General features: G+C 44.7%; 3 protein-coding genes across 9 annotated transcripts; 1 reads left to right on the top strand and 2 right to left on the bottom strand.

The window, feature by feature from the left end:
* Positions 1-5,861: 5,861 nt before the first annotated feature.
* Positions 5,862-78,668, bottom strand: TPST2 (tyrosylprotein sulfotransferase 2). Of its 6 annotated transcripts, XM_036741588.1 has the most exons (9): positions 78,465-78,602; positions 55,290-55,401; positions 31,124-31,215; positions 29,185-29,260; positions 18,061-18,986; positions 10,847-11,045; positions 9,156-9,206; positions 7,443-7,490; positions 5,862-6,387 (listed from the first exon to the last, which is right to left on the bottom strand). In XM_036741588.1, the coding sequence occupies exons 5-8, from the start codon at positions 18,897-18,899 to the stop codon at positions 7,449-7,451; spliced, it is 1,131 nt and encodes a 376-aa protein (XP_036597483.1). In that variant the 5' UTR covers positions 18,900-18,986; positions 29,185-29,260; positions 31,124-31,215; positions 55,290-55,401; positions 78,465-78,602; the 3' UTR covers positions 5,862-6,387; positions 7,443-7,448. The 6 variants fall into 6 exon arrangements, 5 of the variants coding, with proteins under 5 accessions (XP_036597483.1, XP_036597484.1, XP_036597485.1 ...); XM_036741589.1 differs by lacking the exon at positions 31,124-31,215; XM_036741590.1 differs by lacking the exon at positions 55,290-55,401.
* Positions 78,669-82,438: 3,770 nt separating this feature from the next.
* Positions 82,439-92,969, bottom strand: CRYBB1 (crystallin beta B1). Its single transcript, XM_036741793.1, has 5 exons — positions 92,790-92,969; positions 89,796-89,914; positions 85,689-85,821; positions 83,393-83,535; positions 82,439-82,619 (listed from the first exon to the last, which is right to left on the bottom strand). The coding sequence occupies exons 1-5, from the start codon at positions 92,967-92,969 to the stop codon at positions 82,439-82,441; spliced, it is 756 nt and encodes a 251-aa protein (XP_036597688.1).
* Positions 92,970-100,616: 7,647 nt separating this feature from the next.
* CRYBA4 (crystallin beta A4) lies at positions 100,617-106,923 on the top strand. Of its 2 annotated transcripts, none has more exons than XM_036742031.1 (5): positions 100,617-100,655; positions 102,939-103,057; positions 103,971-104,112; positions 106,004-106,146; positions 106,776-106,923. In XM_036742031.1, exons 1-5 carry the CDS (start codon positions 100,617-100,619, stop codon positions 106,921-106,923), a joined length of 591 nt encoding a protein of 196 aa, XP_036597926.1. The 2 variants fall into 2 exon arrangements, with proteins under 2 accessions (XP_036597926.1, XP_036597927.1); XM_036742032.1 differs by having other exon boundaries at positions 100,617-100,659; positions 102,943-103,057.
* Positions 106,924-121,579: the final 14,656 nt, after the last annotated feature.

The following is a 121,579-nucleotide window of genomic DNA, read 5'->3' as shown; positions in this document are numbered from 1 at the left end:
ACAAATGAACTAGCCGGGAAACAAATCTGAAAGCCAATTTCTCAGGGCCACCGGGTAAAAAGTAGAAAGGAGGAACGTAACCCCTCTTCCCACCTAGTCAGTACATGGATGTCATGATGTGGGTGAACAGGACCTTTACCCCTTTCTGTATTCACATGAAAGACAGACTTCCCAGTATTAAAAGACACAGTCTGTTCTGGCTATACAATCCATCTATCCATGTGGTAGGGGAATCACAGAATGTCTTCTCCCAGAAGCTGGTCCTTGGCCTCTGTCACAAGGGAGCCTCTGGCATTAGAAAAGACTGGTTACCAAGGACAGTCAAAACCAGTCCCTGCCCTCAAGCTCACATTCTAATGGCGTACACAACATGCAAGCAACTGTGTGTCAAAAAGATATAGACAGGAAAAACCGGAAATAACAAATAGAGAGAAGGCAACAGCATTAAGTAAAACTAATCCAAACTGTGGCCACATCCCCAAAATATGTTTCTTTCTGCACCTTGTGAATATCACCGCATTGACTTTCTTCAAGATTCAGCTAAAAGCCAGTCTTCTGCAAGAATCCTTTCCCAGTCCTCCTTGATCTTAGCTCTCTCCCTCTGAGGAACTCAAAATGAACACTTGCCAAAAAGACCATTTTGTGGAGAACTCACTCAAGGCAAGCATTCACATGGTGGTCAGAAGAAGCGATACAAGGACACTCTCAAGGTCTCTCTCAAGAACTTTGGAATTGATTGTGTGACATGGGAGACATTGGCACAGCATGGCGTCCCCACATCAGAAAAGGTTCTGTGCTCATGGGAGCAAAGCACAATTGAAACAGGAAGGAAACGCAGGATGCACAAATTTAGAGAATCCACCCTAATGTTCACATGGACTATTTGTGCTCGACCTGTGGTAGACCATTCTGAGCTCATATTGGTCTGATCAGCCACAGTTGGACACACTGAAACTTGACTCTAGCATAGTGATGTTATTTTGGTCCTTTTGGAGAACAAAGGACAACAACCATCTCCAACTTATCCTATCTATATCTTGTCTGGACATAATTAATTACTTGTTGTTCCTCCATTAGATCGTGAACTCCTTCAGAGTAAGGGCTATTTTTGCCTTTCTTTGTATCCCTATGTATTAGGAAGGCAGAATTTATGATTTCAAAGAGAATCATATACATGTCTGAACGGTTCAGAACCGCAAGCTATAAGTGTGTGGAACGAGTGAAGACCTCTCATAAAAGGGGACAAATTAAATAAATAGAAATAAGTAGGATAGTGAGTCCCATTTCTCTAGTTAAATGTTTTCCCCTCCATAAGCCAAGCTAGTGATGGTAAGGCCCCCGAGGTTAAGAATAGGACACAGGATGCTCACCTCCTGTGCCTTGACCCCAGGATAAGGGACCCTCAGCTTGGGAGAAGAATGGATGAAAAGCCGGAAAGCCAGGTGGAATGTAGACGTGCAAGACCAGTTAGGTATATGAATGATGGGAGACAAAGTGTAAGGGTGCTGGAGATATCCATCACAGATGTATGGGTGATGGGAAAGGCTAGTTTGCCACAGATGTGAAGATGAAATAACCAACAACTGACTTCTGCCTGTCACAGACAACCAAACCATTTGTTCATTGTCATTGTCATTAAGATAGATTTATCACTTGAGATTGATTGGAGAATGGGATAAGAATGGTGGGAAGGTTATGTCCGTCACCTGCTTGTCAAAAATAACCATACTATTTGTTCCTTGCCATTGTCCCTGGGATAGATTTATCGCGTCCAGATTGTACCCTCAAAGCTTACATCTGCAAGCTGAGAGGAATGAGGTTGGGAGGGGGAATTGCAGTTAGGGACCTATATAGACACCCCAATTCTCTGTGTCCGGCGCACTCTGACACTGAGAGAACCCCTGGTCCTTTTGGTTCCTGGAGTTGCCCTTTCCCATGGGATAATAATAAATTTTCCTTTCTACTTTCATCTTGAGATGCCTCTGTTTTTAATTCTTGGATTCATAAATCCATACCACACATAAGGAATTCCCTAAGTAGAAGGCAGAAGAATCAAAGCATTTATTCAAGCTCCAAAGTAGCAGACCCATGAATCAGCGTCCCCATTTTGATATCTTGGTCAAGAGCTTCCAGGCCCAATAAGTCCGCCTTACAAGAGTAGCCAGGAGGCCACAGAAAAACATGATGGCATTAAACCAAATCATATCCACGCTTCCCCTCTCCAGTGAGAAGATTACCCACTGGCCTCAGGTCCTTGCTCAGCACTCCTCGGTCCACAGGCGGGGCGGGGCGGCTCTGCTACCGGCAGCTCCTGCTTCCGACTTTATCTTCAGCTTCGGCTGTAGCTGTTTCTGGCTCCAACAAAAAACCAATCTTCAAGCTGTCTTCTCTCCTCTTATAGAGTTTTGGATGTGTGTCTGCATAACCAGAGCTTAGGCTCTGGTGATTGGTTCTTGAGTTGGCCCCTCCCCTTAGAACCCTGGGAGGTTCACATCCACATAGATTAGGTTAACACCTAATAGCAAGGCATGGCTCTGGAGTTAGCACCTCCCCTTAGCCAGCCCCACCTTGGGCCCCACCCCAGTCACTAATCCATACCCACATAGGTTCCACACCTAATGGGGGTTTGGGCCTGGGGCTTAGCACCTAGTAAGGATTACTCAAAGAAAACAAAGGCCATTTTGCTTACCAATACACCCTAGTAATTGGCATAGTGTCTGGCACATAGTAGGTGCTTAATAAGTGCTAGTAGACCAACTGGCAGTGGGGAACATGCTTTACCACAGGTCCTCTGTAGACATGGTTGGCCATTGCATTGATCAGAGTTGATAAGCATTCAGTTATTTTCTTAATAATATTCTTGTCCTTGTGTAAAGTACTCTCTTGGTTTTGCTCATTTCATTCTGTATCAGTTCATACCATCCAGGATTCTCTAAAGAGTTTCTTTCATAATTTCTGACAGTGCAATAATATTCCATTCCAGTCATATGTCCCACTTTGTTCAGTCATTTCCTAATTGGCTGAAAGGCAATCTAAGACATTCCTTCAGATTCTAGGTCTTTGGTTTTTGTTTTTTTTTTTTTTTCCGTCACTCCCCTTTTATCCTTCTTTTGAGTGTATGGGGCGTTGAGGGAGGATTAGCACCTCTAGTTAGTTGGCTAAGCCCTTTTCAGGGCTGCTCATCCACATTTGGTGTCTACCAATCACCCAAGAAGCTGTGGCATGTGCAGTGGCCACATCCTGTTAGACAAGGGCAGACAAGTAACTGACCTCAAACCCTTCAGTGAAATAGGGATGTGTCTACTGCACACATGTGAAAACTTCCCCCAGTGGAATGGGTGGATGAGAACAATTTGTTCCAACAGCCACAAAGGCAGGCACTGTGGAGCTCTTAGAGCTTGGTCAGGCATCGAAGATGCCAAGGCCATCCACTGTATCCCAGGCCATTGCCAGTTTTCTTAACTTTTATGTTGCCACTGTACTTCGATGTCTCTGGGAGAGTGAGGCTGATGACTTTGTGTAATCCTGCTTCACTTAAATCCATCTCACTCAAATTTGGAATTTGGAAGGCATCCATTAAGGATTTCAAGAAGTGGAGTAGAGGAGGGGAGAGCACTCCAGATGTGAGAGACCAGGGAGTGCAGACCCACAAAAATGGGACAGGGAGGGTCACGTGTAAAGAATAGGCTAATGTCTTCCACAGAGCATGTAGAATGGAAAGTGAAGGTAGGAACGGACCAGGCTGTGAAGAGCCTTCAGGGCCAAAGACAGCTTATTTTTGATTCTAGAACTAAGAGGGAATGCTATAGTTTACTGATAGGGTGGTGTGTGACACAGTGAGATCTACTTCACAAAATCAGTTTGGCAGCTGAGTGGGACATAGATCAGAATGGGGGAAGACAAGGCATGGAGACCAACTAGAAGGTGATTGCAGCAATCGGGTGAGAGGGAATGAGGATCTATGTGCATGGAGGAAAGAGGATGTATATGAGATGTGAAGATGGGAACATTTGGCAAGGAACTAGATATGGGGGTAAATGAAAGTAAGAAACCGGGGATGACGCCTAGGTTATGATCCTGGTTGACTGGGAAGTTAATGCCTTCTCTAGTAACAGGAAAGCTCAGAAGAGGGAAGGGTTTGGTGGAAAGGCCATTTCTATTGGCCCATTCTTGCCTTTCTAGTCTTCTTACACCTTAAACCGTCCCCTCCCCTACTCACACATCCCTTTGATCCAGTGACACTGGACTCCTCCATTAAGAACTTCCATCCAATAAAGCCTTTTTCAAATAAAACACTCCATCTCCAGACCCTAGGTGTTTTTACTGGATGCTCCCCATGTCTAGAATGCCTTCCCTCCTCATCATCCCCACCTCCTGGCTCACCTAACTTCCTTTATGTATCAGCTAAAGTTCAAGTTTCTATTTGTTGACTGCTTCAATGCGGAAGCCAATAACACTCCTGGTACAATGGTCCAATTAGTTTCAATTAGCACAATTAGCCTAAAGGTCAAAGCATATTGACAATGCACATTCTATGCCACAATGAGGACCAACTGGTCCTCCTTGATTCTCCAAGAAACCCTCATTTACTTTTGGGGTCTTCCATCCACAGATGTTTTATAGGTGAGGTAAGAGGCAGGACATGATGGCTTCGGAGGTCTCCTCCAGCTCTAGACTTGTGATCAAGAACAGACATTGGTTCTGTTCAATGCTACGGATTAAAAGCATTCTTAACAGTCATGGTGGAGTCATAGATTTAAGATGTTAGAGAACTCAGGGAAGCTAGGGGGCGCCATAGCGCACAGAGCGCTGGGCCTGGAGTCAGGGAGACTCATCTTCATGAGTTCAAATCCAGCCTCAGACACTTCCTAGCTGTGTGACCCTGGGCAAGTCACTTCACCCTGTTGGCCTCAGTTTCCTCATCTGTAAAATGAGCTGGAGAAGGAAACGGCAAACCACTCCCGTATCTCTGCCAAGAAAACCGTAAATGGGGTCACGAAGAGGAGAACACAAGCAAATAACAAAAGATAACTTAAATAATAACCAGAATTTATGAAGTGCTTTAAGGGCTGCAAAGGACTTTACAAATATCACCTCATTTGATCCTCACAATAATGGGAGGGAGGGGCTATTATCCCCATTTTTCAGATGAGGAAATTGAGGCAGACAGAGCTGAAGTGACTTACCCAAGGTCACATAGCTAGTATCAAAAGGAGGATTTGAACTCAGATATTCCTGATTCTAATTGCTTCCTCAGAATTAAGTTTATAGTTTGGACATTCTGAGCACAGAAAGGCAGAGCTGGGAGGGGCCTGAGAACAGGGGATGTCAGGGCTGGGAGGGGCCTGAGAACAGGGGATGTCAGGGCTGGGAAGGGCCTCAGAACAGGGGATGTCAGGGCTGGGAGGGGACTTAGAATAGGGAAGATCAGAGCTGGGAAACACTGGTAGAATACTGTCTAGTATAATTTGAACTCAAGTCCTTCTAACTCCCAAGTCTGGTGGTCTTTGCAGTCTTCCATGTAGCTGTCTCATATACATCATTTAGTGCAATGGTCTTATGTTGCATTTTATGATGGAGGAAACCAAGGGCCAGAGTAGCCCCCAGTCAGTGGGCAGCAGCAGAAGCTGTTTCCAAAGCACCACTCTGGCTTCTTAAATACTTCTGCTGCTTTACCTTTGGAATGTAAGCTCATTGTGAATAGAGATTATTTCACTCTTCATACATTCTTTGTATCCCCAAGACCCTATCACAATACCTGGCACATAATAGGTGCTTCTATATTGATTACCTTCCGATAAACCAGTTGAGAAGATATAATATAGAAAAATATAGAGCTATGTTTCAAAAGCCACTCCCACTCTTGGTATTAAAACAATATTTTATTTATGGGAAGTAAAATGATCCAAAGTGTATCCAAACTGCCCCATATATTAAATTCTTAAATAAGGTTCTGTAATTTCTCAGCCAGGGAACGATGGTGGTGGCCCATGCTGCAGGGCCTCTTCTGATGACTGAGGCCTCCAAACCAGCCCCTTTGAGTTTTGAATCTGAGGAGAACATAGAGACCATTCTGGATACAATTAAAAAAAATTCCCAAATTGACGAAATGAATAGAAAAGGTCTACGTTGAGAAACCTGAGTTTTACCCCCAGGTTCTCTCCTCTACAGAGTCTCCCAGTGAGGGAAAGGGTTGAGTTAGTTTGTGTTTTTAGTTTTCCCCAGGAAGTTTCAAAGATCGGAGGATTTTGCAAAGAAATGCAAAGACGTTCCCCGTAGAGTGGTCCTGAATTGGTGAGAATAGCAAGCAATATGCTTGGAGATCCGATTCCCAGTCAGCTGCAGACTTCTTCTCTCATCCGTAAATAAAAAGCCATTTGCAGAGCCCTGGAAGGAGAGGGAAGCCTGTGAGCTACACCAAATAAACACTCCCCAGGTCAGAGGGGATGGATGGACCACTGACAGAATCAGGGATGTCAGAGTTGGGAGGGGCCTTAGAACAGGGGATGTCAGATATCAATCAGTGTTGATATAATTTCAATGGAGTGAAGCAATTCCCCCTCTCCAGACAGGTTACCAGCTCTTCTACAAATCAAACTCAGAGGGGCTGCTAGGTGGTGCAGTGAGAAGAGTACCGGCCCCAGAGTCAGGAGGACATGAGTTCAAATCCGGCCTCAGACACTTGACACACTAGCTGTGTGACCCTAGGCAAGTCACTTAACCCCAATTGCCCTGCCTTCTCGCCTCCAAAAAAACCAAAGCAGATTCAGAGAATTAGAACTAGCGATTAAGGGCCTGGCCCAGGGGTAAGGGCCAGCGCAGAATGGCTGAGGTGGGACTCGGACCAGGTGTGTATGTGTGTAATTTTGTGTGTATATACATATATGCACACGTAAGCACACAGACATACACACATATCTCTGTATATACACATCTGGAGTAGATAATAAAAAGCTACCATTAACGCAGCGCTTAGATCTGCAAAGCGCTTTACAAATACTATCTCATCTGATCCTCCCAACAATCCTGGGAGCTAGGGTGCAATTACTATCCCCATTTTACAGGTGAGGAAAAGGGGCTCAAGTGCAAACCAATGAATTCCTGCACCGGAGAAACAGACCCTGCAAGCAAGCCTGGGAGAAGTGGCTTCTTGGGGTTTCTCAGCTATGGAAACCAGAGATGCCAAAGGACCAGGAATTCAATCTGGTGGGATCCTCCCCAGCACAAGGGTTTGATTCATAGGGACCTCGAGGAGGACCACTGAAAAAATGACAGTAATGAAGAGCCTGCTTGCCCAGAAGTGACTGGGAAAGCCTAAGGAACACTGGCGGTCAGGGGAGGCCCAGGTGGTGCAATGTTTCAGGGATACCTATTCCCCCTTCCTTTTAGGCCCAGCGGATGAGCCTTGTAGGGCCCCAACAAGAGTCACACCTGTCCCATACCTGGAATCATTCGCTTCGTGAGTGAGAAGAGGTGGTGTTTGGATTCACCTGCAGGTAGAAGGAACAGGCAAAGAGAAAAGTCACTTAGGCTGTGGTGTGGACCAGAGGCATTGAATTCAGCCAGCTACAACAAAACTCCCAAGTGTGGTCCCTAAACAGATTAAAATGGAATTGGAAAATATATAACAAAATAAATAAAATATAACACAACAGAGACAAGGATAATTTAAGGTTTTCTAAGTCAATGTGCAGCTGGCAGGAATTAGTTTCCATCTAAGTTTGACACGAGTGGTGTAGACTGCCTACCTCTCTTGCCTGAAATGTTTCCCATCAGTACAGAATGTGTTGATGGGTGGATAGATAGATATAGATACACGTGTACATATATACTATGCATATATAAAAATATAACATAAGTGTATATACAATTACACACATATGTAGGTTTGTATATACATATGAATGTACATGTGTGCACACTTACATGCATTTGGATTATATGTATGCCTCTATATGTATATGATTATATGCATATCCCCACATATATGCACACATGTTATCTCCCCTTATAAAATATAAACTTCTTGAGGGCAGAGGCCATTCCATTTTCCTGTCTTAGTATCCTTAACTCCTGTCTCATTTCCTGGCACATAGTAGGTCTAAAACAAGCACTGCTTGTTTATTGAGTGAATGATTCACTGATTTGTATCCATGATGCTTGGCACAGTGCCTGAACATTTCATAAATTTTTGATAACTGAATGCCTGGTGCACAGTAAGTGCTTAATAAATGTTTGCACATTTTCTAGCTCTTTAAGATTTGCAAGGCACTAAGGAGATCTCTACCTGGGCTGGTCTTTAGTTGCCTGTGGATGATAAGAGGCGGTCCATGGATCTTCCACTCTACGATAATGTCCTGTGGACACCCTCCCAACCTTGAGACCTACCACTATAAATAAACCTAGATAAGGACTGTGAGTAAATGATAAGGTAAAGGGTGAGGAAATAGGGAAGAGGAAGACCTACTTTTCAATGGCTTCCACAGAGAACTAGGAGATTGAGAAATGACAGAAAAGGGAGGTCTGGCTAAAAAAGGGTAATAGTAGACTCACAGAAGTATTAGAAATGGAAATGACATAGAACACAAAGTGTAAGAGTCATGAAAAGCCTCAGAACAGGGAATGTCAGAGCTGGAAGAGGCCTGAGAACAGGGGATGTCAGACCTGGGAGGGGCCTTAGAACAGGGGATGTCAGGGCTGGGAGGGGCCTCAGAACAGGGGATGTCAGGGCTGGGAGAGGCCTCAGAACAGGGGATGTCAGATCTGGGAGGGGCCTCAGAACAGGAAATGTCAGAGCTGGGAGAGGCTTGAGAACAGGGGATGTCAGACCTGGGAGGGGCCTCAGAACAGGGGATGTCAGACCTGGGAGGGGCCTTAGAACTGGGGCTGTCAGGGCTGGGAGGGGCCTCAGAACAGGGGATGTCAGGGCTGGGAGGGGCCTCAGAACAGGGGATGTCAGGGCTGGGAGGGATTAGAGAGATCATCTTCAATCCTCTTATTTTAAAGATGAAACTGAAGACCAGAATAGTTAGGTAACTCACCCAAAGCCCACAGTAAAATACTGGCAGAAGCGACCTTTGAACGCTAGCCTACATCTCCCAGTATAAGGTAGTTTCCTTTACACAAATAGCAAGTTAATTTATTTGACCTCTAACCTGTAGATGGCCTTTCAAATTTGCTGGTGTTTTAAAATCTCCTTTCATGACCTAGAAAAGAAAAAAATCAAACAACAGTGACCCAACTTTGAATAAGACATGTACCCGGGATCTGACCCTTTGGCCGTCTTCCGGACAATCCGTTACCAAGGTCACAGAAAATAAAAACCATAATAATAACACACAATATTAACCGCTGACAGGTCTATAGTATGTTAAACACATTATCTCATTTGGTCCCTCTGAAGGTGTTGTACTCATAGTACAGACGAGGAAACTGAGGCTCAGCGAAGTGACATAGTCTAGGGTTTCACAGATGGTAAGAGGTAGAGCAGAGACTCAGGACTAATTTTTACTTCCAGTCTTTCCCACATACTAGAACTTCTTTCTTGGGAGTTACCTATATGAGGACAGTGTGGGCATGATGCGCAACAAATACAAACTGAAATCCAGAGGTAAAATGACTTGCCCTAGGTCACAAGGTATGCCAGGGCCAAGATTCAAAGTTAAATCCTTTCACTCTAAATCCAATGGTTTATTACTATTATTAGTAGAAGTGGTGGTGGTGGTGGTAATGTCACTGTCATCAAGTCATTATAGTTATCGTTGACTCACATTGGAATAGCACGTTAACATTTTCAAATCTTTAGAACATGGAGTGTCAGCATGGGAAAGGGGACTTGGGTCATGGAATGTCAGTGGGGGGAAGGGCCATAGAACATGGGATGTCAGTGGGGGGAGGGGCCGTAGAACACGGAATGTCAGTGTGGGAAGGGGCCTCAGAATAGGACAGAAAGAGTGGAAGGAGTACCAGATGTGGATTCAGAGGACCTGGGCAGGAATTCCTCCTCTATCACTTCATGGCTATGTGACCTGGAGCAAATAACTACCTCTATCTGGGCCTCAGTTATCTCATCTGTAAAATGAGGCAGTAGTGAGATGAGCTGGATCTCCGTCCACAGCCCTTTATGGTTTGCAAAGAGACTCACACACATTATATCTCACTTGAGGCTCACCTCAGCCTTCTCAGGGGTAGGTCCTATACTATGACTAGGCCCATTAAAGGAGAGGAAAATGGCGCAAGGAGATTCACCCGAGGTCACACAGCCAGGAAGTGAAGGAGCCAAGACTTGAACCCGGGTCTTCTGACTCCAAATCCAGGACTCATGTCACTATACCTCAGTTGCTTTGTAAGGACTGAAAGGTAGGTCCAACTCATAGCATCCAGGCAAGATGCTACTACTCCACTTGCCTTCCCTATATACCTGCAAAGGCAGCTAGGTGGTGCCACAGTGCACAGGGCACCTGACCTAGAGTCAGGAAGGCTCATTCCTGAGATCAAATCTGGCCTCAGACATTTACTAGCTGTGTTACCCTGGGCAAGTCATTGAACCCTGTTTTCCTCAGGTTCCTTATCTGTAAAACGAGCTGGAGAAGAAAATGGCAAATCACTCCAGTATTTCTGGCAAGAAAACCCCAAATAGCATCATGAGGAGTCAGATACAACTGAATGACAACAATAACATACCCTCAGATTCTTGGATAGATACCAATGGGCTTCCAAAAATGCCTTGGAGTTGCATTTTCTAAGTCCCAAGGCAACTATGAAGTTTTTCTATCTGTTGATAGCCTAGGACCGGACCTGTGATTTCTTTCCCTAAGCCCCCAAATGGAATGCACCACCTGCTTACCCGATTTGTGTTATTGATGACAAGGGGGTCAGGACTGCCATAATTCGGTGGGTTTGCATAGGGATCATAGCCGAGCCTGGCCAACATCGGGGCAATCCGGGCCATGTCCTTCAGTACATCTCCTGGAATGTGCCCGGTCCATTTGGACAGAGCTTCCAGGTTCACAGGCTTGATGACTTGGTCAGTGGACCTCTCTATCCTGGGGAGAGACAATTGAAAGTCACAGGGTCATAAAGCTGAAATGGAACATTTAGCATGAATCCAAGTCAACAACATCTGAGAGGAAGCACCCTGTAGCATAAGATAGTCATTTCCGGCCCTGAAATACTCTAAGGTTTGGATGATTCTTACTTGGGGAGACAGCCTGGCATGGTGGGTCAAGGGCTGGACCTGGAGATCAGAAGGCCCAAGTTCGAGACCTGCCTCCCACACTTATTGTGTGACCTTGAGCAAGTCATTCATCTGTACTCAGTCACCCATCAAAGTCTCAGGCAACTCTCCATAAGATATAGAGAAGGCACTGATCTAGACTGGGAGCGAGGTCTCTACATGGACAAAAATTACAGATCTGGACATTTTCCCCCCAAAAAAAATCAAACATACATCTATTAAGTGCCTACTATGTGCCAAGTTTTCTGGGGTGAAAAGTGACATGGTTTCTTCTTTCAACAAACTTATAATCACAGAATCTCAGAATTGGAAGAAAACTCAGAGACTGTTTAGTCCAATCTATACTGGAACAAGAATCCTCTCCATTATTCAGTAGGTAGTCATCCAGTCCTTGCTTAGACTTCTGGTGAGGGGGAGCTCACTTCCTTTCCCCAGCAGCCCACTGCCCTTTGGGTCAGTACTAACTGGTAAGGAGTTACTGCTTACACCAAGCTGAAATTTGGCTCTCTGTGATATCCACTCATTGGTGGCTCCCAGTTCTATCCTGTAGGGCCACAGAAAATAAGTCTGGTCCCTGCTCTATGTGACAGCCCTTCAAATACCTCAAGGCAGCTCTGATGCCCTGTAATATCAATTAAGTTGGGACTTTCTTACTGCTTTAAAATGATTAAGTGTCTTTAATTGAGTCTTACCAGGTGCTAAGCCCCAGGCCCAAACCCCTATTAGGTGCTAAACCTATGTGGGTGTGAATTGGTAACTAAGGTGGGGCCACAGGTGGGGCTAACTAAGGGAGGCCTGATTAGATCTTTGCTCCTAAGTTTGCCCCAAACCCCTAATTACTAGGTGCTAAGCCTATGTGGGTGTGAAGCTCCCAGGGTCCTAAGGGGAGGTGCTAACTCCAGAGCCAATCACAGGAGCCTAAGTTCTGGTTGCTCAGATAACGTTTGATGATGTCTGAAACTGTATTAAAAAGGGAAGACAGAGCCATTTGCTTAGGGCTCTCACTCTTGGCAGTGTGCTGATGTGGAGACTCCAGGCAGCGCAGCTAACAGCCCTCCAGCTCGTAACCCAGATGTTGAGACTTTGTTAAACTCTGGTAACTATGTATTGAGATTTGAATCAGACAAGGTCTGTCTGTCGATGTTTGTAATTTGTATTTGCTCTGAAGTTCAGGGTGCTGGCTTTTTCCCCTGAACTAAGTGAATGATATTTATATGCTGGATTAAAGTAAGATTGTTATCCCTTTATCACGGCTTTCCTTAGTAAAGCAGATGAAAAGGACCTGGGCTTGCCGTGTTCTGTGAGCTGGTTGTTGTTGGTTTTACACCCCTAGCAGCTGCTAGCTGGATTGTTGAAACATGCCCATCCCCAAGATCCCTAGTCCCTTCACCCTCTGAGCCTCACATGGCATGAGCTCAAGGTCTTTCATCATCTTACTAGATTTGGTCCAATTTCTAGCCTACCATTACCATTACCCAGTCCAACTTGGGCAAGACACCCAATATTCCTGGGTCTCAGTTTTCTTATCAGTAAAATGGTGGGAGAAAGGCAGCCATAGTGGAAAGACAACTAACCACTGAGTTAGGAAGATGTGAGTTGTCCAACACAGACTTGTTGCATGGCCTTTGGATGGGTCACGGAACTTTTCAATGCCCCAGGCATTCTCTAAGACCATAAGCTGGTAGAGGGAATTTCCTCACTGGGAGATATTTATGCCAATAAAATCACAAAACTGGTTCAAAAAAATAACAAAAAAAAATAAGGCTTCTGGGGTCCTCTAAATATTTGATCTTGCCTCCATAGTATCTCTGCCTGGTCCACACTACTCCTAATGGGGCTCAGTGATGTGTAGCACTGAGGCAGCTGGGCTGCTCAGTGGACAGAGTGATAGGCTTGAACTCAGGCAGTCATGAGTTCAAATCCTAATTCAGATCAAATTACTAGCTATGTGACCCTGGGCAAGTCACTTAACTGTTTCCCTTAGTCCACTGAAGACAGAAATTGGCAAACCACTCAAGTATCTTTGCCAAGAAAACCCCATGGACACTATTGGCATGTTAGGGCCTCAAGGGTCACGAAGAGTCAGACACAATTAAACAACAATGTGTAGCATTATCCCACAAGATTCCCACCTGTACTGGTGCACAGGTCACCTAAGGAGTTGTTAATGTTGCCATCTTTTACCCCAGAAAAATCCCCTCCTGCCGCCATCTTGGTATTTCCACCCAGTTCCTGGGCCTGGCTCGTGAGGGATCTTTGCAGTAACATCTCAGGATCTTTAAAGGGCTGAGGGACTAGAGTTATGGAATCCCAGGACAGGAAGCTACCACCAAGTCCAACCTATCCTCAGCCAACAGTCATCCTGAGCAGAAAACTCAGAGTAAAAGAGTTTGTCTTGGGTCCATGCTTTCACTGGAGACCTACCTGCCTGTCTTTCTTTGGATATGGAGGAAGACCTGAATTCAAATCCTACTACTGACACTTACTAGCTGGGGGACTTTGGGCAAACCACTTTACATTCCTCATTGATAGGATAGGGAAAATGACAGCACTCCCAGGGTGGTTGTGAGGAGTAAGATAACATAAGTGAAATGCTTTGCATACATTAAAGTGCTATGCAAACGTCAGTTTTTTGCAGCAGCAGCAGCAGCAGCATCATCATCTCTGTCCTCGCGGGTCTCCAAAAGCATGGTTTACAAAGAGGCAGTACCGTACAACGGACAGACTCCTGTGGCTTAGAGTCAGAAGAGTCTGGGTTAACGTGCTGCCTTGGAGATACTTGGTGGATGAAATTGGGCAAAGTCACTTAATCTCTATGTGCCTCAAACAACCCCTCAGGACTTCTCCACTAGTCATTAGGCCAAGAAGCACTTATTAATCACTTACTATATGACAAGTATTGTGTTAAACTACAAAGAAAGGCAAAGTTACATCTACAACATCACAGAGGGGCGGCAATCTGTGTCAGCGAAGAGAATTCCCAACCAGGAATTCCTGAGACTGACAAAATCACAGATGCTACAGGTTTTTCTAATTACAAAGTGACACACCTTAGGTTGTCAATCCATGCTTGCTACAGAGAAAGAGAATCTTTGGATGTCTGGTAGAAAAGAACTTCCAGGTCATTGGAATCTATTTGTACAGATGAGGAAACCAAACGGCGGACTGGAAGGCTGGAGTGGGGCCTAGGATCCTGCTACCCTGCTTCCCAGAGAGACACCAACCATTAGCCTGTGGCTGTAACTTGGGTGGTCTCCAAGGTCTCCATGATGCCCTGATTCCTTCTGAAACCTGGCCAGAACAGGTTGGAGAACTGGGATGGCTGAGAAGAAATGGAGACCAGGTATAATCTAAATTGACATTCCCAATGTCCCACCCACTAACCAACCTCCCTAACTTTGGGGAGGAAGGAAGGAGGAGCTACTCAAACCATTGGAGGTCAAAGTGTGGGAGAGCTCAGAGGCCCAGAAGCCTTTGGAGGAAGAAGCATAAGGGCTTCATCCTTGAAAGGGTCTCTTCTTCCTCTCAGAGCTGCCCAATATCTGATCACACGAGAGTCTATCAACTAAAACTCAGGGAGGGGAAGTGGACCACCCAAAGTCACACAGCTAAGAAGTGGCAGAAATGAAAAGTGGATTCTGGTCCCCGACTCCCAATGCACGGCTCTCTTTTCTGTATCTCTGATGAATAGAACTTTCCTCTGGACAGTGGGTAAAGCAGCCAATGAAACCCCGACACAAAAGCTCAGAGAACTGAGATGGTGTAGAGGGGAAGAATGCTGGCACTGGAGTCCAGCAGGAAGGAGATGTGGCCTGTTACTGGCTTGGTCACCACCTCAAGCTGGCAGGAGGGTGGCTCTGTCTCTCTCAACCTCAGGCTCCCCATATGTAAAAATGGAGAGAAGAGACTTGGCTCTATCTGCCACTGAGGGTTGGGTGAAGATGGGGCTTTTGTAAATCTGTAAGCCTGATGAAAGAAGAGGGGTTATTTTGGCCATCAGTGCCTGGATGGGGACAGGAGGCAAAGATCTCAAAGCCCAACATGCACTGGTCCATTTAGCTTCTTATTGGAGGTTGGGAAGGATGTCTTAGGATGACTCTATCCTGGGATGGCAGCATCCACATGTTTGATGGACACTAATTATATAGTGAAGCCTCAGGATAAATCGGTGCCCCATACCGCAGGCTGGGCTATCCAGTCCAGCTCCTGCCTCCAATAATTTATACACACACATACACATATACACACATATATACACACATGTGTGTATGTAGATATGTATGTACAGATGTATATACATGTACACATATATACGTATATCCCTTCTCTCTTTAGAGCCTAGGTGTCAGCCTTGTCTATAGGAAACCAACATTAAATAAGATTTCTATGGTAATTTCTCTTTAGAAACATGGAATTTCAGACCTGGAATGAATCCTTAGAGACTGCAAATAAACAAGAGAATGTATCTTGTTAGACCTCAAAGGGTTATTGAATATAGGATGTCAAAGCTGGGAGGGGCCTGAGAACAGGGAATGTCAAAGATGGAAGGGGTCTTGGAACAGGGGAAGGCAGAGCTGGGAGGAGCTCAGAGATTGACTCATACACTTATTTATTTTCCAGAGCTCCAGGCTCCAGGAGTGGGCAGTCCCTTCCCAGAGGTCCCAGAGAGAGGCAGTAACAAAGCTGGATTTGGACGCCGGCTCTTGACCCCCAGGCCAGTGCCTTTTCCCTCCATCTGGCTGCCTTGCTCCTCACCTCAGATCTCCAGGTCTAACCGAACCTCTCACTTGCTCTAAAAGCCTCCGTGGCTCCCTACTGCCTCTAAGAAAACATGCAACTGGCCCTTAAAGTCTCTCCAACCCCTTCTCTGGCCCCGTCTCTCTCCACACTGCCCAGGTCACTCTATGCTGCCACCAAACCGTTGTACTAAACAGCACCACACACTGTCTACTACTGCCAAGCCTTTGTGTGAGCTATGCCCCAGGCTTAACAAGCTCTCCCCATTCCCCTCCATCTCCTTCCAAATCTCAGCTCAGCTGTCACTCATCACATGTGAAGGTCCTGTGTCTTCATATTCTGCATTTTCTTATCTGTGTTCATGGCACCTTCCTCCCCAGACACCTCAACCACCGCAGGCAGAATGCAAGCCCCCTAAGGGGAGGGATTATTTTCATATGTCTGTGTTCCCAGCATAAGGCCTAGCATATTGTAGGTGCCTAATAAGTGTTCATTGAATTGGTCTGCCCCCTTCTCAGAAGATACCAGGAGATTACATTTTCCCAAGATACCACGAGAGGGGAAATTCCACGGCTCCATTGGCCAGCTCTTTTGAAATGGCCCACTGAGTCCCAGGGCTCCTGAGAAATCCTACTTGTCTCAATCAGTCAGGAAGCATTTATTAAGCACCTTTCATGTTCTAGGCACTATGCTACATGCTGGGGATACTGAGACAAAGGTAAAGCAGACTGTCCCCTTGAGGAGCATACATTCTACTGGGGGAAAATAGTAAGTCAATGTAAAATATATGCCATGCTAATGAAAAATATTTGGGGAAGCACTAGCCTTTGGAGGAGACCTATGTAAGGATGTAGGAGGTGGCACTTCAGTGGAGCTGTATGGAGAGCTAGGGTGTGCCCATAAGGAAGAGGGAAGGCATTCTAGGCATGAGGCACAACCTGAGCAAAGCCACGGAGACAGGAAATGGAATGTTGTGTGTAAGGAATAGCAAATAAGCCAGTCTGGCTGGAATGCATTAAGGGAATTGATGTGAATAATAATTAATAGAGGCAGTAATGCTAGCTAACATTTGTATAGTGCTTCCTATGTGCCAGGCGCTGTGCCAATGCTAAGTGCTTTCCAAATACCTCCTTTGGTCTTCACAAGAACCCTGGGAGGTCGGTGCTCCTGTCATTCCCATTTTACAAAAGAGGACACTGAGAAAAACAGATTAGGTGACTTGCCCAGGGTCACACAACCAGTAGGTGTCTGAGGCAAGATTTGAATTCAGGTCTTCCTGACTCTATCTACTGCACCACCCACAGGCCAATAATAGCAAGAGCAGTGGTAATAAGAACTGCCTCTAATGCTAACAGCTGGTATTTACAGATCACTTTAAGACGTGCAAAGCGATTTACACAGATTAACTCATTTGACCCTCACAACAACCCTGTGAGGTGGGTGCTATCATCATATCCCAATTTCAAAGATGAGAAAATGAAGGAAACAGAAATTAAGCGTCTTGCCCAGGGTCACAGGGTATCTGGAGCAGAATCTGAACTCAGGTCTTCCTGACTCCAATGAATGTAACAAGCTGGAAAGGACCTCAGAGGTCATCAAGCATAATCCCTTCATTTTATAGAGGAAGAAACTGACATCCAGAAACCTTAAGTGATTTAAGGTCATGCCGCTAAGAAGCACGAGAGTCAGGATTCGCACACTGGTCTGCCCGATTCCAAGGTCACCATGTACCTGGAGCAAGAAGGAATCCTAGCATCATAGCTCTAACCTGGGGAACCCTAATGCTGGTAGCCCCACATGCTGATTTTACAGACAAGAAAACAGGCCCAGAGAGGTCAAGTGATTTAAGGTCACACACTAACTGGCAGAACTAAGTTCTGAATCCGGGTCCTGAGCAATATTGTGAAAGGCATTAAATGCCAAACAGAAGAGTCTGCATTTTATCCTGGAGGCAACAGGGAGCCTCTGAAGTTTCTTGAGGTAGGGAGTGACCTGGTCAGGCCTATGCTTGGATAGCTCTATGTAGAGCTTGAAAGATTCCAGCCCTGGTCCCCGGCACCCGCTAGCCAAGTCTCCTTCCTACTCACTTGGACAGAGAGACCCCCCCTGGCTTGCCGATGAGGTCCTCGTGGTGAAGGACGGCCTCGCTCCAGTCGATCCCTAGGAAATTCATGATGGTCTGCATGGAGCGCCGGGGGTGCAACACCAGCTGTTCATAGTAGACGGGCAAGCACTTGGCCCGGCCCACCTCCATGCACTGGGAGTACATGACCTCGATCGCTTTGTTCCACTTGGTGAGGCAGTCACGGTAGCTATTGAGGTCAAAGCCGGCGATGGTCACCTTGCGGGTGATCATGGAGTGCACGGACGCCCGCCCGTCCCGCACCATGAGCAGAAACTTGGAGTTAGGGAAGAGGCGGGAGAGATAGACAGAAGATTTGAGGGTGAAAGGGTCCTTGTTGCAGAGGACACGGGCTGGCTCGCCATGCTTGGCAATGACCTCCAGGATGAAGGCCTGCATGGCCGCGTCCAGTACTTCGTCCGTGACCCCAGCCTCATCCAAGCGCAGCTTCTCCCGTCCGGAGCGTGACCAGGCCTGGCGCATGGCCAGCACTCGGGGGATGATACGTGTCTCCTCGCCACAGCGCACCTCTGGGTGGGCGTCCAGCATGGCCCGCATCAGGGTGGTCCCGCTGCGTGGCACCCCCCCCACAAAGATCAGCGGCATCTCCTTACTGTAACGGTACTCCACCTGGTCGGCACCCACCATCACCAGCTCCTCCTGCTCGGGCCGCATCACGCCATGGTTGCGACCTGAGGACAGCAGCTGTTGGCACGCCAGCATCTGCTGCCCTAGGTGGGTGGCCAGGGCGAAGGCCAGCATGAGGCCGGCCGCCAGAAGCAGCCGCCGAGCGCTCAGTCGCATGCTGCGCCCAGGACAGGGGGTGGGATGGGGCACGGCCGAGGTGCCCTCTTCAGCTCTCTGTCAACAGGCTGCCCACCTGGCACGTACCTGTGGAGAGAGTGGCACATGTCAGGGAGGCATCCTTAGCAAGTCCAGGCCTCTCTGTCTCTGGCTAATAACTGGCTTACGTGTTTTTGAAGGTCACTTTAAAGTGTGGAGAGCATTTGACAGCAGGTAGTGAGCTCCCTGCCATCAGAGGATCTCAGCTGCCATGTAGTCCTACCCTCTCACTTTACAGAGGTCTGGAGAGGTAAAGGGACCTGGGATCTTAGATTAGAAGTAGAAGGGGCTGCAGAGGGGGCAATAAACATTGATTAAGTGACTGCTATGTGCTAGGTACTGCCCTGAGCACTTTTAAAAATATTGTCCTGTTTGATCCTCACAACAGCCCTATGAGGTGGATGCTATAATTAATCCCCATTTCACAGCTGGGAAACTGAGGCAGACGTAGATTAAATGACTTGCCTGGGGTAGTATAACTAGCAAGTATCTGAGGCCAAATTTGAACTCAGGTCTTCCTGCCTCCAGGTCTAGCGCTCTATCCACTGCACCACCTGGCTGCCTCAGCTAGCCCCACTCCCTCATTTTACAAGGGAAGAAACTGAGGCCCAGAGAAGATGTGACTTGTCCAAAGTGAGCCAAGCATTTAACTGGTATTCAAGCTCAAGTCTTTGACTTCCAATCTAGAGCCCTGACTACAGGACCACACTGCCTCAACCTCACTGATCTAACGTTCTCTCACTACTCCCACTCAGGAAGTTGTCTCCTACGACTCTTTCCTACCAGGCTTTCTTCTCTCTGACCTTCACAGAACAGTACCTGGTACACAGTAAGCCCTTAAGAAAGTCTTGTTGACTGACAGGATGAGATACCTTGTTACTTAGAATCGTAAGTTCCTAAATTTAGACCTGGCAGAGACCTCCGAGGCCACTAAGTCCAAACCCCTCCTTTTACAGATGAGGAAACAGGCTCAGTGATGTTAAGTGATTTGTCGAATAACAATAATAATAATGATAATTAACGTTTATATAGCACTGACTGTGTTAAGTGCTTAACAATTATCTCACTTGGTCTTCACAACAACCCCGAGAGGCACACAACAGGTAAGTGACTTGCTCAAGGTCATACAACTGGTAAGTCCAAAATCATACAGAGGCAGGATTTGAGCCCAGGTCTTCTGCCTTCTAAGCCAGCGCTTTCCACCACACCGTACTACCTTCCTGTTTCTCGTCATACATGATACAGCCTGTATCCTCTCTCCCTATTAGGATCATCATTTTGATGATACCAAGTCTCGTACCTCAGCCAGCAGCCTCACAGGGCCCTCATGGTGTCATCAGTGATGACTAAACAGTCACTGAAACTTCTCCCTCTTCTTTGCAGAGGTAGGGCCCTAGGGGTGGTTACTTTAGGTTTTTGGTTTTTCCCTCTTCATTTTTTTCATTTATTTGTTCTAAGGGATGGAGTGACAGTGTGGTGCAGTAGGTGGTGAGTTGGACTCAAGGTCCACACAGTATCTCCACGACATACTGGCTGTGTGACCCCTTCAGTGCCGGGGGCAACTCTCTAACACTACATTGCAGAGAAGGTGCCAACCTTCCTTGGTAGAGGGACTTCCCTCCTCTGGGAGTTTCTTGTACCAATGACATCACACATTCATTCCCTAGCTTTAAAAAAGACAGCTCACTGGGTTAATAATAACAGTTGAAATGTATATTGTGCCTTAAGGTTTACAAAGTGCTTCACAAATATTCTCTTATTCGAACCTTACGACAACTCTGGGAGGTGAGTGCTATAATTATCCCCATTTTACAGATGAGGAGGCTAAGGCAGACAGAGGCTGAGTGCCTTGCTCAGCAGCATGCAGCTAGTACATATCTGAGGCTGGATCTGAACCTGGGATCTTCCTAATTCCAGGCCCAGTGCTCTATCCACTGTACCACGTAGGGGCCTGTGTAAAGGGAGGTGAAGAGATATACTCAGAAAGGAAAGTAACAAAAAAATAAGACTTAAGAAAAACCCAATTAAAGAAGTAAAAAACAGTGGGCCAAGAACCTCTGAGGCATTACTGCAAGGCATCTTTCTCATTCAACGACTTGATGTAATTAACAACTCAGTCAATCTAGGCATGTGTGTGAAATGCCCATCATACACCTGGGCACACAAAGACAAAAAACCAGCTGGCCATTTCCCATAAGGAAGTCACATGGACATATAAGTAAATACTGATTAGAAACAAGATAGGTACAAAATAAGTTGGAAGGGGTGTATCTCACTAGCACGTAGGGGATATGTTAATACTGGCTCACATTTCTAGAGGGCTTTAAAGTTCACAAAGTGAGTTAGAGACATTTATTTTGATCCCCACAAATCCTAAGAGATAGGAACAATGATCCTCATTTCACAGATGAGGAAACTGAGGCAGAGAGAAGTTAAGTGACTTACCCAGGGTCACACAGCTAGTAAGTGTTTCAGGCAGGATTTGAACTGAGGTCTTCCTGATTCCAGGTTCAGTGCTCCAACCACTGAGCCACCTAGCTGCCTGTGTGAGAGGCAGTAATTGAGTTCAGCCCAGAAGGCAGAGAGGGATTCTTAAAAAAAATGACATATTTCCTACGGTCTGAATAAAATGGATCAGAGGATCATCAATTCAATGCCATCTAATGCGTCTTGGAGGGATACATGCTACTGTAATCTAAATGTATGTGGAGGATGTTGTGATGAATAAAATGTAAATTAATTAAAAGCATTCCTTCATGGCATTTGGTATTTTCCCATTCAGTAGATATTAACAACTATTCTTGTATGGAATAGGGAAAGGTCTGGAAAAAATTGTGATGTTAAAACAGGGTCCAAAAGCAGGGGAGGGAGGCATGTGTTGGGGACCCTGATTAAGAGGCCCCAGTACAATTGAAAGATCACTGGATTTGGAAGCAAAGGACCTTGACTTTTCTTCCTTACTATTTCTGATCTCGGATAACTCCCTTCCATGATACAGTCCTTGGCTGCCTCATCTGTAATGATAATAATTAGCATTTATAGTGAGCTTTAAGATTTACAAAGCATTTTATAAGAGTCTCATCCTAACCTCACAACAACCTTGGAATGTGGATGCTATTACCATCTCCATTTTATAGATAAGGAAACTGAGGCAGAAGGTGGTTAAGTGATATATAGGGTCACACAGCAAGCAAGTATCTAAGGCTGGATTTGAACTCAAGTCTTGCTGACTCCAGGCCAACTTACCTATAAAAAGAAGGGTCTGATGAGGCAGCCAGGGAATAGGGAACAGAGTGCTAGACTTAGGAGACAGGAATGCCTGGATTCCAATCCTGCCCCGATACCTAGTAGCTATGTGACCAGAGGCAAGCTCTTCAACCTCTCTGAGACTCACTTTTGTTCACGGGTTAAATGAGGTGGTGGATAACTACGGTCTCTTCTAGTTCCTATGACTCGGTAACTAGAAGACATCTTTGTTTTACAGATGAGGAGACCGAGGCCTAGAAAGGGAAATGGACTCATCTAAGGTCTCTCTGGCAGAAAGTAGCCAGGTTCCTTCCAGCTCTATCCCCCCATTCAGAGCACCCCCAAAACAAAGGCCCAAACAGACATCACAATGTTTGTGAACCAAGCCTCATGCTCTTTGTACATAAGATAATGCCGCCAGAACTGATTTACTCTTACTTTACACAAACTTCCTACAAACCGAGACATGTCACTTCCTGGGCCACAACAAATTAGAAACAGAAAATGAGAAGCAAGTCTGGGAGAGAAGCAAGAAGTGATAGCAAATGCCTAACAGCCAGAGATGTGATGGGAAAACTGCAAAGAACAGACGTGAGACCCGTGCCTCTGACAACTAGGCTCCTCAGAACTCAATAATCCCTAAAAGCATTTGTTGTTTGGCCATTTTCAGTCACGTCTGACTCTCCATGACCCCATTTGGGGTTTTCTTGGTAGAGATACTGGACTGCTTTGCCATTTCCTTCCCCAGCTCATTTTACGGATAAGGAGACTGAGGCAAACAAGGTTAAGTGACTTGCCCAGGGTCATACTGAATTGACAAGAGCACATCTTAGGATACAGCCTCATGAAGACCCTAAGCCATTAGGAAAATGGCCAGTGTTGTCATGTCCTCTGCTCAAGAAGGCAAGAAAGGGTGCAATTCATTTGAAGGAGGTTTCTACTGGAAAATCCACTTCCCAAAGCAGCCTGCTCCCTGGTGGGCCATCTCAAGCCCTGCTGATGTGTCCAGGCTAAATGGGCCCCATCACAGCTGCCCTCGCCTGTTTCCTTATACTAAAACAATGGAGAGAGGGGAGAGTAGAAACCAGATCTTGACTGATTCCTAATCCCATAACCTTCCCACCAGACTCTCCTGTCCCTGGGTTGGGAAGACGCAATAGTAGAGTGTGGGAGCTGTCCAACAACAGAATGCTCTCCCTCTCTACTCATCCGTACCTCACAGTATCTTCAGCCTCCTTCAAGGCACACTTCAGGTGTGGCCTCCTATAGCAGATCTTTGCCATTTTCCCAGTTCTGACAGCTCTCCTCAACTACTGAAACTTGTAGTTACTATGTATGTATGTATGTGTTACTATATATGTATGTGTTACTATGTATGTATTACTATGTATCTATGTGTGTTACTATGTATGTATACGTGTGTACACATTATTTCTCTCCAATGGAATGTATCTTCCTTAATAAAAGGGACCATTTTAGTCAATGCACCCCCAGGATTTGGTATAGTCCTTGGCACAAATAGAAGGAACCCAATAAATGCATATTAAATTGTATCAAAGGGATTGTCTTATGAAACTCAGTGAGCCCATCATCACCAGAAGGGCTGAGGTAGCGGCTTGACTGGCACCTATTAGTCAGGTCATAGATGGGATTCCTTGTAGCACCTTGACAGTGAGTAAGGTGACTTCTAAGTCCCCTTCCACTTCTGGGATCTCAGAATTCCCCAAGGTGGTTCTGGGCTAATTCATCAGCCTCTATTGTTCTTGGGAAGGGCACAGTAATTCATTGCCCTGTGGATGAAATCATCGTTCCTAGGACTCCCCAAACATTCCATTCTCTGTATATGTCGCCTCCTTCCCAGCAGGAATTGTCTCACTTCTAAATTTATCTGCCCAGAGTTAACAGAGTGTCTGGCACCTAGTACATACATGGGCTAGCCACTTGTTCATTCAGCCCAATCTCAGGCTAAGGATTAATCCCAAAGAGGCCAGCAGAGGGCAGAGCATGGCACAGCGATGTTCCCAACACAATCAAGCGTTACCTAGTCATTTTTGTAATATCCAAGGCATTCCTGAGGCTAGCTGATGACACCTTACAACCAAAAACAAACAGAAACTCTGTTTTTCTTGAGACAGCTCTGATAGCTGCTGCAGAGAGATGCATCCAGGGTTCTTCCTGGCTCTCTCTCCCCCAGCTGGCCTGACCACAAACTTCCCATCAAGGTTCCAGCATCCTGGCTGCCTGTGAGGGCTAAAGATTTCCTCTGCTTACACGGGGTGGGGAACCTGCGGCCTCGCGCTACATGTGACCCTCTATGTCCTCAAGTGCGGCCCTTTGGATTCAGTCAAAGGGCCTCACTTGAGGCCCGAGAGGGCCATGTGGCCTTGAGGCCACAGGTTCCCCACCCATGGTTAGGGACTTTCCAGGAGCCTGAGTTTCCCTTCCAATTCCTGCAGATTTCAGTAACACCAAGGTACCTGACCACAGGGCCTCCAGGGGCTGCCCCTTCCTTGTTCCTGATGCCTTTGGGAAGGCTGGCTGCCAAGCCCATGGGAAAATGCTTCTCCTGATGTTTTCCATTCAGAAAAAAGCTGTTGCTTGGAGAGCTGAGATTATTTCCAAGGATCAAAGTGGTTAGAGCCAGAAGTGGCCGTCATTTTCCAGGCTCACAGAGGCTCAGTGACCTGTCTGAGGTTACAGAGGTGGCAGTAAGAAGCACCTACTATATCTTTCTCTTTTGATAAAAGGGGAATTTGAAACTCAGTGAGAGTTAAGTGACTCGTCCAAAGACAAACAGAGTGAGCCATAGGATTCCACAGTAGAATTCAGGTCTCCAGACTTCCCTGGCCACCTCCCTGTGTAATACACTAGGCTCAAGGATCAGGGTACACGGACTTTACCACCACCTTGTGCCTTTTCCCATCAGCCCATTAGAATGTAAACTCTTTGGGTAGCACCGTGGATAGGGTGGACCTTAAGTGAGGAAGACCGCAGTTCAAATCCCACCTCAGCCACTTATTAGCTGTACAACTCTGACCAAGTCAGTCTTTATATGCCTCGGTTTCAAACTTTGTAAAGTGGGGATAATGACTCTACTGGAGATAACTTTGGAATTTAGGGAAGAAGGGGCAGACCGTTAATCTGGGGGAAATGAGAGATCAAATAATCAGTCAACAAGCATTAAGTGCCTGCTGTATACTAGGCACTGTGATGGTCAGTGGGGATATGAGGGCAAAGAGAGAAACACTAACTGTAAGAATTAGGGATAGTTTCATTCTTTGCCCTCATATCCCCACTGACCATCACAGTGCCTAGTATACAGCAGGCACTTAATGCTTGTTGACTGATTATTTGATCTCTCATTTCCCCCAGATTAACGGTCTGCCCCTTCTTCCCTAAATTCCAAAGTTATCTCCAATAGAGTAACTGGCACCAATGATTCTAGGCCTGGCCTAGACCTACCAGGGAGAAAAGGTAGTGAAGGCACTTGAATGCAGACTCAGTTTCCTTTTCTGTAAAATGAAAGCATTGGTCTAGATGGTCTCTAGGGTCCCTTCCAGCTTGAAATCTTGTGGTCCTATGAAGTCCATAGGGAAGCAACAAAAAAGCTCAAAACAGCCATCACTTACCAAAGATCACGTACTTTGCTCAGAAGACTATGTGATGAGAGGTCTGTACTTTTATTTTATGGATATATCGAATGAGCTTAGCCATGTTATTTCCTGGCCTGTGGCAGACTGGAAGGGAAGTGGAGTGATAAAGCTGATAGACACCTTTTATTGTGGTGGTCATGAGGTCTGATTGGCTTTTTCAAAAAATAAACTAAAATGGTTTGTCATTTTGTTCATCATGAGGCGGAGCCTCCTGGGAAGGCTGCACCTGGTTCTTGGGCCAAGTGGCACGCAAGATGGGACCTTCCCACAGGCTTGCTTCTGGGCCTTATCAGTGGGAGGCAGAGATAGGATCTGCCCTTTCCCAGCAGCAGCTGTTTGGCGAGGCCAGGGTTCAGCGTGAAAGAGGCCAAAGTCATGGACCCCTGGCCAGCTCTTTACAAAGTGCAGGCCTGGGCTCCCATGGGTAAGCAAGTCAGGGACAGGGGCTGGCCCATCTAGGAGGAAAAAAAAGGTCCTCCAACAGCCACCCTGCAAATGGTGGCCACTCAGGAGAGTGAGCAAACCCTGCAGGAGGAAGAGAGCACAGGAAGGCAGCAGAGAGCTTCGAAATCCAAGAGAGAAGTGATGAGGCCAAAACAAACAAAGTAGGAAGGGGGCGAAGCAGAGGCAGACATTCTGCAGGTCTACCTGGAGCCATGACTGAACACTAGATGGAGGTGGTCAGCCATAGGCGAGGGCCTCTTGAGGCTGAAAAGAGCAGGGAAGGGTCAGTGCCCTGGCCCAGGCCCTGGCTAGAGGCTATTCATTCTAAATTCTCTTCCCTACCCTGTCATCTCCAGCAGCTGTGTCCTAAGTATCTGACTACATGACATAGGGAGGAAGCCCCGGATACACTGGAAAGAACAGTGGCTCTTACGGAAGAAGGTATGGGTTCACATCCCTCCTAGTAGCTGTGTCCTAAGTAACTGAATGTATGACATGGGGAAGAAGCAAGATACATTGGAAAGAACTGTGGCTCTTAGGGAAGAAGATGTGGGTTCAAATCCCACTTCAGCTACTTATTACTTATATGACCTTGACATAAGTCACTTAATGTCTCTAGGCCCATCTCCTCATCTGTAAAATGGTGGAGTACATGGTGAAATAGCTTTCTACCTCTTGAGAGAGAACTAATGAGCTCTGAGTGTAGACTGAATTCATTTCTCATTGCAACATGGCTAATATGGAAATATGTTTTGCGTGACTTCATATGTATAATTGATATCATATGGCTTGCTTTCTTAATGAGTAAGGGAGGGGCTGGAGTGAGGGAATGAATTTGGAACTCAAAATTACAAAAATTAAATGTTAAAAAATATAATGATTTTTAAAACTGGGCAAGTTAGATGATTTCTAGAGTTTTAGCTCTAAGTTCCCATGATGTCTGAGCCTCAATCTCCACCTCTCTAAAATGGGAACAGAATATTTGCACTAGGCACCTTTATAGGAATGCATTGGGGAAAGCACTTTGGAAGTCTTAAATTATGACAAGGACATGAGTAGTTATCATTACAGCCCCATCACCCACAGACCAGAAGGGAATAATTCGCAGACTTGTTCTGCCTGGCCTCACAGGGTGCAATCAGAAGCAATGGATAGTCGCCAATCCCAGGAACCATGGCTACATCTAGTCCCCTAATTCCAAGAATACTTTGGTCATCAAGGGTAGCAACTCGTCCCTCAATAGTGACAAGTTTTGGGTATATCAATATTCCTTCTAAAAGAATGCCTTTGTGGCCAGTAAGCCTCCAACCTGGTGTAGGCCTTCATCATTGTAACAGCCTGCTGGTGGGTCTCCTTTCCTTAAGTCTCTCCCCACTCCAGTCCATCCTCCACTCAGCTGCCAAAGTAATTTTCCTAAAGTGCAGGTCTGGCCATGTCACACCCCACTACTCAATAAACTTCAGTGACTCCCCATTACACTCCAGGATCAAATAAAGGCCTTCCTAACCTGGTCTCTTCTTTCCTTTCCAGCCTTCTCACATCTTACTTTCCTCCACAATCAAGTGCTCTTTGGTCCAGTAACACTGGCCCCCTTGCAGTTTTTACACAGGTCACTCTCATGTCATGACTCAGTGCCTCCAGCCTAGAATGCTCCCCCTCCTAGCTTCCTTTTAAGACTCAGCAGAAATCCCACCTTTTTCCAGGAGCCTGAGGGAATGGACTGTGGTTTTTTTCATTCCTATTACTTAGCACAGTGCCTGGCATATAGTAGGTGCTTAACAAATGCTTGTTGATTGACTGACTGGAAGTCCCAGAGAGGCAGATTTAAGTTTGGTGTCAGGGAAAACTTCCAAATTAGAGCTGTCCACATGGGGGAGCTGTCCACATGGGAGAGCTGCCTACCTGGCGCTTCATTGGCAGCTTCTCCTTCAGCAGAGGTCTTGAAGTGGACAGTGAGCACTACCTGGGGACAGTGAGGAGGGGATTTGGGGTCAGATCTAGGCTAGCCCAGCTAGTTTCTAAAGTCCTTTCCAACTCTGAGATCCTGTGATCCCTGCCTTGGTTCGGTCCCCAACTAGCTGTGTGACAGTGGCCAAGTTGCTTAAGCTCTACGAGGCCTCACTTTCTCCACTGTACAATAATCCAATAGGATGTTAGTCCAGTCTGGAAATCCTTGGTTTCACTCACTATTCTGCTCAAGCACAGCCTTCTACAGGAGGCCTTTTCCTGACTCAAGATCTGAGTCAGTCCTCCATGGGTTGTGCCTATGTCTTTGTTGTCTTCCCCAATAGAATATAAGCTCTTTGAAGGCATACAGTGTGCCTGGCACACAAATGGTGCTTCATCCACGCTCATGAATGGACTGATGCTTCTAACCTGGGTAGAGAGCTAGCCTGAGAGTCAGGAACTGTTTCAGGAGGCACATACTAGCTTCATGGCCCTATAAAAGTCCCTTAACCTCCCAATGCCCCCAGGAAATAGTCACAGTCACACACACACACACACACACACACACACACACACGCAGACTCTTAAGTTACTCAGGAGTTGCTCATACGTATCAGAAAGGGTATTTCCATGTTGAAAGTTCCATGCACTGATGAACCCATAGATCTAGAAGGAACAGGCAAATCTTTCCCCCTAAAAACCAATGCTTATCTTCATTGCTCCATCTTTTTTGAAATTTTGTTTTCTTATCCACACACCTAACTTACATGCTAAATATAGAAGGGACAACAAGAAGGCTTTACATTCTGCTTCTTGTTGCTTTCAAGTCCAATAAAATATTAATGGTGCCCAAGGGCTGGCAGGCAGACCTATTAAATATTCAGCACATCACTCTTCCCCACGTGCCTGCCGACCAGTCATTCCCACGACAGGGCCTCTGCAGAGGCCTCACTTACTTTCCCAGGATGAGCCCATTGTTGTTCTCCTGCTCTCTTCCTCAGTTCTCACAACAGCAGGGTCCCTGGAATAGGGCTGGAAAGGGAGAAAGAACAGCTTAGTCATACGGTCCCCTACCCAAAGAAGCAGGATGCTGGACCTCAGACCTTTTCCATGGTCCAAGGATAGATGAAGCATTGGTTTGTGAGAATTCTGCCCCTGCCACGTAGGGTCAAAGGCTCATGTTGGGCAACAGGCCAGTTCACAGTGATGATGACTAGATATGGGCATGTCCAGATGGGACACGAGGTCAAAAAGACCTGAGTTCAAATCTGACATCAGACATTTGCCAGTGGAGTGACGCTGGGAAAGTCACTTCACCTCTGTTTGCCTCAGTTTCCTCATCCATAAAATCTCCCAGGGTTTGTTGTGAGGATCAAATGGGATAATAATTATAAAGCATTGAAGCACAGCGCCCGGCACACAGAAGGTGTCACATAAAGGCTTGTTCTTTTCCCTTTCTATCTCTGGGCCCCAGTTTCCTCCACTGTGAAATGAGGGGGTCTGCACAATTCCACAAGGCCCATGGCAAAATAAGCTACCCACCCCCTGACGGAGGGGTGGCAGACTCAAGATGCAGACTGAGACATGTGCCTTTCCAACACGGCCAATACGGAAATTGATTTTGTTTAACTGTACATATTGGTTACAAAGGTGTGGTTTTTCTTTTATTTTCAATGGAGGGCGAGGGAAGAGGGAGAGAAAACAGATTTTTGTTCATTGTTTAAAAAAATAAATTAAAAAAGAAAAAAGAAATGAGGAAAACAATTTGGAATTGCATAAAAAAAAAACATTGAAACATCTATGGCCTTTGACCTAGAGAATCTGCTGGTAGGCACAGATCACAAGAAGATATAATGGACAGAAACAAAAACAAAACAGAAAGTGTAGGTACACCAAGCATCATAGTAGCACTTTCGGTGGTAGCAATGAATCAGCAAATGAATGTTCTAGTTACTAAATGCTCGCTGTGGAAAGTGGAAACAAAGTAACATCTCATGTCTTGAGGAATGTCCAAACCTACTTACAGAATATAAATATAACAGATTATTGTGATGGTATCAATGGCAAATAGGAGGAATTCAGAAAAATATGAGAAGCCTTGTATGAACTGACACACACTGATATAAGCAGAACTGGGAAAACAGTACACGTAACGGCCGCCATAATGGAAACAGAATGGAAACACTCTGTAATTATAATGACCAAGCCAGATCCTGGAAAAGGAATAGAGACTGGGGCTGGACCTACAATTTTATTGGTATAAGGAACTCCCAGGTGAATAAACTCCCTCTCCCAATGCAGGGTGGCATACAGCCTCTATAACTTTTAGTCTGAGCAGTAAGAGGTTGAATAATTTGTCCAGGGTCATGTAGCTAGAATTCATCAGAAAGAAGTGGAGCCCAGGTCTCCCTGGCTTCAAGGCTACCTCTCTATACCTCTCGGAAACATGAGAAAATGCACCTCCCTCCTTTCGTTGAAGAGGTGGGCGACTATAGCATGGAATGTTGCATATGCTGTCAAGCATGACTTTTTGAAGAAATTCAGAAATTAATAGGATATAGAAACAAAAGGCATGAATAAAGTTTAAAAAAAAAGTTGCTGGAGTAGACGCCATACAATGTAGTAGAAAAACTGCTAGATTTGGAATGGTGAATCTAGAGTGAAGGCTTTGACCCAGGTTCAAATTCTTGTCTGTGCTCTGCAACAAGCCATTTGCCTTTAAGATGCAGTTTAAGAGGGAAGCTAGGTGGTACAGTGGAAACAGTAACATCCCTGGAGTCAGGAGGACTTGAGTTCAAATTCGACCTCAGACACTTACTAGCTGTATGACCCTGGGCAAGTCACTTAACCCTGATTATCTTCCCCAAAGAAAATAAGATGATTAAGTTTATTCACCTGTAAACTCAGGAGATTTGGACTGAATGGTCTGCATGTACAGTCCCCTTCTGAATTCTAGAAGATTTTCTCCCTCCTCAGTGGTTCTTAACCTAGAATGGGTCCAGCCAAGAGAAGCAGGTCATGAGATTTACCATGAGGGCTATATATTCTGGATGCCTCTCTAGCTTTCTTGGGCCTTAGGGAGCCTGGATCAATCCTGCTCATCTCCCATTGAGAGAGCTAAGCCCCATTTCAGGGTGAGGACCAAAACTCATCTTTCCTATGTAGTTTCCTTATCAGATCTCATCTAGCGGACCACGTCCAAATCCAAGTCCCCCATTTTGAAGGGCACGGACAAGCTGGAATGGGGGCAGAGAAGGGTGGCTTGGATGCTGATAAGAAGGGAAGCCTTGTCATAAAAGGCTCCATTGGGGAACAGGGGACACTCAGCCTTGAGAAGAAAAGACTGGGGTAATGTGTGGGGGGAGAGGGACATGACAGCCATTTTCAAGCATCTGATCAGATCTGGTGAAAGAGGAAGGTTGGGTAATTCAGTAGAAAAAGTCCCTTCTCTGGGGTCAAAGGGCCTAGGTTCAAATCTTGCCTCTGATTTGGACTAGGTATGTGACTGCGCTAGTCACTCAACCTTCCTGGGCTCAGCTCTCAGCTTCCTCATGCACATAAAAGGAGAGAAAACAGTTGGCCCTGGGTCACATGGGTTGTAAGTAAATCACCTCCCTCCTAGGGCTGTTGCAAGGATCAAATGAGACAATATTTGGAGAGTGCTTTGCAACCTTTAAAGTGCTATATAAATGCCAGTTATAATCATCGCCATCGTCATCATTGTCGTCATCATCATCGTCATCGTCGTCGTCATCATCATTGTCATCATCCAAACGCATTTTTTCAGCATTTAAAAATTTATGAAGTACTTTCCTCCAAGTCACTTATAGAAGTAGATGTGCTTTTTTATTCCCATTTTACAGATGAGACAAATAAGGTTAAGAGAAATAATAAATAACAAACCAATTAATTAATTAATAGTGAAAAATAATAAAATGCTGTGCCAGCAGCTATATTGCTGATGATAGAGCTGTAATTTGGACCTGGAGTCAGGGGGACCTGAGTTCAAATTCAGTCTCAGACACTGTGTAACCATAGGCAAGTCACTTCACCCTGTCTGCTCAGCTTTCTCATCTGTAAAATGAGCTAGAGAAGGAAACAGCAAAACCATTCCAGTACCTCTACCAAGAAAACCCCAAATGGGGTTACAAAAAGTTAGACACAACTTAATGACTTTAATAAAATAATGCCTGCCCTCAAGGAGTTTCTGTTCTATAGAGTATATGCCAGGCTCTCAGTAATGTTTGTTGAACAAACAACGAAATCACAGAGTGAGGAGGGATCTCAACCAGCACCTGAAACTGAATCCCCTATAAAACCCAGGGCCCTGTTTCCCAAAAGACTTCCAGTGAACAGGAACAGGAACTCCTGCCTTCCCACTTCTGGGAAGTTTTTCCTTGCCTCCAGACTAAAAGCACCTACATTCCACCTCCCACCTCTGCCCGTGGGGACCAAGCAGGAAAATTTAATTCCTTCTTTCCCATAAGAGCCCTTCTAATATTTGACAACAACTCTCCCCTTGCTCCAAAGTCTTTTCCACATCAAACCTCCCCAGTTTCTTCCAGTGATTCTCTCTGAAGGCTGCTGGCTGCCTCCTGGCTGCCTTCCAGATTGTCCATTAGGCTGGTTTTGCTTGGCCCCCAGAGGGCAGAGCTGGGAGGAGTGGATGGATGAATAAACTCTTCAGTACTACCCCTCCGGGTCCACTCTCCCTCTCCACAGATAGTTCCAGCAGAAAATGAGGAACATAAAAGGTACCCTCTCCTTTCCCTCTGGAGACATAGGAGCTTGGTTGTGTGTTTTTTCTTTCCTCCTCTTCTCTTTCTCAATGCATCCCTCCTCTCTTTCTTTCCCATGCTAACTGGACTCTTTCAGGTCCCCAAAATATCGGCTTAATTAGCAATAATCTAAAAGCCAGATGGTTTAGAGTGCTCCAGTGGTAACCAAGGCAACTAGTCTGTTCTCAGCAAAGGTCCAGACCATATAGGATGCTGATGGGTGATGCTCTGGGGGTAGAAGAAACACAAAAGAAGATGGGAGTAGGAGACGGAAGGAGGAAAGGAGATATTTTAAGGAGAAATAGAACCAATTAGAGGCAGAAACACTTGACTATCTCAAGAGCCTGAGAGAGCTGGAGGGCTAAACCCAAGCAGATCCAGCTCCTGCCACCCACTGAGCACTTCTCCAAATGCCAAAGTTCATGAGACCCACTCCAGCCCTTGGGCTCTCAGGTATGTCTCCAACAGAGAAGAGGGAAAACCTTTTAATAGCTGGGAGGGTGTGCCCCTTCTCTTAGTTTCACGTTCCCCTTTTCAAGAAAGGGGGATCCTGGCATACCTCCTTTACAAAAGATATTGTGGGAAAAGTATTCTGGGGAGTACCTCTACGGTCTGTCCCTTCCAGACAATTTAAGTCTATAAAATATGAGTGACTATAATTATCATTTTATAAAGGCAGATTTTTTTTTATGATTAGTCAAGGCTAGCCAAGAGGCAGGATGGAAAAAATGAGATAAGGCTGAACCTGGTGTGCCTGTGGGAAGGGAAGAGCCAGGGAACTCCCAACGCGGGGGAGTGAGAGAGATGCCCTTTAGGTCCTGGTGCTCCCCAAATCTGCATTGCCACTAAAGTGAACAAAGAATGTTTGTTCCTAGGATTATGCCTTTGAAACTAGAAGGACCTTTAGCGGATACCCCTGTGTAGCCCACTTTAATTGGCTGAGGAGGGAAATGAAGTACAGGGAAGACAAGGGGTTTACCCAAGATAATAATGAAGTGGCTGAGCTGGGGATTTGAACTCAGGTCCTGCTCCACCCTCAATCTCTTCCAAAACAATGCCCCTATTGAAATCATAAAGGGAATGGCAACCTATTCCTCCATTGCTCCACTTACCATTCCAGAGAATTTGTAGACCAAAACGCCCCTGGTGGCCTCTACTACTCCCCTATGCCTATCTACTTCTATGAGAATGAAGGGGCAACTAGTCGTGCCATAGTGCATAGAGAACTTGGCCTGGGGTCAAGGAAGACTCATCTTCATGAGTTCAAATCCAGCCTCAGACATTTACTAGCTGTGTGACCTTGGGCAAGTCACTTTACCCTGTTTGCCTCAGTGTCCTCATCTGTAAAATGAGCTGGAGAAGGAAACGGCAAATCACTCCAGTATCTCTGCCAATATCTCTTTATGACAAATGGAGTCATAAAGATTCAGACACTGAAAAAAGGACTGAACAGCATTAGAATGGAAACCCCTTGAGGGCAGGGACTAGAGTCTCACTTTCATGTTTGTATTGCTGTATTGTGCTTACTACAGTTTCTGGAATATCTAAGTTATTAATAAAGGCTCATTCATTCATTCCACTAAACGATAAGTAAAAGCTAGAAAGTGTCCTTTTTTCCAGGCCACATCTGTGTTCCAGGAAAAATCTAGCATAAGGTGGCGAAGGATAACAGTCCACCGGACATTAAGTCATAGTACATGGATTCAAGGCTGTGATCTGCCACTTACAGCCCATGTGACCCTGGGCCAACTATTTCCACTGTTGGGCCTTGTCGTTCTCTATCGTTAAATGTAAAGGTCAGATCATATGACCTCTTTGAACTTCAAATCTGAAGCTGAAATTTAAGCTGTTGACAAACTAGCAAGTCCCTCTGGGGACTGTGTAAATAGTCTTGTCCTTAACACAGCTATGTACCATGGAAAAAAATGTTTCCTGACAGGAGACCTGTACAAAGCAAGATAAAGGACCCTAAGTGACCTCACAGACAGAAGTCGTCTCCTTCACTCTGGCCATGAGCCTTACCAGCAGAGGCATGCTTTATCTACCCTGGAATGGGAAGGAACACTTTACTCGGCCATCTCTCCCTTTAATGGGGACCCCCTGAACATTCCATCACCACTGGTGATAGAATCACTGAAGGCTCTCCCATACCAAACATCTGGTGTCTATGAAAGGAGGAAGAAATATCCCTAGGACAGCAGAAAGAGCATTGACTCTGAAGTCTGAGGTTCTGGACTCAAATTCCACTTTTGGGGCTTACTGCTTCTGTGGCTTTAGGGAAGCTGCTTAAGCTGCTGGGGCCTCAGCCCATCTTCTGTACAATGAGGGGATCAGTCTAGACGACTTCCAGGGATCCTTCCAGGTCTAAATCTATGACCTTAAATCTTCTCAAGGAGGTTGGTGATCCAGAAGGGTTAGGGGTGGAGGTGGAGAAATCTGATTTCTTCACTATACCCTTCTTCCTCCTGTCTTCCCCAAAACAAATAAACTGGGCCCAGAGATTTGAGAGATCATAAGCTGGGAAGACATAGGAATTACCATAGAGAGTAAAAGCAAACTTACAAAAACTTCTGTGCCTGGCATTCAAGGCCTCCAAAATCCAGTACCACATTCCCTTTCTAGACTTAAATGTACCATCTGTGCACTCAATGCTCCAACTTATTTATCACATACAGGATCATTAGTTTAAAGGGAGAAGAGAATTTATAGAGGTCATCTAGTCGAGCTCCCTCATTTTACATATATGAGGAACAAGGAAGGAAGGATAGATAGATAGATGGATAGATAGGTGGATTGGTAGAGAGAGATAAATGTATAGATGGATTAGACAGACACATAGATAGACAAGACAGATGGACAGACAGATAGATGGACAGATGGATGGATGCATGGTTGGATGGATGGACAGAAAAAGAGAGATACAGAGATAAATGGGTGGATAGTGAGATGGACAGATAGACAAATAGATATACAGATAAATGATAGATGGATGGATGGGTGGATGGGTGGATAGATGGACAGATGGGTGGATGGATAGATAGATGGACAGACGGGTAGACAAACAGACAGATAGACGGATAGATGGATGGATAGAGATGGACCTCTTTGCCACACCCCCACATCCTGCAGTCTCCCATCTCCATATCTTTGTTCCCGCTGTTCATTATGCCCAGGATGCCTGTATTTCTCCTCTTTGCCTGATGAAAACCAATACAACCTTTAAAGCCGAATTGGAATGTCAGCTCCTCTAGGAAGCCATTCTGGTTGATAATCGTTTTCTCCCTCAGACCTTACCCAATCAATCACTGAACAAGCATGTATTAACCACCTACTATGTGCAAGGCACTGCTAGGTGCTTGGGATACAAAGACAAAGGCAAAACAGTTCCTGCCCTCAAGAAGCTTACACACAATACATACATAAATACATAAAAACAAATACAAGGAAATTTACAGGGGGTCACTAGCAGTTGGGAAGCACGGGGGTAGGGGCATGAGGGGAGGTCTTATAGGGGAGCTGGGGCTTGAGCTAGGTTTGAAGGTGAAGATGGAGGACCCTTTGGTTTCTTCTAAGGTACTTATAAAGTCATACTATACATTCTAGCTACCTATGTTTCTTCCCTGGGGCAAATTAATCCACCATGCTTTGCCCGCAGTGCCCCGCAGGCAGCAGCCTAAAAACGTCCAGTTGAGCTGAAACTGGCAAGCACTGAAAATGACCTCACCAACCGGCTTGGCTAAGGATGTAATTCACCAAAGATGGCTGCTGTCACTGACAAGGTCAGGTGGACGGTTCTTAAGAGGTCCACACCGGGGTCAAAAGATACCATCCCAGCCATGGTCTCAAGGGACCTGGGGAAAACTCTGTTAATACAAGTGCTAATGAGCTTTGCAAACCTTAAAATATTATAGTAAGGCTAGATGCTTTTTGTGGTTTATTATTAATTATTATATTGGGACTTGATCTCTTTCAGAGCTAGGGTCATCTTGGGATGACTCTGCCCTGAGGCTTCCCCTCCCCCTTCCAGCTTCTCTTTCTGATTTCTGTTCCTCTATTAGAGGGTGAGTTACTGGAGCGTAGAGAACATCTTCTTTTTCTTATATTTGTATTTGCCCTACTTAGCACTGCCTGACAGAGTTAAGTGCAAAATACACGCTTTGTCTACCTGCCTATCAGTCTATTGATCTATTTTGTGGTTTCTTGTTGTTTAACCATTTTGAGGGTGTCCGACTCTCCATGATCCCCTTAGGCTTTTCTAGGCAAAGATACCAGAGTGGTTTATGTCATTTTCCTCTCTAGCTCACAAATAAAGAAACTGGGGCAGAGAGTGGTTAAGCGACTTGCCCAGTATTACACAGATAGTAAGTGTCTGAGGTCTAATTTGAACTCAGGTCTTCCTGACTCCAGGTCTGAAGCTCAATCCACTGTGCCACCTGGCAACCTCTATCTCTCTCTTTATCTGTCTGTCTATCTATCTGTCCATCCATTCATCTGTCTATTTACCTATCTTTCTATCTGACTCCCTATACATCTGTTTATCTATGTATGTGTCTGTCTCTCTGTTTATCTGCCTATTATCTGTCTGCCTATCCATCTGTCTGTCTATCCATTTCTCTGTCCATCCATCCAACCATCCATCCATCACTTTATGATTATAAGGGACTTTGCATGCATTCTCTCACTTGATCACTGGCTAAAGTCAGAGGACCTGAGTTCAAAACCAGTTCTTATATTTGCTGCTTGTCCCTGTACATGACATTCCATTTCCTGCCTCCAGATATTTGCACAGATAGTCCCTCATGCCTAGAATGCCCTCCCTCTTTACTTCTTCTGGCTGGAATGTCCAGCTTCCTGCATAGTACAGTTCAGGTACTTCCTCTTCCAGGAGGAATTTTCTGGATCCCTTCTGGAAAAAGAATTCTAAGTGCTTTCTTCTTCTTGAGATGATTCAGCATATAGGTACCCAAGAATATATTATATTGTCCAATAGAAAATAAGCTTCTTAGGGCAGGGATTGTCTCACTTTTGTCTGGCACAGAGGACATGTGTAAATGTGGATGGAACTCAACTCGGCTCTGTGAATCTTCCTTTGCTCAATGAAGATAATATACATATCCATTAGTATGAGCTATTATAAGTGGGGTCAGGATTTGAATGCAAGTCCTCTGACTCCAGGGCCAGAATTCTTTTGAGATTTTCTATCCAAATGGCTTAACTTATTAGATTAGGAAGCCAAGATCCGGATAAGGGAAAAGAATGATCTAAAGTCCCCTACTGAGGTAATGGCAGACCCATTCAACAACTCAGTAAGGCCTAGCTATGGGCCTGGCCCCTCAGATTATTCCTGCCCCCAAAGAGCTTACGTTCTATGGGAGGAACAGCACATCCGTACACAAGTATATAAATGGCACACACAATGCAGACAGAAATCCGGGCTCTCTTCCTAAGGCACACCAGTGACCCCATCAGGAGCCCACCTGAACAAAGAGTTTTTAAAGCAAAATCTCACAGGGAGCCTCCAATGATGACGATGATGACAGCGAACATTTGTATAGCGCCCATGTGCCAAGCACCGTGTAAATGTTAACTATTAGTAGTAGTAGCAGTGCCAAGCACTTTACAAATAGTATCTCACTTGATCTTCCACCAGCCCCAGGAGGTAGGTTCTATTATTACTCTCACTTTACAGATGAGGAAACTGAGGAAGACAGCAGTTAAGTGACTTGCCCAGGATCATACAACCAGTCAATGAGGCTAGATTGGAACTCAGGTCTCTCTGACTCCAGGCTGAGTGCTCAGTGTCAAAGGCAGTCCTGACAAAGACAGCCCAAGGAAGGAGAAGGAGGCTCCCGGGACACCCTGGTCAGGCAAGGGATCGCCTGTGTCCGTTTCTCTTCCTAGCAGACACCCAGGGGTACTACTCTGAAGGACACCCTTGTAAACAGGAGCTAAGAACAAGGAAGGAAGCTAGATCAGTGAAACCACCCGACTGGAGACTTCCTGTAGCCTTGGGGAGGAGCTCATTCAGATGGAGGGACAGATTGCCCAATTGTCTATGTGGGACCCCACTTCCTGTCCAAGTGGTCTGCCAGGAAGGGAGAGAGGCAGGCTTAATTGACTCCATTCAGCTCACCAGAGTTCAGATGAGCAAAGAAATCCTAAATTACCTACTCCTAAGGCTTCCTGGGCAGGACACAGTGCGCTTACCCCTAGGGAAGGGGTTCATATTTTCAGTGACACAGACCCCTTTGCCAATCAGGTGAAGCCCAAAGACTCTTTCTTGGACTAATGTTCTTAAATCCACAAGATAAAATCTGTAGCATTATCAAGGAAATCAATTATATTGAAATAAAGCTGTCAATATATATATATATATATATATATATATATACATATATATATATATATATATATATATATATTTTTTTTAAATACAATTCATGAATCCCAGGTTAAGAAGCCCAGGCCCACTGAGACAACCTGCTCTTCTTCCCGCCTAAGTACCAGCTCAGCCATTAGCTTGCTTGGTGACCATGGGCATGTCACTCAGCTTATCTAAAACTCAAATTTTCTCCTCTTTCAATCTCTTCATTTTACCAATGAGGAAACTGAGGCCCAAAGGAAAGTGACTTGTCCAAGGTCACATGGGTCCAGAATGATATAAGCCAGAATGATCACTAAGGTCTTTCCCACTTTAAAAATCCTAAGGTTTCTGAGAATCCCCTCTGACATGTAAGGCCTGTGTCACATGGGGTTAAGTCTCTTCCATGTTCTGAGCCTCAGTTTCCACTTCTGTAAAAGGAAGGGGCTGGGCTAGAATAGGAGGAGTCTGAGCTTTCAGGATAGGAAATCCCCAAGAATGTAGGCCCTGTGGCATTTTTACCACTAGAGTGACTAAACGATCCACACTTGCTGGCGTGACATCTGGTGATGGTTATACAAGAATAACAGTAGACAGGTGGTGAGGTCTGACTGGCCTGCTAGTTCATGTGTGCTGGCTAATTAGGTGGCATGTTGCACTGCTGACGATCACAGGTGGGCCACACTCAGTCTACTGATCTCAGGTTAGACACTCAGGGACCAGAGGATCCTTAAGGGCTCTCCCAGCCCTGACATTCCCTGTTCTAAGGACCCTCCCAGCCCTAACAATCCCCTGTTCTGAGGCCCCTCCCAGCCCTGACAATCCCCTGTTCTGAGGCCCCTCCCAGCCCTGACAATCCCCTGTTCTGAGGCCCCTCCCAGCCCTGACATTCCCTGTTCTGAGGCCCCTCCCAGCTCTGACATCCCCTGTTCTGAGGCCCCTCCCATTCCTGACATTCCCTGTTCTAAGGTCACAGATTCTCCTAAAGCAAGACTTACTCCCTACAATAACCTCCCACCTTCCCTGGGCAAACGGAAGTATTTCAGAGTCTTCATAAAAAGTCAGATCTGGATGATCCCTCAGAGGCCACCTCATTTCTCAGATGAGGAAACAGCCCCAGAGAGAAATGTCTCATCTGAAGTCCCACAGTATTTGAGAGGCAGCAAGCACAGCCCCAAGCACCGCAACTGCCAATCTCCTCTCTCCTCATCCCCTTACCTGCCCCCCCCCCCACCCCGCCAATTTCCTGTTTCTCTTTTCTCTCCCATGGAATCAGTTCCTTCCCTCTTTCTCTTCTGGCCTTTGTACAAGAGAATTTGTTTTGGATACAGATAAGGACATCAGCGACATACAGAGACCTGTTAAAGCTCCAAAGTCCACTAAAATTCTGGAACATCCTGTATATATGCATACATGTGTGTACATACATTTATACATACCCATGTATACATATGTTTCTATATGTGTGTGAATATATACAGAGAGTGAGAGAGATTGAGAGAGAGAGAGAGAGAGAGAGAGAGAGGAGAGAGAGAGGAGAGAGAGAGAGAGGAGAGAGAGAGAGAGAGAGAGAGAGAGAGAATGGCAAGAAATCAAGAAATATAACCATCCCTTACCTGCCCCCATGGAATTTTTTGTGACTATATCACATTAACAAATGCACAAATATCACTGAGGTGGGAAGAGAACTTCATGAAGTCAGAAGAGGTGGCTGAATCCCAGGTTCACCAATTATTTAAGTTGGGTGCTGTTGGACACATGGTTTTACCTCTTTCCTCATTAGGAAAATGGGGACAATACCCACCCCATGTAGTAATGGGGAGCCTCAGATGGGAAGACAGGTGAGCATGCTTGGTCTTCGTAAAGGGCAACTGGAGCTGTCTGTCATGTTATCAGTGCCATGAGTAAGCTCATTGGCTTTCCTTGTACCCTCACCAGGACAAACCAATCCAACCCAATCCAATCTAACAAGTATTTACTAAGTGGTTGCCATGTACAAGAACCTGGGGTTAGAAGGGACCTCAGAGCCCACGTGGTTCAACCTTCTCACTTTACAGATGGGGAAACTGAGACCCAGAGAGACTTATGCCCAAGGTCACACAGGTAGTAATCATCAAGGACAGAATTTGAACCCAGATCTGCTGGCTCCAAAGCCAGCACTCCTTCCTCTGTACCAAACTGCCTCTAAAATAAAAATCACAGCTCTCCCTGACAACCCATCCTTTGCAACTCTGGTCTACTTTTGTCTGACTCTTCATGACTCCATCTGGGGTCTTCTTGGCAGAGATAACTACAATGTTTGCCATTTCCTTCTTCAGCTCATTTTACAAATGAGGAAACCGAGGCAAACCCTTGCCTAGGGTCACACAGCTAGTAAGTGTCTGAGTTTGGATTTTAACTCATCTATATCATATTTATTTATTTTTGTATATATTTTGTACACACTTAATTTGTAAGTTTACGTGCTTACATGCTGCCTTCCCCAACAGAGTGTAAGCTCCTGGAGGGCAGGGATTGATTCAGTTGTGTCTTTGCATTCTCTGTGACTACCACGGTGCCTGGCACATGGAAGAGCTTAATAAATGCCTGCTGCTTTCTTGCTTGACTCCTGACTTCAAAGCTGACTGCCTCTTCAATAAGCATTTATTAAGCACCTACTGCATGCCAAGCATTAGTGACAGAAAGACAAAAAAGGAAAAAAACTCTGCCCTCAAGAAGCTTACGGCATACCAGAATTATTCATATAAACACAACTGATATTCATTAGTACTAAAAATATAATTATCAATGTTACTATGAATTGGTCATATAGGATTTATTAAGAGCCTTCTGTGTGGTGGACATGGTGTGGGAGGTTGAAAGACAAAAGTGAACAAAGCCTGCCCTCAGTAAGCCTATATTCTACCAGGAAAGACGGCATGTCTGTGTATACGCATTCACAACATACGTGCACAACAGATACTAGGTAACTTTGGTAGAGAGGGCGTTAGCTCATTAGCCAAAGGTCCTTGGTGGGCACTGATGGGGAAGAGGAAGAAGAAAGCTGGTCATCCCTGAGTAATGGGGAAAAAAATAACCTGAGTTTGATGTGGAACAACCATGACTGTCTGGGCAAAAGCCACCAGAAGGAGGCATCATAGCACAGTGACAAGCATGTAGGGAACCTGGGCTTCATCAGCAGCTCTGCTGCTTAGTCCTGTCATGAGGCCTTGGGCAAGTCCCTTCCCTAAGCTTCAGGTCCTTTATAAAATGAGGGGCCTGAGGGGAGGCAAAACAGACTAGTATCATCTTCGGTGGCAGCAAAGAGTAGGAAATAAAGTAGAAACCCATGGGCTGGGTACCCGAATGGTGGTATATGGAATTGTGCAGAGCTTTAAAAAAAGAGAAACATGAAGGAATTGGAGATACATGATAAGATGAAGGATGAAGGAAGCAGGAGCAGGAAAAGCATATACAATCTCTAGAACAATATAGATAGGAAGATTCACAAAACTAAACTGGACACTGCGCCTTCCCTCTGACATTAGTTCCAATTTACACTGTGTGTATCTACCTACCTACTTGATCTATCTGTCTGTCTATCTATCTGTCTATCTATCTGTCTATCTATCTATCTATCTATCTATCTATCTATCTATCTATCTATCTATCTATCTTCCTAGTCTATCTGTCCATTCATCCATCCATCCATCTATCTATCTATCTATCTATCTATCTATCTATCTATCTATCCATCTATCTATCTATCTCCTATAATACTGACTTCTCTCTTTCTCTCTCTCTGCACACACACACATGCACATTACATATACATAGCTATTTGTATGTTACCTCTCCACCATTAGACTATGAACTCCCGGAGGACAAGAAGTGTCTTTGCTTTCCCCTTGTCCCCAGTGCTTAGCACAGTGACTGACATACAGCAGGCAATTAATAAATGCTAGTTGACTGACTGACCACATACGTATAATTACCAAGCTTGGCTCTGGAGAAGAAATGCGAATGTGTGTCTGGCTCCCTTCCACACAGAGAAGGGAGATTCTGGGTACAGAACATCATTCTTGGGTACTCTCAGACCAGGCTGATGTATTGCTCAGCTCTGCTGACCTGCACCCTCCCCATCCCCACCCTACTTCTTTCTTCTTTCTTCATTCTGTATCATAAAATACGGGATTAGCTCATTGAGTAGGGAAAAGGGAAAGATAATTCCAGAAATAAAGGTGACGTCACTACAAAAGGGATGAATAAACATTTGAAAAATCAAATGGGAGGGTAGGATTGGTTGATTCCCCAAGGTCCCTTACCACCTCCAAGTTTATGATTCTAGAGCCCAGGCAAATAAAAGGAATAAGGACCACTGTGGTGACTCGGGAGGTATTAGCTTGGTTGCTTCCGGGGGACTCAGACTTGTGAATTCTCTAGTCTCTGAAAGCTGGTCCTCCTTTGCAGCAGCAAGTTCCCTGGGCCCTGTGTAATGGAGTGAACATAATGGTGTAATCAGAGCAGCTGTTTACAGAATCCAGGCTATTTGTTGTGGAAGTAGTCCCTGCTGGGCAGCCTGGAACACTCTTGGGCTCCAAGACCCTTCACAAATAATAACCTCTTATATTTCTTCTGTACTGCCTGTTCCTGGCATCTTCCCATCCATTGTCTTACCCAATCCTCACCATGCCATGGGGCCAAGTAGAACAGGATTACAAAAGGCAATCCTAGGGTAGGAGAAAGAGAATAGACTCAACACAAGTGACCCGGGGGCAGGTCTTGGCTGCTCCAATTAATAGTGGTACAGCCTGGGGAGAGTCACAGAGATCTGAGCCTCCATACTTTCCCCTATGAAATAAGGGTTTTTAACACAGAAGTGACATGGTCAAAGGGGTCTAGTAGGAAATTCCCTTGGGCAGTTGTGTGAAGGATGCTTACCTAGGAGAAGAGAAGATTGGTGGGAGTGGGGTGGAAAATCAGGGTTAGAAGGGATCTCAGACGTTATCTGGTCCAACCCAGATATAATGAATTCTCTCTATAAGATGTACAGCAGGAAGAGAAAGGACTTTGGAGTTAGAGGGTCCAAATTAAAATCTTGCTCCTGATGCTTACTACCCATGTGATCTAGTACAATTCAGGAGAAGGTTGGACTAGAACCTAGTCACTAGAAGGTATATGAGGGCCTGCCCAGAACCAGGATCCTAGGCTCTCCATCATCTCAACTAACCTGAGTGCTCCTGGGTAAATCACCTAATCTCCTGGGCCCTGATTGCCTCTTCTGTAAAATGAAGAGACTGGGCTGGAGCAGAGGCTCTTAACCCTTTCCATGCCATGGAGCCCTTTGGCAATCTGGCAAAGCCTCCCAGCATAGAACTTCATAAAATAAAATACATAAGATTATAAAGGAAACCAATAACATTTAAATATACTTATCAATACACACACACATAGATACATATATGTGTATATATGTATATACATCTACATACATACATATAATGTAAATATATATATTTTTGAAAGTTTACAGAGCTTGAGTTTAGAAGCCCTGGTCTATATGGTTCCTCTCACCTCTAAATCTATGATAATAACAATGATGATAATGGCCATGACGATGGCTAGAATTTATCTTGTGCTGTGAGGTTTACAAAAGCACTTTACATATGTTAACTCATTTGATTGTCGCAACAACCCAGTGAAGTACATGCCACCGTTATCGTCCTTTCACAGATGAGGAAACTGAGGCTGAGAGAAATTAAATGACTGGCCCAAGGTTACAAAGCTAGTAAGTATCTGAGGAAGGATTGAAACTTGGGTCTTTACTTCTGAATCCTGCACTCTATCCAATGCTCCACCTAGCTAAGTCATTATACCTCCCTGGATCTCAGTTTCCCCATCTGTAAAATAGAGGGGGTGGATACTCATGGCCTCTGAGGTCCCTTCCAGCTCAAGACTTATGATCCTATTATCCCCAACAAGTGTTCATCCAGACTCTTCTTGGACTCCAGTGAAGCAGAACTCAACCACTTCCAGAGCTCGTTAATTGTTTATAAGTACCTGAAGGTCAGTCACCTGGAACAAGGGTTTGCTTTGTTCTGCTTGGTTGAAAAAGGCAGAACCAAGAGCAGTGGGGGGTGGAGGGGGGAGAAGGGGGGTTCACAGAGGCAGATTTAGGCTTACCATAAAGAATTGTTTCCAAACAACTACACCTGGCAAAACTGACCAATTAAATCAACAAAACTGACACGGTAATTGAAATGGATGGATGTCAACCAAAATATCACCGTGACCAGGCTAAGAGACAAGAAACGGATGACTTAAATGACCTAATCTCAGAAAAAGAAAACAAAAAAGGCTATAAATGAATTCCCAAATAATTACACCCAACAATGGAATGAGTTATCACAGGAGACAGTGAGTTCCACCCACCTGGAGGTCTTCAGACACAGGCTGGATGACCACTGTTAGTAGAGTATGAGTTGGACCAGATGGCCACTGAAGTCCCAAGTCTGGGGTTCTTGGTTGTACTGTCTACCTCAAAGCTTTGAGTACTTTATTATTAATATATTAATTAATTAAAATATTATTATTATTACTTTATTATTAAAGTATCACTAAACTGTGTATTGTTATTAACATCTATAAAATGAGTGTAAGAAAAGTCGTTTCACCTCCTTAAGGTCTGATTTCTCATCTGTAAAGTGGGGACAATAATTCCTGCAGAGTGGTCTCACAGGACGGCTGTGGATGGCACCTCAGCATTCATGGAAAGAGCGCTAGATTTGGAAGTTCAAATCCCAGCTCTGGCATTTATTTGCTGTGTGATCTTGAGAAAATCCCTTCCCCTTCCTGGACTTCAAGAGTCTCCTTGATAAAAAAGAAGGAGTTAGACTAGATAGACTCAGAGGTCCCTTCCACTCACAACCTAATTAATTATCCCATTCAGTGAGATAACAAACAAAGAAGTGCTTGGTATCACATTGGATGTTGAGCTCTCATACTCATGAGACACATGAGGAAGACAGAAGCTTGGGGAGTCAGTGTCCCTTGGAGCTCAGAAATGATTCCCTGGCCTTACACCGTACTTTGAACCCTTGTAGGCTTAGTTCATTCTACTCTACACTGGAGATGTTATACATGCTCACTGGATTGACCTGAGAGATCACCTGGTTCAGAGGTGTGTGTCCAACATGGGGACCATGGGCAGAATGGATAGAGTCTTGTCCAAATTACTATAAAATACAACCGGGAAACACTTAACAAAATAAACAAAAATATGGATGACATTACATTTTAGAATTAAGCCAATATGCCAGCCATAAGGATCTTTATGTATCAATCAGTGGGCCCCACTTCTATTTCAATTTGACCCCACTGGCCTAATCCAATTCCTTCATTTTACAGATCAAGAAACTGAGACTCAGAAAGTGCTAGCAACAAATTTAGGGTTAAAGTTATGGTTAAGGTTAGGATGAGGGTAATTTGCCAAGGTCACAGAGCTAAGAAATATCAGAGTTTGAACTCGGGTCTCCCTGACTCCAAAGCCAACCCCCTATCTGCTATGTCCTGAAGTGTTCCATTGCTTATGACGGGCAGCCAAGTTATATTAGCTGTACTCTCCTCCCCAGAGTGACCAATATGACAAGCTAAATGACAAAGGCTGGCATAGATGTACAGCTTTAAGTCTGAAAAGGTACTGTATACCATCATTCAATCAAGTATTTATTAAGTACCAACTATGTATGTGACAGGCACTGTGCTAGGGAAACAATCTCTACTTTCAAGTTCTAACCCTCTAGGTTTGACAGATACTGTTATCCCCTTTTATAGGAGAGGAACATGAAGTTTAAAGAGATACTTCACTGTTTACAGAATACTTTTCCCATAATATCTCTGTAAGAGAGGTAAATACTAGGATTCTTCTTTCTTGAAAAGGGGAGAAGGAAACTGAGTGGGGGGGCATACCTGACTCCCAACAGGTCCTCACCCCCCCTCAGAAGCACAGAATCACAGAATCTCAGAGCTGAGAATAGTGAGGTGTTTTAGAGATAGATCATTTTGTCTAAGGGTCACACAGCCAGGAGGCATCACAAGCAGGATTTGAACGCAGGGCTCTACTAACTCCAAGTCTGACAGTCTTTCCATGTCACCATGCAAATCCCCCCTTGCATGATCTTGGGATCATGGCAGGGTAGGAGCCTTGAGATCCAAAGTCATTTTCAGACCTAGTCAGGACTAAACATGTCCAGATATGGCTCTGGGTCCCACAGCCCAGGAAAGACATGAAGAACACAGTATGGAAACAATAGATAGATATACAGAAAAAGTAAGACTGGGATTAATCATCCCTCAGAGAGAGAGAGGGGCAATTATAGAGGTGTTTGGTTAGACCGAAAGCTGGAGAAGCCAAGAATCTTTCTATTTCCCCAAAGTACTAGTATAGTACTCAGTACAGGCGCATCTAGACTTGTGATTTCTGCGACATGGAGAGCTCTTGCTAAGGAAATTCCTTTCACCAATGCAGATCTCCAGCTTCTCTGCAACTTAGGGAGTCTTGGAGAGTTGTCTAGAGCACTAAGATGAATTGACTTGCCTAGGGTCATACAGCCAGGCCGTGTCACAGGCAGGGTTTGAACCCAGGTTTTCATGAGTTCACAGCCAGATCTCTAACTAGCATGTCAAGGTACCTTTAGCTCTGCGTTTAGAAGATATGAAATAAGTGGCTGATGAATTGTTGAGAATGCTTAGCACAGTGCCTAGCATACAGTAGGTGCTTAATTTTTGTTGATTGATTATTGAAAGGCTACCCAAACCTAGCTCTTCAGATTCCAAACCACTGCCACCTCCAAAGCCTACTCCCTTTACCACTGGGCTGCTCTCCCCCAGGCAATCTCCTGCCCCACGTGAAGTCTGTCTGGTCACTTAGTGTCATAGTGTTTAAAGAAATTAAGGAAATGCGCTGTTCTCTAAAAACCCCAAAGGCTGTGTCCCTGTTGGTGTCATAAACAAAGGATGAGGTGTTTTAGCCAAGCTGACAAATTTTAGGAATGATGTGGAATAGTATGAGGGATGAGCATCCCCCTGAAAATCAGGAAGGGCCTTAATCCTAGCTCTGCCACTAACTAGCAATGTTTGACTATGGAGAAGGCATGCCTCTTCTGCAAGTCTGTTTTCCCAAATGTAAAATTAGGAAGTTGGGCTATTTGATTTTCTTCTAGAACATTCTGTGTTCCCAAAACACTCTCGGCACTGACATTCCCTGTTCAAAGGCCCCTCCAAGCCAAGGTTCTTCACAGCTCCAACATTCTATGACATTATGGGACCATTTCTCCTTTCTCCTCTAATACTTCAGATTTCTCCCTTTGCTATTAGATGACAAATTATCTGTGGGTGGAAGAACAATCCCACAGCCTGAATAATCACTAAGGTTTTGCTGAAGTTGTAGGTACAGTGATCACTGGACAAATCTATTCTCTGTCTCTCTGTCTCTGTCTCTCTCCCCCCCCCCCCCATTCCTCACCCCTTCTTCCTTCCTCCCTACCCCCCTTCCTCTTATCAAACAACCAGTCCAACCTTACTTCTCTTTGTAAAGTAACAGGAACCTTCAGAAGGAGGAGGAGGCAGGCTATTGTGTAACTTATAGTTTCATGATGATTTTGTAGATTTATTTTATAGCTATTACTTTCTCCACTTATTTGCATCACTATTTGTGATCAAGGGGCTCCTGCTTTTCTCATTGATAGGATCCTGTTTTAGCTACAATAAGAGGAACCAATCAGAAAGAATGCAGCAAATACAGTAATGAGGAAAAGAAATGGTTTGAATTTAGATTTAGAATTACGGAACATTAGAGTTGGAAAGGGCCTTAGAACAGGGAATGGCAGAGCTGGAAAGGGTCTTAGAATGGAGAATGTCAGAATTGGTAGAGGAACAGGTGATGTCAGAGTTTGAAGGGGCTTTAGAACACAGAACTTAGAATGTTCAATCTAGAAGAGGATTTAGAGCATAGAATGTTTGAATCTAAAATATCAGAGATATAGTGGACCCTGGAAAACAGATCAGAGAATGCCTAGAAGGGACCTTTGAATATCCAGTACTGAATGCTCAAGTTTGAGGAGACCTCAGAACCTAGAACTGAAATCTAAAAAAGACCTTCAAATAAAGAATGTCCAAACATAGCATGCCAGAGCTAGAAGAACCTGGGAATGTTCAACACACTAGAAGGGATCTTAGGGTGCTAGAATGTAGATCACAGAATGTTGAAGTCCAAAGGGGGCTTAGAAGATTCCAAGAATATTTAGATACAGAAGAGTAGAATGGGAAGGGATTTTAGGAGACGCAATGTCTAAGTTGGAAGGGACCTTAAAGATCATCTAGTCGGACAAAGGAAATGAAGGCCCACAGCAGGCAGTGACTCACCCACAGAACACAAAGCAGTCCAAGAGACACCAGGGATCCAGGGCTGTGACTGTCACAGAGGCTCCTCAGTCAGCCTCCCTACAGAGACAACAACTATCAAGGGGTCATGCACTATTCCTCAACCCTACCAAGAAACAACCACAAAAGTACAGTTTCTACCTTCCCACCTATGTCCGGTCTGCCATTAGGGCTGGAGATTATTAACTAGCCGTCCAGCCAACATGGGCTCCAGACCATCCTGCGCTGTACCCAGAACTCAAAAGTGGGGAAGCTTATCCAGCCTAGTCCCCTCATTTCACAGACAGGGAAACTGCAATATAGAGAGGGCAATTTCTTTGAGGTTACAGATCTAGTCAGTGTGCGGGGCTCAAATCCAGATGAAGAAAATCCAGAGCTTAGCACACAGCAGGCACTTAATAAATGCTTGTTGACTTGATCTAAATCTCCTAAGCCTCAGTTTACCCCCTCTGTAAAATGAGGGGGTTAGTCTAGAAGACTGCCCAGGTGTTTCTTAGCTCTAGATCTATGAGCCTACAGCTTGTACTCTTTCCACCCAATTCTCCAAAGACAAAAACAATCAGAATCTATGCCAGACACTCCAGAGATGCCAGCCAAAGCAACTTAGAACGTCATAGGATCTTAGAATTGGAAGGCACCTGAGAAATCATATTCACACATTCCAATGTCACTGTGATCTCACCAATATGGGCATTCGTCCAATGATGTATCCTGCAGCTTATCCAGGCCTACTCATTCTATGGGACTCCGGCATATATTCACCTGCATATATTCACCTGGGCATATATCCTCCATATATTCACCACAGGCGGCCCATCCAGGTTAGTGGATGCAGTGCTACACTTGAAGTCAGGAAGACTTGGGTTCAAATCCCACCACTGATTACATTGTGAATCTGGGCAACAGGCAAACCATTTCCCCTCTATCAGTCCTTGAATAAATGTTTATTAAACATCTACTGTGTGCTAGCCTCTGTGCTAAGTGCTGGTGATACAAAGAAAGGCAAAAGGCTTTCTCTGCCCTTAAGGAGCTCACAGTCTAATAGGGGACACAACATGCAAACAACTATGTACAAGGAAAACTATAGTCAGAATAAATTAGAGATATCTGACCTTAGTTTCCTCATCTATAAAATTTCAGGTCCAGACCAGCTCTAAACCTATGATCCTATGACTCCTTAGAGGTCTTCCTTATTCTCTGTCGACATCAAGAAGACATCAAAGCAGCTTGTAGGCTATTTGTCAGTTACCGCTTACTCTCACTAAGTAACCACTGCATCGTCTTTCGACCGGTGTACAATTTTTTGCTGACATTCTTCACTCACCTTCACAATTTTCCATTTGCAATGTGTAACAATTGACTCAAATGTTAATTTAGGGGCTCTTCACCTTTTCTGAGTCATGGACATTTGGTCAGTCAGTCTGGTGAGGCTCATGGACCCCGGCTCAGAATCATGCTTGTAAATGCATAAAATAAATATAAACAGTAACTAAGGAAACTGATGATACTGAAATGAAGCTTCAGTGTAAATTTTCCTAATCACAGTTCATGGACCACCCCGCCCCCCTTGGAAATCTATCCATGGATCTCAGGTTAAGAACATTTGCCTTAAATGATCTTTCAGCTCCCTTCCATCTCCCAAATCCTATGATCATAAAGTCACTATCAGAGGTGGGGAAGGAGATTAAAAAAGCGTCACTATGAGACAGAGCTCAGTAAAACTCTAGGCATTCCTTCATACCTCCATGACACCAAGGACGTGGGTCTGATCTCAACTACAGTCCCCCACCACAGCACACCACACCGCAGCACACCACACCAGTAGATAATTTTAAAATGTTTGTTGAATGAATAGCTGATCTTTGAAGATGAAGGATTAGGTTCTACTATCCTAAAAGATTCCTCATCCTGGAATAATGAGAAAATACAAGTGGAAGAAGTAGAGGCAAAGAAGGGGGATAACTTTGCACCATGGTCATAGCAGAACCTAAGAGGGGCACTAAGAATGTAGAACACCAAAGTTGATAGAAAGACAAGAGAACAGAAAATATCAGAGCTGGGAGAGGAGCTTAGAATGTCAGAGATGGGAGGGAATTTAGAATGGAGAATGTCAGAGCTGGAAGGGAACCTAGAACATGGAATGTCAGAGCTGGGAAGGATCCTAGAAATTATCTAGAACTTTTGTGGTGGCAATGAACTGGAAACAAAGTGGATTAGGGATGGCTAAACCAATTGTGCATGAATATAATGGAATATGACTATGCCATAAGAATCAAAACATGATGAATAAAGAAGCATGGGAAGACTTACATGAACTGATGCTGAGTGAAGCTAGCAAAGCCAAGAAAGCAATACATAAAATGACTACCAAGGAAATGGAAAGAGCAACTATCATGAAACAATCATAATTGAATGTCGCAAATCTATAAAGAACAAGGTTGGCCCCAAAGAAGAGCCATGAGAAGATACCTCTCCCTGATCTTTGCATTGGTGGGGGATTTTTTCCATGGATTGACTGGTTTGCTGAATTTTTTCCTCTTTGTCCTCTTATTCTTAAAAAAAAAAGTCCTTTGCTACTGGGAGGAGGAGGAAAAGGGATACAGCAGGAAATTCAGGCAATGTCTAAAATAAAAAATCAAAAACGTTCATATTTTTAAAAGTTATCAAAAACAACCCTTTTGTTTTACAGAGGAGGAAACTGAGGTCGAGAGGGGACAAGTGGCTTTGAAAAGGACACACTGTGAGGTGGTAGAAGAGATGGGATTTGATCCCAGGTCTTCTGCTCTTAATCCAGCCAGGTGGTGCAATGGATAGAGTGTTAGACCTGGAGTCAGGAAAACCTGAGTTCAAATCTTGCCTCTGATACTTCCTAACTGTGGAGCCCTGGACAAGTCACTTTACCTGTTTGCCTCAGTTTCCTCATCTGTAAAATGAGGATATTAATAGCACCTACCTCCCAAGTTTGTCATGAGAATCAAACGAGCTAATATTTGTAAAGCCCTGGGTATAGTGCCTGGCACAGGCACCACCTCTTAGAGTCAGAAAAACTTCCCCTCCTTGTAAAGTAGGACCAGCAGTTCATTTGTCCATCAGTTATCTGTTTGGAAAACTTCCAGAGACACTTTGGTTCTTACGGGACCAGAAGATCAGAGGAGGTCATCCTTAATCTAAGGTTTTCCTCAGTGCTGGGATAGCTGGGGTGGGCAGTGTTTACAATGGGAGCTTTTGCTCCATGATGCCAAGTAGGTCGACAGGCTACAAAGCAGCATTATCCCCTGAAAAGAACACTGTCTGCGAGGGCAGAGACCGAGGTCCAGCTTGCTGCTTACTCATCTGAAAAACGAAAGGGTTGTCTCAGACTACCTGGGTCCTTATATGCGATAGACGCACACACACACATGCACATGCACACAGATACACACATACGCACATATATATACACACACACTCATATATACATACAATATATCCACATACATGTACATATATACATATATAAACACACACATGCACATATACACACACTCATATATACATACAATATATCCACATACATGTACATATATACATATATATAAACACACAGACACACACACACACACACACACACACACACATACTCTGGGCCTAGCGTCTCTAGAAAATATGGCAACTCAAAAAGACAAGTTCAGGGGACCCCTTAACACGTGTATGTGTATAATGTCTACAAACACACTATACATATATATACCTATACACACACACACACACATATACATATACATACATATACATACACACATGTAGCTATATCTATATCTTAGGTCTTTTATATGACGATATCCAATGCTTTGGCTTTTAAATCTCTGTCCAATGAGGTCCCAACCTCTCTTTCCAGACCCTGCCTTACTCTCCACACCCAGCCAAACTGTCCTCTCTATCCTTCACCTCCCACCTCCAGAGCTTTGCATCTATGGATTGTCCTGCATGCCTGGAAAGCACTCCCTCCTCACCCCTGCCTTCTAACATTTTTCTCTTCCTTCAGGATGCAGTTCAGGCATCACCCCTACATGAAGCCTTTCCTGATCTCTTCTCAACTGCTACTGCCCTCTCTCCCAAGGCACTTTATTTATATTTATTATTATATATTTATTATTTTTTTATATTTTGTCTATAAATACTTATTTATGGACTTGTCTCCCTTGAGAGAATACATTGAGAGAATATATGTTCTGGATCCCCAGAATCTGACACAAAGTTGGCCCTTATTATGCTTCTTAATTGTTGGATTAATTTGAAGGGCTCTTCCGGCAGTGACATTTTATGTTCTAACATGGTGGAGTCTAAGGTTCCTCCTAACTCTAACAGTCTGAGTTCTACTGTTCTAGGTTTAAATGGTATACAATTCTAAGGACCCTTCTAGGGCTAATGTTCCATGTTTTAATGTTTTATGTTCTAACACCGTATAATTCTCAGGCACTGTCCAGCACTAACACTGCATTCTAATATTCTAGAGTTTAACACTGTACATTTCGAAGACCTCTTCTAGAGCTTGCATTCTGTGTCCTGATGTTCTAGGTTCTAATACTGCAGAATGCTAAGACCCTTTCTAGTGCCAACATTCCATGTTCTAAGGTTTTCAAGCTGAATATTCTATGTTCTAAAGTCCTTCCTAGCTCTAACATCTTATGTTTTAATATTTTAAGGTCATTTCCATTTTTAACATTCAATGTTCTAACATGTCTTCCAATGTTCTCTGCTTTAAGTTCTCTTCTAGCTATTAGTATTCTAGTTTAAAACAAGTTCCTTGGATCCTCTCAGATTCTCCAAGGAGATTCAAGTCATTTCTGGAAAGAATAGAGGGAGAGTTGAGATTTCTCTAAAGGAAATAAAATACAATTTAGTAGCTCCTACTCCATGGTAAAAAAAGAAAATCCAGATAATCCATTTACTGGGCAACATTAATCCCCATTCTCTACCCCATGCACAGCTCTTCCCAAGAAGCAGCCTCAACTGACTACCTCCTTATCCTCAGCCTAGAATACCTTTGGGCTGAGAGGAGGAATTTCCCAACCCTGGTAAAAGCATCCCTCTCTACTGAGAGGGGAAAAAGCCCGAATGAGTCCAACAAAAGCTGAATCCTAGGCTCTAGGCAAGGAATCCAGCTAGGGGTTGTTTCTGCCCTCTAGCCAGACTAAAGTGGAAAGGAGGGGGAGCTCCTTTAAACAGCAATAAAGGAAGCATTTGGTGGTGAGCCTGTGGGCTTCTTTCAGTCAACCAAAGAATATACTTGTGAATGTGTTGGAACATAGATGCAGTCCAGAGTGAGGGATGGAGATATGAGAGAGACTGGGAAGAGCTGGGAAGCAGGCTCTGGCTCAGCTCTGCCCTAATAGGTAAATCCTCACTGTGCTTCCATTTCTATCTGCACAAAGAAGCCATCAATCAGGGATCTGGACCTAGATGAACCCTGGGAGGCTATGTGGTCCCACCTGTTCATTTTATAAAGAGAAGGAAACTTTACCTAGAGAAGTGAAGGATTTTGCCCGTAGTCACCCAGCCAGGAAATGTCTGTGTCAGTATGGGAATCCCAGTTCTGTGCCAGACTCCAGGTCAACACTCCATCCAGTACATCTCTAAAATTCCACAAAGCACAAGCATTTTATTTTCTACATTCTCCAGTCTTTCTTGGCTTTACTATTCAGCATCATGTCCAGCTCTGGCATTCTATGGTTTTAAAAGATTTGCAAAATTAGGGTTCCAACCAAGAAAGACTCTGGGGTAAATAAGGAAATATCAGACACAACCACTACCCTCAAGGAGTCTGTGATATAGTGGCAGGTAAAACCAGATGTAAGGGAGTTGGCTGGCACAGTGGATAGAGTGCTGGGACTGGAGTCAGGAAGATCTGAGTTACAATCTGACCTCAGACACTTATTAGCTGTGTGACCTGGGGCAAGTCATTTAACCCTGTTTGCCTCAATTTCTTCATCTATAAAATGAGCTGGAGAAGGAAATGTCAAACCACTCCAGTGTCTTTGCCAAGAAAACCCCATGGGGTCACAAAGAGTTGGACACGACTGAACAAAAGAACAACCACCAAACCAGATAGCTCATTCCAATTCCTCCATCAAATCATGGCTACAAGTCATTTAAGGAAGTCAATAAATTTTTATTAAGTGCCCACGATGTGCCAGGCATTAGGCTAAATGCTAACACAAAGGAAGGCAAAGGGCAGTCCCTGCCCTTAGGGAACTCAGTCTACTGGAGCCAACATGCAGAAAACTATGTACAAAGAAGCTATAGACAGAATATATTGAAAATAGTCAACAGCAAGAAGGATCTAGAATTAGGGGGGATCAGGAAAGGCTTCCCATATTCCCTAAGCACCAGTTTCCTCATTCATAAAATGGAAATAAACTACTTTTATTATCTATCATACCGGATGGTTCTGAGAGATGTGTTTTGTAAACGTGTAATTGTTAGAGAAATTGACTTTGGGTCAATTACTACAATCAATCCATATGTAATTTTAAAGTGCCTGCAGGGTGCCTATTGTTGTGCTATGCACCGAGGATACAGACAAAAGTGAACTAGTCCCTGCCCTCAAGAAGTTTATATTCTATCAGAGGAAGGTAACACACACATTTTTGTAAATAGAAAATAGATACAAAGTGATATGTGGTAGAGTTGGAGGCATTAATAGCAGGAGAGGGCTGGGGGGAGGAGGGGAGGCAGCAGGAATCAGGAAAGGTCTCATGGAAAAGGTAGCACCTGAGCTGAACTTTAAAGGAAAGTAGGGATTCTAATTTGGCACTTATATGACTATATAGATAAAGCACAGGGCTTGAAGTCCAGAAGACCTGAGTTCAAATGCAGCTTCAGACACTTAATAGCTATGTGACCCTGGGCAAGTCACTTAACCTGTTTGCCTCAGTTTCCTCATCTGTAAAAAGGAGATAAATAATAGCACCTAAACTTCCAGGGTTGTTGGGAGGATTAAATGAGATAATAGTTGTAAAGTGCTTAGCACAGTGTCTGGCACATAGGGGGCACTATTTGTACATTAGCTATTATCACGATCGACACTATTACTGGTATTATCCTTCCAAGATTAAGAGTTGAGGAGGAAGTGCATTCCAGGCACGTACAAAGACACAGAGGAGGAAGATGAAGTGTGTCATACATGAAGAAAAACACAGGATTGGGATATCACAGGGTCATCCAAGGACACATCTCAGCAAGTGAGCGGCTCAAAGCCTGTTCTGGATCTCAGTCCAGGGCTCTTTTTACTCTGCCATACTACTATATCCCAACCTCTCCAATTAATGGCAGACTGGGAATCTTTGACTAGGGTAATCTCCCCCCATAATCACCACCCCCACCCCTGCCAGTATAAGGATCAAAGACAGCCAAATAACCAAGCCTAGCATCTGGGGCTCCTCTTATTTGAAATGAAGGAGACTACCTGTGTGACCTTGGGTAATTTACTTAATTTCCCCTGGATCTCAGTTTCCTCATCTGGAAAAAAATGGGGATTAGATCAGATGATCTCAAAGTTCTGGATTTAGCTCCAATGATCCAGGACTCCCATACAACCACACCTCCCACCCCAACAGGAATGAAAGATGCTATCTGTCAAGAGCCAAAGGGGCTTCCATCCCCAAACCCCTGTGGACACTCCTGTGCTGGCTGAGTGGGAGATGGGTGAGGAAACACCTTGGAAATCCACGAGAAGGGCATGAGGCCTCCATCTCTGATTCTGTGCCAAAGCAGCTTTGATGCCGGGTTATTTCTAGCTGAGGATATAACATCTGTGCTGCTGCCAAGATCCACAAGCTGGGTTTTTCGGAATTAAAATTCAGTCAGATGCTTTTGGGTACTGAGCACACTTCAGCACCTGACCCCAGCAGCAGAAGGGACAGGGAGGCCTTTATCTCTTGGTAAAATGCATCACACTGGAGAGAAAAACCAGTAGGACAAGACTCAGTAGAGTGATGATCAAGGACTAGTGGCATGTTACATCTGGAAGGGGCCTTAGAACATCCTCAGATGGTGAAATGTCTCTATTTCTCCTTTTCTTGAGAGTTCTCTTGCCCCTCCAAACACTGCTGTTGAGGCCACCATCTTTCTTTGAGGTACCTAGGTTAACAGTCTGAAGAGTCATCCTTGACCCTTCCCTGCCCCATAATGCTGCCAAATGGACATTCCTAAAACACAGATCTGACTGACAGTCAACTACTCAACAATCCTTCTTGGGCTCACTATTGCCTCTAGGATAAAATATAAAACTCCTAGCTTGGCACTGAAAGACCTCTGGAATCTGGCTCCCACCTACCTTCCCAGTCTTGTTGCAGGCTTTTCCTCTTCTTATAATCACCATTTCAATTTAACTGGCCTGTTTTCCATACATCTAAGTGGCCTGTCAACTGCTTCTCCTACATGACATCATTTCTAGCCTCCAAGCTTTTGTCCAGGTGTTCCCTCATCTCTGGTACACATGAAATCTTTAGTTCTGTCTCTAATCCCTAAACTGCCTTCAAGCTTACAAAAGGCCTTTCCTGATCCCCCACTGTTAGTGCTCTCACTTGACTGAGATTATATTGTATCTACTTATCTGTATGTCTACTACCTCCCCGCAACAGACTATGTTTCTTATGATTACAGACTGTTTCATATTATGTCATTGTATTTCTAGCAGAGTACTTGGCATACTGTAGGCTAAGGCTGTCCAACCTTAGGTTTTTATTGAAACAATAGACAATATATTTTGATTTGCCATTTTAGTGAGGGCTTTGCGGTAACTCGGCTTCATTTACTAAAGCATTTATGTAAATTTCTATGCTTGTACGTGAGCTGCATAAATCGCTGGCCGCATGAGGGCATTTTGGACAGCCCTGCAGTGGGCATTAATAAGTGCTTTTTTTACTCAACCAGCCTTAGAGAGCACATAAGAACCATCTAATTTTACAAAGAAGGAAAAAGTAGTAGTCAGAAAAACTCAGGATTCGAATCTAGGTCTTCTACCTCCAATCATATAAGATGATGGATTTAGAGCCAGAAGTGACTCTCAGAGGCCATCTAGTCCAACCCCCTCTCTTTACGTATGAAGAAACTGAGGCATAGAGGTCCATAAAAACATAGAAGTCCAGTGACTTGGCCAAAGTCACAAAGAGCCAAGATTTGGACCCAGTTCTGACTCCAAATTCATCTCTTTCTACTATTACACATAGTGACATAAGAAATGCAGCCTAGAAGAAGAAACTTCAGATCTGGAGTCAGGAAAGGCTTTAGTTTGAATCCCTGCTCAGATACTTAAAGGCTGAAGGATGCCCAGCAAACAGCTTCACTGCTCGGAGCCTCAGTGTCCAGACATGTAAAATAGGATCTGCGGTACCAGCTCACAGGGAAGTTGTGAGAAAAGTGGGCTGGAAAACTTGTATTATGGTAAAGGTTTTTGTTTCCCAGACAACTCTGTCAGCCTAGTAAAGCCTAAGGGCTCCTCCAAATAATAATTTGTTTTTTTAACTCAAAATGGAAGGAAATGTTAAATTTAAGTTATAGGTTAGTGAAAATAAAGGTGTGATTCTTGGACAGACTGAAATCAATCTATGGTGGGGTGGGGTGGGGGTAGGGATACAGGATTGGGATCCCAGGTTAAAAATCCCTAGAGATATTAGAAGGGGAGGGAGAGATTGCCGAGCACTGTATTAAATAGTTTTTACAAACATCTCATTTGATCTTTACAGAAACCCAACGAGGTAGATGATGTTATTATGCACCTTTTACAGTTGTAGAAACTGAGGCAAACAGAGGTTAACTGACTTGCCCAAGGTCGCACAGCTAGTAAGTGTATGAGACTGGAATCTTCCTGATTCTGAAGAAGGTTGGGATGCTAATACTGTTTAGAGGTGCTGGGACTCCAAGAATGCCAAGGCAGAATTGCCTGGAATGAATTCACACACTCTAGCCATCTTTCAGTCAAGTGGCAGTTTATTGTAATGCCAATAGTAGTGTGCAAAGTTCTTTTGGGGAACTTGCAACTTAATGGGGGTGAATCTCAAGCTTATAGAGAAAGGGGGCAGGGAAAGGAATGTTAAGGATGTTAATTAGGTAACACATGGGGTCCAGGTGTCTTTGGGAGCTATGGATGGGAAAATGCAGAGAGTGTGCAGAGATATCTTTGTTGATACCAGACATTGAGGGAGTTATCAGAGGCATGGGCCTTGGGGATCTGGCACCAATAGAATCCTTGGGCCAGCCAGGGACAAAAATCCTTGAGCTGTGTCTGTTCTGATAAGAGAATATGTTCTGCCACAAGAGAAAATTTTCTCACAGGGCAGGGGCCTATTGAGAAATTGGGAGGCTTCCAGAGACATGATCTTAGGGCTGGGGCCTGAGCACCTCATTAATTCCAGTGCTCTATCCACGTGCCATCTAGCTACCTCAGAATGCCTTACAATATAAGTGTCCCTCTTTAGTGAAAGGGTGGAGGAAGGGGCTGAGAGACAGGGAAGTTGGAAGTAGAAGGATGGTAGGAAGGAGAAAAGAAGGGTAGGAGAAAAGAAAGCAGGAAAAGAGGGAGAGAAGGGGGAAGCAAAGGGAATAAGCATTTATTAAACACCTATGTCTGAGAAAAAATTTACATGGCCCTTAGAACAGGGGATGTCAGAACTGGGAGGGGCCTTAGAACAGGGAATGTCAGAGCTGGGAGGGGCCTTGAGACAGGGAATGTCAGGGCTGGGAGGGGCCTGAGAACAGGGAATGTCAGAGCTGGGAGGGCCCTTAAAACAGAGAATGTTAAATTAAGCACTTTACAAATATTACATCATTTAAGATGGAAAAGAGGGAAGGAAGGAGTGATAGTTTCAATGGTTTAAACACTGTTTAGAATACACTGTTCTGAACCAGGAGAATGTCGTACACAGTCACAGTAATATTGTTCGATGAAGAACTGTGAATGACTTAGCTCTTCTCAGCAATACAGTGATCCAAGGCAATCCCAAAGGACTCATGATGAAGCATGCTATCAACTCTAGAGAAAGAATTGATACTGACTGAATACAGACTGAAGCATTCTATTTTTCATTTTTTCTTTCTTTTTTCCCTTTTATTCAAGTCTTCTTGAGAAAAATGACTAATATGGAAGTGTTTTCCATAATTGCACAGTTCTAACCTGTTGCTTATGGCCTCAGGGAGTGGAGAGGGATAGAATTTGGAACTCAAAACTTTAAATAAAAATGTGTGAAAAATTGAAAATAAAAAAAAAAGCACTGTTCTGCTATCAAGGCTATGGGAAGGGCGAAGAGGAGATACCGAGGAAATTCAGGTGATATAAAAATAGAAGACATCCATAAAAATTTATTTAAAAAACCCAGGCTGTCAATACTGTCTCATCTGGTCCTCACGATAGTGTGTGAGGTGGGCACTTACAGGATTCCTATGGCAATATTTGCAGGTGTGGACACCGAGCCTTGGAGAAGACAGTCCAATGCTTGGCCTAAAGTCACCTCTCTAGGCGGCTCACTGAGCTCGTCCACCTCCAGGGCCCCAGAGTTTTCCATTTCTCCTGCTTGGGCAGAAAGGTCTCCATGCCCAGCACCGGCTGGCTCACTGGTAGTCAGTGCCATTCTCTCCGCTGGAGGCTTGGCTCCAGGAGATCGGCTGGCTTCTCAGCTGGGAATCCAGGGCATCAGTGCCTCTGGGACACATGGCCTTGGGCCTTCCTGAACAACCAGCAGCTTCTCAAGAAAGGTCTAACCCACCAGTGGGAACTGGGAGAGGCTTCGTTCCAGGTCAGCCAGCACTGGGGAAATGAGCATAAAAAATCCAGGACTTGTTTTGCAAAAAAAGCTTCCTTACTATGTTCCCTTCTGCAAGCCTGGGCTCAGGCAGGAAGGAAACCAGTGGCCTCTGGCTTTAGCAACTGTTGTCTCTCCAGGGCCTGACAAAGGGACTTGGACATAGTAGGTGCTCAAGAAATATTTAATTAAACTGCAAGTATATTTAAATAACAGAAAGGCTTTATTTTGCAAACCAATGAGAAAAAATTTGAAATCACAGAATATGAGAATAAGAGGGAGGGGAGAACAGGCCTTAGAACATATATCCCAGAATGTTAGAGATGCCAGGGCCCTTAGAACACTGAAAAAGGTTGAGAGGTAGGTACCCTTAGAACAGAGGATATCAGAGCTGGGAAGGGCCTTACAACAGGAAATGTCAGAGCTGGGAAGGCCCTTAGAACAGGGAATGTCAGCTATGGAAGGAGCCTTAGAACAGGGAATATCAGGGCTGGGAGGGCCTTAGAACAGGGAATGTCAGAGCTGGGAGGGGCCTGAGAACAGGGGATGTCAGGGCTAGGAGGGTCCTGAGAACAGGGGATGTCAGAGCTGGGAGGGGCCTGAGAACAGGGGATGTCAGCTATGGAAGGAGCCTTAGAACAGGGAATATCAGGGCTGGGAGGGCCTTAGAACAGGGAATGTCAGAGCTGGGAGGGGCCTGAGAACAGGGGATGTCAGGGCTAGGAGGGTCCTGAGAACAGGGGATGTCAGAGCTGGGAGGGGCCTGAGAACAGGGGATGTCAGGGCTAGGAGGGGCCTTAGAACAAGGAATGTCAGCTATGGAAGGGGCCTTAGAACAGAGAATGTCAGAACTGGAGGGACTGTATAGATCATGTAATCCAATTCCCTTCCATAACCAAGACTAAGCATACCACTAAGGCCCATAACAAAAACGCACAGTTCTAGATAAGATCACAAGTTAAGAGAACTAAAATCTCCTGACTCCTAGGGTTCTCTGTACGTGCATACTTATTTGGTGGTGAGTGAGGAAATCATTGTAACTAAAGGAAAGTAAGAGGCTGCCAGTCCGGCATGATCCCTGGGGTCACTGTGTTCCACAGCAGGTAAGGGCAGGAGGTCACCACCAGTAACAACTAATTGAGGAAGCTGGCTGCAAGAGGCTCCTCCATTCCCGCTCTGGCCCCCTGCTGCCTGCGATTACTGTTGGGCTTATGACAAAATGTCTTTGGCAGCAGCAGCAGAGAGGGCTGGCTGGCTCACAGCCTGCCTTCTCTAGCCATCCACCCCACCAACTCTGGTCACATAAGATGCCAGCCTCTTAGTGGGCTGCAGTTTAGCAGTAGTATCCACAGAGCTCTGAGAATAGCTCAAGAAGAAAACACATGAGCTTATCAAGAGGGCTCCAGGCCTGGAAACAGGCAGGCCCCAAGGGGGAACCTCTGGAAGCACAAGGTTCTGGGTGAATCACTCCATTGCCACATGAGGAACCAGTAGGCCCAGGGTCAGGCAGGAAACCAGTGGCCTCTGCCTTAATCAACTGCCCTGAGAGCAGTCAAGGGTCCCTAGAAAGCAGCCTCAGCATAGAGGGAGGCTTCTCCAACCATGGCAGCAGGAGAGAGGAAGGGGGAGGATAAGGAAACTAACAGTTTGAAAGTCCAGGACCCCAATGCACACAGTGTCCTGGCCCTCCCTCCCCTGGGCTCCAGTGAACCATCTATGCATTAGCTCAGATCCCAAATGATGCAGCTCACTCCAACCATGGTGAACATTTATTAAACACCTATTGTATGCAGAGCCCTGGACCAGAAGCAGCCAATGAGGTGGGATACTCTAATGCAGACCACAAATCCCCTAAGCTGTAGCAAATAACCTAGAGAACATAGACTCATAGGAGCACAGATCTACTGGAAGAGATCCCCAAGCAACCTAATCCAAGCCACCTATTCCAAGCCCTTCACTTTACAAAGGAATCCTTGAAGACATAGCTAAGTTACCCACACTCACACAGGTCAAATGATAGAATCAGCAATCTAAAGTGGAAAGGGCTCCCAGGAGCCATCTGAGCCAACATGCCATTTTCCAAGCCATCTTATCTATTTATTCATCCACACACGCAAGATTCAATCTCCCACCTCCATACATTTGCACAGTTACCATGCCTGGTATTCATGTTCTCCCTCCTCATCTCTGCATCTTAGAATCCCTAGCTCCCTTCAAGGCTTAGCCTCCATGCCATAAGGCCTCCATAAGGCCTTTCCTGATCCCCTTATATCCCCAACCCCCAAATAATCAAGAATATAATTCTCTGTTCACATTTCCTCTCCACCATATCAATGCTGTCAGGAAAAAGCAAGTTCTTTGAGGTCAGGGTCTTTTTTTCTTTCTGTTGCTATATCTCCAGAGCCTGATACAGTGCTGGGCATTTGAGGCGCAGCTTGATGCAGGGAATAAAATGTTGGGCTGGGAGTCATAAAGAACCTGGGTTGCCTCCGCTCTGAGACTCACTTGCTATATGACCCCAGGCAAATCAGGGTCTCAGTTTGCCCCTCTGTAAAATTAGGGGTTTGGACTAGATGACTTCTAAGGTCTAGATCTAGGATTCTGTGCCACAGTAGGCACTGATACCTGCTGCAATTGATTAGAGGACTGACCCACAGCATAGGAGAAAGAGATGAGGGGAAGGAATTAGGAGAGGAGGAGACTAAGATAACCAGTGACAGCTTAGAAAGGCAAAGGCTAAGAAGGGACTTTCGCTTAAAAAAAACAAACTATAAAATTGTAGCTGTCCAGGGTAATGCGAGCCAAGGATAGGATTGGGCTATGTCTGAGAATTTATTGATTAGGGAGCTTCCCAAGAAGGAAGAAGTCAGGCACATTCTCTACAGCTTAGTCTTAAAGTTGCCCTCAGAACTTTAAAGTTCAATGACAAGCCCAAGGTCACACAACTATAAGAATAAAAGCTCCCTGAAGGCAGGGACTGCTTTTCCTTTTTTCTTTGCATCCCCAAGGTGGATCATAGTGCCACCGACAGAAGAACCAGCCCTCTATCCACCTATAATGAAGAAGCACAGGCAGTCCCCAAGGCTGGATAGACCCAGAAGGGGCCTTCATATTCATTATGTCTACTGTCTCCAACTCTCCCCACCTAATTTCAAAGAAAGGGAAACTGAGGCCTAGAAAGAGGAAGTTGCTTGCCCAAGATTTACCATACATCTGATGGAAAGCAAAGAGAAGACCCACACCACCTGGTCTCTCTTTCTTTCTAGTAAACTGGATGGTTTCCAGGGCTTAGAAAACCAAGTTAAAGTTCAGATGTGAGGGTTAGGATCTTGAGGTAGCCCCTAGATGCCCAGTGAATCCATTACATAGCAAAAACACAGAGAACTGATGGTACTATGGATCCTAACTTTTTGTCATTGTTCAGTCATTTTGGTCATATCTGACTCTTCGTGACCCCAATTTGGGGTTTATCTTGCCATTTCCTTCTCCAGGTCATTTTATAGATGAGTAAACTGAGGCAAACAGGGTGAAGTGACTTGCCCAGGGTCACACAGCTAGTAAGTGTCTGAGGCCAGATTTGAACTCAGTTCTTTGTGACTTCAGGCTTGGTGCTCTATCCATGATGCCATCCGGCTGCCCTATGGATCCTAACTATTGCTTGAATGGAAAAATACAGTGTCCCTCTGGGACCGCAGGGATATTGAAGCAGAAAGAGCTCCTCCTTGGAACTTGAGGAACCTGGGTTCTAATCCTTGTTCTTCCTTCTCCTAGCATGCTGTGACTTGGGGAATAATCAAATGAGCCCTATGGTCCTCTGTGTTCTCAACCCAGAAAATAAGAGGAAGTGGCCTAGATCTAAGGCATGAAGCCTAGGGCCCAGGAACTTGTTTTGTTAAAATTCTGATAATTGTCATTGAAAACAATTGGTTTCCTTTGTAACCCTACATATTTTACTTTATACATTTAAAAATCAGACTGCCAGAAGATGGTAGAGTAAGCAGTAAATTCCTATAACTCTCTTGTATTCACCTCCAAACAACCATAAAATAGCACCCCAAGACAAATCCTAGTACAACAGAACCAGCAAAAAATGGAGTGAGACAATCGTTGAGCCCAAGAAAGTTGGAAGATCAGCAGGAAAGGTCTGTCTCCCTCAGTTAAAAGGGGTGTACAGTCCAGGGCAGGAAGACGCCTAGCAAGCCAGCAGCAAGCGCCACCTCAGAAAACCAGCAGGAAATCCCAAGCCCCAGTGTAGTGGAGCAGACAAATGTCAACACCAGGACCCTTACATGCCTCAGCATAGCTGAGGGAATAGGCAGACTTCAGCTCTGAGAACCAACACCTATTTCAGCATAGCCCCAGGCAAACAGGCAATCTCCAGTGGCCAAACCACCATATGCTTCAGTGTAGCCCTAGGGAAATGCAGAAGCATCCCACCGGCCTCAGCACATGGCAGATACCATCACTAGGACTCCAGCTTAGCACCAGGTAAGCTGCCAGACCTCTATGGCATCCAGCAACACCACCCATTCCACTCCACATCCCCTCAGAGCAGCACCAGACATGAAGGTCCCCTATGGGCCCCAGAGCAACAGCAATGCAGCACCAGGTAAACAGCCAGGGCATGCAGCCCCTGGCACAAGAAGCCTGAGACAGTGCCCCTTCCACCCCAGGAGCAGAGCTCAAATTTAAAAGAAAGGAAAAAAGCCAAAAAAGATGAGCAAAAAAAGAATCTGACCACAGAAAGTTATGGTGACAGGTAAAATCAAGAAATAAATTCAGATGAGGACAACAACATCAAAACACCTATAGGCAAAACCCCAAAGAAAATGGGAACTGGTCTCAAGCCCAGAAAGAACTCATAGAAGAGCTCAAAAAGGAATTTAAAAATACGAGAGGTAGAAGAAAAATTGGGAAAAGAAATGAGAGTGATGCAAGAGAATTATGAAAAAAGAGTCAAGAGCTTGAGAAAAAAAAATGCAATTGCTTAAAAAGTAGAATTGACCAAATGGAAAATGAGATACAAAAATCCACTGAAAAAAACAATTTTTTTTTAAAGTACAACTGGCCAAATAGAAAAGAAAGTACAAAAGCTAACTGGGGAAAGCAACCTTTAAAGTTAGAGTTGGGCAAATGGAAGCTAATGACTCTATGACACATCAAGAATCAATCAAACAAATTCAAAAGAATGAAAAAATAGAAGAAAATGTCAAATAGCTCATGGGGAAAACAACTGACCTGGAAAATAGACTCAGGAGAAACAATGTCAAAATCACTGGACTACCTGAAATTCATAATCAAAAGGAGAACCTGGATAGCATCTTTCAAGAAATGATCAAGGGAAACTGCTCTGATATCCTGGAATCAGTGGGTAAAATAGGTGGTGAAAGAATCCACCCATCACCCCAGGAAAGAGATCCCATATTAAAAACTCCAAGGAACATTATAGCCAAATTTCAGAACTATCAGGTCAAGGAAAAATTACTGCAAGTGGCCAGAAAGAGACAATTCAAATCTTGGGGAGCCACAATCAGGATTACACATGACTTAGAAGCTGCAACATTAAAAGATCAGCAATCATGGAACATGACATTCTGGAAGGAAAAGGAGATAGGATTACAACTAAGAATCACTCACCCAGCAAAATTAAGCATAATCCATCAAGGGAAAAAATGGCAATTCAATGAAATAGAAAGATTTCAAGCTTTCATAAGGAGAAGACCAGAATTAAACCAAAAAGTTAATCTCTGATATCAAGACTCAAGAGAAGTATAAACAGGTAAAAAAGGGAAACAAAACATAAGGGATTCAATAGAGCTAAACTGTTTACATCTCTACATGGGAAGATGATACTTGTAATTCTTAAAAACTGTATCACTAATAGTATAATTAGAAGGAATATACATAGACAGAGAGTATAGGTATAAGGTGAATTTGAAAGAATGACATAAAAATAATTAAGGGATGAGAAAGAGGAGTACACTGGGTGCAGAAGGAAGGGAGAGGAAGAATGGGGCAAATTATTTCACATTAAGAGGCATGAAAGACATATCACACTGGAGGGCAAGATGGGAGGGTAGGCAATGGGCATTACTTGAACCTTACTCTCAGTATTGGCTCAAAGAGGGAATAATATACACAATAAATTGAATATGAAAATCCATCTTGGAAGTAAGAGGGGAGGAGATTAAGTAAAGGGGGGGTGTAACCAGAATGGCCTTTGTTTTCTTTGAGTGACTCAATTTATCTCAGGGAGCTTTACTAGGTGCTAAGCCCCAGGCCCAAACCCCATCAGGTGTTAATGTAATCCATGTGGATGTGAACATCCCAGGGTCCTAAGGGGAGGGGCCAACTCAAGAACCAATCACCAGAGCCTGAGCTCTGGTGATTCAGATGATGTTTGATGTCTGAAGCCCTATAAGAAGGGAGGACAGAGCCATTTGTGCAGGGCTCTGGAGATGGTGTTGATGAGGAGACTCCAGGCAGCTGTAGCTAAGGAGCCCTCCAGCTTGTAAACCCGGATGCTAAAACTTTGTTGAACTCTGGCAACTGTGTTGGGATTTGAATCAGACAAAGTATGTCTGTTGATGTTTGTAATTTGTTTGTATTTTGTTTTGAAGTTCAGGGTGCTGACTTTTCCCCCTGGACTAACTGAATGATATTTGAATGCTGAATTAAAAGTAAGCTTGTCAACCCCTTCACCTTGCTTTCCTTAATTAAGCAGATCAAAAGAACCTGTGCTGTTGGCAGCTTTCTGGGTGCTGGCTATGGGTGAATTTTATATCCCCACAGAAGCTGCTAGCCGGATTGTTGAAACATATGGCGTAGTCGGCAGGATCTGGCTTTAACAAGGAAGCATGGTGTGTTGGGGTACTGGGTTGGTTGAATGTTTCCCAGTTTTTGGATTGCTCTTTGTACTTGGAGTGGCTATGGTTCTGTGCAGCCTCAGGAGCAACAAAGTCCTGAAGGAAAACAGGCCGGTGGAAGGTTGGTTTCCCAGGCATGGTTTCCCAGGGGCCCAGAGCAGGAGATAATCCCTTCTTCACAGGGCTTAAGCTGATAAGCCTGGCCCTGGAGGACTGTGCTGAAAGGGTGAATGTCTTGAGATTATATTATATATGGAGTTTTGAAACAGGAGTGGAGAATGGCCTTGGAGACTTGGAGAATGGCCTTCCTACAGATTTGGCAGGAGGGGCTGGTGAGGAGAAAGAAGAAGCAGACAGCGGCTGCCAAAATATTGATCCAAGAAACTGCCTGCATGAGAACTTTGGAAAGGTGAGAGCAGTGAGCTGCTTTCCAGCTGACTTTGGTGAGGTGAGCACAAAGATGGGGAACCACCTACATCAGGATTCCAGAAGAAGCCAGGTGAGGCCAGCTGGAGTTGGAACCCAGGAGCCTGAAGTCCAGTCCTGGGGCAAGATGGAAACTTTGCAGCAAGGCACTGTGTCTGGCTTTTTGGTCCCTTCAGCTTGGGCTGCTTGGGATCCACGAGGGAGGCATGGATTTGTTTTTGTTGGGGTAGGGGAAGTGCCTTGGACCTCCAGGGACCCTACCCTGTTGGCTTTATTGCCCAGCAGACCCTTGGGACTTGGAACCAGGGACTGGAACTTAATGAGAACAGACCCTAAAAGAACTTTGTTTGGACTCTTTCTTTGAAATTGGGACTTTGGGTGCCACGTGGAAGCCTGCAATGGCAGTTTGGGAAGGAGACATCCCCAAGAGAACTCTATTTGTTTGTCTGTTTGCTTTAGGACTTTACTAACTAAAGCATGCCCGTGCCTCAGGGTACTGGGAAAAAGCCTGCAATGGCAGTGTGCTGCTGAAGAAGATTAACTTGCTTTGACCTAGGGGTGGACATTTGAATAGTTAACAATTATTTTGGGAATGATTGATTGAAGAAATTATCTTGCTTGACCTAGGGGTGGGTCACATTTGAATTGTAAACCAGTATTTGGGAATGTCACTGAATGATATGTTTTGCTTTATTGTGAATGATATGTTTTAGTTTTCTTTGTAATTGGATCACAATATATGTTCTAGGATACATAGCTGATTAGATTATGTATCCTAGAACAAGGGGTGGAGTGTAACCAGAATGGCCTTTGTTTTCTTTGAGTGACTCAATTTATCTCAGGGAGCTTTACTAGGTGCTAAGCCCCAGGCCCAAACCCCATTAGGTGTTAATGTAATCAATGTGGATGTGAACATTCCAGGGTCCTAAGGGGAGGGGCCAACTCAAGAACCAATCACCAGAGCCTGAGCTCTGGTGATTCAGATGATGTTTGATGTCTGAAGCCCTATAAGAAGGGAGGACAGAGCCATTTGTGCGGGGCTCTGGAGATGGTGTTGATGAGGAGATTCCAGGCAGCTGTAGCTAAGGAGCCCTCCAGCTTGTAAACCCGGATGCTGAAACTTTGTTGAAACTCTGGTAACTATGTATTGGGATTTGAATCAGAGAAGGTCTGTCTGTTGATGTTTGTAATTTGTTTGTATTTTGTTTTGAAGTTCAGGGTGCTGACTTTTCCCCCTGAACTAACTGAATGATATTTGAATGCTGAATTAAAAGTAAGCTTGTCAACCCCTTCACCTTGCTTTCCTTGATTAAGCAGATCAAAAGAACCTGTGCTGTTGGCAGCTTTCTGGGTGCTGGCTGTGCGTGAATCTTATACCCCCACAGAAGCTGCTAGCCGGATTGTTGAAACAGGGGGGAGGGACTGACAGAAGGGAGGGGAGATGGGGGAGGTGGTAGACAGAAGCAAAACACTGTCAAAGAGGGAAAGGAGAGAGAGGACAAACAGGAAGAAAAATAGAATGGAGGAAAATCCACAATAATGATAACTGTGAATGTGAATGTGATGAAATTGCCCATAAAACAGAAGCAGATAGCATCAAATATCCTACAATATGTTGTTTACAAGTGTGTTGGTAAACAAAATGGGCTCTTAGCACTTAGTTCCACCAAGTGCTCTTGAAGAGTTTGGCCTTTGTTTTCTTGATTAGATTTGGGAGTCCTTGGTGGCCTCCTTGCCTCAGGGGAGGGCCTAGTTTACACATGAGTTTAAGTGACATGTTTGGGGATCAGAGGCTTTTAGACCATGTGGGTTTAAGTCGCCTCTTTGTGACGACTCTAGGTCATGTGGGTGAGTTGCATATGTGACTCACCCTTGAGCCTGAAAAAGATATAAAACCAGGGGTTGGCTTTCTCTTTTTCGGAGCTCTTACCCACAGCAGTGGTGGCTCGCATGATCCTGGGCCAGCCCTTGTTATGAGCTCCCGGGCTGAACCTAGATGTTGGTAACTATGAATTGTATTTGGTCTGTCTGTCGATGTTTGTAATTTGTTTGTATTTGCTCTGAAGTTCAGGGTCCTGGCTTTTCCCCCTGAACTTAGTGAATGATGTCTGTATGCTGAATTAAAGTAAACTTGTCAACCCCTTAACGTTGCTTTCCTTGGTGAAGCAGATCAAAAGAACCTGGGCCTCTGCAGCGTGCTGGCAGCATTCTTGTTGTTGGGCTTGTGTTGGTCTTTCACCCTCACAACAGCTGCTAGCTGCATTGTTGAAACAACAAGAAGCACACTTGAAGCAGAGAGACACACTGCTTCAGCTGATGTAAAAAAAAAAAAAGCAGGGGTACCAATCCCAATTTCAGACAAAGGAAAAGCAAAACAAACCTAATTAAAAGAGATAAGGAAGGAAACTACATCTTGCTAAAAAAGTATTATAGACAATGAAGCAATATCAATACTAAACATATGCACCAAGAGGTATAGCATCCAAATTCTGAAAGAAGTGAATTACAGGAAGAAAAAGACAACAATGCTACACTAGTAGGGGACCATAACTGTGGCTCTCAGAACTGGATAAATCCAACTTAAAAAATAAACAAGAAAGAAACTAAGGAGGTAAATAGAAGATTAGGTAAGTTAGACATGTCAAACCTTTAAAGAAAAATTAATGGGAATAGAAAGGAATACATCTTTTTCTCAGCAGCACATAGCACCTATACAAAAACCTGACCATGTATTAGGGCATAAAAACCTCAAAATCAAATGTAGAAAGGAAGAAATATTAAATGGATTCTTTCCAGATCATAATGTAATAAAAATTACACTCAACAAAAGGCAATGGAAAGACAGATTAAAAATGTATTTGAAACTAATTAATCTAATCCTAAAGAATAAATGGATCAAAGAACAAATCATAGAAACAACAATTTCATTAAAGAGAATGACAACAATGACACAACATACCAAAATTTATGGAATGCAGCCCAAGTAGTACTTAGGGGAAAATTTATTTCTCTCAATTCTTACATCAACAAAATAGGAAAAGAACAAATTAATGAAATGGGCATGCAACTAAAAAAAATAGAAAAAGAACAAATTTTAAATCCCCAACTGAATACCAAATTGGAAATCCTGAAAATCAAAGGTGAGATTAATAAAATTGAAAGCAAAATCAAACAAAAAAAACCTATTGATCTAATAAATAAATCTAGGAGCTGGTTTTAAGAAAAAAAAAAACAATAAGATAGATATACCATTGGTTAATTTGATTTTAAAAAAAGAAATAAGAAAACCAAATGCCCAGTATCACAAATGAAAAGGGCAAAATTACTACCAATGAAGAAGAAATTAAAGCAATCATTAGAAAAAATTTTGCCCAGTTATATGCCAAGAAATCTGATGATCTTAGTGAAATCAATGAATATTTATGAAAATATAAATTACCCGGATTAACAGATCAAGAAATAGAATGCCTAAATAACCCTATCTTAGAAAAAGAAATTGAACAAGCCATTAATGAGCTCCCTAAGAAAAAAATTCCTAGGGCCAGATGGGTTTGCAAGTGAATTCTACCAAACAGCTAAAGAACAATTAATTATAATACCATATAAGCTATTTGGAAAAACAGACAAAGAAGGAGTACTACTAAACTTTTATGACACATATATGATGCTGATACCTAAACTAAGAAAAGCTAAAACAGAGAAAGAAATTATAGACCAATTTCCCTGATGAATATCAATGCAAAAAAATATGAAAAAAATACTAGCAAGGAAATTACAGCACTATATCACAAGGATTATACATTATGACCAGGTTGGGATTTGTACCAAAAATGCAGGGTTGGTTTAATATTAGGAAAACTATCAACATAATTGACCATATCAATAACAAAAGCAACAGAAACCATACGATTATTCTAATAGATGCTGAAAAAGAGAACACAATAATAAAGGGAATATTCCTTAAAATGATAAGCAGTATGTATCTAAAACCATTAACAAGCATTATCTGTAATGAGGATAAGCTAGAAGCCTTCCCAATAAGATCAAAGGTAAAGCAAGGATGCCCATTATCACTAATATTATTCAATATAGTACTAGAAATGTTAACTATAGCAATAAGAGAAGAAAAAGAAATAGAAGGAATTAGAATAGGCAATGAGGAAACAAAATTATCACTCATTGCAGATGATATCATGGTATACCTAGAGAACCCTAGAGAATCAACTAATAAACTAGTTGAAACAATTAACAACTTTAGCAAAGTTGCAGAATATAAGATAAACCCATATAAATCATTGGCATTTCTTTATATAACCAACAAAGCCCAGCACCAAGAGATAGAAAGAGAAATTCCATTTAAAATACCTGTAGACAATATTTGGGAGTCTACCTGCTAAGACAAACCCAGGGAACTATATGAACACAATTACAAAACACTTTTCACACAAGTAAAGTCAGATATAAACAATTAGAAAAACATCATTTGCTAATAAGTAGGCTGAGCCAATATAATAAAAATGACAATTCTGTCTAAACTAATTTACTTATTCAATGCCCTACCACTCAAACTACCAAAAAATTATTTGATAGAACTAGAAAAAATAACAACAAAATGCCAAGAATATCAAGGGAATTAATGGGGAAAAAAACAAAAAAGGTACCCTAGAAATACAAGCTCTCAAACTATATTATAAAGTAATAATCATCAAAACTATCTGATACTGACTAAGTAATGGAGTGGTGGATCAGTGGAATAGATTAGGTACACAAGACACAGTAGACAATTACCATAGTAACCTAGTGTTTGATAAACCCAAAGACTTTGGGACAAGAACTCACTATTTGCCAGAAACTGCTGGAAAACCTGGAAAACAATAGGACACAAAGTTGGTATAGACCAGCATCTCACACCATATATCAAGGTTAGGTCAAAATAGGTGCATGATTTAAACATAAAGGGTGATGCCATAAGCAAATTAGAAGAGCAAGGAATAGTTTACCTGTCAGATCTATGGTGAAGGGACGAATTCACGACCAAACAAGAGACAGAGCATTATGAAATGTAAAACGGATAATTTTGATTATATTAAATTAAAAAAAAAAAACTTTTACACAAACAAAACCAATGAAACCAAGATTGGAAAGAAAGCAGAAAGCTGGGAAACAATCCTTACAGCAAGTGTCTCTCATAAAGGCCTCATATCTCAAATATAGAGAGAACTGAGTCAAATCTATAAGAATCCAAGCCATTCCCCATTTGATAAATGGTCAAAGGATATGAACAGGCAGTTTTCAGGTGAAGAAATTAAAGCTATCTATAGTCATATGAAGAAGTGCTCTAAATCACTTTTGATTAGAGTATGCAAATTAAAACAACTCTGAGGTACCACCTCACAACTATCTGATAATATGATGAAAATGGAAAATGATAAGTGTTGGAGAATATGTGGGAAAACTGGACACTAATGTATAGCTGGTGGAGTTGTGAACTAATCTAACCATTCTGGAGAGGAATCTGGAACTATGCCCAAAGGACAACCAACCCGAGCATACCCTTTGATCTAGTAATACCACTACTAGATCTGTATCCCAAAGAGATCATACAAAAGGGGAAAGGACCTACATATGCAAACATAAATATAGCAGCTCTTTTTGCAGTGGCCAAGAATTGGAAATTGAGGGAATGCCTATCAACTGGGGAATGGCTGAACAAGCTGTGGTGTATGGCTGTGATGGAATACTATTGTGCAGTAAGAAATGATGAACAGGCAGATTTCAGAAAAACCTGGAAAGACTTGAATGAAATGGCACAACCAGGAAAACACTGTATACAGTATTAGCAACATTGTGTGATGATCAACTATGAATGACTCAGCTCTTCTCAGCAAGACAATGAGACCCATGAAGGAAAATGCTCTCCACATCCAGATGGGAAACTGATGGACTCTGGGTGCATACTGAAGTATATTTCTTTCACATACTTTATTCCTTTTTGTAATTTTTCCCTTTGGATCTGTTTCTTCTTTCACAACTGTGACTAATATGGAAATATGTTTCACATGATAGCACATGTCTATCCTACATCAAATTGCCTACCATTTTTGGAAGCAAAGGGGAGGGAGAGAGAGAGAGATAAAAATTTGGAACTCAAAATCTTGTAAAAATGAATGCTAAAAATTGTCTTGACATGTAATTGAGGAAAAATAATCTTTAAAATTAAGGGAGGAAAAAAATCAAACCGCCAAAGGCATTTGTGATGCAAAATGGCTAAGAACCCTGGAACTAAATTATGTCTAAGGCCCCTCTCAGCTCTGACATCCTCTGTTCTAAGGCCTCTTCCAGGCTTGACATTCCCTGTTCTAAGGCCCCTCCCAGCTCTGACATCCCCTGTCTAAGGGCTCTCCCAGCTCTGACATTCCTGTCCTAAGGCCCCTCCCAAATTCAACCAGTCCAGTCCTTCAGTAAGTCATACATTGAGTTATTATTAAGTGCTGACTTTGTGACAAGCATGGAGATAATAAAAAGGAGTAGTTCCAGCCCAGCAGAAGCACACATCCTCCAGCAGCATATCGAACGCCAAGGCTCTACTCATCAGCCATTCTAGCCTGGGCAATGGGGGAGGCCTCCTCCCAGGCCTGAAATACCATCCCCTATTGGTCCTTCAGTTTCCAGCTGCTGAAAATCTGCCTTTCCATCCCCTTTTCTGTGGGAAACCTTTCCCGATCTTCTGAGATTCTCTCCAACTGGTCCTGTAGAGATCTTATCCATGTGTAGTTTTTTAATGTTGTTTTCCTATTAAACTATGTGATCCTCAAAGGCAGGGACTTTTTGCCTTTCCTTGTCTCTCCAATACTCAGCACAGTGCCCGGCACACAGCAGGCCCTTCATAAATGCTTAGTGACTGACCCCTTTCTCCCTGCAGGTCCTTACTAAAAAAGAGACAATTCTTCCAATTTTCCCAGGGCACTTTGTATGTGTTTGTTGTTCGCACCACTATGGTCTACTTTGTATCATTCACTTATCTCATCTCCTCCTCTCCCCAGTAGAATGGAAGCTCCTTGTGGCCCTGTGAAGTTCTGCTTTTGGAGGCCGGAAGGCCTAAGCTTGAATCCACCTCAGACATGTGTCACCGATGTGACCCCTCATTGAGGCTCACCCTCCTTTTCCAATCTGTAAAATTATCTCAGCATCAATCCACCAGAGTACCAGGAACAAAGACTCAAACAATTGCTAGATCAGAGTTGGAGGTGCCCACAGATACCATCTAGCCCAACCCTGTCTTGGTATAAAGGAAGTCCAGAGAGATTAAATGACTTAACCACAATTATACAGTTAAGAGTGTGGGGTGGGATTTGATCTCATGCCTCCTTAACTCCAAAATTAGCACAGTTTACTACATACCAAGTCTCTACAGCAGGATTTGAACCCAGCTCCTCTTAACTACAGAATCTCTGTAGATGCCTTCTTAATATAACATAGCTAAGGCACTTTTTGGGTTGCTGTCATCTTTGTATTCCTAGGGATTAATACATGGCCTTTCAAATGGATCAATTTAATCTAATTGGGTGTTACAGATAATGGTGAAATGGATAGGGTGCCCGGTTCTGGCCTCAGGAAGACCTGAGTTCAAATCCAACCTCAGACTTCCTCTAACTTGCAATCTGTGTGACCCTAGGCAAGTCACTTCACCATGTTTGCCTCAGTTTCCTCATCTGTAAAATGTTCTGGAGAAGGAAATGTAAAACAACGCCAGCATCTTCGCCAGGAAAACTCCAAATGGGGTCATGAAAAATCAGATACAATTGAACCTGACCCCTTTCTCTCCATGCAGGTCCTCTACTAATCAATCCCCTTACTTTACAGAGGAAGAAACTGAAACTCAGAAAAGGAGACTGACCCGAAGTCACACAGTTCAAGCTGTGGAGCTGAAGGCACAAATCACTCCCACCACCAATTCCTCTCCCTCCTCTACTCCCCCCCAACACACAGTTGAGCTTTTATAGTTAAGAGATGTTACAGTCTCTTACCCTCAGGCCATTTCCGAGCCCTTCTTCCCATAGTAGAGAAGAAGCCTTGGCCTTCTTTCTGTTCACCATAATTATTCTAGCATGTCAGACACACCCTGCTGAGTGACCATTAGCATCAGCTCTGTCACCCCCTCCATGTTGGTCCCGGGAAATTTGTCCTCTGCCATCCCCTTCTATATCTCTAGTAAGATCATTCCTGAGTTGTGGTGAGGGAACATTGAGAAGATATCAGATGAACAGGGAAAGAGGGAGAGAGAATCTTCCTCCCCTACCCCCACCCCCTATGAACTGAGACAGGCCCAGCCTCCACCCCAGGGCTCACAAGGGGCCTGCACCTCACTGATTTCCGGAGCGTGCACTTTCAAAACCTGTTGAGCTAAGCCACAAAGTTGCTCTGAGGTACAGACCCCCCAGAACAGTGTAGGAGAGGCCCTGAAGCAGGTATATAGTGAGGCACAGGCAGAGAGGGGCACAGGTGGAGAGGGGCACAGGCCAAGAGGGGCACAGGATAAGACTGGAAGGAAAACAAGGAGGAATCAGGGACAAAGAGAGACCCACTGGGAGACAAGGGGGAGAGGAGAGAGGGGCAAGGGAAGAGGTGCTCAGAAGAAAATGACAAGCAAGCAGAGACAAGGAAGAGACACAGAGAACTGTCAGATCCTGGAGGGACAGAGACATAAGAGACAGAGGCGGAGAGGAGAGCAGAGAAACACACATGGAGTCAATGTCGGCAGAGAGAATAGCAGAGAGGGACGCGAAGAATGCACAGAGAGAAAGACTTTCATGCACACTCATACAGAAACACGGGAAGCTATAGAGAGATGACCAGGGATACACACTTGGGTGGCCCAGCCAGGGCTGGCTCCCACACACTGAGACAGAGACGATAGATGGATCCCTCTGCACACACGACGGAGGAGATCGTGAAAACCCACAAAGTGAGGGACCCTGGCAGAGACATGTACACACGCGGACACATGCTCGCACAGAGACACACACAGACCGTGAAAGAAGGACATCGTCCACACGCAGATCCCAAGGGGGGAGCCTGAGACCGGAGCGCTCCCACTCAACACCCGCGCGCGCGCTCACACACACACAGACACTCTCACTCTGTCTCTGTCTCTCTGTCTCTCTGTCTCTCTGTCTCTCTCTCTCTCTCTCTCTCTCTCTCTCTCTCTCTCTCTCTCTCTCTCTTCTCTCCAGCACCGGGCCGGGGGCACAGGGTGGGGGTCGGGGGGAGAAGTCCCCAGCGCGGTGAGCGGAGCACGAGTGGGCGCGCCTCCCCCTCCCCTCCCCGTGGGCAGCAGCCAGCCCGGGTGGGCAGGCAGGCGGGGATGGCGCCCAGGGCCCGGGAGGAGGGGAGGAGCTCGAGGAGGACGGCCGCAGGCTCCCTGCAGTGCCCGTAGGGTGTTGGGATCCGGGATCCTGGCACGGGGCGCGGAGGTGGGGATCTGGGCGCCGGGCGCTGGGGCGCGAAGATGAGGGCATCCAGCCCGGCCCTGGCCCCAGGGCTACAGCACCCGCCGGCCTGGCCCCGGCCGGGCTGTCCTGCGGGGGGTCCCCGGCGCCGGCTTACCGTGCACGGAAGGCTCTGGGGAGGTCCGTGGGCTCCTGATCGGTCCAGCGCGCTCCGATCCTGCCCCAGCCCCGCCGACCCCACTCCGCTCCCGGGCTCCGGCTCCTGGAGCCGCCCGGGACTGGAAGGGCAGATGAGGGAAGGGGACGGAGGGGAGGAGTCCGCGCGCGGGGCCCTGACGCCGAGCGCGGCCGGGGCGGGGCCGGACCCCAGCCCCGCCCCCGAGGCCACCTCCCCCTCCCCCCAGCTCCGGATGCGACGGGGGAGCGGCCCGCTCGTGGGCAGGCCCGGCGAGTGTGGCGTGGCGTGGCGCGGCGGTAGGGGAGCGGCTGCAAGCGAGCGGAAGCGGGGCGCCCTGGGAGGGGGCCGAGGGGTGGTGGGTCTGGTTCTTCCTGACCCCTGGCTTTTCCTGGCCACGGACACCAGCGTCAGTGAGGCGCACGTGGCTAGATCTCGCTTGTCTGCACCCCAGCGCTATCCAAATTTTGTGGCAGGACCTCGGGAAACCTATATTGTGTTAGTGCTGGAATCGACCTTAGAACATATAACTTTAAAGCTGGGAGAGATCCTAGAACAGGGAAAACAATGGCAGAGCTGGCAGAGGCCTTAGAAATCTTCTGTTCCTATCATCTCATTTTACACACGAAAGAAAGACTTGACCAGGATCACACAGAAAGTTAATTGAAAAACGGAGACTATCTCCGTGATTGCATGTGTATGATCTTTGCACCACCGCCTCGAAAGGTTATTTGGACCGATGCCCAAGGTTCTGCCCTAATGCAAAGTGCACTGCTTTGGGAATCAGGAGAGCTGAATAAACAAGGTGTCTGCTGTGTGCTAGATACCCTATGCAAACATGCAGGAAACTGTCTGCCCTTGAATCAGCGGGTCAGCATTCCAGCCCAAGGCTCTTCTGTAGGCAGAAGTCAAATCTGGAAGCAAAAATACCAAGCATTTTGACAAAACACACAACTTTCTGAGTCTGTTACAAATGTCTCCCCTCCCAAAACAGCAGCCCACTTACTGCCTACTCTTTTTGACCAGCCATTCCTCGGAGTAAGAACAATGTGGTTTTAGGACCAATAGAAGAAAGCCCTCCCTTATATAGTGGGGATTTGCATGGTATTCACCGACCTAGATGGACACACGTAAATGGTTTCATCAAGGGTTTAGATAAACGCGAGTGTTCATTGTTCTCTTCTTTGGACATGAATTTCTTGAGTGGTAAATGGGGCTTCTTCCACCGATGAGGTTCTATGTTCTGAGGTCCCTCCAAGCTCTAACAGGCTATATTGTAAGGGTTTATCCAGTTCTGCAATGCTGTATTTTAAGATTCCTCTCACTTTTCATGGTCTACATTATCTCACGTCTCTCCCAGCTCTGGCATGCTACTTCTAAAAGATGGATCTTGCCCATCTTACCATCTTCATTGCCCCACCCTGGGTGCTCTCCAACTTATCCGTTCTTAAACTCAGGTGTCCAAGACGGAGCTCAGCATCCCAGATGTGATCTGACAAGGGCATATTGCTAAATTCCTGAAAGCTCTGTATCTTAGTGCAGCTCATGAACTAAAATACCATCTTTTACAGGAAGCCTTTTCCAAGTTCTTTTAATTCTAGTGCCTTCCCTCTGTTCATTATTTGTCCATTTTCAAAGAAGATCAATGACACCATGGGGTAATGTCTTAACTTGTGAATTGGATTTAAGGGAAGCTGTTGCACAAAGTCATCAGCCTCACTCTTTCTTCCAGAGTCATTGAAGTCAAGGGCAGGACAAAAGTCAGGACGATGGGTGATGGAACTGGGGTGCAGCTGATGACCTTGGTGTCTTCCATGTCTGACCAAGCTCTAAGTGCTCCACAGTGCTTGCTTCAGCCACTGTCATGGCTGTTGGGAGAAATTGTTTTCATCCACCCATTCCACCTGGGGAAGTCTTCCCATGTTTCGGGTAGACATCCCCCTAACTCACCGACAGTTTGAGGTCCGTTGGTTAGCCTCAACTTCGTGTAGTCTGCTGAGATGGTTTTACTGAGGTGTGGCTTCTGTGCATGCTACAGTTTCTTGGAGCCACAGGTGAGAGTTGGGTGACAGGTGGACACCAAAGGTGGTTAAGCAGCCCTGAAAAGGGCTCGGCAGCCCTCACACCAGAGGGGCTTACCCTCCTTGAACACTCATATACCTTATTAATTATATTTTATTTATCCTAAATATCGTTTTCTTTGTTGCATGTTTTCTCCCCCAATAGATTGGAAGCTCCCAGAGGGCAGGGACTATGTTTAGCCTTTTTGTATCCCCAGTGCTTAACACAGTGTCTGAAATGCAGTACACACTTAATAATTCTAATTGATTGATTGGCCTTGACTTTTTAGATGGCACATCCCGTACTGACTCATGTTGAGCTCACGGTCCACTATCACCCTAGATCTTTTACCAATCACCTGTTACCTAGCCATGCCTTATCCACTTTTTGAACTTAAATGTAAAACTTAATATTTGTCCCTGGGGGAATTCCATATTATTAACTTTAGCCCATGTGTACATAGAAGGGTTAGGTCTCAAAAATTGAAGTAGGAATGATCGGGTTGGTCTGGTTCAACCCCAACTTTGTGGTTTGCATTCTTGGGTGGGATTGGTTGTGGCAGGAGGGAGATAGGGCTCAGCAAACTCCCTACATCTTTGCCAACCCAATGAGTTATCCAAAGCACTGGCAGAAGAGCACAACCAAAGCAAACCCCCCACCATCACTGTGCACCCACCTTAACTGGTCATTCTATGTGTCACCAGCACCTGATTATAATAGGAATCAAAATCCATAAAGAGCCACATTCAAGAACTCCTCCCCACCCTGACCCATACACTCTTCCATATACATACCCACACATACACACACACACACACACACATATATATACGATTTTGTCTATGCCTCCCCCCACCCAGGTCTATAATAAGACAGCTGTATCCCCCTCCTCCTCATTTTGTGATGTCACAATGATGTCAAAGAAGTATGTAAATTAAATGCATAATTTCCAGGATTTTAGGATCATGGCATTTGAGAATTAGAATTTTTGACTCAGAATCTGGAAATATGAATTTAAGATTCATGCAATCTTGGAAGCCAAAAATCATAGAATTTTAGAAACACGGAAAGTCAGAATCATGAGGTTTTAGAATAATACATATGAACTCTTGGAATCATAGACTCAACTAATTTTGAATTCAGAATCTCAGAATATGATATACGAGGATAGTCTAGGGTTATGAGAATTCTGAGAACACACAGTCTTTGACTCATCAGATTTTGTAATTCATAAACTCATAGAATTGTAAAATCATGGAATCTTAGAATCTGAAGTGTCCTTAAATGGCATCTCATCTACCTTCCCAGGGTGGAAAGCGGAAGTGTATTGAGATAAAGAAGATAGCATGTGTGTGTGGATGCATATGTAAGTAGGGTGTGAAATACTGATTAAATGTATTGGCCCCTCACTGGCTACAAATGTTCACTGTTATTTTATGGACCCAAGAAGATCAGATAATAGACTACAAGGAGCCTGGAGAATAGGATCTGGGGATCACAGATCTAGAGATGGAAGAGAACTTCAGGGTCACCCAATCCAACCTCCTCGTTTTACAGATGAAGAAACAGCCCCAATGAAATTAAATGACTTGCCCAAGGTCACAAGCTAGTAAGAGGCAAGGCTGGATTAGACTCCAATGCTCTTTCTGGTGATGACCTCATGGCTGACAGCACAGATCACTTCCCAGGGACAACAGATTCCAATAGAAGGAGTGAGTTTGGGGTATGGAAAACTTTTATTCAAATTGTCAAGAGTGTGTTTAGGCACAGTGGGGGGGGAAGGGATGAGAGAGCTGGGACCTGGGCAGCCCATTGCCCTGAGGCACGCAAACAACTCTAAACTTGGTAGGAGCCTCTCAGGCTTCGATCAGTTTCCCAGTGCTGGGGCCATGTTCTCACTTGGGCAGACTGCTGGGGATGGGGAAGCAGCCCTTCTGGTGCCACTGCATGTCCCTAATTCGACGGACGGACTGGATCTGGGGCTGGTAGGCAGACCACTCATTCCAATGCTTGTACTCGCCAGGCTCAAACAGATACTGGTAGCCTCGGTAGCCGGGGTACTGGTAGCCAACCCACCTTGTTAGAGGAAGGAGAATGGATAAAAACAGAGACTCCTTAGGTCGATATTTGAGTCCTTCAGTCTGTCCCCATCAGAGCCAATCAGGCAGACTCAGCTCCCATTCCTCCCCTCCTCCCAAGCCATCCCACATGGCCTCCTCACTGACCCACACGCAGGCCAGGTTCATGGCCGCCTCTTCACCTTCTGCTCATGCCTGTTCCCCCTATTTGCAATGATCTTGGTGTACTCTGCTGAATTGCTTGCTTCAAGCTAAGTCCAAGTTCCACCTCCTACATAATTATTTGTATATAGATCCTCACCATCTTCCCCCTTCCAGGTCCTCCTCCTCTGAATTCCTAGTGCATTGTTTCTGTAATTCATTTGTCACTGAACATATATTTTACAGACTTGGGATGGTAGAATCTAGACCATTGGAGATGAAGGAATGGGGATCAGGGTTCTGAGAACAGGGAATATGAGAGCTGGGAGGGGCCTTAGAATAAAGGATGTCAGAGCTGGGAAGGGCCTGAGAACAAGGAATGTCAGGGCTGAAAAGGCCTTAGAACAGGGGATGTGAGATCTGGGAAGGCCTTTAGAACTGAGAATGTCAGAACCAGGAGGATTCTTAAGGTCCTAGAATATGGAATATTAGAGCTTGGAGACAAATCTAGCCCAACACCCTCATTTCACAGATAAAGAAATTGAAGTTCAAGGAGCAACTTCCCCAAAGTCCCCTAACTAATCAGTGTCAGAACCAGAACTAGAACCCAGGTCCAAGACCAATACTTACGTGCCACTGGGCACCCTCACGCTGCCCACGCGGTCACAGAAGCCATAGGCCCAGAGACTGGGCACATCGTCCTCGTGAATCTCCATCTTGTTCCCCTTGAAGTTGGTACATTCAAACAGACAGATCTTGTGATCTAGAGAGTCCTGGGGGAAGGAAGGGGCCAAGGCCTCAGAGACTGGATGCTTGGAGGTGGGGTCAGAACCATGGGCCTTCTGCCTCTTTAGTTCCACCAACCTTCACTTCTTCCTCACTGACTGGGAATGAACTAGGGACACAGACTCTTGAGCCCTGCCTTCAATCCTAATGTCCTGGGGGAGGGACAAGTACCCAGGTAATTATGTTATACAAGGTGGAAAAGAATAAGTGCAAAGGGAAGGATTAAGGCAAAATGTCAGCAGAGATTAGCTAGGAGAGAGTGGTCTGAGAAGGAAGGAAGGAAATAAGCATTTATTAAGCACCTATTATATGCCAGGCACTGTGCTAAGTACACTTTACAAACATTATTTCATTTGATCCTCACAACAGCCCTGGGAGGTAGGTGCTGTTATTTACAGATGAGGAAACTAAGGCATGCAGAGTTTAAGTGATTGCCCAGGGTGGCATCAGATATGAATTCAGGTCTTCTTGATTCCAGGCCCAGTTCTCTATCCACTGTGTCATCTGGCTGCCTCCAAATCAAGGAACAGATAGAATATAATTCAGGCCTTGTAGGAAGGAAGGATTTTAACTAAAAAGAGATGAGGTGGCCTATGGTGCAGAGTCTATTGAAGGCAGAGCTATGACTACCAATTTTGGTGCCTGGGGCAATTCATTTGCTACCAAGGAGCTCCCTGTAGAAGACAAAAACCACAGAACAATCCAAAGGACTGGTGGGGGTGAGGGGACTTGGGGAGAAAAGCAAGAGTGGTTCTAGATAATTAGGTGCTAAGCTCACTTGTTTCTACATTTCATAGAGACTACAAGCATCCTAAGCAGCCCCCTATATTCCAGCACCCTAGGGCAAAGCTCTGGCCACTCCTACCCTAGTTACAGCACCAATTTGAGGCATGGGGATGGACTGACCAAAGATACAGAGAAGCAAAGGGGAAAAATAAGAATGAGGACAGCAAAATATCCAGAATTACAGAATTTGTGGGCTAGTAGGGACTCCAATGGACATCCCATCCAATTCATACACAGAAGGAATCCTCATTATAACAGACCCAATGACTGATCATCCATTCTGTACTCAAAGGCTTCGAATGAGGAAGAGCCTTTTCCACTTGGGGACACTGCTTATTCTTAAGAAGCTTTCCCTTGTATCAACACAAAATTAACCTTTTTTTTTTTTTGCAACTTCTACCCATAATTCCTGGTTATGCTTCTGGGACCAACAGTGAAAATGTTGATGATGGTAATGATGACAACAAACCTAATCCCTTCTCATGTTAGTCCTGTAAATACTCAAAAACAGTTAACATCTGTCCCCTGAGTCTTCTCTGTCTGTAGGCCAAACACCCCCAGTTTGAGCAGGAGTGGGGAACCTTCAGCCTTGAGGCCACATGTGGCCCTCTAGGCCCTCAAGTATGGCCCTTTGACTGAATCCAAACTTCAAGCAGGTAAGGCCATTTATCCAAGCAAAGGAACATCGATTTAGAGCTGGGAGGGATTTTAAAGGCCATTGAGTCCAACACCCTCATTTTGTAGTTGAGGAAATAGTAGGCCAAGTGACTTACCTAGGGTGACTCAGCCAATATGTGTCAGAGACAGGAACTAAACCCAGGTCTGGTACTGTATGCATTGTACCTACTGACAACCATGTATGAACAAGAGAGGTTGTTCCTCATCCCCTTCCCTGAACTTTCCCATATGAATTTGTCCCCAGGTGCCCTTTTCCTTATTATGGCCTCAAAACAGTTTGCCACCTGCCAATCTTCCCCATTGGAAGGGGTGAACCTCATTGTAGATCCCTTGCCTGAAGCCATCTCTGAATGACTCCACAGCTAGCCTGCTCGCCACTCTGACACCCTGCCTCTTACAGCTTGTCAACATTTTTCCTGAACTATGGTGTCCCAACTCAACGCAACACAACACTCCAGAGATGGTCTGACTAAAGCAGAGGACAGGGGAACCATCCCCTCTGTCCTTGGGGACTAATTAACTTTTTGGTCCTCAATATATACTCTTTGTTTGAGTGACTGTCTTACAGAGAGGCCTGCATGGGCTCATCATCTTCCCCTTTCCTCCCACCTCCCTTCTCCAGGTCCCTCTCTTTGCCAAGCCTCCTGTCTTCAGCTCCCTGGCCCCCAGCTCTCACCATCCTGATGGGCCGGAAGGACATGAGGCAGTCGCTACGGTAGCTGCAAGACCAGGTGTCCCATCGAGGATACTCGCCCTTCTCCAAAATGAACATCTCTCCTCGGAAGTTGGACTGCTCAAAGGCCACCCAACTGGGCCAACGGTCCAGTGGACATGGACCAAAGGGATAGGAGCACCAAGGGCAGGTGGCATGCAGAGAGGAAAGAGGCCATTAGCAAAAGCCAAACAATCCCAGTCTGCTTTCCATTTCCCTCCACCCCCCAGGGAAGGCAGCTTGGGGACGGAGGAGTACATGAGGTGGGGCAGTAGGGTGGCTGCCCTTCTTTATTTCTGGATGAAAAAAGGAGGTAGAATAGTATTATAGGACACTTGGTAGGAGAGGATCTCAAAGCACCTATAGGCAGTGTGTCCCTAAGAAAACCAGCAGCATAGGATTGGGATAAAATTGCCACTGAGTGGCCATGTGACCTGGACCAAGCCACTTCAGAGTCCCTTTGGGTCTCAGTTTCCTCCTCTGTAAAATGAGGGGATTAAACTAGAGCAGGGGTTCTTGGCTTTTTTGTGTCAAGTACTCCTTTTCAGTCTGTTGAAGCCTATGGACCTCTTCTCAGAATAACATTTTCCGGTGCATAAAATAAAAAATGCATGAGGAAATGCTTAAAGGTTAAAAGTACTCTAAGACTTTTGGAACATCCTATGTTGAAATACAGTTAGCAAAACATATATTTTGACATTCAGGGACCCCAGGTTAAGGACTCCTGGATTAGGGGATTGTTAAGATCTATTGCCTTGCTGCTAGGGGCTTATGGGCTATGTAACTCCATCCATTAAACTCTGTGCTGGTGAACTGAGTTCCAAGGAGAAGCTTGAGGAGGGGAGAAGAGGGAAGAGCTAGAATGAATGGGGAAGTTACAGGAAGGAAGATTTCAATTTCAGATAAGAATGATTTTCAAATTAGTTAACATAGCCATGGTGCTTTGCAAACCTTCGAGCTCTCTATGGATGCTAGCTAGTTTACCATTCTTAATTTTGGTACCATTATTCTTAGTCTTATATTTTTGTTTTGAGGAGGGTACAGACCCAGACCTGCTGATTTCATTGATAAGGGTAAATCCCAAGAAAGAAATTCCCTCTGAAAATGAGGATCAGCATATTCTTTATAGAGAGTTGCCTGGGAGCGGGGCAGGGGGTGGGGGGCGGGGGGAAGGAGTGGGGAGAGCCTGAAAGAAATCATAGAATCACAGATTTAGAGCTAAAACAGACCTTAAATGTCATCTAGTCATCTGGGTGGCTGGATAGCACAGCGGACAGAGCACTGGGCCTGGAGTCAAGAAGACTCATCTCCCTGAGTTCAAATCTGATCCTAAACACTTATTAGCTGTATGACCTTGGGCAAGTCACTTAACTGTGTTTGCCTTAGTTTCCTCATCTGTAAAATGAGTTAGAGAAGAAAATGGCAAACCACTCCAACATCTTTGCCAAGAAAATCCTGCAAAGAGTCACAAAGAATTGGACAGGACTGAAAATGACTGAACTGAACCTCCCCGCTCTTTTATCTAGTCCAATTCTAGTCCAGCTCCTTTACAGGTGAGGAAACTGAGGCCCAGGGGTGGGGGTGGGGGGGACTTGTCCAAGAGTACATAGTCAGTATGTATCAGAAGCATTACTAGAACCCAGGTCTTCTAGACTCAGTCCAGCTCTCCGTTACTTCTGATAATGGAGGTACGCTGCATTCCTGACATTGGGAGCTGTCCAACAATGAAATTTGCCTTTAGATAGTGAGTTACCATCACTGCAGGAGAGCATCGGGCTGTAAGCTTTTAGCTTTAGAGGGGACTTTAGGGGTCATCTGACCCAAACCCCCAGTTTTTCAGATTTTTTTTCAGAATTGCCCAAGTTTACATGGGTAATAAGCATCTGAACCAGGACTCAAACCCAAGTCCTCTGCCTCCAGATTGAGCATGCCCATCATCCCATCACGCTTCTATTACTGACAGAGAATAGAGATATGGGATGATCTCCCCCGGGGCTGGGTTATTTTTGCTCTCTGCTTTCCAAGAGGAGATGGCAGCCTTGGCCGCAGCCTGAGTTGCCAGGTTCAGTTTTCCCAGTTGGCAAATCAGCAGGCTTATTTTTCCCTCAACATGACTCGTGAGGGAGTAAGTGTTATCCTGGAAGAGTCAGAACCCAAAATGGAGCAGCTTTGACCAGCCTTGTCTGGAGCCAACAAGAATCGGACACAGGTCATTAGTTTACTAACTTAACATTGACATTAGTTTACTAACTTAAGATAACTTAAAGGCAAGAGAGGAAATGAACTCTGACCCAGACTAGGCATCGCCAGACCCGGTTCTGGTCCCAGCTCTGCTGCCAATTTGCTGTGTAACATTGGAAAAGTCACTTCCCCTCTCTGAATCACTGTAAGGGGTCTGGAAGACCACTTTGTCAGGAATGACACAAAAGGGACTCATTGCAGTAAGAATGGGTTTGAACTAGATGATTATCTCCAAGAATCCCTAAATTCCAGAAAAGGATGATTCTATTATGTGACCTCTTCTTATGGGGGCATTTGTGTTTTAACAGGGAACCTTTAAGCCAAAGGAAGAAATGTCTAATGGTAGAATTTCAGGGACCACTGAGGAGTTTTCTGGTAGGGGGAGGGTCCAGGGGGCTCTTCACTTAATTTGCCCTAGTCTCCAATATCTTAATAAACGTAGGCTATGTCCTCCCTGAATGTATGCTCTCCTCAGCTGTTTTACCTTACAGGACCCTGAAACTTCCTCACGTGGGCTCCCTCCACCCTGGGTTCTGCGTGTACTTCTCTCTATGCAGAAAGAAAAGCTTAGAAAGTGGAGGCAGGACACTCAGCCCCGCTGGGGAGTCCAGCTGAAGTCCAGCCCTAAAGAAATGCTCCAGGTTTGAGTCACTGCCACAGAAATAAGCTTCAGAAACCTAAATAGGCCTTAATTTAGCCTTCCCCATCTCTGAAACCTCTATGCCTGGCAGATGCATAGCGAAGAGAAAACTCGGGGGTGGAGCAGGGATTGTGCTGGGCCCATGAGGTTCAGGGCCTGGGACATTCTCTGGAGCTGGCTTCCAGGACCCACTGTGGCTAGCTTAGGGTGGGAGGGGAATCTAAAGGCAAAAGGTTCTGTTCTTCAGCCTGCTCACCATTGCTTTTCCTCTATGGGGCAAAAAAGTACAAAATGTCAGAGGTGGGAGGGAGCTTAGAACAGGGAATGTCAGAGTTGGAAGGGAGCTTAGAACAGAAAATGTCAGAGGGCCCTTAGCGAAGAAAATGTCAAAGCTGGGAAGGGCCTTAGAACAGGGAATATCAGAACTGAGAGGACCTTAGAACAGGAAATGTCAGAGCTAGGAGGGTTCTTAAAACAATGTCAGAGCTTGGAGGCTTCTTAAAATAGGGAATGTCAGAACTGGGAAAGGTCTTAGAACAGAGAATGTCAGAGCTGAGAGAGGTCTTAGAAGACAGAACATGAGAGCTAGGAGAGAACTTAGAACATGGGATGTTAGAAGTGACCCTGGAGAGCACCTAATTGAAATCCTTCATTTTACAGAAAGGATGCAAGCCCATGGAGGGAAAACAGATTACCCAAAGACACAGTGAGTCAGTGGGAGTGGCACTGCCCAAAGCCAGGTCTCAGGAATCTCCCAGTTTAGTCCCCTTCATCTGGCCATGGGAGGTGGGAGAATGAGAGGAAAGGGGGGTGGCATTTGGCTGGGCCCTGGGTTGGACACAGGATCCCCTGAGCTGTGACCACAGGAATGTGTGGCAGGGCTGGGCCCAAGACAAAATCATGCCAGGGCCAATTTCTGGTCCTATACCAGCCTTTCCCCAACCTCACCCAGACACCCCGTCTCCCTCTCTGCCTCTTGATGTGCCCTCCCTGTCTTCCTGTTCTGCCCCTGTAAAAACCCTTGCAGGGGGCAATTGTCCATCCCACAGTACTGAGCATGGGGCCTCTTGGCTGACTCTGAGTGGAGCTCAGTGAGCCCCTGGGGATAAGCCCCTGTCCCCACTGTGATAGAGAGGCTCTCTCCCAGAGAGGGACCCTTCTTCTCCCAGACCCCAGCTCGTCACACTCACGGTCCTGATATAACGATGATGCTGCGAACTCGGTCAAATCCTCGGTCTCCCAGATTCATGCATTCCCCTGAGAATTCCACACGGCGGCCTTGGAAGTTTTCCTGATCAAAGACCACCAGCTGGCCAAACCACAGGGGAGAAAAAAAGTCAGAGCGAGGCAGAGGGGAAGATAGAAACAGGATGGTGTGCCTGCTTCCAGTCTTAGAGTCAGGAACTCTTGAATTCAAACCGCACTACGGACACTAATTTTGTGTCTTCAGTCCAGTCTCTCAAGCTCTGTCCCCTATCTGTAAAATGAAGGCCGTGGACTCGGTGGCTTCTAAGGTTTCTTCCAGATCTGAATCCATGATCCTATGACACTTTCCCCTAATGTCTCCCTGATTTTTAGGGGGGAGGGGACTTAGACCTGCCCCCCCAGTTTTCTCCTTATCTTCCCCTCTCAAAGATTCAGAGACCATCAGAGGTAGTCCACTGCCCTCCCTCGATAGATAAGGAAAGTGGGGTCCAGAGACGTCCCTGGGTCTGCGGTCATAAGGCCACCAAGTGTTAGAGCGTCTCTCTCTGTTTTGCCCAAAGCTTGCCCATTCTTAAGGGCCTGAGTCAGAATGCCATTTCTTTGGGAAGCCCTCCCAGCAGATTAGAACCTCCCAAGGAGAAAGTAAGCCCCTTGAGGACAGGGACTACTTTCATTTCAACAATTTAACAAACATACCCTTGAGAAGCTTCCCTTCTACCAGGGGGACATAACATACATACAAATGTTCAGTCATTTTTCATTCATGTCCCAACTCTTCATGACCCCATTTGGGGCTTTCTCCACAAAGATATTAGAGTGGTTTGCCATTTCCAGCTCATTTTACAGATGAGGAAACTGAGGCAAACAGGGGTTAAGTGACTTGCCCAGGGTCACCCAACTAGTAAGTATTTGAGGCCAGCTTTGAACTAGGGAAAATGAGTTTTCCTAACTGCTGTCTTCCCTGGATATACAAGTAAGCACCTCCAAAGTTCATGTTGAGCCTTGAGAGGAGGGGTATATCAGTAACTGGCAAGGTCAGGAAAGTCCCTGGTTGGGAGGTCACATCTGAGCTGTGTTTGAAAGAAGTTTTTCTATTCCCAGATCCAGGCCTAGTGCTTCATACACAGTAGGAGACTGGAGGATCTTGAGTCTGGAAGGACTCTTAGCCTTCTCTGAACTCAAAGACTTCCCCCTTGTATCTTGGGGCTCCCTTCAGGGCAATTTTTTGAGAGCTGAGCTCTCCTTCCCCATCGAGTTGCTACTGCTGGCCCAGAGCATCACTTTGTATTTACTTTACTTCTCAATGCATATGTTGTTTCCAACCAGCCAAAAAATGTCCCCTTCTCCTGGATCAGATTTCTGCAAGCCAGCTGTATCTACAGATGGTCTATTTTACTTCTCTTTTCTTTAAGCCCTGAGCAGGAATTCAGCCTTCTGACCCAGAGAGCGGAGTAGAGATGGAGGAGGGGAAAGCTTCCATCACAAAATGCTTCTCTCTTCCTTTGGAAATCTCCCCAGATAGCTCTTCCCTTTCCCTTCCTTTTCCCGCTCCCCAATCTCTGCCCCCTTAGAGAATTCATACCCAACAATTACTTAAGCCCCAGAGCTCTGGTTTAGGTGGTGAGGGAAGTAAGACAGAATCACAGGCTCTTGGAACTTCAAGGGATCTCAAAGTCCAGCTGGTCTAGCTGTATTGAACAGGGATCTTTCTAAAACACCCCAGACAAGCATATATTTAGTTGCTGTTGGTCAGTTGTGTCTGATTCTTCGTCACCCCATTTGGGGTTTTCTTGGCGAAGATATTGGCGTGCTTTGCCATTTCCTTCTCCAGCTCATTTTACAGATGAGAAAATGGAGGCCGATAGAGTGAAGTGACTTGCCCAGGGTCACACAGCTAGGAACTGTCTGAGGTGGGATATTAAATACAGGTCTTCCTGACTGGCCAGGTACTCTATTCAGTACCTTATGTGGTCATTCTTTGGTCCATCCTTTGGCTTGAAGGCCCCCATTGAAGGGGAACCCAGTATATCTTGAGGACCGATTGTAGTATGAGACAACTCTCCTTGTGAAGAGAGCCTAAATCTGCCTGCGTGGCCATTTTGACCTATCACGTCCTCTTGAATACTCCTGCTCTCTCTTCTACATGACCGTCCTTCAGACACACGAAAGCTATAATCATGTGTTCCCTGAGTTCCCTCTAGTCCCTTCAACTGATTTTCTTAACCCAGTTTGCCTCAGTTTACTCATCTACAAAATGAGCTGACGGGGCAGCTCAGTGGTGCAGTGAGTAGAGCACCGGCCCTGGAGTCGGGAGGACCTGAGTTCAAATCCGGCCTTAGACACTTGACACACTTTCTGGCTGTGTGACCTGGGGCAAGTCACTTAACCCCAATTGCCCTGCCCCCCCCTCAAAAAAAACTTTAAAAAATGTGCTGGAAAAGGAAATGGCAAATTACTCCTCTGCCACGAAAACCCCAAATGGGGTCACAAAGAGTCAGACACGACTGAAAATGACTGAACAGCAAAACCTCAAGACTCCTCCTCTGCCCCCTCCCACTTTCCAAAATACAGTTATTGGAAGTGAACACGATAATCAAGATTATAGCTCTAGAGCCATAAATGACTCCAGAGGCCATGTAGTTGAGCCCCATTATTTATATTTAGTTGAGGAAACTTGGAGATGTTAAGTGACTGGCCCCACGTCACACAGCCTCAGAGACAGGATTTGAATCCAGGCCTCTGAATGCAGATCCAGGAAGTCCCCCAATGGACCGCATTAGCTTTCTTGGCTGACCTATCACACTGTTGATCCATATCATTACTCAGTTGGGAGTCCACCGAAACCTCTGGATCTTCTTCGCAAGGCCCCCAAATACTTGCCCTTAGGTCAGTCTGGAAGTCCCTTGTCACTTAGAAGGAGCGAGGGGGAGGGGATAGAGGGAAGCCATATCTTCTTGGCAAACCTCAATGGCCCTTACCTTGAAGCCTCCCATGGGCAAGTCCCCAACCTTGGAGCTGGGGACAGGCACAGAGGCAGGAACCACAGCTGGGGTGGGTCCAGGAGGGGGCACTGAGGAAGGTGCCCCTTTTTCCTTTCCCTCCGTGGCTGGGCTGGCAGCAGTAGTTGGGGCTGTGGGGGCCTTTGCGGGCTGGGACATGGTTCCCGCTTAGAGAAATCTGCAGGAAAAGCCCAAGAAGAGAGGTAAGCTCAGAACAGGGACACCTTTCATGTCTCCTCCCCTTTCCCTTACTCACACCCAGTGCTGAAGTGGGAGTTGGGCAATCTGGGTCCGAATCTTAGCTCTGCTACTAACTCCTAGTGTAGAACTCGGGCCTCAATCTCCATCTCTGTAAGATGAGGGGTTTGTTCTAGATCAAGGGTTCTTAACCCTAGGTCCACAGACCCCTTTGGATAGATTTCAAGAGGTCTTTGAACTTGGATGAGAAAAAAAATACATCTTCATTTTTACTAACTTACAAGTGACTTTTCGCATTTCTTTCAGTTATGAAAGTAGGCCACAACAAAAAGGGTCCATAAAATTTACCAGACCACCAAAGGGGTCCATGATACCAATTCAATAAAAGAGGACCTCTACTGTCCCTCCCAGCTCTGTGCAACCATGATTCAGTCCACCCTCTTCAGTTTGGAGTTCAAGGAAGTTGAGGCTTGCCCAACATCGTACATCCACCATTGAATGGCAGAGCTAAGCCTGAGGCTGAGACTTCTGGCCCCTAAACTTGGGTTCTTTCTAGAGGAGAGAGTTTTTGCCCTTCTGTCAACTATGGACAGAAACATCAGTATTTGTCACTAGGGCACCCCTGCTCCCCACATCTGCCATCTTATTAAAAAAAATAACAGATTGGATCTTGGAACCTTTCTGAGCTGGGCTATTTCTGCCAGCAACACTAACCAACCACTCACATTTCTATAGCTCGTTAAGGGTATACAGAGGGTATATCCATGCAATAGCTCTACGAGGAAGCTAGTGCGATGTTATTTTCTCCTATTTTACAGATGGAAAAAAAACTGAGACCCAGAGAGGTTAAATGTCATAAAAGTCAAGGTCACACAAGTAGTAAGCCACAACAGAAACCCAGCTTGGGTCTCCTGGCCCTGAGTCTCTCCTGGCCATATACAGTATATATCATGAAGGGAGCTAGATGGTTCAGTGGTTAGAGCACTGGACCCAGAGTCAAGACTTGAGCCCAGATGTGACCTCAGACACTTACTACCTGGGAAAGTCATTTAACCTCTGTCTGCCTCAGTTTCCTTATCTTTTAAAAAATGAGGTTAATAATAATATCTGTCTCCTAGGGTTGTTGTTAGGATCAAATGAGATACTTGCAAATCTTCTATATAAAGTTCTATATAAGTTCTGTGTAAATGTTAGCTATTATTATCCATATTCTTAGGAAAGACTTTGCACACGCCTTTTTCTTTCTCCAGTTGGGCATTGGGTTTCAGCTCAGGGTTCACTCAGAGAGGCGTCCTCTTACCTGGGGAGCGACTTTTGTCCTGAGTGCAGGGGCCTGGGCTGGGGCTGTGGTTGGCAGTCTGGGGCCACTCCTCGGGTTTTATAGTCTGGCAGCAGCAGAAGCCTGTGGGGGGCCACACAAAGGAGATGCTGGGTCAGCAGGCCTCAGGGGCTGCCCCTTAGGGCTGCTCTGTCATCACTTCCTTTGGGGAGATGATCTGGGGGGTGGGAGGGGCCAGGGCCCAGGCCCCCTCTCTTTGGCCCTTTCAATGCTGAGGGCAGCACGTCCCATTATACGGAGCACACAAAGCCCTGATGGGCTGTTTTCCCACTTCAGCTCATCTGTTTCATGCCAAAGACCCAATTGGTCAGTGGGTTTCCCCACAAGGGTCCCCCCCAACCGTGGCACACATGCCCCTTCCCCCTTACACCACGATCTGGTCCCCTGGAGCCTTTAAACAAGGCTCTTCCTTTCTTTGGCCCACTTTCCTCAGACTGATAGATTCTAAGCTCCTCAAGGGCAGGGAATGTTTACTTTTTATATCCTTGGCATCTAGCCCAGAGTCTGGCATACAGTAGGCACTTAATTAATGCTTCTTTATTGCTTAATTGCTCTCAAAGGACCATTATGTCTTAGGGCTGCAAATGATGCCAGAAGTCATTTGGTGAAACACTCTCATTTTACAGACATAGCCTAAAGAAGCTGAATGACTTGTCCCCAGCTTGGGGTAGATCGGGCACTTGTGCCCCAGTCAGTCGATGAGCAAGCATTAGTTAAGCACTTACACAGGGCAAGTGTTCACATGGTGTTCAGAAGAAGCGATACAAGGACACTCTCATGGTCTCTCTCAAGAACTTTGGAATTGATCATGTGACATGGGAGACACTGGCACAGGACCTCTCAGCATGGCGTGCCCGCATCAGAGAAAGTGCTGTGCTCTATGAGCAAAGCAGAATTGAGACAGCTCAAAGGAAACACAGGATGCACAAGTTTAGAGAATCCACCCCAAATGTTCCCATGGACTATCTGTGCCTGACCTGTGGTAGAGCATTCTGAGCTCGTATTGGCCTGATCAGCCATAGTTGGACACATAGAATCTTGATGCTAGCTAATGATGTCATTTCGGTCCTCTCGCAGAACAAAGGACAACAACCACCACCACTGTGTTGGATGTGCTGGGCTGAAGCACTGGGGATGGAAAGAAAAGCAAAAGCAATCCCTGCCTTCATTTTTGAGGAAGACCAGGTCCTAGGAATCCACGCTTCCCACTATATGGGCCACTAGGGGGTGCCATAGTGCATTGAACACCAGGCTAGACACAGGAAGGCTCATGTTCATGAGTTCGAATCCCGCCTCAGATACTTACTAGCTGTGTGACTCTGGACTATTAACTTAACCCTGTTTGCCTCAGTTTCCTCAACTGTAAAATGAGCTGGAGAAGGAAATGGAAAACCACTGCAGCATCTCTGCCAAGAAAACCATGAAGGGGGCCACAAAGAGTCAGACACAACTGAAATGACTGATCAAAAACACCTTCCCACGCTACCCTTATTCCTCTTCCTCCCCCCTCAGACTTGCATCCACAGCATCTAGAGCTGGGGGAGATTTTATTGATGATCCTCATTCCACATAGGAGGATTGGAAGCCATAATGAATATGGAAGTGCTCTGGGTGATACGAAGAATAATCCGTAGGGTTTCAAGCCAGTATGACTGTCAGAGCTTCAATTTCTCCTCCATAAAATAGGGACACTAATGTTTGTGCTATCTCACAGTGTCATGGAAGGACAAAAGGAAGGAAATAAGCACTTATTAAGCACCTGCTGTATGTCAGGCACAGTACCTAAGTGCTTGACACAGAGCCCAGGGCTCTCTTCAGGACTGCACAAAAAGGAGACATTTATAGTACTGTGGAATACACTTTGGATTTGAAGCCAGGAAGACTTGGAATTTTCTTGGCTGCGTGTGACCTTGGGCACTTCACTTCATCTCTGGGCCTCAGTTTCTCCACCTATAACATAATAGAATTGGGTTAGATGACCTCTAAAGGTTCCTTTCAGCTCTCTATCTATGAAGTTGTAAAGGGGTCAAGAGTTTCACGACTTGGCCATTTTTTGTTCTATTCTCTTACCTAGGTCCACCTCCCTATCCAAAAGAGTTGTAGTAGGTCAAGTTTTGGCTGAGATTTAGGGAAAGATGGGACCTTAAAGGCCACTTAGTCCACCCTCCATTTTATGAAAGATGAAACTCAAGTCTAATGACTTGCCCAAGGTCATACAAATAGAAAGCTAGGCAAATAGAAAGCTAACTGTCCAGGGCTCTTTCCACTCCCTTTCTTAGATACCTGAAGAATTCCAGGTACTCTCAGGTGCTGGTATCAAGTCATCTCTGTGTCTCTTTTCCTTTTTCCTCCTTCCTCCTCCCACTGACCTCACCCTGCCCTGCCCACGATGCTTCCTCCTCCAGCTCTGTGCCCACTCCTGGCCAGCTGCCAGGGCCTCTTCTCTGCTCAGACACCTCTGTTCTACAATCTCTCATCTCAAGCCAGGAGAGAGGGGGAAGAGTGGGTGGAGGTGGATGCTTCTTATATTTGCTTTTGGAGTCTGAGCCAAGGGCCTGTGGGAAGGTTCCTGAGGATGGAGGGGCCACCCACATTTTCTGGGACTTTGAAGTATGGCCAGCCACTTCCGCAAGCTTCCAGCTGCTGCCTGGAGTGCCAAGGTCTTGGCCGCTAGAGCTGCTTCTCAAGAGGAAACTGGGAAGTAGGGTCTCCATGGACCACAGAACAAGTTTTTCTCTGGCTGAGGGGACTGGGAATACTTCCATGGAGAACTGACCCACCATTTTTCTTGACCCATCACTGGCACTCATCAGACTAGTTCTGGTTCCCAGGCCCAGGCTCTCCCCACTGCACCCCTTCACCTCCCAGGCCACCATGATCTCCCATGAAATGCCATTTACCTCAGATGCAGGCAGCCATTGCCTCAGAGGCCAATTAGCTGGAAGGCCAGAGAACTTGGAATACTAGAGCTAGGAGGAAATTTAGAACAGAGGATGTCAGATTTGGAAGGGACCTCAGAACATAGAACCTAGAATGTCAGAACTGGAAAGTGTCTTAAAACATTGGATTGTGAGAGTCAGAAGGGAATTTAGAATTTAGATTACAGAGATGGATGGGAACTTGGAACATAGAACATCCAAACTATAGAGGACTTGAGAATATAAATTAGAAGGAACCTAAAAACAACAAATATTGAACATAAGATGTTATATCTGGAAGGGACCTTAGAACAGAGAATGCTAGACCTTGAAGAGAGCTTAGAACAACGTCAGAGATATGAGGATCTTTAGAACATAGATGTTTGTATGGGAGGGGAATTTGAACCTGGAATGTCAAGGCTGGAAAGAATCTGGAATGTTAAGAGCTAGAAAGGACCTGACACATAAACTGGAAAGAATCTTGAAACATTGAGCATAGAATGTAGGATGTTAGCAATGGAAGACACCGCAGAATAGAGGATACGAGACCTGGAAGAGAGTGCAGAACAGGGAATCTCAGGCCTGGGAGGGGCCTCAGAACAGGGAATGTGAGGTCTGGGAGGGGCCTCAGAACAGGGGATGTCAGGGTTGGGAGGGGCCTTAGAACAGGGGATGTCAGAGATGGGAGGGGCCTTAGATCAGAGAATGTCAGAATGGGGGGAGGGGCTACTTAGATCAGAGAATTGGGTTAGACTGGAACTTAGAACATAGATTGTCAGAGCCCACTAAGATCTTTGTTGTTGTTCAGTCATTTATCAGTCCTGCCCAATTCTTCATGGCCCTTTTTGGGGTTTTCTTGGCAAAGATACTGGAGTGGTTTGCCATTTCATTCTCCAGGCAAACAGGGTTAAGTGACTTGTCCAGGGTCACACAGGTAGTAAGTGTCTGAGGCCAGATTGTAACTCAATAAAATGAGCCTTCCTGACTCCAGGCCCAGTGTTCTATCCACTGTGATGTTGTCTATCTAATCCAAACTTGTCATTTTATAGATGGGAAAATGGAGGTGAGAGGGGGATTTGCTCAGGGAAGGTGGTGACCGAGCAGGCCTCAGTGGCCTGGGGCAGGCCTGTCCTCACACACTGTGGTGGGAGGGGATGAGGCCTGAGAGAAGAGGGCAGGGAATCTTTGACCAAGCTGTGATTCAAACCTGGGTCCCTGGCTCGGGTCCAGGCCTCTGTCACTGAGTCGTGCTGCTACTCATAGGCCCTTATGACCCTCATTGTGGCCCTAGAAGGTGACCCACAGAACCATATCAGCGCCTGACAGTGCCTGGCTAAGGTCCAGTTCGACTTGAAATCTGATGATCCCAGGTGGCAAAGTGGATAGAGGCCTGGACCTAGAGTCAGAAGGTCTTGAGTTCAAATCTAGCCTGAGACCTTGGGCGAGGCACTTAATCTCTGTTTGCCTCAGTTGTGTCATTTGTAAAATGTGGGCAACAGTGCCTACCTCCCAGGGTTATTGTGAGGCTCGAACGGGATGTTTGTAAAGAGCTTTGCGAACCTTCACGTATTCTACGAATGCTTTCTATTACTTGTATGGCTGTCCTATGAGGAATTCTTACAATCCAGGCTGGTAAAAACCAAGCTCTTCCTTTTGGGAGGGGATGCTCACTGTTCTTTTTAGGGAAGTCTCTCCCACATCCACGAAGCCCATAGAGCCACCTCCATCACATCAAGGGTACCAGACAGTATAAGCAACATTCCACACCCATAAGCCCCATCTTCATAAGCAAGTATAGACAATCTTGTTTCCTAAGGATATTTGGAAGCCTGGAAGAATGAGGAGAACGGGGATATAATCTTCTTTTCCCAGATTTCCTTGGTCGCTGGTGGTGGAGGGAGAAGATGGGATGGCTGCTCCCTCGTAGAGAGGCCGGCCCACTGCCCTACCCAGAGGGAGAGAGAAGGCCCGATAAGCCCTGAGCTCAAGCTGGAGACTGAGGTGGCCCAGATTTGTATGGGCTTGTTTTCTCTCCTGATCCAGCTCTTTGTTCCTCAGCAAGGTCATCCCCACACATGTGCTGACTAGGACTTTTAGGAGCCAGACTTTCACCCCCTCCCACCCCCTCCTCTCTGTCCAAGGGCTATAAGAAGCACCGACACAGCTTTGTCTGCTGGGCCAGCTCCCTGTATTTTCCCTGGGGCCCCAGCTCGGTAAGTGAACAGTATGTGGTCAGTGAGAGTGTGAGACCCATCTAGACAGTATTGAGACCTAATAAGGGAAGGGGGTGGGCAAAATGAGCTCCAAGTTCCTTCTAGTTGTAAGATTCTGAGATTTTAATGTTTCCCTACACTAACATTTTGTGATTCTGTGAAACTTTAATGGTCTATGACTCTAACTTTCTGCATGTCTGTGATGCTTAGTTGTTATTCCAAGAATCTTTTTAGTCAGACATTCTGTGTTCCAGCTCTGCCATTCTCTGTTCTAGGCTCCTTCCTAGCTCTACCATTTTCTGTTCTAGGCTCCTTCCCAGCTCTGCCATTCCCTGTTCTAAGGACCCTCTTGATCTGACATTCTATATTCCAAAGTTCCTCATAGTTCTAACATTCTCTGTTCTAAGACCTCTCTCAGTTCTGATATTCTCTATTCTAAGGACCCTCTCAGCTCTGACATTTTATATTCCAAGGTTCCTCATAGCTCTAACATGCCCTGTTCTAAGGACCCTTCCAGCTCTGACATTCTATATTCCAAGGTTCCTCATAGTTCTAACTTTCTCTGTTCTAAAGGCCCTTCCAGCACTGTCCTAATGCTCTGTTTATGTTCTAATGTTCTAGTACCCTTTTCAACTCCAACATTCAACTTTCTATGATTCAATATGCTGTGTAGGATTCTTTATCCTTCTAGGTCCTTCTTTGTGTGGAGAGGGGAGCCTAGGGCTGAAAACTTTCTTAAAGAAAGGGCAAGGACCCTCTACGTACAAAATTCCCTTCTCCTCCACTTCTGGTTCTCTCTTCTTTTTTTCTTCTCTTTCTTCTTCTTCTTCTTCTTCTTCTTCTTCTTCTTCTTCTTCTTCTTCTTCTTCTTCTTCTTCTTCTTCTTTTTCTTGTTCTTCTTCTTCTTCTTGTTCTTCTTCTTCTTCTTCTTGTTCTTCTTCTTCTTCTTCTTGTTCTTCTTCTTGTTCTTGTTCTTCTTGTTCTTGTTCTTCTTGTTCTTGTTCTTGTTCTTGTTCTTGTTCTTGTTCTTGTTCTTGTTCTTCTTCTTCTTCTTCTTCTTCTTCTTCTTCTTCTTCTTCTTCTTCATCTTCTTCTTCACCTGCTCCTTTTCCTTTCCCCAGCTAGAAGAGGAGTCACGATGTCTCAACAATGTACCAAATCATCTGGCCACTGGAAGGTAGGTGCAAAGACTTGGGGTGGTGGTGAGGAGATATAGATCAAAGGGAGGGATCTATGAATCACTGGTGCAAATGACTACCGATGTCCCCTCCTTTATCCCTCTCAAATTTCCCACCTCAGCTCAGACTCCATCTTTACCTGCATAAAGGCATCTTGGTAGAAACAGAAGAAGCCCTGAATTAAGGAGACTTTTATGTGAGCCCAGACTCTGACTGCTCACTCATTGTGACCTTCCCTTCTTCATGCCTCATCTTTAAAATGAGGAGGTTGGGCTGGGCAATCTCCAAGAGATCTGACCATGTATGTGTGAGCCTGGGGAAGAGAGAGCAGCTGTAAATCTATGGTGTCCAGTGCCCAGGGAGAGGACCCTGCAGTACTGCCGCAGAAGTAGCAGGTGCACTGAGGTTGGAAGGAGAGGATTGATTGGAGAGAAGGAACAACAAGCTCAGTATTGACTTGCCCAAGGTTACACAATAGGGCTATACCTGGGACTTGGATTTCGTGGCTCCTAGGCCTCTTTCTCCCAGGACCACAATGCATTCTCTCTATCAGATAACCCTAAGCAGGGAAGGAAAGCCAACTAAAACAGGCATTGACTATGATTCATAAAAGTCTTGGCAGGCTGGAAACATTAGGCTGAATGTAGTAAGATGAAATCGAATGAGGACCAATGCAAAGTTTTACTTTTGGGTTCAAAAAATCAACTTTCCAAGTTCAAGGTGGAAGAGACAGAGTCAGACAGTAAATTTTATATAAAAAATAAGTTTAGTGGTCTTCATGCTCAATTGAGTCAGTGACATGTTGTAGTTGGTAGAATGGGCAGTTAGGTGGCACAGTGGCTAGACTTAGAGCATTGGGTCTGGAGGGAGGAAGATTCATCTTCCTGAGTTCAAATCTGGCCTCAGATACTAGCTTATGTGATCCTAGGCAAGTTACTTGACCCTGTTTGCCTTAGTTTCCTCATCTGTAAAATGAGCTAGAGAAGGAAATGGCAAACCACCATAATATCTTTACCCAAAACGGGGTAATGAAGTGTCAGATACGACTGAAAAATGACTGAAAAGCAACAAATAATGTAGCAGCTACAAAAACTAATAAGAGGTATAGCATCTAGGCCTAGGGAGGTGATTATATTCCCTTTGTCCTCTATCCTGCTCAGTCAATGAACATTTATCAAGCACCCACCATGTGCCAGATGCCATGCTAGATGCCAGTCAGACCACATCTGAAGTATTGTATTAGTTCTGGGCGCCTCATTTTGGGAAGAACATCGATGGAATGTCCAGAGGAAGGTGCTCTAGAGATTGTTGCAGGGTGCATAGTGTCTTGGATTTTGAGTCCATAAGATCTGGGTTCAAGTCTCACTTCTGGCAATTGCTAGCATATGACTGTGGACAATTCACTGTTCTTCCATTTATTTGTCTGCTAAAATGAGAGTGTTGGGCTGGATGGTTTCTGAAGGCTCTTCTGCCTTGGAATCTATGATCTCATCACCCTGTGATTTCCACCAACCAAAATGGTGAAGGAAGGGCCTTAAGTCTATTCCGTATGAGGACTGGTTGAAAGAAACGGGGATTTTTAGTCTGAAAAAGAGAGATGTGTGTGTGTGTGTGTGTGTGTGTGTGTGTGTGTTTGTGTGTGTGTATGTGTTGGGAGGGTAGGAGAGGACTGAGTATGTAGAATATTCTAGCTGTCTTCAATGATTCAAAGGACTATGACATAGAGCAGAGATTAGATTTGTATTTGATGGGGCAGTGAATAAAGCACTGGCCCTGGAGTTCAAATCTGGCCTCAGACACTTACTATCTGTGTGACTCTGGACAAGTCACTTAATCTCAATTGCTTCCCCCCCCCCCAAAAAAAAAAGATTTGTATTTGGCCTCCTGGGGCAGAACAGATGAAAATCAAAAAGGTTTGGCTGCAGGGGAAAATTTGAGCTGGCCCAATGTGGAATGTAGTGAGTTCTTCTTCACACAAAAACTAAATGCTCCATATTGGGTGTGTCGTAGTGGAGATTCTTTGGGGGTAAGGGCTGGACCATATGACCTCAGAGGTCCCTTCAGATCTTTATAAGGTTTAAATGGTTGGGCTTTGCCCAATGGATCCTTAGGATTCCTTACTCAAACTTTTCCCCCTTTATCAACTTACATTTGTCCTTCCCTCTCAGAGTTCTAGGAAGCTGGGCCTATGGTGAGGGCTCCTCTTTGCTAGAGACAGGGAGGGGAAGGTGGTTTGGCGTCAAACCCTGGACTGCCCTCACTATCCTGCCTCTTTTACCTAGATAGTGGTCTGGGACCAGGAGGGTTTCCAGGGCCGGCGGCATGAATTCACAGCCGAGTGTCCCAGTGTCCTGGAGGTTGGCTTTGAGACAGTCCGATCCGTCAAAGTACAGAGTGGAGCGTGAGTTTGCTGTGTGGCATGGGAAGGATCCTCTGGGCAGGCAGGAAAATCTGTCCTCCCTGGGAACTCAGCTCGCTGGGACCCTGGGGTCTGGGAATCGGGCCTGATGGTTTCCCTTTCATGCCTCTCACATTGGACCTGTTGTAGAATTCCAAGCATTTTATTACCCTGTTTTCTCATCTTCAGCTTCTCTGTTGTTGAACCCGTCTCAGAGTCCCTTCTCCCCACTTCCCATTAGTTCTCTGGAGCTGCTTTCTTCTAGCCATAGAGGAAACCTCAAACTGATTCATACTAAAGTGTGACTCTACATATGTGTTAAAAAAAAAAGGGCCACATGTGGAGAATAACGCTTAATCCAAACACGTGAAGGATATGGAAGGACTTCATAAGCCTGAGTGGATGAAAGAATTTTGACTACATGACCTTCCTGGGGCTGTTCAAATCAGGCCAGAAGGCAATCATCTTCTCCACCCATGGTTGGATTGCATAGCATTTTTTGTGGACGTGGACCCAGGTCAAGTGCCATTTTAACGTTCCCAGTCTCTCACATGCTACTGAAGCCCTGAGGATATGATCCCACTGGACATCAGGCTAATGAAAATACCATGGAATAAACACCACTTAGACCAGGATGAGCGCAAATCAAGTTCCCTTTGCCTGGGGATTCTATTTAAATGACCTCTTCCCCCACCCCCTTAGATCACCAGATCGAAGGTGGGGAGTAAGATGTAGAATGACTGGAAAAGTGAAGGGTGGGGCTAGAGTGTGGAGGACTTTGAACAACAGACCGGGTTCGGTACTAGATCCTGGGGCCGATAAGGAGCCTGCCACTGAGTAGGCTGGTGACAGGTCCCACCTGCAGGAGTGGCAGCCTCAGAGCTCAGCCACCCTCCCTCCCTCTCCCTGTCTGCAGGTGGGTAGGTTTTGAACACGCCGGCTTCCAAGGGCAGCAGTTTGTCCTGGAGCGAGGTGAGTACCCAAGCTGGGAAGCCTGGAGCGGCAACGTCGCCTACCACGTGGAGAGACTCACCTCCTTCCGTCCTGTAGCTTGTGCGGTAAGTATCTCGGCTCAGCTCAATTCAATTCGACAAGCACATGTTGGACTAAGTGCCCGTCCAGGCTGGACGAGGTGGCCACCTAGGTACCTCTCCGCTCCCAGTGCGGGACTTTGGTGATTCCGCATTGACCCAGTACCCACTATGTGCCAGCCGCTGCCCCAGGCACTGAGGGTGGAAAGACAAAGACAAAAGAGCCCCTGCCCTCAAGGAGCTTACGTTCTTCTGCTGGAAAATAACGTGTAGTGTACCCAGCCAAGTGAGTCCAACATATAAGCAAAGTCAATACACACAAATGTGGGTGGGGAAGGGGGAAAAGTCAACAGCTGGAGCTGGGGGTTCTCAACCTTCTTTGTCATGGACCCTTTGGCTGTTGGGACCTCTTCTCTGAAGAGTGTTTTTAAATGCATAGAATAAAATACATAGGATTACAAAGAAAACCAATTCTAGAGAAATACAGTTGTATGTGTATACACACACACATATACACATATCCTACATATATGTAAACACACATAAATGTGTATGTATATAAATATGTGTATTTATAAGCATGCACACACACATATGTGTATGTATGTGTATAGTATATATCTCTTCTATTTAAATGACCCCTCCCCCCTCCCCCTTAGCTCACCAGATGGAATGTAAGGAGTAAGATGTAGAAACACTGGAAAAGTGGGGAGTGGGCTTGGGTGTGGAGGGCTTTGAACGCCAAACAGCATTCTGTACTAGATTCTAGAGCCAATAAGGAGCCTGCTACTGGGTAGGGTGGTACACTCACACATATGCATATACACATACACAAAACCGCATTAAGCCTTTGGGGACTTTATCATATATATTATATATAAGACTCACATGTAATCTAACCTATATTAGATTAACCACATTGATATAATTATATTATGTTATATAAAATGATATCACTTGTATATATTATATTAACATGTAATTTGGATTGTATATTATGTAATGTATAGAATATACTAATATTTATTTCTTTTTGCATGAATATCATGTTAATATATTAATATTATATATCATGATGTTATGTTGATATAAATATATTACTATGTTAATAATGTTACCCAAAAAAATCTTAATGCAGTTGGGTGATACGAACTGAGCCTTGAATAGTCTAATGATAATGATAATAATTTGGGTAATAATATTACTATTAACAAATACCACTTCACATCTGTTTAGTTTATTGTTTACAAAGCTATTAAAATATCTCAAAAGGTAGTGAGGTGGAGGTCTCCAAGCAGAGGCAAGATGACCACCTGTCAGGGATGTTGCAGAAACTTTATTCTAGTTTAGCCACAAGTTGGACTAGATGGTCCCGTTCCTTCCAAATTGGTGATTCTGTGATTTGGAAAAAAATCTAAGTACAAGGAATAAAGTGGTATAGGTATTCACGGGGGCAGGTGGGGTGGTAAATATATGAGGAAGGGAAGTTTCCTTAGGACAAAACCTTGGAGAATCCATACTGGAGATTGTGAAGGAGAAATGTTGCCACGGAAAGATCAGTAAGCAAACATTTATTAAGCTCCTACTATGTACTGCACTAGGCACTATATATACAAAGATAAAAGCAAAACAGTCTCTTCTCTCGAGGAATTTATATTCTAAAGGTCTTGGAGAGGAATCAGGTAGGACCTACGGACACGCAGACCTAGTTTTGATATAAGGAACCACTTCTCACGATTAGAGCTGTCTACAAGTGGAGCAGGCTGCCCTGGGCAGTAGTGAGCTCCCCCAGGAGAGGCTGCCTGCCCACTTGCTGGAGATGTTAGGGTAGAGATTCCCATTTAAGTACTAAGTATCCCGGATGAGGTCCTTTCTCCAATTCCGAGAGCCTCTGGATTCCCTTCTGTGTTTCCTGTAGAACCACCGAGACTCCAGGATGACCATCTTTGAGCAGGAAAACTTTCTGGGCAGGAAGGGAGAATTGAGTGATGACTACCCCTCCCTACAAGCCATGGGCTGGGACAACAATGAAGTGGGCTCCTTCCGAGTCCATTGTGGGGCGTAAGTAGATCTAAGAGCCTGGATTTCCTCCGGGGAGGGATGATGGGGGCAGAGAGGCCAATTAGGCAGGAAACAAGCAGACAGAGGGAAGAGGCTGATAATATAGGAGCTTGCATTTTTACATTAAGGTTTCCCAAGTGATTTACACGCATTATCTCATTTAATTCTTAAACGTCATCTACCCGAAAGGATCATAGCACTTAGAACTGGAAGGGTCTTTAGAGATAATTTAGTCCAAACCCCTCATTTTCCAGATGAGGTATGTGAGGCACAGATAAGTTAAGTGACTACCATAGAATAAGGAGCCAAGATGAAAACTCCTGATTCCAGTGTTCTTTCTATTATAATGAACTTCCCCATCCCCTAGGCTCTCACAACTAGGAAGGAAGCCAATAGTTGAAACTTTTCCCAATAGCCAACCAGTTTCTTTGTTGTGTCTCTTCTGAAGACCTTATTCTTTGGGAACTACATAGTGAAAAGGGGACAGTGTTCTCAATCCAGAACCTACAGCCTCCCGGCATAGCCCCTGCCCTTCTCCTGTCCCATGACCCCCTGGGAGGGCATCTGATCTTGTTTCCCTGGGGTGAAAGGAAAGATACCTCCGTTCTCAATTTATATTTGCTTTCCAGCTGGGTTTGTTCCCAGTTCCCAGGCTACCGAGGCTACCAGTATGTTCTGGAATGTGATCACCACTCAGGAGACTACAAACACTTTCGGGAGTGGGGGTCCCATGCTCAAACTTTCCAGATTCAGTCCATCCGCAGAATCCAGCAGTGATAACCCCAACTCCCATGCTGGATATCTGGCCCAGGCCACAAAGAATAAATGTTTGTTCAACCTCAGCCTTTTGTTTATTCATTCAACTCTTTCCAAACTGTGCCTATACCCTCCCTGCCACTGAAATTCAGTTCAATTCTCTAAGCCCTAACGAAGTGCCTACCATGTGCCATCTTAAACTCAACTGATCCAAAACAGAACTCAAATGCCTACTGTGTGCCATCTTAAACTCAACACATCCAAAACAGAATTCATTATTTTCCCACCCCAATCCCTCTCCTCTCCTAAACTTCTATGTTACTTACCAGAGGAACCCCTATCCTCCCAATCACCCAGGATCTCAACCTCAGCAACATTCATCATGAATGCATTTACAGGCTTTTGTTCTAGAGATGGTAGAGACAGTGCCACTCCCCTCCCCCACCCACGACTGAGTCTCTTTGCTTTGGAGTGACACACCCTCTTCTTGGGATGGGGTTGGGGGTTGTAAGCACACTCACCAGATCCTTCCACCTCATATTACTTCGAAGCAAAGCTCATTTGCAGTATGGCATATGTGAACTTAGCATCATTAAAGGTCAAGCTTTCAGAAGCCGTTTTGATCATTAACAGTAATGGGGTTACAGAAGTCTTTCAGCAGGTTGCCTAGTGACTGCTTACAAGTCTCCATTAGCAGTAGGGTTGACTTTAATTTGAACATGAGCTTGGACAGACTTGGGGAGATGGTGGAGGATAGAAGGACCTGCCATGCTGTGGTCCATGGGATGACAAAGAGTCAGACATGATTGAACAACAACAAACTTTAATTCATCCTGAAAATATTATGTACTATAGGACTAGACCATGGGCATCATTATAGCCTCTAATCATTTGGATAATTAACTTGTGCAATAACAAAAGGAAAACAAAAAACAACCACCAGGTATCCTGGTCTCTTTGTCTTGACAGCTAATGATTAAATAGCACTTAAGATTTGCAAAACACTTGATTCTCCCAATAACCTTGTAAAGTAGTGGCTATCCTTACCCACATAAGAGAAGGAAATCAGCAATTATTTAGCACCTACTATGAGCCAGGCATTGTGTCGAGCCCTTTCTAACAAATATTATCTCATTTGATCACATTTCACAGAAAAGGAAATTGAAGTTGAGAATAATTAAGTGACTTGCCCAGGGTCACACAGCTAGTAAGTGTCTGAGGCTGGATTTGAACTCAGGTCTTTCTGCCTCCAGGCCCAGCACTGTATCTACTGTGCCACTCAGTAGCCCCATTTATAAACATAGCATTCAAGCATTCATACAAAACAATTTCAAGGATTTAAAACATAAACTCAAAACTTATTGCCAGTATAATAACATTATTTATTAATTGAATGAATCTCCAGCTCAGCTACATGAAAAAACCATTCTAACTGGCATTCTGTGTTAGCTGCATTTACAAGCCAGGAGTTGAGACTTTTACTCTTGGGTACAAAGGTGTCATCAGCAGCTACCATTCATTTAGAGCATAAATCAACTAACCTGGGGATAAGAATGGTCCCCAGTGAATATATCTGACCCAAAGTAAATCCCAATTATAAACTACACACTCTGAAAGGTTGCTACATGATTCCAGCTGCTTTTCCCCATCCACAGAATCTGTGAAATGAAGTTCAGAAATCATTAGCAAAAATGAACTTCAAATCCAAGAGGAGGAAACACATTTCTCCAAGTGATGTTTCCCTGCTTTACTGGATGGTAATTTCACTATTCACCTCTTATGAAAATGAGGTCTAAAAATTCCTTAAGTTAACTTAAATGTCTGCCTTCTGAAATCTTGGGCTTTTCTTTGTTCTCTTCTGAATGCAGTTATTTACACACACACACACACACACACACACACACACACACACAAACAACAACAACAACACTACTAGCAGCTGCTGTGGAGGTGTAAGACCAACAACACCAGCACACAGGAGGGCTGCCAGCACAGATTCTTTGATCTGCTTTTGTAAGGAAAGCAACTTTAAGGGGTTTAATTAACTTTAATTAAACATACATACATAAACATATAAACATACATATATAAAGATATAAACATAATTAAACTTTAATTAAACATACATATACCATTCACTTAGTTCAGGGGAAAAAGTCAGCACCCTGAACTTCAGAGAAAACACAAACAGAAATTACAAGCAGAAATTATATAAACAGAGCAAATAACACAAATTAGCAGACAAGGCTTCTAACTGTCTGTCCATAGCAATACACCTATAGTTACCAGATAGAGAAGCACCAGCATCTGGGGGGGTGGGCCTCCCCAGAGTCTTGTCTGGCCAAATCACAGAAACACTCTTCCAATGAGTGAGTCCCCAAAGAAAAATGCTCACCTCAGAGTATATATACACTTATTCAGGGTCAGAGGGTGTCACAAGCATGTGACTCAAACTCATGTGACTTAGGCTTTCTTGTGACTTAAGCAGGTCATCAAAGACTCTTGATTCAATCAAAGACTCTTGATTGAAATAAAGGCAAGACTCAATCAAAGGCATTTGATTTCCTTAGTGCTGAGAAGCATTCCAAAAGAAAAAACAATGAAAAGTCCCACTTTACTTGCCATTACAACACATAAACTTTTCAGGTCGAATGCATGCACTTCTAATTGCCAAAACTGAACCCCAAGACTACACTTTCTCAGTGTAACTGACCTTTAATTTCTCTTCATTTGTCTTCAGTTGTCTCGGATGAACCCAGACTGAGCCTTGCAAACCAAAGAATTGCATTTCTTTATATACATGGAGTCAATATTTCACTTACTACTTTTGTTAACTTCTTAACCTTTTGCTTCTCTGCTTTCAAATAATTTTTTGCAAAATTTTTAGATCCAGTATCCTCTTTCTCTAATGTATTTTTCTTTTGCAAATGAGCACTTTTTTCAGATGCATTATGAATTCATTGCAAAACTTTGCTTTTCCCTGATCAGAGCTGAAATTCGCTGCTTTATAGAGTTTCTCACTTCATCATTTAAATATGTCTGATTTGCATTCTTAAGAATTTGCAAATGAGTGATCTAGCCTAATTCCTTTTAGGTGACTGCTTCTAATTTATTTGGTTAATTACATCCTGCCAAGGCAGCTAGGTGGTGCAGTACTGGCCCTGGAGTCAGAAGGACTCTTCTTCCTGAGTTCAAATCTGGCCTCAGACACTTCCTAGCTGTGTGACCCTGGGCAGGTCACTTAATCCTGTTTGCCTCAGTTTGCCTCATTTGTAAAATGAAAAGGAAATGGCAAACCATCACCCCGGTATCTTGGCCAAGAAAATTCCAAATGGCATCATGAAGACTCGAATATGGTTGAACAACTGAACAACCAAGGCGTTCAGAGAAAGCCAAACTTTTAAAATAAAATGCAGCCTTTCTTATTCCCATGATCTTCTCTGCCTCCCCACATTACTTTGTTTTTCTTTTCAAGTCAGAGGAGTTAAGAATGGTTAAGAATGGTTTGTTGCTATGTGCTTCTTAAACACTCATAGTTAGCTTCAAGCTTTCCTCTTGCAAATTGGCTAGTTTTCTATCTTTGCTTTTGGTATCACTGAAAGAAAAACTTTTAAACTGTCTTGAATTGTATTTAAGGACTGAGAACAATTAATACAAACTCACAGAAAACACAAGAAACAAGCATTTCTGTTGTTAGCAACGTTCATCACACAACCAAAACTCCATAGAGTGCACTCTTAATTTAGATTAAGCAAGGACCCCTTTAAAAATAGACTTCAGACAAATCATTTTGAATTTGCATGTTTCATTTCTCTAATGGTTGAAATAGAAACGTGGCCTTTTGGGGACAGAGATATTTTTATTTGTTCTGTTTCCCAGTCTAAAATTGTTCCTGTTTTTCCCAATTTGGACCTTTAGTGCATCGGGGAAGAGGGGTTTTCGAAGCTCACTGACTGACAAGAGAATCTTGAGTCCAGCTTTACCTTTAGAGCAGGGAGCAGGGCAGAGAGCCATCATTTTATTGCTGAAGTTCCTCTGATCTCTTTTATAAAAAAATTTTTTTTGTTTCATCAAATATTTCCCAGTTACATGTAAGAATGCTTTAACAATCATTTTTTTTAAATTTTGAGTTATACCACGCATACATTTTGACATAGCAACACTGCTACTAGGTTTGTATCCCAAAAGAGATTAAAAAAACAAAAAGAAAAGGACCAAAGGACTAATCCAACCATTCTGGAGAACAATTTGGAACTATGCCCAAAGGGCTATAAAACCACACATACCCAGTGACCTAGCCATACCACTACTAGGTCTGTATTTCAAAGAGATTGAAGAAAAATGAAAAGGATCTATTTGTACAAAAATATTTATGGCACCTCTTTTCTGGAGGTAAAGAATTAGAAATTGACGGGATGTCCATCATTTGGGAAATGGCTGGATAAGTTGTGGTGTGTAGTTATGATGGAATACTGTTGCACTGTAAGAGATGATGAGCAGGATGCTCTCAGAAAAACCTGGAAAGACTTATATGAACTGATACAAAGTGAAATGCACAGCGTACAAAGTAACAGCAATATTGCGCAATGATCAGCTGTGAATGACTTAGCTATTCTCAGCAATGCAATGATCCATGACAACTCTGAAGGACTTAGGATGAAAAATGCCATCCCTCCCCAGAGGGTGTTGATGGTGCTGTTGGTGCTGAATGCAGATTGAAGCAATTTTATTTTTTTCCCCCACTTTATTTTTCTTGAGTTTTTTTTGTCTATATTTTCTTTCACAACATGACTATTTTGGATATGTTTTGCACGACTACACATATATAACCCATATGGAATTCTTTGCCTTCTCTTTGGGGGGGAGGGTGGAGAAAGGGAGAGAATTTGGAACTCAAAGTTTTAAAAACAAATGTTAAAAATTATTTTTACGTGTAACTGGGGAAATATTAAATACTAAATAAATACAAAAAATTTTGAGTTCCAAATTCCCACTTTCCTTTCTACTTTTTCCTCCCTTCTTGGGAAGGCAAGCAATTTGTTATATTGTACATATGAAGTTATGCAAAACATATTTCCATATTAGCCATGTTGCCAAAAAGAACACAAACAAAATAAAGCAATAAAAAGAGTAAAAAAGAAAGTACACATCGATCTGCATTCAGATTTCACCACTTGTCTCTTTGGAGGTGAATAGCATCATTTATTGTGAGTTGATCATACTTACAATATTGCTGTGACTGTGTAGCAGGAGGACATTGGTCCTCTTGGTTCTGCTCACTTTACTTTATAGTCTTCCAAGGTTTCTTGAAACCATCCTGCTTGTCATTCCTTAAAGCACAATAGTATTCCATTATAATCCCATACCACAACTTGCTCAGCCATTGCCTGACATGTATCCCCTCAATTTCCAATTCTTTGCCAACACAAAGAGAACTACTATAAATATTTTTGTACAAATAGGTCCTTTTCGCTTTTCTTCAATCTCTTTGAAATACAGACCTAGTAGTGGTATGGCTAGGTCATTGGGTATGTGTGGTTTTATAGCCCTTTGGGCATAGTTCCAAATTGTTCTCCAGAACAGTTGGATTAGTTTACCCACCAACTAGCTGTACCTACCAACAGTGCATTAGTGTCCTAATTTTCCCACATCACCTCCAGCATTTATCATTTTCCTTTTCTGTCATGTTAGCCAATCTGATAGGTGTGAGGTGGTATCTCAGAGTTGTTTTAATTTGCATTTGTCTAATCAGTAGTGATTTAGAGCATTTTTTCATGTCACTCTTGATGGCTTTCATTTCTTCTTCTAAAAACAGCCTGTTCAGATTCCTTTGACCATTTATCAACTGGAAAATGGCTCTTATTTTTATAAATTTGTCTCAGTTACCTACAAATTTGAAAAATGAGGCCTTTTCAGAGAAACTGCCATAAAATTTTTCCCTAGTTTCTTGTTGTCCTTTTAAATTTGGCTGCATTAATTTTGTTTGTGCAAAAGTTTTTAATTTCATGTAATCAAAATTATCTATGTTACTTCTCATAATCCTTTCTGTCTCTTGTTTGAGTAAAACATAGATCCATAGATCTGACAGATACATTTTCCCATGCTCCCCTAATTTACTTATGACATCATCCTTTATGTCTAAATTATTTATTTCCATTAATATAGTCTGTTTATCACCATTAATGCATTTCCTTAAAAAAGGGCTTTTTGTCCTTAAAATATCTTCCACCTTTCTTTCTTTTTTTTTCTGGAAGGTGGAAGGGAGGGCAATTGGGGTTAAGTGACTTGCCCAAGGTCACACAGTAGTAAGTGCGTCAAGTGTCTGAGGTCAGATTTGAACTCAGGTCCTCCTGACTCCAGGGCCAGTGCTTTACCCTCTGTACCACCTAGCTGCCCCTCTTCCACCTTTCCAAGGAGTTTTTCTTACAAGCCTGGAAAGGGCTTTAAAGAAAAATATTTCTTAATATTTTCAATTTAACTAAAAAGCAGATTTTTAATGTATTTCCAAAAGAGGTAAGCCTAATGGTCTATGGATTTCAAGTACTGTTGCTCATGAACTCCCATCCAGTGTGCTCCTCATTACCAATTAACCAGTACAGCTCTATAGGCTTTTAGGAATAATTGCAAACGCATAGTGGACAGTTGTTACAGAAACATCTCCTTACCTGCACTCCAAACATGGTGTGTACTTTCCCCTTGTACATCTGAGATCCCTGGAGAGAGTGGGCTCAAGCACAGAGAGCACATGTGACCAGAGGGTCAGCTCATAATTCCTGGTTACTAGAAGTCCCTTTCTTTCTTTGTAGAGTGCTAGTGAGTTACCCTCTCTGCTCTCTGCTGGACTCTGAGGGTCATCTCCCAGTTAGAGTTCTGAAGTTGCCTTTCCTTGGTGTGTCTAGCATATCTGAGGTGTGTCTCTCAGCTGCAAGTGTAGATACAGCTGTCAACCCCTGCTTCTCTGTGGGCAATGCTACCGGCTCTGGTCTACACTCAGGAGTTACCAACCCTTCCAAGTTCATGGTGTGGTTACCTAGTGAATGGTGGCGAGAGAAAGGAAGGGGCGGAGCGTCATGTGGACAATTCCTTCCAAGAGTCCTTTACCACTGGATTCCATCATTGCCAGACTGACCTGCTACTGGAACTCAATATTTTAAGCTGGCTCCCTAGAGGTGGGGCTGATTCTTTCAGTCCATCAGAAGACATTTCCTATGTGGTTTCATCTGTCTATATCTAATGATCAAAGAACTTCACTCAACCCAAATCTATTAAGAACTTCTTTGAATCTAGTTTACCTCTTTGGTTCAATCCAATTGGCCTTCTGGGATTATGTTACACAACCAACACCAGCACTGTTATTCCTTCCTGGATGTAAGCTTCTTGAGGGTAGAGGTAATTTTGATTTTGTATTCCTGGCATCTAGCAGACACTTAATAAATGCTTGCAGAATTTAAATGGATTGAGGAAACTGAATCCCAAAGAGTTTAAATCTCTGACCAAAAATTAGTGCTAGTGCAAGGTCTAACAGCCAAGATCTTGGAATCTGAAAATAGGATCATTTTTGTCCCTCACACACACACTTCTAAGGTTCCTCATCCTTCCTTATGCTCAATTCAATTTCAGTTTTAGGAGCATGGAACCTACAGCTAGAACCTAGAGCTAGGGACCATCTTCATTGGGCTAGAGAATGGACCTCTTTTCCTGCCTGGTTTACATTCAATGACACAGCTTGTGAGCTCACAGGCTCAGAAGTTTAGAGAAAGATGAGTTTCCACAGGCTTAGTCCAGCCCCTTCATCTTACAGCTGAGGAAACTGAGACCCAAAGAGGTGAAATGGCTTGTCCAAGCTCACGGACAGTAAGTGGCAAAGTCAGGAGTAGAACCCAGGTCCTTGAACTCCCAATCCAATGTTCAGTTCTATTTTACCAAGTTGTTTCAATACAGTCCACATTTATTAAGGACCTACTGTGCGCATGATGCTGAGGAAGAAATGAAGGTTAGATAAAACACTTGCTGGTTTTCTCTGGTTAGAGAGGCAGAACAGGCACTATTACCCCCATTTTAACAGAGATTGGACTGAGACTTAGAAAGGGGAGATTAAATCATCTCCTGGGGATATCTGACTAGCAATGAGACAGAGCAGAACTCCAGGACTAGGGCTCTTCCCACAGGTTTAGATCTAGGAGAGTCTTCAGAGGCCCCTAGTCCAACCTCATTTTGCAGGTGAGGAAACTGAGGATCAGAGACAGGAAGTGACTTGTTCAGGGTCATACAGGTAATACGATCATAGGAACACAGATCTAGAGCTGGAAGAAACTTCAGAAACCGCCTGATCCAGATCCCTTGTTTTACAGACCAGGAGACTGAGGATCGGAGGTAACATAGTACAGAGGGAAAGAGCCCTGGATTTGGAGTCCGAAGACCCGGGTTTCAACCTCTCCCCATTTCCCCTCCCCCCACCCCCGTCATCTACTACCTGTGTGACCTTGGCCAAGTCACTTCCCTCTCTCAGTTTCCTCATCTGTAAAATGAAGCAGTTGGATCTGATGGCCTTTAAGACCCCTTCTGACTCCAAATCTGTCATCCTAAATGACTTAAGAAAGGAAGGGAAAAGCATCATCCCATGCACATCCCAAGCCACTAGAAATATCTGGGGTTGGGAGATGGAGTGTGTTGTGTGACTCACATGAGACCATCCTATTGATAAGTGGGAAAACTGGAACGTACTGTGACTCCCAAGTCTGAAGATCTCCAGCTCCCTCGATGCCTGTGGAACTGTCTTCAATTACTTCTGATGAGCAGCACTGTCCACCCCACAAACATTCTCCCTACTCCCTTTTTCTTCTTCCATCACTTGCAATGATCTGGGTTCATTTTTCATCCTGGTTCAGCAGTGATTCCCCAGCCTTTTAATACAATCCCCAGAAGGTATTCATTAATATTATAATAGCTTTCCAAGTCTATACAGGAAATGGGTTGAGGGTGGAGTATGGGAGAGCTGGGCTTTTTTCTCTCTTGAAATAGAATCCCACCCTCCCACCCTACCCTTCTCCCAGTACTTCAGAACCCTCAGGGGCTGGGAGGGTCTTCCAGATGCAACTCACTTTTTGCAATCAAAGAGCTTTTAGACAGCTTGTCACTGGATCTTAGAGTTGTACAGGTGAAAAAGACCCTGGCAACCATCTAATTCAATCCTCTTGTTTGACAGAAGAGGCAGCTGGAAGCCTGGGAGATTTTGGGGACTTGCCTAATGTCACACAGGTCTTAAGAAGCAGCAGATCCCAGTTTCAAATCCAGGTTTTAAGACTTAATCAATCAATCAAAGTATCTATTAAACATCTACTACATGCCAGGTGGGCAGCTAGGTGGTGAAGTAGATAGATAATCAAGCCTGGAGTCAAGAAGACCTGAGTTCAAAACTGGGCTCAGACACTTCCTAGCTGTGTGACCCTGGGCAAATCACTTAACCCTGCTTGCCTCAGTTTCCTCATCTGTCAAATGAGCTGAAAAGTGTAATGGCAAGCAAAGTGGGACTTTTCACTACTTTTTCTTTTGGAGTGCTTCTTTGCACAAAGGTAATCAAGTGCCTTTGAGCCTTGCCTTTGATTGAATCAAGAGTCTTTGATGACCTGCTTAAGTCACAAGAAAGTCTAAGTCACATGAGTTTGAGTCACATGGTTGTGATACCCTCTGACTCTGAAGTAGTGTATATATACTCTGAGGTTGGCATTTTGCTTTGGGGACTCACTCATTGGAAAAGTGTTCATGTGATTTCACCAGTGAGACTCTGGGGAGCCCTTAAGGAGACCCCTGGCTGTGAAAAACCAGATGTTGGTGCTTCTCTCTGGTAACTATGTATGTATTGTTATAGACAGACCTAGAAGTCCTGTCTGCTGATTTGTGTTATTTGCTCTGTTTATATAATTTCTGCTTGTAATTTCTGTTTGTGTTTTCTCTGAAGTTCAAGGTGCTAACTTTTTCCCCTGAACCAAGTGAATGATACATGTATGTTTAATTAAAGTGAGATTGTAAAGTTGCTTTCCTTAGAAAAGCAGATCAAAGAACCCATGCTAGCAGCCCTCCTGTGTGCTGGTGTTATTGGCCTTATGCCTCCACAGCAGCTGCTAGCAGCATTGTTGTTACAAGAAGTAAAATGCCAAACCACTCCAGCATCTTTGCCAAGAAAACCCCAAATGGGGTCATGAAGGGTGGGACTTGAGACCAAGCAACAATAAAACTATGACAGAGTAGTGTCCCCAAAATCTGTGAAGGAGATATCTAACAGGAGTGGCTGGATGAATGTGTGAAATGTTGTAGAGAGGTTAAGAAGAGTGCATCCTGTATATTCTCAGAGTGGAAGGCAGCACGTGAAGGGGAGTGGTGACCAGGAAGGGGAATTTTGGTCTTAGAAGTTACAGGAAGAGTCAATGAAATCATGGGAAAGTAGCTTGGCACACCCTTTCTAATAGCATGGATTTGATTATGATTTCAGGATGGCAACGGGGAGGGTAATCAGTCAATTAATAAGTATTTATGAAGCATCTATTAAGTGGATGCTTAATAATGTGCTAGGCACTGTGCTAAATTCCAGGAATGCAAAGAAAGGGAAGTCTGGGAAGGGGGGAGGAGGTAGTTTTTCTAGGGCTTTGAATGTCAATCAGAAGATTTACTGGAGTTTACTGAGTGTGTGTGTGTGTGTGTGTGTGTGTGTGTGTGTATGTATGTGTGTGTAGGAGTGATGGTAGGGGATGGTAAGAGCAAGTCAAAGCTGAGGCTTGGCAGGGTGTTATCAGTGGTATGATAATGGGGTAGGGAGTCATGAGAAGAGACATGTAGAACTGAATTGGTTCACTATGGTGTCAAGAAGAGGAAGGGAAGAGACTGTAGCTAGAGCAGGGGTGGGATAGCCTGGGAAAGAACCGAGGGGTCCAGTGAATGGACGTTATGGTGTGAAGAAAGAAGAAGGTTTGTGATTGTAAAGCAGAGGAAGAGGAAGAATGAAAATGGATTGAAATAAAATAGGACAGCTAGCGGGGCACCATAGTGCACAGAGCACCAGGCCTAGAGCTGGAAAGACTCCTCTTCCTGAGTTCGAATCTGGCCTCAGACATTAGGTGTGTGACCTTGGGCAAGTCACTTAAGCTTGTTTGCCTTGGTTTCCTCATCTGTAAAATGAGCTGGAGAAGGAAATGGCAAAACCACTCCTGTGTCTTTGCCAAGAAAACCCCAAATGGGGTCATGAAGAGTCAGACATGACTGGAAATGACTGAAATGAGATTAAAATCAAATATGGAAAATTTCCGACTTTATGAACATGGAAGTAGAGTATTTGTGGGTGATGGCAAGATCTAGGGTCTGATTCTGTTCACGGCTGAGGCATGTGGTAAGAAGTAAGTCATGGCGAATGAGTAAGTTGAAGAACCATGAGGTTAGGGTGTTTGAGGAAGTATCATTATGTATGTCAAAGTTTCCCAGCATGAGGGCAGGTGCTGAAGAGAATTGAAAGTCCAAGAGCCAGGCTCTTGGCTCAGGAAAGAAGAGGGGTTAGCCAATGACGACAAGAATTTTCATTGGGTGGTAGATGTTAATTGAATGAACCTCAAGGGAGGAGACATTACTGAGTGCTGGTGATGGGGATTCCTTGAAGTGGCAAAGGGGAGCAAAGGGTAGTTCTACTGTCCCACCTAGACTGGTGAATGAATCATGGGGAATGAGTCAAAGTACAACCAGTACTAGAAAGTGAAGCCAGGGAGGCTTCATCCTCCAGGAGGGAGCTAGGTCTCAGTAAGAGCCAGAATATGGAACACGTGGGAAAGGGAGGGAAGAAGATTAAAGATAAAAGCAAATTTGTTGCCTATGAACCAGGCATCCCAGAGGGCACACTAGAAAGGGAGGGTACCTTTAGAGTGAGATATTTGAAAGGTTTGGCTGAGAGGAATGGGAGTAAGGGATGTGGCAGCCCAGGATAAGGAATAGAGTACGAATGAATGACCACTACTAGGTTGGAGGTGGTGGTGGTGGAGGGGTGTTGTTAATGATTGAGGAATTAGTTTAGGTGGATTTTCTTTGTCCATTGTCTTAGAGTGGAATCCTCTCAGGACCTTAGGCAATTTGAGAAAAGAGAGAGGTGCTTAGAGCTAAAGAAATGGTTTTAGTCCCTTTCCTCTAGGGCAGAAAACCAGGCTGGAGACTCAATGGAATGGCCTCTCTCTTCTGAAAATGGAAAAGTGTTTTCTCCTTTTCTAGCTAGAGGCAGGAGATCAGGCTTAATAGAACAGAATTTTCTCCTCTTTCACCCAAGGCAGGAGACTACTATAAGAGGAAATGACGTTTCTCCTCCTGAGGGAGACTAGAGAGCAAGCAGGAGACCTAGTGTGATGGAATGGCGTTTCTCTTCTTCCCTAGGGAGGAAGGAGACCTGGTAAGAAACTTGGCATAATGGGATGGCATTTTCTCCCCTTATCCCAGGAGACTGGACAGGAGGGAGAGCAAGGAAGCTGCTAAGAAGATGGCCCTGGACTAAAGTGAAAAATGCCTGGGGCTGGCCTAGATATAAGTAGACCTTGTGTGTGCGTGAAAGCCTATTAAAACCTCTCTTTTTTAAGTTTAATGGAAAATATTAAGAACTGACTATTTCTCCAGTCTAAAGTTCTTTCTAGACTTATCAGAAGGAAGGAAACTTTATCAGTACTTAATGAAACAATGCCTGCCACGGGAATCCTCCTTCCCTTTCCCATCAGGTCAAATTCCTTTCTCTTGGGAAAAGGGGTGGGGAAAGCAAAGGAATAAGCATTTATGTAGGGCTTACAGTGAGCCAAGCTCTATGTATGGGGTGTTCAGGCAGGACTGGCACCTCTGATGTGAGGGCTGCTGTGCCCTTTTCAGGGCTGCTCACCCACCGTGGTATCCACCTTCACCCACCTGTGGCTCCAAGAAGCTGTGGCATGAGCAGTGGCCACACGCCTGTAGAACCATCTAGGCAGGCAGGTTAAATCAGAGTGAAGGCAGCTGACAGGTACCCGTAGGTGAGTTAGGGAGGGGGGGGTGTCCACCACAAGCATGCGAAGGCTTTCCCTGTGGAATGGGAAGCTGAGAACAATTTGTTCCAACGTTCCAGTGGAGCTCTTAAAGCTTGGACAGACACTGAAGGAGCCAAGGTCACCCACTGCATCCTGGGCCATCATCAGTCATCTTGACTTTTCTTCATTTTTTTTTGGAGGGGGAAGGCAGGGCAATTGGGGTTAAGTGACTTGCCCAAGGTCACACAGCCAGTAAGTGTGTCAAGGGTCTGGGGCCGGATTTGAACTCAGGTCCTCCTGACTCCAGGGCTGGTGCTCTACTCACTGCGCCACCTAGCTGCCTCAGTCATCTTGACTTTTGTCCTGCCCCTGGACTTAGATGACCGGAAGAGAGAGTGAAGCTGATGATTTTGTGCCGCTCTGTCACACTTAAGTCCGATTCATGTGCAAGTGGAGACGTCACCCACTAAGAGTCCTCTTCAAAAACGAAAGACAAACAGCATCGCATCTGGTCCATTGGATCCTCACGACAATCTTGAGAGGTAAGTGCTATTATTATCCCCATATTACAGATGAGGAAACTGAGGAAAACAAGGGTTAAGTGACTTGCCTACGGTCACATAGCTAATGAGGCAGGATTTGAACTCAGGCCTTCCTAACTCCACTGTGCCAAGCAGCTGCCTCAGAGTACATCGAGGGCAGAGCTGAGGCCCCAGAAAATAGTTTAGGGGTAGTAGTCAACCTAAGAACCAGATATACTTCAAGTCTTCTCTTGTAGGGATTAGTATAATAGCCTACCTCAAGGCTGTTCCTAAGGATGTTGATCCGAGGGAAGGAAGTCCCTCTAATTACCTTAGGTGACCCGGAGAGCCCTTGAGGGAAGTGGTTGGAGAGGAATTAAGTTGGCTTTAAGAGAATGATTCTCTCGGGTCATTCCCCATAGAGTAAATAGTTCTGGTTCTCAGCCAGTCAATAAACATTAATTAAGCACCTGGAATTGTGTTAAGTCCCGAGGATACAAAGGCGGCACAGGGATCTTCACAGTTGAAAGGGGAAGACCGTCTGCAAATAACTATGTACAGACTAGCCTACCCTAGGTTCCCAAGGTGGGTGATACCACCCCTTTGGGGGGGCTGGAATGATGAGGGGGGCAGTAACAGCCTTGGGTGCAACTGGGGGGGGGGCGTTGAATAAACCTAAGGGGGCAGCGGATGCATAAGGAAAGAAAAGAAAATGTGAAAAACCATTTGTACATGTTTCATCTGTTGTGTAACAGGTAAAGTCATAGTGATTACATCATTTTCCAAATAAACACACAAAATCCAAGTTATAGCCTATCAGTGGTCAAGTCCTCCCAAAATGTCTTGACAAGCGAGTGTTGGCAGGTGATCGTTGTCGGGAAGTCCAGCTTGGTACCTTAGAGGCCTTCTAGTGGGATCCGGGCCCCCCACTAATACCCTAGGCAGTCTCCCTGATTACTCATTTATGAAGCCTCTGCTGCTTGGACACTTACTCCCTATTGTCAGAGTCCATCCTAGTTCTGGCCAATGCTCGTCGTTAGGAAGTTTTCCCTTATATAGAACTGAGATCTGCCTCTCTCAAGCAGGGAACCAACCACTTCTCATTCCGTCTTCTGTGACTGGGCAGAAGTTATCAAGAAA

Source organism: Trichosurus vulpecula, chromosome 1 (assembly GCF_011100635.1).
Source record: "Trichosurus vulpecula isolate mTriVul1 chromosome 1, mTriVul1.pri, whole genome shotgun sequence".
Classification (NCBI taxonomy): Eukaryota; Metazoa; Chordata; class Mammalia; order Diprotodontia; family Phalangeridae; genus Trichosurus; species Trichosurus vulpecula.
This window is presented reverse-complemented; position numbering and strand designations above follow the sequence as displayed.

Coding starts and splice junctions, on each gene's coding strand:
- TPST2 (XM_036741587.1), bottom strand. CDS start 18,899: ATGCGACTGAGCGCTCGGCGGCTGCTTCTGGCGGCCGGCCTCATGCTG. Junction 11,046..18,060: donor GGGGGGGTCTCTCTGTCCAA/GTGAGTAGGAAG, acceptor GTCTCTCCCCAG/GATAGAGAGGTCCACTGACC. Junction 9,207..10,846: donor TCATCAATAACACAAATCGG/GTAAGCAGGTGG, acceptor TTTCTTTTCTAG/GTCATGAAAGGAGATTTTAA.
- CRYBB1 (XM_036741793.1), bottom strand. CDS start 92,969: ATGTCCCAGCCCGCAAAGGCCCCCACAGCCCCAACTACTGCTGCCAGC. Junction 89,915..92,789: donor TGCCCATGGGAGGCTTCAAG/GTAAGGGCCATT, acceptor TGGTTTGGCCAG/CTGGTGGTCTTTGATCAGGA. Junction 82,620..83,392: donor GTGAGGGTGCCCAGTGGCAC/GTAAGTATTGGT, acceptor TCCTCTAACAAG/GTGGGTTGGCTACCAGTACC.
- CRYBA4 (XM_036742031.1), top strand. CDS start 100,617: ATGTCTCAACAATGTACCAAATCATCTGGCCACTGGAAG. Junction 104,113..106,003: donor TCCGTCCTGTAGCTTGTGCG/GTAAGTATCTCG, acceptor TGTTTCCTGTAG/AACCACCGAGACTCCAGGAT. Junction 106,147..106,775: donor TTCCGAGTCCATTGTGGGGC/GTAAGTAGATCT, acceptor TTTGCTTTCCAG/CTGGGTTTGTTCCCAGTTCC.